Source organism: Lutra lutra, chromosome 4 (assembly GCF_902655055.1).
Source record: "Lutra lutra chromosome 4, mLutLut1.2, whole genome shotgun sequence".
Classification (NCBI taxonomy): domain Eukaryota; kingdom Metazoa; phylum Chordata; class Mammalia; order Carnivora; family Mustelidae; genus Lutra; species Lutra lutra.
Window position 1 is genome coordinate 152,349,112 of NC_062281.1, and position 144,179 is coordinate 152,493,290.

Here is a 144,179-nt window from a genome sequence, read left to right on the forward strand (position 1 = left end):
TCCTTCACTTAAACATCTTCATTGTTGAGTGGAAGGGGAAAAAATGTTTTTGAACAAGCTAGTTTTGCATATTGGCTTATCCACTAATTGGCTCTATGAGTTGAGGCATGCTAGTTGACCTCTTTGAGCCTCAGCTTTCTCACTATAAAATGGGAATAATATCTGACTTACAGAGTCTTGGCGGTAATGAAATGAGACCATGGACACAAAACATCTAGGAGAATGTAGAGTGCTTAGTAGATGTTCAGTGAAGTTGACTTTATTGCTAATTTTAAAAATTATTTCCTATAAATCAACTTTAATCGCTTTGGAGTGAGATGGGAGATATAGCTCCCTTTGCACCTGGCTTACAAGCCACAAAGGAAAAGAGATATAATCCAAAAAGCACCAGAATCATATTTACTTTACAATTAACCTCTCTGGAAGCTTTAACCATTATGAAGGTGGGCCAACAAAATGTCCTAAAATGTCAAAAATGTAGATCCACATTCTTCATTGTGGTTGGGATGGAGTGAAGGGTGGAGTGAGCCTCCATGGAGTGAGGATTAAGAGTGAACTCTCATAGAGATAAGGATTAAATGGGCAGAGAATGAAAAATAATGGTGGAAATGGGAATAAGGACATCCTGAGACTCAGTTTCCTCATTTGTAAAATAAAGAGGTGGGGTAAGATTAGTGTCTCCTAAGTATGGACTGCCTGTTTGCATTTTCTATCTGGGATCTAAGGAGAGGGGAGATAAAAGGAAGGACAGAGAAAAGAAAAACTGAAGGCAATCACTATGCTAAGGAGCAGGGATGGGCAGGATAAAGGTAGTGATATTTTGTGTCTTTGGTACATGGACTCTGGCTAATGCTCAAGGTCCCTTCCAGCACTTTCCTTTTTTTCTTTCCCTCTCCTCTCCTCTCCTCTCCTCTCCTCCCCTCCCTTCCCCTCCCCTTCTCTTCTCTTTCCCTTTTCTTTATCTTCTCTTTGATATTTATTTATTTATTTATTTATTTATTTATTTATTTTTACTTTACTTTTTAGACAGAGAGCACATACACACATGTGAGTGGGGGCAGTGGCTGGGGGCAGAGGGAGAGGGAGAGAGAGAGAATATAAAGCTCCTTCCACACTGGGCATGGAGCCCAGCACAGGGTTTGATCTCACAACCCTGAGATCACGACCTGAGCCAAATCAAGAGTCTGATGCTTGATGAACTGATCCATCCAGGCATCCCTCCTCTTCTTCTTCTCCTCCTTCTTCCTCTCCCTCTCCTCCTTCTTCCTCTCCCCCTCCTCCTCCTCCCCCTCCCCCTCCTCCTCCTCCTCCTTCTTCTTCTTCTTCTTCTTCTTCTTCTTCTTCTTCTTCTTCTTCTTCTTCTTCTTCTTCTTCTTCTTCTTCTTCTTCTTCTTCTCCTCCTCCTCCTCTCCTCTCCTCTCCTTCTTCTTCTTCTTCTTCCCCTTCTCCTTCTTCTTCTTCTCTTTCTTCTCCTCCTTCTTCTTCCCCTTCTTCTTCTCCTCCTCCCCCTCCCCCCTCTTTCTCCCCTCCCCTTCTCCTCCTCTTCTTCCTCCTCCTCCTCCTCCCCCCTCCTCCTTCTCATTCTCCTCCTTATTCTTCTTATTCTTCTTCTCCTCCTCCTCCTCCTCCTTCTTTTTTTTTTTTAAATTAAGGACCAACAAATAATGAAGCTTCCAAGAAGAATGTACTCAACTAAGCAAACATTTGCTGAACAGCAACAAGCAGCTATTGTACTAAGTGCAAGGGGTTCAAAGATAAGTAGAATATTGTCCATCACTCCAGTGACTCCTACAGTCTAGTGGGAGAGACAGAGACTCTGCCTGTAACCTCAACATAATGTGATGAGTCTGTGATGTGGGAAGCCCAGGGGCCATGGAAGCTCTGAGGAAGCAACTTGGTGGCAGATGTCAGGGAAGATGTCCCCAGGGAGGTGCTGCCTCTGCTGAACCGTGAAGGAAGAATAGGAGACAGCCCTGTAAGGAGAGGTGAAGGACAGTGTATCCACTCAGAGCAATGACCTTTGCAATCCTGGTTTATTCCTCTGCATCACTCCTGGGGCAGCAACGTGGAAACCGTTCCAAATCGTTGGCTTGGGATGGTTTATTTTGGATGTGCTCATCACTGAGTACATATTTTTCCAGGATTTCTGAGGAGATGGATTTCCATGTGTGCTGTGCTTCAGCGTGTCTCCTCAGGGTGTTTATTTACTGTGCTTTATTCCATAACCTAGCAGGGTGTCACAGCTGGAGGCAGCTGGTGGTAAATAAATAGCTTCCATTACCCAACCCCATCACCATCCTCCATCCTGCTTTGAAAACATGGTCTCAGCCCATGGGTTCCTCCACCCTCAGATCCATTGCAAAGTGTCAGAGCCCTGTGGAGTTGCAGGAGTGTTTCCTTTTAAAAATGAAATTAAGAAATAAAGCAAAGGAGAGTTTAAGGCACCAGAGGATTCAGACTCTAAAAAGATAGACTTTCCTAGGGAAACCAGGTCAATCATATAGACTCCTTGTTAGGAAAACAAAGATACAAACAGACCTGAACAAAACAAATGTATGTTGTGGTCTGCTCTGAAGGTGATTTGGGAGTGATTCCATAAGGCATGGTGTGGTTGAGAGTTTCCTATGCACTCTTTGCTTTCACATATTTTATCTTATTTGGTGATTTTGGTGTCACATTTGTCCAACCAGTGATGAATGAAAGCAGAGTGAATGGGAAGGATGAAGGCAGGGAACTAGCAGCATCTACTTTCTGCCTGTCATGATGCTTGTGTGCTGAAGATGCTGATATGAATTCATGATCTTACACTGTTTCCGTATCTCCAAAACTATAAGAAGTCAATAGCGCAGATGCTCTCACCCAGGTCCTTGACATATCAGACTTGTAGGCTTTCAGCTACATACAAGTACTACAGAGGATCTCTTCCTTGCGCTCTGGGCAGGACTGGGGTGCAGTGGCATGCAGGAAGGAGAGAGGAGAACTCAGACATTGATTAGAGGAGAAGAAGGAAGGTCTTCTATTCCTGAGTTAGCAAATTCTAAGAAACCACTAAGAAAAAGGAGCTAAAAACATACATTTGATACTAGACACAGTACTTATTCATTGAGACATTTAAGACTTTAAAAAGGTCAAGGAATTTGTCTAAGTGAGGAAAAAATTGAATATCTATAATTTTCTCTTTTTCCCATTTAATATGAGAATGAGTGAGGGAATGATACACTGAAATGAGGAATTCTTACAGCTTTGGCTTGATAATATCCCCAGTAATATTTTTTATTTTTTGCTAGGCAGGCATTTTCTTGAAGTCAAGCTTGACAAGTCAGCATGAAGCGTTCTCGGCAAGTAGCAGATCAAACAGATCAAAATATTGCCATAAAAACAGTTTCTGTTAGACTCTGAGACTTGTAAGTAAGTCAGCTCCCAGTTCTACTGGCACTCAAGCAATCAGAATGAGTCCAGGAGAAAAACTGGAAGCTTGTAGAAATAAATGCTAATAAATTTGAATACAGTCTCCCTTCTGAGACTTTCCTGTTATCCTCAGAAACATAACATGAAGTGAGTTACCTAAAGGTAAGGAGAATAGAAGAGAGTAAATGAAGGAAAATCCTAGTAAAGGAAATCCGTGTGTTCTGCTTTTGGGGAGAGATTCATTTTTCTCTCCATAACTCCATTAGTTTGTTTGCTTGTTTGTTTTAACTGCAGACAGTTCTTGGCATCTGTGAAGTCTCAGGACTACTGAGTACCAAACTTACTTCATGCTGTTCTAAAAATTGATACCAGGAAAGATTTGCATGCATGGACAGGGATTTAAATGCATGTCTGGGTGATTCACAGACCTGTACCCCTGGGGATAAAAATATATTATATGTTTATAAAAAATAAAATTAAAAAAAAAATAAATGCATGTCTGAAGGCTTTTAGAAAGTGAAAGGGTAGTATGTAGTGAACATAAAAGTAAATTACACACACACACACACACACACACACACTCTAAAAATATTCATTTACTGGCTTTTTCCAGGCAATTTTGAAATAAATTTATGAGAAAGTTCATGAGCTTGAGATCCAGCCATATGGACAGAAAGATGCTTTTCATAATATTGACATTGTTGGGTTTTTTTTTTTTAAAGATTTTATTTATTTATTTGACAGAGAGAAATCACAAGTAAGCAGAGAGGCAGGCAGAGAGAGAGGAGGAAGCAGGCTCCCTGCTGAGCAGAAAGCCCGATGTGGGGCTCGAACCCAGGACCTGGGATCATGACCTGAGCCGAAGGCAGCGGCTTAACCCACTGATCCACCCAGGCGCCCCATATTGTTGGGTTTTTCTTGATATCTCTATATGCCATCATTAATTACATTAATTACAGGCTATATTGATGACAAAGACTAAATAATCAAGTAGTCATATTAGGAACATTGTGAGTTTTTATTATTTTGGTTTTTTTTTTTGTTTTGTCTTTTTGTCATCAACGTATTTTCATTTAACTTATGGAAGATGGTTATTAGGGGTCATAAGCACAGGTAAGTGTGAGAAATCCAGAATATAATTTTTTGTAACTTTAACTTTCTTCCTGAATTTACTGGGTTGTAGTGGTGCCATGCTGTAGACATGCTTATATAATCTTTATCATTAGGCAATTTTAAGTCTGTTGACTTATACAAAGGTGTCTCAAAAGAGCATACTTTAAATGTCAGTTCCCTCCTCTGCCCCAGCTTTTTCCCCCTTTCCTGGTTGTGGAGATAAAATAGATGAGGAATCTGTAAAGATAGATGGAAGGTGAGATTAATGCACAATTTTAGGCATGTTTTCTTCATTTAGGCCAAAGGGATCAGACTTTATCTGCTTTGCAACTGCAAAGGCTTTGAGATCATAGAATATCACATGACTCATAGTCAAAAAGCTTGCCTAGGATTTTTCTTTCCTTTCAAGCTCTGATAGTATGACAAGAATCCTCATCAATTCATCTAACAGAAGAATTATATATAGCAATCTGTTAACTCCTTTGCTCCCACGTTCCTCTTCTTGCAATAGCCAAGTTGCTTCACTACCATCTTCCTTATGTAACCTTGTCTTTTACATTGGGCCAAGGCCAACCACTCCAACCTGTCTGTAGAGTTGCCACCATTGTTTGCCCCACATTCTGAAGCATGCCATTTCTTATACTCAGTGCCTTTCTGCTGTTGGGTTGTTAGATGGTGGGGCTGTGGGATGTAATCTTATCCTCTCTTAGAAGCTCTTGTTGACACTTAGTACCTAAGTGCCTCCTGGGTTAGGGTCAAGATCACCAAATACCCAAAGCACTGAGAGTATTGTGGTATCCCTTTCTTGTATGTAATTCAAAATAAAATCAAAGTAAGCCACAAAAATTAAACTGATAATCTAGCTGAAATTAAAATCAGTCCCTCCTTTTAGAACATCCTGAAGTGTACCACAGCAGAACATTTTTACATTCTTTAATTTGAAATTATTCATTCAGTCATTCATTCTTTTACTCATTCATTCATGTATTTAGTTTTGTTTAGATATTCATCCTTGAGGCATAGGTTCAGTTGGCTGCTATTAGAAAAATCTAGCACTAATTAAGACTCTCTCAGTCTTGCTCATTCCACTCCTCCCTCTTGGCCATGCTATCTGTTATAAGCTGCCTGCTACAGATTTCCTTTTCCCTTGAGCTCCAGAAAAATGAATGCTCTGTTCTGCTACTTAGAAAGGACTTTCTCTTGCCTTCTCTCTTGAGAAGGAAGAAGTAATTACCCTTGTTAGTACTAGTGGCTGATTAACTTATGCCTTCTCGAATCTGGTGATGTCAGTTTTCTTTTGCCTCCCATCTACAACCAAATTCACTTGATGCCTGTATTTTGCACAATCTCTGGTGCCTGTCAGGGAGAAGTGGTCCATGGAGAAGAGCTCTTCTTGGGGATTTTTGGGTAGTCAAGAATAAACCTGAGACCCACTGGGGAGGAGGGTCATGGAGGAGATGGTACTTCAATGGGACCTGTGCCTGCTAAAGGAAGTAGGAAGAAACACAACTTCTCACCCATGTGTAGGACTCTAGAGTTTATAAATCTTTCACATGATTTTCTAAATCCATTCTCACTGAAGCCAATTTCACACTATCTTAATACTATGCCCATTTTACAGATGAGCATTTAAAGCCCAGAGAGTTTGAATGACTCCCAAAGTTACCCAAATGGTAGAGAAAACTTGACCCACTTGATGATTTTGTCAAAGGCTGGCCCATATTTGAGATCCAATTTGGCCCATTTTCCTTCATAAAACTTGAGTTTATTTAAGTTATTTGCATATATTGGTATTTCTGCTCTATCTTATTCTAGACAAGATTTAGGCAACACACACATATCCCAAATGAAATGTGGGAACTGCATTTTTGAAAGATTTTGAGCCCGAAACCTCAAACGATTTGTTTAGTTTTTGGTCAACAAACAAGAGCACTTATATTTCCATCAGTAAGTTTTGGGGTCTGTTTGCTTTTGGAGGGGTCTGAGTAATGTCTAGCAAGCCCTCTTCTGTTGGAAACCAAATACACTGACGTTGTACACTTAGACCCAGGCAGAGGAAGCCAAGACCCAGGAAGCTTGCCAGATGTTTACATTGCCTTTTCATGGAAAGCTAAGCTTTTAATTTTTGTTTGCTTATTTGTTGAACTGTAGAAGGAAGTTTGAACAAGGCCCATCACAGGGCAATGAAGGGCAGAATGTTGAGAGGTACTGATGAAATACATGGCTGACCTCTACGTGAGTGATGGTCTAGCTATTTGATAACCAGAAAAAACCTGAGGTCCCCAGGAGACAGAAGGGACAGGACCCTGGCTTTGGCTCTGTCCTGTGGATAGCCATTGGTTGCAGGGTGTGTCATAGTCCTTAGGGAATATGGTTTTGCACCTGAGAACATAGGCTCTGGAATTCGTTCTGGACTTGAATCATGATTTCATATTGAGCGAGTTGCATCCTATCTCTTGAGCTTCTGGTTCCTCATCTACAAATGAGGATCCTATCTTCTTGAACTCTGATTATAAATGATGCTACAACCTAGTTAAACATTGAGCATAGTGCCCGCCACTTCACTGAAGCTCAGTTCCTTAATCTAAAGCGGGGCTGCCAGATGCCTCTGGCTTGGATGTTCTTGGGAGCCACAGTGTTACCATGATTCCTCCAGTCCACCAGCTTTCACAAACAGTCACACTTTTCTTGCCATTGGATGTTTCTCAAGGGTTTCCTTATTTTTTCTTGCTGTGACAACTCAGGCACCAACTTGAGGGAAGCTTCTCTCCATGTGAATAAACACATTGACAGTATAGATATATATTTTGGACTAAGAGTTGTGGCCTGTGTCATAAAGGAAGCATTTCCATTGAGTCACAAAATTAGCTACTGGCATTTGGGTACTGGAGGCCAGAAAATGCAAGGTTGTATGTTTTAGGGGGCTTTTGCTGTCTTCTTTTCATGCTTGCTTGTGCTGACCCCACATAGAAAATGTCTTCTCCCCTCTTCATTCTATACCTCAGTCCTACTGAGAGGCAGTAGGGAGCAGAAGAGCAAGTGGCACTTCATGGACACCCCTGGGTTCGGTCCTGTTTCTGTTGCTGTCTCAGTGCGACCCCAGGCACATTGTTAAACATTTTGACTAATTGGAGGCAGTATGCATGACGGTAAAACACGGATGATGGAACCAGGTCTCTGGTTTTAAATTCCAACTCTACTGCCTAGTAATTCTGTGACCTTGAACATGTTACTGACCTCAGTTTCCTCGCACTTACAATGGGGATAATGATAGCACCTTTCCCATTGCTTTTTATAAGGATTAAATAAGATATAGATACACACACACACAGTAAGAGATAAATATAAATATACACATATGTACACACATATAATATCTATCATTTATTATACATACACTTGTATTTATGTAAATGTATATACACATATAGCACATAGAACAGTGTTCAGTGCATAATTAATGCTAAATAAAAGTCGGCTATCACCATAATCACCACCATTAAATTCTTTACTTCTAAAATAGGTGATGATAATCCTGCTTCATTGCATTATTTTAAGGAAAGGCAGTTCCTTTTCTTCAGTCATGCTCTTAGCTTTCTTCTTTCTTTCCTTTTCTCCTTTTCCCTCCCTCCCTCTCTTTCTTTCTTTCTTTCTCTCTCTCTTCTTTCTTTCCCTATCTCTCTCTATCTTTTTTAACTATAGGGATTTTTCCTTTTTTCCCCAAAACATTACTATCTCAGGACATACATTTTAGATAAGAAAACAGTACAATTAGGACAACAGAATGTGGAGAACAGGTTTAGAATAATATGTAAAAATGTTTTTAGCTGGTTGAAAACAGGACTATAAGAACTGCTTTCACTGAGAAGTTCTCTGAAGAGTAAAAGAAAAATGAACTTTAATTGAAAATCATATGTATAAAACTTTAGGCAGTTCTAGTGAATGCAGAGGCATGAAAAAACAACATAGGCAATACTTTTGCACACAGCAGTGCTTTGTGATGGAAGATTTGTTAGATGAGTCTGGCTTCATTCTTTGTTAACCACACTTTCATAAAAGAATTGCATTTCCTCCTGCTCTCTAAGCTAACCTGTTATTTCTGATCCTTCCAGCTCACATTGCTTATCCCTTTTGCCATCTTTGTATCCCCAGCATGTGATACCTCTTAGTGAACGTTAGAGAAATATTGCTTACAAGGATTATTAGAATCATAGTTTAGTACTTTCCTTTAAAATTCAAGACTCAGATCAAATCTACCTTTGCCTCAGTAGAAGCCTTCCTAGGTTCTCCCAGGTTCTTACCTTTCTCTGTGTGCCTGACTGCAAATAAAAACTATAAGGGAAACACAGTTTGCTCTTGATTAATAATCAAGACAGATGCCTATCCACAAAAATCCCTTCTCCCCTCTAGCCTACAGCTAGGTGAGGCTTCCCAGTCCGCCTTCTGTTAGGTGTGGCCATGTGACTAAGTCCTTTCCAAGGGAGTATGAGTATAAGTGAAGACTCCACACATGCCCAGCCCTGTCCACACCAACCTCCTGCATTGGCTTCTCCATGTGCATTCTCTCTCCCGGCCCATTGAGATGTCGATGTCTAGGGCAACCTCAGAAGCCACAAAGTAAATACTGTAAGCCTCCATCAGTATGGAGGAGGAGGGCCTGCCAATACTCACCCAGACGGTTAAGTGAACAAGAAATACATTTCATTTGTGTTAAGCCACCACAGTTTTCTCTATTTATTATCCCAGCCTAACCTAATACAATGTGGGACAAATCAAATTTTTTTTTGTCCAGAATAATATGACCATAAGTTTAGCTGAGCTACCAAAGTGAGAGGTAATGAAAATTAACATTCCTTTTGGGCTCTCTAAGTCCCAGAAATAATACTTGGCAAGTGCAGGTGCATTTCTTAATTCCTTCCACATAGTTTGTCTTGGAAGCCCGTGGTGCTAGGTATTGTGATCCCTGCCTCACAGGTGAGGGATGTGAAACAGAGAAAGGTAGAGTCCATTGCAGAGCAAGTGGGGGAACTGATATTCAAAGGCAGATTTGATGAAGTCCAAAGCTCTTTTGTCTGAACCGTATTGCTCATGAGACGTCATCAATTGCCCTATCCCACTGATGTATAATGGGGACAAAAAGCATCATACACACAGACTCATGTCAGTCTTATTTTCAGAGAGTTTGAATAACTCTTTTTAAAGCTACATTTCCTTAAGACTGTCTCATGAGAAGTCTCCACTCCTGCAGACTAGGAAACCGTTATGTCTCACATGGCTTAGCGTTAACATGGTGACTCTCTGAAGAGATTGGTGTGTGGTCTAGTGCCAGGTCAGAACAGCTGACCACAGCTTTCCTGACTATGTTTAGGGTTCATGACTTCCTGGCCTCTGTCATACCCCTCAAAGTAGCTGCCTTGTCTACATTCCTTGGTCTTTCCATATAAACAGGACACCGTAGGCCACTTACGCAACTTTCAAGAGAGGTTTCTAAACACTGAGGCATCTGTCAGTCTCTTTCTGCCACTCACTGTAGTAGAGTGCTGGGCTGAGGAAACCAGTCTTCCTCCAGCTGCGTCACCTTGGACACATCTGTGGGCTTTCGTGTCCGCAAAAGAACCTGGTCTAGAGCCGGGCTCTTATAACTTTCCATCACCAAATACACTACTTGACATAATAATTGGACCTCAAGTACCCCTCAGTTTTCTGTAAGGAATGAGCCATGTCTTACCTTCAGTACCTCGTACAATGCCTGGCACAATACTGGTGTTTACTAGATAACTGTGTATGGGATTCGAGTCTGCAAAACTTCATTTTGCTGGGTAGTAATCAGTGCTCTTCACTAAGTATTCCAGATACTCTCCCCTTCCAGGCCCTGCAAGTTCAGATCACACTGCCAAGTCCCTTTGTAACTCTGCTGTACTGGCTGACTTGTTCTCACTGGTGAGCTGTGAGCAAAAGTTTAAACATTTCATCTCCAGTGCCAGATTCTCAAGAATTCTTATTTCCCACTGCAGGAAGAATGACCCAATGTTCTAGATAGAGGCTGATTGATCAGCCTGAGTCCTGGAGCGAGGACAAGGCAGAGCAAAGCCTCGGGCTGACTCCGTGGACATGCAGTGGAGCCCAAGTCCACGTTTGCTGGTTTCAAGCACTGAGATTTGGTATTGTTCCTTACCATCGTGTGATCTAGCCTGTCCCAGAAGATTCAAGAAATTAAATCATAATCAATTGGCCTTCTCATTTTTAATAATTGCAAAAATATATGTCTTGCATCCAGAGCCTCTAACAAGAATGCACCAAGTGGTGTGATTGCATTAAATTGGTAACTTTCCTGCAAAAACCAAAGCAATGGAATGATTTCGACAGCAACAATCACAACAGGATAGTTTTATCCACCTTAAGAATATAATTTCTGTTGGATTTTAAAACTCTTGTGTACAACGTAGATGATCATTCCTACTTGAGCTCATGATTTTATTCAGCATGCCCTGTTTGGATATCTCTGGCCTAACATTTCCCAGAGGCCCTTCCCATTTGGCACACTGGAAAGAAAGCAGATAGTAAGTTCTTTGGAAGTTCTGTTTAGAAGCAGATAGTAAGTTCTTTGACCTTTCTGAATCTGTTTCCTTGCTTATAAAGAGAAATGAGAAATACCACCTCTCTCAGTTGTTGTGAAGATCAAATACGATATGATATCTGCTGCACTTCAAGCAGCATGTGGCCCATGGGTACTGGGCTCCCTGAGCATGTCAGGTACCTTTTGATTTTAAGGGTGGTGACCATGTGTTTCAGTGTGTTCCAGTTTCTGCTACTTGTTTTTACAAATTATGAATAGGGTTTCCTTTTCCTCTAAGATATTCCTGTTTTGAAATCAGTGGCCTGGGCCTCTAAGCTCTGAGATCGAGCCCTGTAGCTCCACAGTTCTGTGGTCTCCAGTGAGGGTTCCTTTGGTCATTCAGCTACCATTCTCTCCTACAAGGTGGTCAAGATAGACCTGCCATAACCTGAAGTTTTCACATTATTGGGATGGGCCTCTTCCCCTGTCAGAGGTATAAAAGTAAAGGCAAGAGTGGACCCAAAGATCATACAATCCAACACCTCAATTTTCTGTGGGGAAATAAGTCTTATGAGGGAAGTAGCTTGTCTCAGGTCACAAGAATTAGAAGGTCAGCTGTCATGTCTCCCCGTCATGTTCCTTATATGCTCGTCAACCTGGTGGTAGTTGAGTATCTGAGACCCAGGAAGGGATTACAGGGTTCAAGGCCCAGCTCTGCTACATACTAGTTACTTCTCATTTGTAATCCGTGGCTAATAGTGACTATCTCCTGGAGTTGAGAATGTTTAGAGAGTTAAAGCATGTGGTATCCTCGGAGTATGCATGGAACACAGTGAGTTCAGGAAATGCTGTCTCCCTCCCACTGTCATGATCAATCTACCTCACAGTTCCAGCCACTGGCATTATTATTTTGTTAGATCCTGGGGTACACAAATGTGTGAATGGTCTTTGTCCGCAAGGAGTATATTGTCAAGCTCTCTGAATCTCTTTGCAAATTCTTCACAATCAGTTCATTTTATTGTAAAAAAGTGGAGCAGGAAGTGGCTGAGAAGAATCTGGACATTTCTTCTCATAATGCACTATGAAAACCTAAAAGTTAATAATAGGTTAATGTAATGATTATGGGCACAGACTCCAACATTCTTACTGCCTGGGGTCGAATCCTCTCTCTGTCACTCACTAACCAGGTGACTTGGATAAGTTCTTTAATGTCTCTGTGCCCCCATTTTCTTGTCTATGAAATGAGATGGTTATAGTAATACTACATAGGGCTGTTGGGATGGTCAGTAAGCTAATATGAATACCATACTTGGAGGATTATCTAGCACATAGTAAATTCTATGTGATGCCAGGTTTTTAAAAATCATCATTAAATGTGCTATTTATTTTTCTCTATCTTTCTCTACTTTCTCTGCCTAGGGAAGCACTACTCATTGTTTCACTGTACTGTGACACCTTTTTATTCATTATACAAACAACATTATAAAGTAATACTGACAAGGGGGAATCATCTATAACCCTATTTCTCCATGAAGTTGCCTGCTCTCTTTTCCCCAAGTTCTCTTGCAGTTTTTGACAATTCACAACCACCAACGTTACCCGGCTCTCCAGGTTACATTATTTACTTGTCTTTCTTTTAACTTTTTTAACATAATTTCAAATTTACAGAAAAGTTGCAAGAATAGTGCAAAGACTACCCGTGTCTCAGTTTGGGCTGTTATCATAAGGCGCCAAGACTGGGGTACTTAGAAACAACAAAATCTGTTTCACACATCTCTAGAGACTGGGAATTCCAGGATCATGGTGTCAATATGACTGGGCTCCAGGGAAGGTCTGTTCTCTGGCTGCAGACTGCGGATTCTCCTTGTATTCTCTGTTGGCTGAAAGACAGAGAGATCAAGAGAGCTTTGTCATTACTCTTGTAAGGGCACTGATCCCATTCATGAGGTACCACCCTACTGACCTCATCTGATAACCCTAGTTATCATCCAAAGATCCCATCTCTTGATACCATCATATTGGAAGGTAGGTTTTAATCAGTGAATTCTGAGGGTTACATAGACATTCAGTCCGTAATATTCTTTATACCTTTTCCCCAGATTCCCCAAAGGGTAATATCTTACTAATTTCTTTTATTATTTTCTCTTTCTCTTTCCAGTGTTTTCTGAAACATTTGAGAATAAGTTGCAGACATGATCATCCTTTATCCCTAAATCCTCCAGTGTTTTTTTTTTAAACAAGGACATTCTCTTTCATAACCACAGTGTAATTGACAAAACCAGAAAATTAGCACTGATGCAACACTATTATCTATTCACCTCGTTCAAAATTCACCAATTGCTCCATAGCCCTTTATAACAACAGAAAATCATGGTTTATGCATTACATTTAATTATCTTGTCTCTTCAGTCATATTTAATCTAGAGCAATTTTGTTGAGTCTCTCTATGTCTTTCATCGGCCTGACATTTTCTGAAGATTTTACTTTTGAGTAATCTCTATACCCAATGTGGGGCTTAGACCCACAACCCTGAGATCAAGAGTCACATGCTCTACTGACTGAGCCAGCCAGGTGCCTCATGGCATGGACAGTTTTGAAGTGTACAGGTCAGTTATGTTATGGAATGTCCCTTCCTTTAGATTTATCTGATGTTAACTCATGATTAGGTCCTGATAATAAATTTTTTATAAATATCACAGAATGATGTTGTGTTCTTCTCAGTGCTTCATATTAGGAGGCTGGTGCTATTAAATTGTCCCCTTATTGATATTAACCTTTGAACCTTGGTTTAAGTTAGTGTCTGCCCGTTTTCTTTATTATAAAGACATTTTTGAGAGACCCTTTGAAACTATGCAAATATCCTGCTACTCCTCAAACCTTTACCTACTAGTTTTCACACCCATTGATAATTCTTTCCTGAATTGATTATTGTTATGGTTGCCAAATGGTGTTCTTCCAAATCCAGTACTTTTTCTACTTTCATTAGTTGGCTTTCTGCTGTAAGGAAGAGCTTTTCCTCTTCTGTCATTTGCTTAGATCCACATGGACTCATATATGTAGTCATTTTTTATTCCATGTTTATAATCTCTGTATTTCTTTCTTTTGATGCTCATATTGTATCTCTGGCCACCTCTGGTCACTTTTCAAGTCCTGGCACAGTCCGCTCAGGCCAAGTTGGTAGTTTGCTCCTTTGTGTGCCCCTGGGCATGCAATTTCCTCTCCTTCCACATGTTTGTTGATAGGTTGTATTTATTGGTTTCTATTTTCACAGTAGCTTGTGAGCATTTGAGTATAATAAGAGTGTCTGATTCTACAATGCTTACTGTAATAGCTGGCGTAAGGCGGAGACTCAGTTCATCTTTGTTAAAAGCATAAAAGGAAGAAAGAAAAACAGTACTTAAGTTTCTACTAGTCTGCTTCAATCTTTTGCAAAAAGATTTTTTTGCAAAAAGGAAATTATCTATTAACATTCATAGCAGGCTACTGTGTGCCTTGCAATAGCAAAACCAAATCAACACGGATTAAATTGTTGACATGTTTGAACTGAACATAAATGTTTCCCCCATTCAGGGGCTGCCTGCCAACTCTGATCTCATATCCTTACAATTTCTTTACCATTAGCTTGATACGGTGTTGTTTTCTCTATCAGTTTTTCATTCATTAAGAACCTCTCTCACCAAAGATAAAATAAAAGAGGTATTATCAGCCCTTCCATTGGAGGTGGTGAATCTAATGAAAAGGGTCTGGGCTCTTGATCAAAGGAACTTAGTTTCCTGTCTGTACCACTAGACCGGTGACTCTGGGTGAGTTATGGTAAACTCATCGGACCTTCATTTCCTTCACTCTGAAATAGAGATCATAACACTTGTGATGCAAAGATTATCTTGGCCTCTAAAAGAGGTAACCTAAGGGAAATCACCTTGAAACTCTCTGGAGCTTCTGAACCTTGCACTTGGAGTTCCATTTGTCTGAGATGCCCTTCCTGGGCTTTGCTGCCTCTTTATTGGCCAATCCCTCCTATCTGTCAGAACTCTGCTTATATATCATCTCCTTGTATGTGCCTCCTGGAATGACATATTATACCCCTCCAATCTCTGTTTTGTCTGCACATAATGGAAAAGGTATTCTGGGATATATAGTCTCCACTCATAATATTTACTTTTGATCTCTACCTGGGTGCTTATCTCTTCACAGTCCTGGTATTTATTTCTTTGTATAGAAACAATTCCCCAGTTAAACATTCAACTCTGACTATAAAGCTATCCTTTGGCTCCCTCAGTTTCCCCTTCTCAGGATAAGCCAGAACCCAGATCCTCATGCTTGGGCTTAGTCTCTATGTGATACACTCATTGCTGGCATCTTACCCTAACCCAGAAGATTTTCCCTAGATATGGAAAGAACACTTGTAGATAGCTAGAAAGACTGCAGAGGCCAGAAAATATTTGTTAAAAGGATGGCAGATATTTCAATAAGGAATTTTAAAAAGGAGCCAGATGGGGCACACTAAAATTTTTCTTTTGATGCTCATCATTAAGAAGGAAATATTCAGCTGCTTACCTTTGGAGACTGGTAGTAAGTTCATGGTATGTTATACGCAGACGGATTTTTAGTTGTTCCCAGGATGAAATGGAGTAATTAAATTGCAGTGTCTGTCGGGGATGCAGAAAAGGGGGATGTAGCTGCAAGGGTGCCATTATTTGTGCCACTCCTGATCTAGTCCAATGTGCTATACTACCAATAAATCTTGTTGCCATCCTTAGGCTAGATGTGCTTCCTTATCCTTAATAGTTCTACATTCTCAGAGTCGTCTCACCCTTTCAGATGGAAGTGTGGGTAAGATGCTCTCCAAAGGTGGGGAATTAGGGATGATGAACGTTATTTCTGCCACTATGTCACTCCTGAATTTTCATCACTGTGGTCCTGATTTGACAAGTGATTTAGCGTCCAAGCTGGGGAAGGACTGATGGATGAATCAATCCTCTATGCATGGCCACTGGGCAGGAAATTAATAAAAATGCTGGCTGACATGATCTATGGTACTGTAAGCTCATTATGCCTGATTAGTTTCCAGCCTTTCACTCCCTCTGACAGCCTAAGGGCCTCAAGGTTTCCAATGGCAACCGTTCCCTTTCTCTAATTGATTGCTAGGTCTCTCGCCATGAAACCAGACCCTTCTACAGACTTGTCAGAGTGGGACTTTTCTGCATCGTGTTACCTCTCCTTTTTGGCAATGGGAAGGTGAGCTCGTGGGTTGTCTAACTGGTGTTGACAGTGAAGCCCTTTGAACTCAGGAAGCAAAGTTTGAAGAGGTCAGTTCAGTTCAGTTGATCAAGTTCTTATCGAACTTACTATGTGCTGACATCTGTGCTCAGTATGGATGGCAGTAGAAGTAGATCATGTGAAGCAGAAAATGGGGGAGAAGTATTTTCATTTATATAACAAATATTTAGGAAGTACAGTGGCACTAAGCACTGTGGTAGGCAGTAGGAACAAAGGGACTTGAGAGAAGCAGGGAAAATAAAGTAGATAAGAGTGCTAAAAATGTGTTCATTTCAATATATATAGAATTAAGATACGGTTATAGGAATATAATTGAAAGTATATTCAATAGAATCCAAAATGAATTGATGTGTATATCTAGATAGAATTTATTTATATATACATATATTTTTATGTATTTTTCTAAAAAAGCATCTGTTTTACCTACTCTACCCTCCAAATTGGGCTAACCTCTCTCTGAAATCCCCCTTCTTGGTGCTGAACACCCAATCGCCCGTTCTTGCTCCCCACCAAATGCACACTTTTTTATACTTTTACTTATCATAAAATGCTTACACTTTTTTTTTTAATCTTGTTTTTCACACAGTTACAATTTAGCCTATGCCTGTCATTCAGAAGATATATGGGCTGAGATTTCCATTTTGATAGAGAAGAGAATGCAGATGAACAGTGAAGAGGATGAATTTCCATATGTATTACTGGCGGTTTTTATAATGATTATTCTTATGGATGTGGCTTCTAAACAAATCCACTTGAGAGTGCTGTCATGATTCTTCTGCCACACGCAGCTAAGAAGTGACTTTAGCCAATACCTTGGTGTAGCAGAAAGGAGGTGGTTTTTAGCTTCAGGGATAAACTCAAAAGTTACTGCTTCAGAGACGTCTTCCCTGATCTCCCACATGAGTTCAGGTTCCCTATTACGTGGGAAGTGTTAAGTGCCAGGCAAATGCAAATAACTATTATCTTCTTCTGGGACAGGATCAGAAGGAAATAATATGGGAGGATATGCTCTGCCTATCTCTGGGTTAGGTCTAGTTTCGTTTTTAGCCCGTGGAAAAGGGTGAACTTTTAATTTTCTCCTGCCATTCATGACCACCCACAGGGGACCTCATTAGTGACTAAGTGTCCTTGCCACACCCCTAACTTGGCCCAAGAGGTAATGGGTTCTGAAAACATGGCCTTAGAACAATTCAGACATGAATTTGAATTTAATAACATATAAAGGATAACAACCAGACAGACATGCCTGGCTTCCCCAACACTGTCTCTCAATGACCTCACAAGAAATTAATATTTGAAATAGTGCAAAGTACATGGGTCTGGGCAGACTCTGTAAATCTTGGTCTTCCAGTTAGAAGGGAAGCAGAGGACTACCCTCTTTCACATTCACTGGTGTCTCATCATAAGCAAGATATTCTGTCCCAAGTGTCATTCAACTTCTAAAAGATTTTTCTAAGTACTCTATGATGCTGTTTTTTCCTCCCTTTCTTTCCCAGGGAGCACCGAGGGTGTTGCGGTTTACTTGCTGTGTGAACTCAAGTGAGTCATTTTGTGTCTGACGCTGTTTCCTTGTGTATAAAATGGGGATCAAAATCTTTCCGCTCCCCAACTCTTAAAGTTGTTTGTGGAGCTAAATGAAAGATCCCATAAAACTCTGTGAACATATAAGGATTCTTTATTATCAAGGGTCTTTGGGGGGAAAGGAGGATCCATATTGTCTTGGCAGGTCAGCACCAATGTTTTCAAAATCAAGTTGACACAGATAAATTAATGGTCCCATCTTGACACGCTCACTGGACAAGAACAAGTACAAACAGCAAAGCTCTGGCTAACCCCTCCCCCTGCCCTGGCCCATGTATTTGTGGGTTCTGACAGCTCGCACTGAGACATCATCAGCTTTAATATTCTTTTCTTTTCTTTTTTTTTTCCATACAGCCATAGATGAACCTACATCTGTCATTCTGAATAAGATATAAAGGCTGAAATTTCAATACTGATAGTGAGAGTGAGAATGAATTAATATTGAATCCATCTGATTTAGCTGAGTATGACTGGCAGTAGTTTGATGCTCATGCTTAGGAGTACAGAGTTCTAAAGAAATTCACCAGATGGCTTTGTTGGCGATTCTCTTTCCCCGAGATGGCCAAGCAGAGAGTTTTGTTCATACCATGGCATCGGAGAAAGGGGATAGGTTTTAGCTTCAAGCAGTTCTGGGTTCCAGCCTTGATCAAATTACTTTTCTACATATGTATTATAACAGGGATAAGGGATACTTTTTTTTTTTTGGTCAAGAATGTTCAATTATATTCTCATATGTTATAAATCCTCTGGCCTGCAGACCTTCTCACTCTAGAAGCAGTGGATTTCAGAGCTTTGGGGGAAAAGCCGAGTGCCTTCCTACAACAGGGTTGTTGCTTAGTTTTGACTTAAAAATCAGATATTTGGGGGCACCTGGGTGGCTCAGTGGTTTAAGCCTCTGCCTTCGGCTCAGGTCATGATCTTGGGGTCCTGGGATAGAGCCCCACATCGGCTCTCTGCTCAGCAGGGAGCCTGCTTCCCTTCCTCTCTCTCTGGCTGCCTCTCTGCCTACCTGTGATCTCTGTCTGTCAAATAAATAAATCTGTTAAATAAATAAATAAATAAATAAAATATATCTTAAAAAAAAAAACCTCCCAGTTTTCCAAAGCAATCTCACTAACTTACGTTTCTATTAGCAACTTGTCCTTACAAATTAAAAAAAAAAAAATCAGATATTTGTTTGAGTCCGTATAAAGTTATAAGCTTCAAAGCTGGTTTTGTGGAGGAAGAATGTATCCTGATTAGGACTTGCGTTTGGTTGAGCGTAACCCAAACCTGGCTACTGAGACCGAACCCGTTTTTGTTTGTTCGTTTTGTTTTGTTTTTGTTCTTCTGCATAACAAATCCAGAGTTAATGTGGTGGCACCATCCTGTGGTTGGGGACCCCACGGTGGGTGGTTTTGTGTGTCCGCTTGGCTAGGCTCTGATCCCCGGTTATTCACTCACATGCTAATCTTGTGCTGGTGAAGGTATTTTGTAGATGTGATTAGAGTCTATAATCAGTTTACTTTAAGTAAGGAAGATTATCCTCCATAATCGGGGTGGGCCTTACTCAGTCCTTTGAAAGATTTTAAGAGAAGAATGGAGTCTTCCCTGAGGGAACAGAAATTTCACCTGTGGATCACAGCTTGTTCGGGTGCCAGTGTCCCAGTCTGCCCTTCCTGATGGGCTGCCTTACTGGGTGCAGACTTGCCTAGACAGCCCCCACAATCACATAAGGCAATCCTTTGCCACCCTACCCCCACCCCCAACTCCACCTTCCCAGCGGTTCTGATGGTCTCATGGAACCAGGCCTGACACAGACCCAGGCTCCCAGCAGCTTCCTGTTACCCTTCCTCAGAGCTTGCAAGCTGGTTACCACACTTCTAGACATCATCTCTGCATTCCTGGCAGGAGGAAGGGGGAAAGACAAAGGGCAGACACCAAAAACAAACACCAGTTAAGCTGTTTTTTTGTTTTGTTTTGTACTTATTTATTTGTTTGCTTATTTATTTATTTATTTATTGGTTTTTGTTTTGTTTTTAAAGGAGAACCATACTCCTAGCTCATTGGCGAGGACTTGGCCTCATGGCCAGCCCTGGCAACCCTTGGATCTGGGAGGAGAGCACTTTTAACCGGCACATGATGCCTTGGAACAAAAGCGGGGATCTATAATCAGGAAGAATGGGGAGATTGGTATTGAGTTGGCAACAACAGAGAGGATTTTCTAAATTCCTTTATCATATGAAGAATCCAACATCTTAAATCACAGTTTCTTCCCTAATTGTAGAAAAGTTACTCCCTCCACCTGTGGCATCCAGGTCCACAGGCTTGCTGCCTTAATGTGGAAGAACACATGTGCAGGTAATGAGAGTCCTGAGGCCTCTGCCTCCAGCTGGAGAGACTCTGGGAAGGAGACATGTGGCCAAGATGGGAGAGACAGGCTGATTGTGCCCTGACCTCTCTTTGCATCTTAGCCCAGAGTGGGGAGCGGTAGTAGGTGTTAGGTGAGTGATACTGGGGAAAAAGGCACTCCTCCTGGCTTATGTGTGCACAATTACAGAGGCAGATGGAGGACCAGAACTTGGCTCTTCCAAACCACCTGTTCTTCCTGTGTGATACGATCAGGTGACTCATATTTCCCAGAGGCCCCTGAGGAGGCGTGGAAAGTCACTGAGTTATGAGTCAGGAAGCTTGTCACAGGACCTGCAGTAGCAAGGGGAAGAGCCAGGGGCCAGGACAGGGACATGGCACACAGTGGAGGAGAGGCCTTGGCAAAATCTGAGGTGTCAGAGAGAAGGCTGAGCAGTTAGCAGGCGCTCCAGGGCCTTGAGGAACTGAAGGGTGTAGGGGAGAGAGAGAGACCTAGATTTGCCACCTTTGGCAGCAGAGGACAGGGCAAGTGTCCAAGCACAGGGAAAGTTGCTAGTAGCCATAGGGAGCAGCTCTGAATGGCCCCTCCATAGAAGAGGCCAGTTACCCCAGAGGTACAGCCTCATTCCACACTGCTGGTCCTCCACCTTGGCCTGCAAGATGGAGGAGGCATCAGGACTGCATCCCGCCCCCCACCAGACTGTCACATCTACGCCCAGAACTCCCACTCCTGTCATCTATATTTGCTACTGTATTGCCTCATGTCCTATCTTTCAAAGCAGATCACAATACCGTTTATGCATTTTTGTTTATCTTACATCTCTAGAAGGGCAAGAGCCATAGCCAATTGCTTTAGAATGCAGGTTCATGGTGGACATTTACAAATATTAAATTAATTAATTAATTAATGATGTTATTCCTTAATGATGTTATTCCTTCCTTGGGGCCTGTACATTTAGCTTTCAAACACCCAGTGTGGCCAATCATATATGGGTATAAAGGGAAAATAGTTTATAGAACATATTTCTCTCCACAATTACTATTCATTAATGTAATTTGCTAATTTCATTTTACTTTTCAAATCTAGTGGATCATTAGCATTTATTTTATTTTTTTTAAAGATTTTACTTATTTATTTGACAGACCGAGATCACAAGTAGGCAGAGAGGCAGGCAGAGAGAGGAAGGGAAACAGGCTCCCTGCTGAGCAGAAAGCCCAATGCGGGGCTCAATCCCAGGACCCCGGGATCATGACCTGAGCTGAAGGCAGAGGCTTTAACCCACTGAGCCACCCAGGTGCCCCTGATCATTAGCATTTAAATAAACACCACCTTTAAAGTATTTATGAATCAGGACTCAAATATATGACTTAGTCTTTTTAAAAAATTTTATTTATTTATTTGTCAGAGAGAGAGAGAGAGAGGGTGCGTGCACACAACAAGCAGGGGGAGCAGCAGAGGGGGAAGCAGGCTCCCCACTGAGCAAGGAGCCTGATGTAGGACTCCGTCCCAGAGCCCTGGCTGTGATCACGACCTGAGCCAAAGGCAGATGCTTAACCGACTGAGCCACCTGGGCATCCCTCTGATTTAGTCTTAAAGTACAAAGCCTATATTTTATTACAAAACAAATTCCAAAAATATCACCTCCAAGAATTCCATATCTTAACCTTGTTTTCACTGTGATATGTTTTCCAAAGTCTTTCTTTAATCTTAGTGTTTTAGGTGAGTAAAGTCTCCTCCTATCCAGGTCCCATTGTAGTTTGTAAGAAAGAAGGCCCAGAATGGCTTTCTGGAGTGATTCCTCCAAAGAATGTGCGTGTTTGTGTGTGTATATGCATGTTATGTTTTATATACGTGTACACTCACACATATTTACATGTATGTTTTATATACATATAGGCTGGCATCTGTATTCATTGATGACGTATTTTTTATTATATATTTGGAATATACTACTACATGAAGGAGAAGTCATAGTCATCAATTCAAACCCAGAAGGTTCCTAAAAACCATCACTCCAACTCCCTTGTATTAGAGCTGAGACAACTAAAGTCCAGAGAGGTCAAGGGACTTTCTGAAGACTTTGTGAATATCAGATCTCTGCTTTGCCTAGAGCTCCTGACTTTCGGTTGAGAGTCCTCTGCAGGATCCTGTCTGCCTTCAATAAATGTGTCTCTGTCTGGCTGGGGACTGAGTCCCTGTGACCAGACTAGACACATACCACTCTTGTTACAGCTCATGATGAGAAGACCGCATTTCTTGAACTCTTTCAGTGAGGGGGCTCATTTACTCATTTAGCAACTCCTCTGTTCATAGGAGACTCTTTGCCCTACTCTCCTCTAAACTTCACTGTTAATATGGCAGGAAATTGGAAAAAGGTTCTCAGGTCAAAATGCTGTGCCAAAACTATGAAGGCAGAGCCGCAATCAGAGGGTGTCTGTGGAAGAGAAGGAGCAGGACAGAAGCAGGAGAATGGAGAGAGGAGGGCAGACTTCAGGGAAAGACAGAGATAAGGGAAGAGCCAGGGCAGAGGAAGAGGCTCCAAGGAAGAGAGGAGCAGAGAGGCATAACGTGGGGAAGGCACACGGAGACCCAGGAGACGAGAGCCAGGAGGAAGGGAGAAGGGGAAGTGAAGGCGGACACATAAAAGATACCCAAAACTCAGAAGACTGAATAAGAATAATAATACAATAATAACTGATAATAATAACATAATAATATGATAATAACTGAATAATAGAATAAGCTTATTTTAAAATTGTATATTATCTACTTTTTCCAGTAGGGAAATATATATATTCAATATAGATATTTAATATACTTTTCTTCAGTCTCCAGATAACTTCTTAGTTGAAGTATCTCCATACTTACACATTAGGTCTAGCCGTTAATCCAAAAGTTCAAATAAACATACCATTTTCCTTGCATTTCCAGACTTTCTGTAGTTTGCTGGCACCTGGGGAAGAGAGAGGAACAGTAGTGGGGTTGGGGGAGTGGAGGGGAACAAGGTAGAGAGGCTGATTCTGAAACTTAGGCAAAGAAAGCAAAAATGAGCCTCTTCTGGGCTAAGACTGAGGCGTATACAACAGAGCTGCAGCCAGTGCTCGGCGGTGAGGAAGGCCAGAGGCCCAGCCTGGGGTGAGGCCCAGAAGAGCAATGGCCAAATGGCCTCCCTGGGTGAGGGTTTTAAGGCAGAGGTGGCTTTGGATTGGGAGGTGGTTCTCTTCTAACAAACAGACCCCAGGAGTTCTTTTCAATGCTTGAATCTGAATAAAGGATGGGGGAATCTTTCTAGCTCTCTTTCTTTTGTTTTATATTGCAAGCTCAGATGTTATGGACTGAATTCTGACTCTTAAATTTCATATGTTGGAGGCTTCACCCCCAGTGTGACTGTGTTTGGAGATAGAGCCTCCCCCAGGTAATTAAGGTTAGATGAGGTCATAAAGGAGGGTTCTTAGTCCACTATGATTGATGTTCTCATAAGAAGAGGAAGAGACACACAAATCTCTCTCTCTCTCTCTGTACTAATACAGAGGAAAGCCGTGTGAGGACAGAGCCAGAAGACAGCCACCTGCTGGGAGGAGAGTCTCACCAGAAACTGAATCTTCCAGCACCTTGATGCAGGACCTCTAGCTTCTAAAACTGTAAGAAAACAATTTTCTGTTGCTTAAGCCACCCAGCATATGGTATTTTGTTAAGGTAGTCCAAGCTAACTATACAGAAGGAACGGAGTTTCATTACGATTTGTCAAATAACCTTTATTTATAGGCACTGAAATTTACATCCAGACCTGGAAAATAGTAGTTCTCAATAAATGTGTGTTGAAGAAGACCAATAGGTAGGTGTTTTTACCAGTTTATACTAAACTAACAATAATGCAATAACACCACATTGATGATGTATGAGATAATGGTAAGATATGCAAATGTTAGTTAATTTTGCATTTGAACCTCTTAGAAACTCAACAGATAAATATATCTTACCCTTGATTTCATAGATGGGAAAATAGTTTTACCCTTTAGAGCTTTGGTTTCCATACTTTGGTGTGTCAGGGCCATACTCAAACCCATGTGTTCAGACTCCCTCCAGTGCTCTCTTAAGCCAGAAATTCTTTGAGAAGAAGTTAAAACTCACTTGGAGTTTATGCTATTTTTCAGTCTATCTGGAAAATAAAATGTGTTTCTTCAGGGTTCAATGTGATCATAGCCAAGAATTTTTGGCAACGATTTTTAGCATCACAATATGTTCTGGTCTATAATAGGTTGAAGGGGTTGGAGAAGCATGACATTCATTCATAATGCATGGAGAGTGGTCAGGGAGAGCTAGAGGAGGAGAAGCAAAGCCTCTTCGGAAACAGGGACACTATGGGAACCACTGGAAGTTGCACTGAATAGGGAGGAGGATTGTCAGAGTCCTGGAACTTGACAGAAGTCCAATCCTGGAGCTTTGAGGCAGGATAATTTAGAAATTCATGGCAAGAAGAATAGAAAATGACATCTGATACAGGAAAATGTCTCTGACCCGGACAATAAAATAAAATTAGCTTATACTGCATGTCAGGAATGTAGGGTTTTAAAGAAAGGGACTTTTGGCAACAATTAGTGACTTAGTTTTATGGAAAGGGAAAATTAACCATTAACGTGATAGAAATTCTTCTCTCTTTGACTCCTGAGTGTACAATTTCAAAATAGATTTATGAAGCACCTGTCTATCATAGTGATGACACAGTCAGCAATGCATCCTTGTGTTGGCTCTCTCTCCATTCTTCTCCTCCTCCATCTCTCTCTTTTTCCATTTTTCTCCTGCCCCTCATCCCTCCTTTCTAGAATTACTTCCTAAATAAACCTACCTGCATACAAGATTTGGTCTTGGCTTTTGCCTTTGGGGGAATTCAGGTTAAGAGAGCTGGTTATGGTAGATCTCCTAAAATGTAGATCTTTGGGATGAATTTTGGGGCTTGATCAGCAGAATCTGATGGATTAAAGGCTCTAGTTCCCAATCATAGGTGGGGGAAGGCACTTCTACCATGAGACACAGTAATATTTCCACTAACTTCAAACTGAACTTCAAATTTCAAACAGTTGGTAAGACTGGAAACACCCTACTGGCCATTTTGGGCTCCTCTATCATTGGACCAACAGGCAAAGAAGAGAGTTGCTATACTGGTGGGGGTAATGGACCCTAATTACCACGAGGAGTTAGAGTTGCTGCAGCAGAACAGAGGCACGGCTGAGTTTGTCAGGAACCAAGGGATCAATCTGCCATGCACAATGGTAAAGGTGAGCTGACAACCAAAATAAACCACGCATGGGAGCAGCGGAGGCCTTAGCTCTCTTAGGGATGATGTCTTGAGACAGTTCACCAGGAAAATAGCCTAGACCAGCTGAAATATTGGCTGGGAGTGAGGGAAATCTGTAGAGGGTGTTGGCGGACGGGAGATGATGAATACTAATTAGGGCTTGGGACAGCTGTGACTAGGAGGACTTTAGCTTTTTTCACTTGCAGAAGACCAGTTAGCTACCTCCTTGAAGGTTATGAATTTAATGGAACGCATGAGCAAATCTGAACAATGCCAAGGATGGACTGTTACCAGATACTTCTTGTGAGACACTTCAGGTCCTTTCAGCAGGACTTACCTCAGGTGCTGCTGTGACAACCAGTTCAATCAACAGGGAGCGGTATTATTTTAACTGGCAAAGCCAGGAAAGGTCTGTGTCTGAATGAGTTAATTCCCATGGGGTTGTGCTTGTCCAATGGGATGGAGAGCCAGTGAATACAAATTCTTCACTCACATCCCTGGGACAGAGTTCTGAGATGCATTTTAGAGGGCTCCTTAGGAGTCCTGGCAGGATCGAGTGTCCTCTCCATAGCAGTGTCAGGATCAATAATCATGCATCCTATTAATCTTCTCTCTGTGTGTTTCATTTGCCCTGATCCTAACTCTGACTTGCAGGATCACTTCTCAAATGAACTATTTGCGTACTAGCTCTTGGTTTAGTATCTACTTTTGGGGGGAATTCAGGCTAAGACAATGTAGTTCTGAAACTATTTTCTAGTTGTATCAGGTAATTAATCTTAGCAATACTGTTTTAAGTAAATAATATATAATTAGATTTTTAAACTTTTTTTTTCAGTGAATTAGAGACTGTCTGCCTGTTAATTGTGGGACTTGGAATTATTCACATTTATTATTGCACCTATAGTTTTAAAAAAAATATTAAAAAATATTCTTTCCTGCAGTCTATTCTTATCAACAGAATTTTGCCTTCCTGTGTCTGCTTCCCAGAATGAAGATATTTGTGAATTCTCAGGAAGGGTGCTAATCAGATAGCTAATGCCAAGATGAGTAAGGAATCTTTTATAATCTTTTATAGCTGCTATGTATTGTATTTTTTTTCTAATCCATCACTTACTTTCTAAATTATTGTTTTTTTAAAATTATTGGTCTTACATTTTAATTTTTAATAATAGGAAGTGGTTAAATAGATTAAACTTTATGGATTAAAATAAATAGTAACTCTTAAAACTGTGATTATAGCCAGAAAGGTATATTTATGGTATAACATTCCATGAGAAAAGAGGATATGAGACTCTATTAGGTTGAATACAATAACAATGAAAAAAGACTGACAGTGGCTCTTCCAAGATGGTAACAGAATATTCTAATCTTGGGCTCAAGGACAAAAATATTTTAAAAATCTTATCTAATGCCACCATATTCCTTAAAAATATTTTTTAGAAAAGATGGAAGTTAAATACATGCCACTTTTGGTGTCAGATGAACTGATGGGATCTGGATCTTGTTGGGCCTGTCTTTTCCATGCAAAACACAGGGTTTTGTTCTTTCATTTGGAGAAAGTCACACTTTATTAATAATAACAACCCAATCTCTTGAGGGATTGCTGAGCAAAGGCACAGGGCTTTGGAATGCTGGGCTCTCTCCCTGCTTTCAGGATATTTGGAGAACATTTTCCTGGAAGCATTCTTTCAATGGTCTCCTCAAACACATGTAACTTACTGGACCTTAAAGACTTACATTTGTAAAAGCCATTAGTGTCGATTAATATAGACAAATGATTGAAATTGGGACATTGGGAGGTGCAACTCCACACCTTGTGCCATTTACGGGCAGGAAATGAAGAACAATTAGGTTGGTGAGGCTGGAAAACACCCCCACCCCCAGCCCTGCCTGCATGGGGTCAGCTTCGGGAAAGCTCGGTGGGTGTATAATGGGTGAAGGGCTGGAGCTCGGGCAGCCACTGATGGGAGCGACAGACGGCAGGGTTGGCCAAAGCATTTCTCAGCTCATCTTCCCTGTGTTTAACATTTCTGATAATGATGATGACAACTTAGAATCAGGCTCCTCCAACTACCTTGGAAATACACTCACTCAGTTGTTGATTCACTCCTTAATTTTTTTTTTTTCAGCCAGTAAATATTCTGTGAGCATTTAGTCTATTCAAGGGATCTCAGTGGTGAATGGGGCATAATCATGGTCTTTACAGAGGTGATGGTCTACGGAATTTTCATAGCGCGACAGTGCACGGAAGCTGTAGGGGCGCAAGGGAGAGACTTAAATTTAGTCTTAGATATGGGAGGCTTTTCAGAGGAGGTGAGGTGCAAGGTGAGACCTAGTGGATGAATGTTAAGACATTATTTAGAAAACTAGAAAACTGGGGTTCCTGGGTGGCTCAGTAGGTTAAATGTCTGACTTTGGCTCAGGTCATGATCCCGGGGTCCTGGGATCGAGTCCTGCATCAGGCTTTCAGCTGAGCAGGGAGCCTGTTTCTCCCTCTCCCTCTGCTGCTTCCCCTGCTTGTGTGTGCTCTCACTCTCTCTCTTGCTTTCTGTCAAATGAATAAATAAAATCTTTGAAAAAAATGAATAAAAACTGGAAAAACCTGGTATCAAGAGTTGAAGCACAAAAAAATAGAGGAAGCCAATACATGGCTTGAGCATGTTTAGTTCTAAGGGCAAAGTAATAAAAATGGATGTTTCTTATGGGAATTGGCACCTTTATATACCCAATACTTTTTTTTTTAAAGATTTTATTTATTTATTTGACAGACAGAGATCACAAGTAGGCAGAAAGGCAGGCAGAGAGAGAGAGGAGGGAGCAGGCTCCCTGCTGAGCAGAGAGCCCAATGTGGGACCCTGGGATCATGACCTGAGCCGAAGGCAGAGGCTTTAACCCACTGAGCCACCCAGGCGCTCCCTACCCAATACTTTTTGAATTTTATTTTAAAAATGTGATTGAAATATATGAGAACAATTATATTTCATACTGTCTGCTTAGGTCGTCTAGAAAAATGGATAGTTTTTAATTTTCTTAAAATTCACTCAAATATATAATTATTATATAACTCCAAGACATTCTGCTTAGCCCTAAGGGGCACGCAGCAAGTTCTACAATGCCCCTGTGCTTCAGAGACTCTCAGCCTGTGGACAAGGCTGCAATCAGGATAAGAGTAGAATTTCTTAAATTGTGCTCTGGGAGATAAGGGAGTTAAGACATTCCTTCTGGTTTGGTATACAGTGTACAGTATGGCTGAGAGAGATTGGAGCAGACCTACTAAAGAGATAAAATATTGAGGAAGGCCTTAAAATGGGAGGTGGTAGGGGGCTTAATGAGCAAGCATTCATGTAGCATGATACTACATTGCAATGCCACATTTGGAGTGTGATTTTGAATGTGGTGGTTCCCTGTGTTGGAGGCCATGTCTGCTATTGGGTTTTTCTTCCTCCAGGTTTTATCTGTTCCAATACCCATTTTCTTATCAGTCAGCTAATGTGAATGATTGCCCAGTTTACCATTTCAAATTGGGTTTGGACTGGAAAATTTGATAACTCAACTCACTGAAGCATACGGTAGATTAGATAACACTTCAAAATATTCTTAGCAAGGGTGTAACACAGGAATCACTTGTTCAAAAGCACAGAACACAGCTAAAAGAAGTGCCTAAGCCCAGGGCAACAGGGGAATCAGGGCCCCGGTGATGCACCTGAGACTTTTTTTTTTTAAGTTAGGCAAGTTATTACTCAGCCCCATTGGCTTATGGCCAGGAAGCAATAGGTGTTCAGAGTTAATAGATCTTCTGATTCTGTAAGAGGAGATCGGAATCTACATTGTGTGTGTGTGTGTGTGTGTGTGTGTGTGTGCATGTATAATCTAAAACATTTTAAATTTTGGCTATAAATGACTGCTTCAGAATATACTATATGAAGCAATTACAGTTACAATCATCTGCAGATTGTATCCTACCTACACGCCAGCCGTTTATAGCTGCTGGCCCATTGGTAATAACTAAACTAAACAAGCCCATTCCTGAGCACCATATTCATATCACCCATTTAATTCTCACCACAGGCCTTTGGAAGCAGGGATGGTGATGATGATAATGCTCATTTACAAATAGAGAAATGAGATACAGAGGAGTTAAAGAACTTCCCAAGAACACCCAGCTAGCCACATAGCAGAGTCAACATTCAAGCGGTCTGGCTTCGGAACTTGTGTTCATGAACGCCACACTATACTATTTCTCAAAATGAATGCCTTTTATATAGGGACAATGATTTGAGGTGCTCAGGGAACTTTTCACTGATCTTAATTTTGTTTCACATGGTAGGGTCATGGAGGATCAAAGTTTAGAGATGCCACTGAATCCATGAAGTACCTTACTTGTTCTGAGTTAATTTTTCAGCAGCACTGAACACAGTGTCACAGTCAAAGGCTCTGGAAGCACAGACTAAATTTTGAAGTCTTCCTCTTCCACTTTTTGGCTGACCACGTCTTGGTTTCCTTAGTTGAACAAGGAGGATAATGAAAAATACCCTGCAGGGGTATTACAAGGACTAGAAACAATACATGAAAAATATGTGGCTCAAAATAAGTGCTTGTTAAATTAAAGGCATTATGAAGATGATGAAAATTTTTGGTGAGGCATTTAACTAGTAAATTTAAGGTATCGTGTTGCAGGGAATCGAACATTAATCCCATGTAATTCTTGTCATAAGAAAATAGAGGGGTCAAGTAGTTAAGTAGAGGAGATGAGATATTTTTATAACTTTTGATAATTTAATGTAAGGTAACAGAAAGAAGTACACAGCTGAGGGTGATCTAAGAGGGAGAGATTAATATCCATTGGAGGAGATTGGTGAAGACTTCTTGGAGGAAGTTGTATTGGAGCTCATTTTTTTTTAATTAATTTTATTTTTTATAAACATATAATATATTTTTATCCCCAGGGTACAGGTCTGCGAATCGCCAGGTTTACACACTTCACAGCACTCATCATAGCACATACCCTCCCCAATATCCATAACCCCACCCCCCCTCTCCCAACCCCCCTCCCCCCATCAACCCTCAGTTTGTTTTGTGAGATTAAGAGTCACTTATGGTTTGTCTCCCTCCCAATCCCATCTTGTTTCATTTACTCTTCTCCTACCCCCTCAACCCCCCATGTTGCATCTCCTATCCCTCATATCAGGGAGATCATATGATAGTTTTCTTTCTCCGATTGACTTATTTCGCTAAGCATGATACCCTCTAGTTCCATCCACGTCGTCGCAAATGGCAAGATTTCATTTCTTTTGATGGCTGCATAGTATTCCATTGTGTATATATACCACGTCTTCTTTATCCATTCGTCTGTTGATGGACATCTAGGTTCTTTCCATAGTTTGGCTATTGTAGACATTGCTGCTATAAACATTCGGGTGCACGTGCCCCTTCGCATCACTACGTTTGTATCTTTAGGGTAAATACCCAGCAGTGCAATTGCTGGGTCATAGGGTAGTTCTATTTTCAACATTTTGAGGAACCTCCATGCTGTTTTCCAGAGTGGTTGCACTAGCTTGCATTCTCACCAACAGTGTAGGAGGGTCCCCCTTTCTCCGCATCCTCGCCAGCATCTGTCATTTCCTGACTTGTTAATTTTAGCCATTCTGACTGGTGTGAGGTGATATCTCATTGTGGTTTTGATTTGTATTTCCCTGATGCCGAGTGATATGGAGCACTTTTTCATGTGTCTGTTGGCCATCTGGATGTCTTCTTTGCAGAAATGTCTGTTCATGTCTTCTGCCCATTTCTTGATTGGATTATTTGTTCTTTGGGTGTTGAGTTTGCTAAGTTCTTTATAGATTTTGGACACTAGCCCTTTATCTGATATGTCATTTGCAAATATCTTCTCCCATTCTGTCAGTTGTCTTTTGGTTTTGTTAACTGTTTCTTTTGCTGTGCAAAAGCTTTTGATCTTGATAAAATCCCAATAGTTCATTTTTGCCCTTGCTTCCCTTGCTTTTGGCGATGTTCCTAGGAAGATGTTGCTGTGGCTGAGGTCGAAGAGGTTGTTGCCTGTGTTCTCCTCAAGGATTTTGATGGATTCCTTTCTCACATTGAGATCCTTCATCCATTTTGAGTCTGTTTTCGTGTGTGGTGTAAGGAAATGATCCAATTTCATTTTTCTGCATGTGGCCGTCCAATTTTCCCAACACCATTTATTGAAGAGGCTGTCTTTTTTCCATTGGACATTCTTTCCTGCTTTGTCAAAGATTAGTTGACCATAGAGTTCAGGGTCTATTTCTGGGCTCTCTATTCTGTTCCATTGATCTATGTTTCTGTTTTTGTGCCAGTACCATGCTGTCTTGATGATGACAGCTTTGTAATAGAGCTTGAAGTCCGGAATTGTGATGCCACCAACTTTGGCTTTCTTTCTCAATATTCCTTTGGCTATTCGAGGTCTTTTCTGGTTCCATATAAATTTTAGGATTATTTGTTCCATTTCTTTGAAAAAAATGGATGGTACTTTGATAGGAATTGCATTAAATGTGTAGATTGCTTTAGGTAACATAGACATTTTCACAATATTTATTCTTCCAATCCAGGAGCATGGAACATTTTTCCATTTCTTTGTGTCTTCCTCAATTTCTTTCATGAGTACTTTATAGTTTTCTGTGTATAGAGTCTTAGCCTCTTTGGTTAGGTTTATTCCTAGGTATCTTATAGTTTTGGGTGCAATTGTAAATGGGATGGACTCCTTAATTTCTCTTTCTTCTGTCTTGTTGTTGGTGTAGAGAAATGCAACTGATTTCTGTGCATTGATTTTATATCCTGACACTTTAATGAATTCCTGGACAAGTTCTAGCAGTTTTGTTGGAGTGGAGTCTTTTGGGTTTTCCACATATAGTATCATATCATCTGCGAAGAGTGATAGTTTCACTTCTTCTTTGCCGATTTGGATGCCTTTAATTTCCTTTTGTTGTCTGATTGCTGAGGCTAGGACTTCTAGTACTATGTTGAATAGCAGTGGTGATAACGGACATCCCTGCCGTGTTCCTGACCTTAGCGGAAAAGCTTTCAGTTTTTCTCCATTGAGAATGATATTTGCGGTGGGTTTTTCATAGATGGCTTTGATAATATTGAGGTATGTGCCATCTATCCCTACACTTTGAAGAGTTTTGATCAGGAAGGGATGCTGTACTTTGTCAAATGCTTTTTCAGCATCTATGGAGAGTATCATATGGTTCTTGTTCTTTCTTTTATTAATGTGTTGTATCACATTGATTGATTTGTGGATGTTGAACCAGCCTTGCAGCCCTGGAATAAATCCCACTTGGTCTTGGTGAATAATCCTTTTAATGTACTGTTGAATCCTATTGGCTAGTATTTTGGCGAGAATTTTTGCATCTGTGTTCATCAAGGATATTGGTCTGTAGTTCTCTTTTTTGATGGGATCCTTGTCTGGTTTTGGGATCAAGGTGATGCTGGCCTCATAAAATGAGTTTGGAAGTTTTCCTTCCATTTCTATTTTTTGGAACAGTTTCAGGAGAATAGGAATTAATTCTTCTTTAAATGTTTGGTAGAATTTCCCTGGGAAGCCATCTGGCCCTGGGCTTTAGTTTGTTTGGAGATTTTTGATGACTGTTTCAATCTCCTTACTGGTTATGGGTCTGTTGAGGCTTTCTATTTCTTCCTGGTTCAGTTGTGGTAGTTTATATGTCTCTAGGAATCCATCCATTTCTTCCAGATTGTCAAATTTGTTGGCGTAGAGTTGCTCATAGTACGTTCTTATAATTGTCTGTATTTCTTTGGTGTTCGTTGTGATCTCTCCTCTTTCATTCATGATTTTATTTATTTGGGTCCTCTCTCTTTTCTTTTTGAGAAGTCTGGCCAGGGGTTTATCAATCTTATTAATTCTTTCAAAGAACCAGCTCCTAGTTTCGTTGATTTGTTCTATTGTTTTTTTGGTTTCTATTTCATTGATTTCTGCTCTGATCTTTATGATTTCTCTTCTCCTGCTGGGTTTAGGGTTTCTTTCTTGTTCTTTCTCCAGCTCCTTTAGGTGTAGGGTTAGGTTGTGTACCTGAGACCTTTCTTGTTTCTTGAGAAAGGCTTGTACCGCTATATATTTTCCTCTCAGGACTTCCTTTGTTGTGTCCCACAGATTCTGAACCGTTGTGTTTTCATTATCATTTGTTTCCATGAATTTTTTCAATTCTTCTTTAATTTCCTGGTTGACCCATTCATTCTTTAGAAGGATGCTGTTTAGTCTCCATGTATTTGGGTTCTTTCCAAATTTCCTCTTGTGATTGAGTTCTAGCTTCAGAGCATTGTGGTCTGAAAATATGCAGGGAATGATTCCAATCTTTTGATAACGGTTGAGACCTGATTTAGGACCAAGAATGTGATCTATTCTGGAGAATGTTCCATGTGCACTAGAGAAGAATGTGTATTCTGTTGCTTTGGGATGAAAAGTTCTGAATATATCTGTGATGTCCATCTGGTCCAGTGTGTCATTTAAGGCCTTGATTTCCTTGTTGATCTTTTGCTTGGATGATCTGTCCATTTCAGTGAGGGGAGTGTTAAAGTCCCCTACTATTATTGTATTATTGTCGATGTGTTTCTTTGATTTTGTTATTAATTGGTTCATATAGTTGGCTACTCCCACGTTAGGGGCATAGATATTTAAAATTGTTAGATCTTCTTGTTGGATAGTTCCTTTGAGTATGATATAGTGTCCTTCCTCATTCTTATTGTAGTCTTTGGCTTAAAATCTAATTGATCTGATATAAGGATTGCCACTCCTGCTTTCTTCTGATGTCCATTAGCATGGTAAATTCTTTTCCACCACCTCACTTTAAACCTGGAGGTGTCTTCCGGTTTAAGATGAGTTTCTTGTAGGCAACATATAGATGGGTTTTGTTTTTTGATCCATTCTGATACCCTGTGTCTTTTGATTGGGGCATTTAGCCCATTAACATTCAGGGTAAGTATTGAGAGATATGAATTTAGTGCCATTGTATTGCCTGTAAGGTGACTGTTATTGTATATTGTCTCTGTTTCTTTCTGATCTACTTCTTTTAGGTTCTCTCTTTGCTTAGAGGACCCCTTTCAATATTTCCTGTAGAGCTGGTTTGGTATTTGCAAATTCTTTCAGTTTTTGTTCGTCCTGGAAGCTTTTAATCTCTCCTTCTATTTTCAATGATAGCCTAGCTGGATATAGTATTCTTGGCTGCATGTTTTTCTCATTTAGTACTCTGAATATATCATGCCAGCTCTTTCTGGCCTGCCAGGTCTCTGTGGATAAGTCTGCTGCCAATCTAATATTTTTACCATTGTACGTTACAGACTTCTTTTCCCTGGCTGCTTTCAGGATCTTCTCTTTGTCACTAAGACTTGTCAATTTTACTATTAGGTGACGGGGTGTGGACCTATTCTTATTGATCTTGAGGGGGGTTCTCTGAACCTCCTGGATTTTGATGCTTGTTCCCTTTGCCATATTGGGGAAATTCTCTCCAATAATTCTCTCCAATACACCTTCTGCTCCCCTCTCTGTTTCCTCTTCTTCTGGAATCCCAATTATTCTAATGTTTCGTCTTATGGTGTCACTTATCTCTCGAATTCTCCCCTCGTGATCCAGTAGCTGTTTGTCCCTCTTTTGCTCAGCTTCTTTATTCTCTGTCATTTGGTCCTCTATATCTCTAATTCTTTCTTCTGCCTCATTTATCCTAGCCGTCAGAGCCTCCATTTTTGTTTGCACCTCATTAATAGCTTTTTTTAAATTTCAACTTGGTTAGATTTTAGTTCTTTTATTTCTCCAGAAAGGGCTTTTATGTCTCCCGAGAGGGTTTCTCTAATATCTTTCATGCCTTTTTCGAGCCCAGCTAGAACCTTGAGAATCGTCATTCTGAACTCTGGATCTGACATATTACCAATGTCTGTATTGATTAGGTCCCTATTCTTTGGTACTGCCTCTTGTTCTTTTTTTTGTGGTGAATTTTCCGCCTTGTCATTTTGTCCAGATAAGAGTATATGAAGGAGCAAATAAAATACTAAAAGGGTGGCAACAACCCCAGGAAAATATGCTTTAGCCAAATCAGAAGAGATCCCATATCGTGGGGGGAAGAAAGGGGATAAAAAGAGGTTCAGAAAGAAAGAAAAAAAATTAAAAAAAGAAAACCAATAAAGAAAAAGTATAAAAAGGAAAAAAATATATATATATTAGATAAACTAGTTAAAAATGTTAAAAAAGAAAAGGGTAAAAGTTAAAAAAATTTAGCAGAAGAAGAAAAAAAAATTGAAAAAGAAAAGAAAAAAAATTAATTTAACTGCAAGGCTAAAGAATCATGGGGAGAAAGCCATGAGTTCCATGCTTTGCTTTCTCCTCCTCTGGAATTCCGCCGCTCTCCTTGGTATTGAAACTACACTGCTTGGTATGTGAACTTGGTCCTGGCTGGGTTTCTTGCTGATCTTCTGGGGGAGGGGCCTGTTGTAGTGATTCTCAAGTGTCTTTGCCCCAGGCGGAGTTGCATCCCCTTACCCGGGGCGGGCTGAGTAATCCGCTCGGTTTGCTTTCGGGAGCTTTTGTTCCCTGAGCGCTTTCCGTAGAGTCCGGAGGACGGGAATGAAGATGGCGGCCTCCCGGTCTCTGGCCCGGACGAGCCGAGAGCCTGGGGCCCCACTCCGCAGTGCGCCCCCAGAGAACAGCACCCAATGACTCCCGCCACCCTGGCCTCCGGCCGCGCTCCGAGGTGACCGAGCCTGTGACCGGTTCAAGGTAACCCTGAGCTGAGAGTCACTCCTCGGCTCTGTCTCTGTAGCCGGCTTCCCCGTTCTAATACCTGTGAGCTCTGCGACACTCAGACACCCCGGATCCTTCTGTGACCCTGCGGGACCTGAGGCCACCCTGACCCCTCGTGGACTTCACCCCGGTTAATCCTCTGTAGCGATGTCCCTCAGTGGAACAGACTTTTAAAAGTCCTGATTTTGTGCTCCGTTGCTCCGCCGCTTGCCGGGAGCCGGCCCCTCCCCCCGTGGTCTATCTTCCCGTCGCTTTGGATTCACTTCTCCGCCAATCCTACCTTGCAGAAAGTGGTTGATTTTCTGTTTCTAGAGTTGCTGTTCTTCTTCTCTTCGATCTCCCGTTGGATTTGTAGGTGTTTGTAATCTTTAGATAAGCTATCTAGCTGATCTCCTGCTACCTGAAGTAGTCTCAGCCTGCTACTTCTCTGCCATCTTGACTCCTCCCCTGGAGCTCATTTTTTAAAAGGTGACAAAGCTTTAGGCCAGTTGGTTAGCCCTCTTTGAGGTTAGGGAGTCACAGACGATGGTGATAGCATAGCAGAGGTACCAAGATGAGATATGTTCGTGCTCTTAATGTGGAAATACTAATTGGCTGACTGGAAGTGGAGAGCAGGATATGTGGAAGGCAGTGGCTGTAGAGACTTCTGTAGGGCCATTCTTCAGGTTCAACTGACAGGTAAGAGCGTTGTTTCTCCCTGACTAGACTAGAGAAGGTCTGTGCACGAATATTCTCTGGGCTGTAAAAGGGAAACAGAAGGGACAGCTGGCAAACATGTGAAATCAAGAGAAGGAACTTAATTTCCTGCCCAGTCAAGGTTCTGACTTGTAGAGAAGGAATTCCAGTTGGAAACCCAGATGTCCTCATATAAAAGGAGAGGAAAGATGTATGGAATCAGAAGAAGTCTATAAAACAAGTTGAAAATTGGGAGTTATGGAGGTATCTACTCAAAAGGACCATTTGAAATCAATTGGCTCACGTTAAACCTTTAAGATTTTCTTATGTGCAGAATGGAATGTTCATCTGGAAAGTTCTCTCTTCACAGCAAAGACTGTGTTCCAACCAGAAAGGCAGTGTTCAATGGTAGGGAAAAATCTGGCTGCAGAGTCATTCACCCTGGGGTCCAAAGTCTGGGTTTTTCTTTTCTTTTTTTTTTTTTTTTTAAGATTTTATTTATTTATTTGACAGAGAGAGACCACAAGTAGATGGAGAGGAAGGCAGAGAGAGAGAGAGAGAGAGAGAGGGAAGCAGGCTTCTCGCTGAGCAGAGAGCCCGATGGGGGACTCGATCCCAGGACCCCGAGATCATGACCTGAGCCGAAGGCAGCGGCCCAACCCACTGAGCCACCCAGGCGCCCAGTCTGGGTTTTTCTTGACTAGCAGTAAGAACTCAACAAGTCATCCATATCTCAGCTCCTATCTCTACATCTACAAAATAAATATAATAATAGTTACTGTTTTTAATATATAATAATCAAACATTTGATGAAGAGATGTTTAAATAAGATTTGTTTGTGGTAATCCTGGTGTAGTATTTATTACCTGCAGTATGGTTTAAATTCCTTGTCCCTTCTCATCATTGTATAGTCTTCACTTGGGGTCAATGACTGATAGAACATCCTGACATATGTCCATCACCCCTTTCCAAATGCCTCCAGGCTGCATTTCAACTCTGCATCCTTCCAATGTATCCTTTCAAATTCCACCCAACTACCATTAAGGGTGGGCACATCTAGGCAAAAGCATCCTGGTGCAGGGGAAAGGACAATGGATTTGGAGTCAGACTTTGTGGATTTTTAATGTTGGCTCCACCAGTAACTGAATGAATAGACTTGGGTACATTACTTCACCTTTTTGAGCCTTAAGTCCCTCATCTGAAAACAGGGGTGAGGAAATGAGACAACCTGTATAAAACTGTTTAGTACAGTCTGGGTACTTAGTGTATGATGACATGGGAGGAAAGAAGAAAACCAAGCAATCCTTGGCCATCAGGAGTGCTGAACACTGGCTGACTCAGGATACCTGGAGGTGGTGGAGGTAGGCCATAACTTTAGTAGCAGATGATGACAATCCTCTTGTGCCCTTGCTGACAATGTAAGAGGATTTGTTTTTCCCATGACCTGCATATATTCAAGCCAGACAGGCATTCCCAGCTAGAGACCAGAACTATTTATTCTTCTCCAACTATCTCCTATGCTTTTCATATCTCCACTTTTGCCTAGTATGTGGCCCCTACCTAAGATTCTTCCCTTCTATATTGGACTGTCCCCTCTCTTCTGCTAGATGCCAGAGCTGTAAATTGAGTTTTATTTTTATTGTGTCTCCTGTGCTCTTCCCTTATCACCCAATTCAATGTCATGTATGTGATAAATTCTCAGGACTTCTTTCCTTAGGGAATGGATAATAAAAGAGATGTTAAGATCTGGAGGAGAACTTAGATACTCTTCCTAGTCTAAGACTGCCATTTCCTAAACTTGAGATCTATAAACTACGGATGCATTTCTATGAACCACTTGACTATGTCGGTGAAATGTTGTACAAAATTTGAATATTCATTTTTTCTAGACAGAGTATTCATAGCTTTTTTCATATTTTCAAAGCAGAACATGATGCACAAAATGCTTAGAATCCACCCTTTTATTTTATGAATGAAGCCCCCCAAAAGGTACGTATTTTGGCTAAAGTAATATATTACCAAGATAGCAATGGAAGGAGAAACAAGGCTTACTGGTTTTCCTCTCAGAACTCTTGACAAGTGTATGAGTGTAGTCTCATTCATTCACTTTTTTTTTTAATAGAACATAACTTGTATTAAGCATACATTAACTGTTGTGGCAGATACTATCTCCATTTCACAGAGAAGAAAACAGAGGTTTGAAGAGAAATTTTCTAGGGGCATATTACTGACAACTGGCCCACAGAGCTTTAAACTCAACCTTGTTCAACTCCAAAACTCAGGCTGTTTTTCTTTTTTTGTTTTTTTCCATTATCGTGTGCCCAGAATCAAGAATTATTTATTAGTAGATGAAATTCCATTTTAGAATTTCCAAATTTGCCCTTCTCTAATGTTGCTTGTATTAGATCAATTTTAGTGGTGAACAAATTAATTTGGGGAGTGGGAGAATCATTTTGTGGTTAGCATATATGTTAATTTTGATTATGCTTCCATTTTTTTCCAAATGGGCCGAAGGCAGCTGCTTAACCAACTGAGCCACCCAGGCGTCCCCCATTTTTTTTCCAAATGGAAGTACCAACATTTTTTATATGATTTTAACATCTTAATACTCTGCACTGTCCACTGTTGCAGCTGTGCACTTAGACATTGGACTAAATAGACAAAGACCCTTGCCTTCATAGACCTTACATTCTAGAGGAGACAGTAAACAAAGAGTCAAAACCATCCTATATCAGAAGGTGCTTAGTGTCATAGAGAAAAACAGTGGCAGGGAAGGGGAGGAGATACGCAGGTTTAAATAGAGCAGTCAAGGAAAGTCTCTCTGGAATGGGGACTTTTGACATGTCAATAAATTACAGGCAGATCTTGTAATTTGTAAAGTTACATTCTAAAAAGTCACCACAAGTGCCAGATTAGCAAACACTGAGCCATTGCTCCCAGGGGAAATACAGGGTTAGGTTTCTGTGAGCCTCTGTTCACAAAACCTTTGTCAGTATATGAATTCATAATCTTACTGTATGTTCAGTTCTGTGTAAAGACATCTTCACATATATTGTCGAATCATTAACATTGAACTCGCGCTCAACAGTGTTATAACTCACATCTGACTGAATATTCACCTGTTCATTCTCTCCATAAGCATGCTGTGGCTCTCCTGCCCTCAGGAACACTGGACAGTGCTCTGGCACTCTTTTCAACCGTGAACTCACCAACAGAAAGCACACAGTTGTGAAAAACATGGCACCATTAGGCTACATTAGCAAGCAGGCAGATTTGCAAATGCGGGCTCTACAAATAAGGAGGATGGACTGCCCTTGATTTGCTGGGAAATGAGGAGGTTTCTTGGAAGACTGGTTGACTCCCACACGTTTCCTAACTCTCTACTCAGTGCTCTTCAGTGGTTTAAATTCGGTGCTTATTCTGAGCGTTGCTTCCCCATGTGCTGTGGTGTAAGACTTTTCTCCAAATCCACTCAAGTGCTACTGAGTGGGAAAAAGGAAAGAGTGAGAAAAACCAGACGCAGAAGCTGAGAAACTTTTCCATGCAAGAGTTTTGTTCAAGCAGACAGCCTGCCCGTGTTTCCTATAGACCTTTAAGTTAAGGGGTCCAATCCTAGCCACTGTGCAGGAGTAATTTGTGACTCCTTTCCATCCTAATTAATCCCTCCCCCCTCACCTCAACTCCTCCATGGCCCTCCCCCAGGGATATGGTCCAAAAACATTGCAGAGTTTCTTTTCTGATTTGTGACTTGTCTCAAAGAGCATAATGCCTCTAATTAGGTGATTTAAATCAGAAAGTTAAGAGCAATTTTATGTTGCCTTTAAACCAGAATTTTCCCCCACTCTGGGCAACACGATTCCAATTTTTTAATGAAAATCATTGGAAACAGGAAATTTTGAGAAAGGCAGTGAGTTATGGAAAACAGGACTCAGCAAAGCAGCTTGGCCGTGCTACAGGAAGCCCTTGAGTGGAGTGATTGTATCTACGTCCTGGACTAGGGAGGGAGAGAAACTCAGGGCCTAAACCCGGCTCTACTCCTACTCCCTGTGTGACCTCAGGCAAGTTTCTCCCTCTCTGTGCTTCCATTTCTTAACTGGGAGGTGGGATAACTCCCAGCCTTAGCATTCTGGGATACTGGAAAGGTAAAATAAATCTAATAGTACTCTTTACCTGTTTGTATCCAATCATTTATCAGAAAAGTATTTTGAAGTATGTTCTAGTGCCTATTTTTAGTTCTAAGAAAATCTTGTGTAGACTAAAAAATGTAGAGTGCTTTAGAGTTTTTTGAATTTTAGAATTTGTAGAGTTTTGAAATCACTGTCCATGTACATTGAATGTCTGTACTTACACAGCCATGGGGTTCTTTGTAAGGAAGTGTACATTTCTTAGTCCAAGAGTTTGTCTGATCCAACTCTCCAGCCCACCAGTTCAGACTCACTTCTCCTCATCCCCCTCTCTTATCTTCTACCATTATTCACTCTACATTAAACCCTGAAGGCTTTCTTCAGTTCCTTCTCCATATAAGGCCTCCTCACCTTTTCTCTCTATTTGGAAAACCCATTCTCCCATTTGTTCTTTTAGGAGGGCCTTATCTCTTTGGTGTTTAAGATTCTGCTCCTATCTCCTATGTGAAGCCTTTCAGGACTTTGCCAGGTCTGTCTGACTTTCCCTATCCCATACCAATGGGAGAGTTCTAGCAAAGTGCTGATAATTCTGATAAATGTATTTATTTGCCCACTCATCTTCTTTGCTAAACTGGGAGTCCCTTACCCACCGATGTGTCTGCTTCCCTAATACCCAGAGAAGTGTTTGACACCTGGTACTCAGCGATATTTGATGAGGGAAGAATGAAGGAAGAAATCCAAAATAAAAAACACATGTGGAAAGTTTAAGCATGATTACCCGAAATTACAGGGTCAAACCCTACTTCACATTAGCCATGGGCGCCATGAAGAATGTGGGCTTAGTATTGCTAGATGTTTCTATTTTTCAGGAAAAGCAAAAATAAGCAAATAAAGATCTCTGAATTTTTACATAAGACATCACAATTTTCAATGTTTGGAATCCATTGAAAATCATTTAAAATCACTCTGGCAAATATAAACTTCCAGGTATACAACTTTTGACCCAAGACAAAAATCCACATTCCTTGGTGTATAATCCAAACTGGTGCTTTTCAAACTGGTATCTGCATTCCTATATTCTCAAATTTATTGTTACCCACTCTTGGCAATCACTTTTTTTTTTAAAGATTTTATTTATTTATTTGACAGAGAGAGAGAGAGATCACAAGTAGGCAGAGAGTTGGGCAGAGAGAGAGAAGGGGAAGCAGACTCCCTGCTGAGCAGAGAGCCCCATGCGGGGCTCGATCCCAGGACCCTGAGATCATGACCCGAACCGAAGACAGAGACTTTAACCCACTTAGCCACCCAGGCACCTCAGCAATCACTTTTAGTTCCTATCTTTCTTTGATAACATCTCATGCTTATATTCTTGTAAGACCATTGCATTTACTGTTCTTCTTTGGGCCTTTGGCCCTTTTATGGGCCTTTCTTTCATTCTCCAGTTGGAGAAATTGTTTTATATTTCAGTATCAGGTTTCCATGTCTTAGCTATTTCCTATGGACCCTTCTACTCCATAGAAAGAGAGATTCTTCCCTCTAGGTTTTAGACATGAGGGTAGGTTTCTGTTATTGTTCTTGCCACCATGTATTATAGCCATTTGTTGGTAAGCTCTTCTAGAACATTCTTTTATTTATCTATTTGTTTTTAATGTGTTGGCTTTCTCCACTGTGCCAGATACAGTGCTACTGTTAAGGATTCAGATGTGAAATCCATATTGTCTCCATTCCCAAAGAGCTCACAATCTAATTAAAAAAGGGACTATATTTATCTCTGAATTTTTAACATCTTGCAGCAAATTAATAGAGATTCAATAGATTTCATTAAGTGAGTCAAATATACAATGCTAATTTTCTGAGCATTTATGAGGAACAGTGCACTCTGAGGGAAGAAAAAATGGTAGGTATTCTATGAGTACTTGGAAACAAGGATAAGGCGTGAATTTTCCCCTGGATTTTTATGATCTGCTTGGGAATATCTATATCTGTGTCTGTACATGAGTGGAATATGATTGCATTCAAAGTTCCATGTAGAAAGTAGATGATAAGTGTTACATATGTTTCACATAATGAAAGGTAATCATGAGGTGGGGTAGTTAAGAAAGACTTCAGTAGAACATGGGTTCTGAATTGTGAATTAAAGGATTAATACGATTGGGTTGGGGATTGAGGGAGAGGCATGGAAGAGGTGATGCTTATGAATATAGGTAGGGATATAGGAATGGGTAAGAAATTTTTGGAGGTGAGTAAAGAAGAAAGAAAGAAGGGAACTAATGCTTAATGAGCACCTCCTCAAGGCCATGCCTGACTTTACCCATGTCACACACAATTATCTCTTGTCCCTCCCATATCTAGGCTGTATGCTCCTAGAGACAAGGACCTTTACTATTTGACCACCACTGTATCCCCACACTTGAGCACCATATCTTGCACATTGTAGATACTCATAAATAGTTGTTAATAGGGATTAAGAACATCATAAAGTAGACATCTTTGTATCCCTTTTACAAATAGGAAGACTACAGTTCAGAGAAGGACAATGACTTGCCCAATGTCCAAGCCAGTCGTTAAACTGTGGCCCCTGGACCACATCATCAACATTCTCTAGGAACTTGTTAGAAGGGAAAATTCTTCAGAACTATGGAATTGGAAATCCAGGTGATTAACTTATGAGAAAGTGTGAGACCTACCCATTCTGGATAGAAAGTGGCAGGATGAGGTTTTCCTGCTTAAAATTCTACACTTGGTCTGTCTGCAGCCAAAGAATTCAAATTTAAGGCTACATTGCCTGAAGTTTGTCTTGTGGGGCATTTTCTAATGTCCCTAATGTTGATAAATATTACTTGACAAAATAAAAATTTCCATGGCCAAAGATGTTTGAGAAACACTGGGTTAAGTCAGGTGAAGCAAGTGCCTACTGTAGAGTTTATCTGAGCCCATAAGCCACACTATACCATGAATCTCTAAAAAGGGAATGGAATTTTCCATCTTTTATGAGGCAGTGTGGTGTAGTAGTGAGTGTGGGCTTTGGTGTCAGGCCACTTGTATTCAGATTCTTTATCACTGACTATCTTTGTGACCTCCGACAACTCTGCTTCTCCCCCACCCCTCTATTTCTTGGTTTCCTAACCTGTAAGTGGATAATGATAATTGCTCCTTCACAGAGTTTTTATGGTAAGTAAAATAGTATAAGTAAGTAAGATAGTATAAGTAAAACATTTATCATAATGCCTGGTATGTAATTAGTTTGCAATACATATTAGCCGTCATAATTATTCTTAGTGTTGATATTATCAGTGCTTTTAGAAAGTACTGAAGCTTGGCTCACTCAACTTGGCTCCATGCAATCCATGCCCTCTCCAATACCCACCACCTAGTTCCCCCAACTTCCCACTCCCCACCCCTTCAAAACCCTCAGATTGTTTTTCAGAGTCCATAGTCTCTCATGGTTCTCCTCCCCTTACAATTTCCCTCAACTCCCTTCTCCTAACTCCCCTTGTCCTCCATGCTATTTGTTATGCTCCACAAATAAGTGAAACCATATAATTGACTCTCTCTGCTTAACTGATTTCACTCAGCATAATCTCTTCCAGTCCTGTCCATGTTGCTACAAAAGTTGGGTATTCATCCTTTCTGATGGAGGCATAATACTCCATAGTGTATATGGACCACATCTTCCTTATCATCTGTTGAAGGGCGTCTTTGTTCTTTCCACAGTTTGGTGACCGTGGCCATTGCTGCTATAAACATTGGGGTACAGATGGCCCTTCTTTTCACTACATCTGTATCTTTGGGTAAATACCCAGTAGTGCAATTGCAGGGTCATAGGGAAGCTCTATTTTTAATTTCTTGAGGAATCTCCAGACTGTTCTCCAAAGTGGCTGCACCAACTTGCATTCCCACCAACAGTGTAAGAGGGTTCCGCTTTCTCCACATCCCCTCCAACACATGTTGTTTCCTGTCTTGCTAATTTTGGCCATTCTAAGTGGTGTAAGGTGGTATCTCAATGTGGTTTTAATTTGAATCTCCCTGATGGCTAGTGATGATGAATATTTTTTCATGTGTCTGATAGATCCAGCCCCTTCTGAGCGCATCTTCCTACCCTGACTGGAAATCCAAAAACTTCATCTGCGGGACATCCTTGAGCTAGGGAGGAATCTTTGACCCTAGTTTATGCTACACAAGCACATTTAAATTTTGGAAGGAAGAAGAGGTAATGAGAGGAGGCAGCCCATTCAGGTGACTGAATCTTCTGGAAAGGAAAAATGAGAGGTGTTTGGTTTTTTGGGGGAAGTTGAGGCAGAGCTTTAATGTCCAGGGTTGGCAGCATGTGTCCCCTTTGGCAGGCGGTGGCAGTGGGAGCGGGGACTCAAAGTGTGGTTCCCAAGACTGGCACTGGCATCAGAGAAGAGCTAGTGAGTGAAGCAGGAACTCAGGCCACACTCTAGACCTATAGAATCAGAATGTGTACTGACCAGATCCCAAGAGATCTGTGTGCACATTACAGTTTGAGAAACTCTTACTGGAGTCCTACGGGCCATTTCCATGGAGCAACGAGACACCTTTGCTGGCTGCATGTTAGCATTGACATTTAGATCTCAAACACTGTTTTTGTAAAACTCATTCTGCTCAAATCAGCTAGTATGGCTCCTATTATCTGCAATGGAAGTTTTGACCATATAACCACAGAAATCTTCTTTTTGCGGGGGAGGGGTTAGCCTGTGACACTTTGGAAAGCGCTTTTGTAAAATAACAGGGAATTAAAGGCTGCTTATGTCATGTGGGACCAGATTTTTAAGGAAGGTCATTTTGTTCTCTTGAATCTGTTGCTCATAAAGGCAAAAGGAGCTTTGCATTAGCAAGTGTAAAAAGCCTCAACTGACAGAACTGGCTTGTGTTTAAAACAATCTGGAAATTTTCAGTGGAGGCACTAATTTGTTTCCATGCATTTTGGGTAAACATTTATTTCTCCTTACAGAAACCTTACTTCATATGTGCACATTGTCTCAGTCAGCTATAGGAAGACGCTGAGGTCATGTGTTAGAAACTAACCCAAGCCAGTTGGGTTAAGCGCACATCTTAGATTTTCTTTGGTAGAAAACAGTATGTTCAAAGAGTTTAGGTGGGAGAGTTTTAGCTGCTTCCTCAGAACCTTGTTACCAGGTCATTCTCAAAGCTAATCTCAGACCAAATTCTTCCATATGTGCAAACGTTTCTTAAAAAAAAAAAAAAAAAAAAAAAAAAAAAAAAATATATATATATATATATATATATATATATACACACATATATATGTATATATATAATTAGCAAGCTGACACCAAAGCCTTCATCTATGTATTTTCTAAAGTTGATGAAGTTCCAGCTTTTAGCCTTCCTAGGTTTTGTAAACATGATTTTGAGTAAAATGTGGCTTCCAGGGTGAACACGTTAACTTTCGAGAGGTGGTGTTCTGTGACCCTTCAGTCAACAGGAGCTATCCAGGATGAAAGGTGGAGGTAGCATCTTTAATAAGAGTATAAGCTATAGGCCTTGCTGGAGTCTTCCATCTGGCACATGCAATGCAAATTCAAGGGCGTGGGGGAATCTCTAAAATATTTTAGCCAATTTTTATGCATTTTGCCACCAGGAGCCCATTTCTAACATTTGTCTTACTAATTAACCAAGTGCCAACTCCATCAACTAAAAGCATTGATGGCATTTGCTCTGCTAAATAACAAAGCTTTGGGATTGATTGTAGCTATTGCTATGGTAAGCTGCTTCGGAACTATAGCCTTTCTAATGTCATACCAGCTGATCAACTTTGCAATATATATGCTTGATAAGAATGTTTGTGGGGGACCCTGAGTTGTAGCTCTTGACCTGTTATACACACAGATTTTCATTTATGATTATGATTATGCACACATAATTTCACATAATTTATGGTGCTTAAATTATGGGTAATTTAAATGCATGGAGATGGATTGGTTTGGACAGAGCTCTAGGTAAATAGGGAAACCAAATTTGAGTCTTAAGAACGAATTTATTAATTTTTCTTTTACTCACTGATTAGTGAGCCTGTACCAGGTACCGAGGCCCAGAGATTAAAAGACAATATCTATCTCAAGGGGGCCAGAGTCTGCAGAAAAGAATATGCAGTGAAAACAACATGGCAGATACTATGGCAGGCGAGCCCCTGGTGCTGTGGTCATGTTGGTAATGGGTGGAGAATGAAGGGGTGGAGTGAAATGGGTGCTGTCCCTGAGGGAGCGACTTCTTGAGACATTGACTTTTAAGGTGTTTTAAGGATGAGCAGAATTTGGCTAGTCCATACAGGGAGACAAAGGAGGGTGGTGATGATAATGTTCAAATAATGACAGCGTGCTTTCAAATCCACTTAAGTAATGGTGAGACCAATAAGATTATATGTTTTACCTTCCTTCATCTTCTCATTTTGGGGTAGAAAGCAATGAAAGGAGTTTGGGCTATTATATATCATGAAATGGAACTAATTGCTTTGGAATCAGAAAATCAGAGAATTATAGAATTTTAAGTGCCCTGTTGAAGACTCTTCACTAGGAATAAACTTTCTTGTTCTTTATCACCACTGAATGAATTTTCCCCCTCTTGGGAGGAAGTAAAGCAAAGGTTTCCAGAGCATTTTGTTATTTATTTTCAGTTATTGAAGAGACCTGCTTCCTCATACTACAATTTCTTGTACTGTATTCCTCACAACTTTCTGTTCAAATCCTTGTTCTGCTACCTATCTTAGTCCTTGACAAAATGATTCCACTTTCTAAGCCCCTGTAGGGGTCATGAGATTGATTTTATTTATCATAAATTAAATAATTTGTGAACGCCTAATCCAGAGCTTGTCACATAACAGAAGCTCCTACATGTTAATCACAAAATGCTGTATTGCTAATGATATTCATAGTAACATTTTAAAATTATAACTTTCTGTTGTCTGTCATACTACACAGACGGGCAGAAGACTTACAGTGGTGGGATTGGCCTAGGCCAGGAATCACTGAAATAATGATCTATCCTGTGTCTTGAATTTCCTTTTAGTTTTGGAACTGAGCTCAGAAAGTCATCTTTATGTGGGAGTAGCTTATTTGACATTCCAAGCAAACATGCTATTTGGCATAAATCTTTGTGCTGCCTTGCATTCATCACAACAGGTGTACTTCTACATGCCCATCACCTGTTTAACCCATCCCCCACCCACCTCCATTTCTCACTTGCTGACAGCTGTCCTCCATGTTGATCCTCCTCCCTGGCTTCCAGCACTCAGGTCCAGGGTGTCTCCCTCAAGAATGTCTACTCCATTCCTAGATAGTTAAGAAGGATCCAACTCGTTCTTTCAGTGGAAAGAACACACACACACACTTAAAAATTTGAAAGACCTATTATTCACCTTGGCTCTGAATAAACAGTGTGGCCTTGGGCAAGTAACTTCATGTCTCCAAGCTTCTAGTTCCTCACTTGTAGGGTGAGTATGAAATACGCATGTCAAGAATTGCTGGGGTTGAGGGAGATGGTGCATGTCACACATTTCCTACAGTGTTGGTGCATAGTTGATGCTCAGGAAGTAAGTGGTTGATATTATTTTTTATTGTTTTTATTATAAAGTTCTGATACTAACTTCTATCCTGATAATAGAAAAAAATGAGTGTGGTTTTTTTTTCTTTTGGAGTACTAAGGAGGAGATAGTAATCTATGTATGTTTTTTGATCTTCCATTGTCTCACTTGTTAGTTTCACTGGATTCTTAGCATTTCCATAGAGATCAGACCCCCACATCCTTACTGCATGGTGTCAGAGGTAGGAGACCTAGTATTTAGATAAGCCTGATTTATTAAATGCATTCTTTAAAGTTTTATTAAATCCAGTTGGTTTTTGTTTGTTTAGTAAGCTCTACGCTCATCGTGGGCTCAAACTCATGACCCCAAGATCAAGAATCAAAAGTTACATGCTCTCCCAAGTGAGCCAGGCAGGTGCCCCTATTAAATATATTTTGAAGACAAGGAAACAGAGCTATGGAATACATGGGGGTGGGTGAGACCTAGAACTAGAACAAAATTGGTCCTGAAAAAGCAATTTGGTCTAGGGTTTAGAATGCTTTCAAAAGTGAGTTTATGCGGAGAAAGGAGAACCCTTCTACACTGTTGGTGGGAATGCAAGCTGGTACAGTCACTCTGGAAAACAGTATGGAGGATCCTCAAAAAGTTGAAAATAGAGCTACCTTATGACCCAGCAATTGTACTACTGGGTATTTACCCTAAATATACAAATGTAGTGATCCAAAGGGGCACATGCACCCCAATGTTTATAGCAACAATGTCCACAACAGCCACACTATTGAAAGAACCTAGATGTCCATCAACAGATTAATGGATAAAGAAGACGTGGTATATATTTATATACAGTGGAATACTATGTAGCCATCAAGAAATGAAATCTTGCCATTTGCAACTACATAGATGGAACTGGAGGGTATTATGCTAAGCAAAATAAGTCAGTCAGAGAAAGACAATTATCGTATGCTATCTCTGATATGAGGAATTTGAGAGGCAGGGTGGGGGTTTGTAGAGGGTAAGGAAGGGAAAAATGAAATAAGATGGGACCGGGGAGGGAGACAAACCATGAGACTGTTTTTTGTTTTTTTGTTTTTTTTTTTCAATTTTAATTATTTATTTGACAGACAGAGATCACAAGTAGGCAGAGAGGCAGGAAGAGAGAGAGGAGGGGAAGCAGGCTCCCTGCTGAGCAGAGAGCCCGATGTGGGGCTCGATCCCAGGACCCTGGGATGATGACCTGAGCCTAAGGCAGAGGTTTTAACCCACTGAGCCACCCAGGCACCCCAAACCATGAGACTATTAATTTCAGGAAATAAATCAAGGGTTGCTGGGGGTGGGGGTGGGAGGGATGGGGTGGCTAGGTGATGGACATTGGGGAGAATATGTGCTACGGTGAATGCTGTAAATTGTGTAAGACTGATGAATCACAGACCTGTACCCCTGGGGCAAATAATACGTTATATGTTAATAATTTTTTTAAAAAAGTAGGTTTAAAAGCTCAACTGATGTAACCTGTCAGAATCAACAGCAGCAGCAGTACACCTTGACATTACTCTTTCCTTTCTCCCACTCTTAGGGGGTAGGAGGTGGGTGAGGGGAAGGAGGAGAGAAGGGGATGGGAGTAAGTACTAACACAAAAAGGACCAAGCTGGCCCAAGGCCTGAGGGGAGAGAGGAAGACTCAGCCTTAATTAACTCCTTCCTTCCAAAGAATCAGAGGCCTCGGAAAGAAGCAATAATAGAAGGTAACCCTGGAAACAGCTAGAAAGACACCCTGGCTCTGGGAACTGAATGGAGACAGGGAGCAATTTAAGGGAGAGGTGGCCAAGAACAGCCCAGAAGTGAACCAAATGGGGACTTGCTCTGACCACAAACTTAGGGGAACATGGATACTTTCCTCTAGTCTTATTTTCCCTACCACCACATGTAGGGAAAAACATATTTGTGTACATATCGTGTTGCAGGCACAGAAACTCTAAGTCACACATACAATCACTTTTGCAGGCTATTGACTTTTCACAGGACATAGGAATGAAGGGTAGAAGGAAGGCGGGGTGGATAAAGGATAGTCACAGCTGACTCGATTGAGATGGTTTTGCCAGAAGCTCATTCTCCCTGCCAGATAGGTTAGGTGCCAAACAATGTTGAAATAAGAACAGATACTAGATATTACTATGTTGCAGGTATGTTCTTGGGAACTTTATAAATGTTGTTGTTAATAAGCCTCAGAGTAACCATCTGTCATAAGTCCTGTTATTCCCATTTGCAGAAATGGAACTCCTAAGATTAACTGACTTGCACAGAGTTACACTACTAGCAAATGGTTCAAATTGTGATCTGCTTCCAAAGCCATTGTCCCTTTCCCCTCATCATGCTGCGTTTGGAGTCCAGTCCTTAGAGACTCAAGGGTCCCCTTGGCTATTGGAGAGTGATATAGTACAACCCTTATCTGGCAGTTGTTTCCAAGAATGATGCCAGGTTTGTTGTTGTTGTTCAATGGAACCCTTCTCCTCTGTTGTGTAGCTGCTCCCTCTCTTTCTCCTTCTCGTCTTCTCTTCTTCTCTTCTCTTTTCCCACTTTTAGCCCATGAGAATTTCAAGAAAAATGAAATCCGTATGTTTTTGACTCATTTGCACTTAACTCATCAAAATATGATTTTGAGAGAGAGTAGATTTGCAGAGAAGTAAATTTTAAAGCCCTTTGTCCCTGGAAAACAGGATGTCTACTCTGGCCAAAATCATAAAAACTTCAAACTTCAAGTGTTAGGATTCAGTTTAATACATAGAAATAATGTGATTTGAGGGAGCTGTAATTTTAGACCAATACTTTTCTGCAAGCCAAGTACAAGAGGATATGCACACACATTATTGTTATCAGATGAAGGCTAGGAGGTGTCTGGCTAAGTAAATGTCTACTACTGCCATCATTATCATAAAGGATATTGACATTGTGGGCAAAATAACATTCACATTTTAGGATTGGAAGGAATGTCAGAAGTCACATCACTCCATACTCTCAGTTTATGGTTGAGTAAACTGAGGCCCAGTGAGATATGGATCTATGCTCAGGTCACAGAGCTGGACCTAACCTCCTGAGTACCAGACTCCAAGTTCATTGCTCATTTTCTTGGCTTGCTATAAACCAAAACCAAAACTGACCCCATGTGACATTGCATTACTTTTACTAAAAATCTCTCCAAAATAACACTATCTTTATTTTTTAAGTGTTTTTTCAATTTTAATTCCAGTATAGCTAACATACAGTGTTATATTAGTTGCAGGTGTACAATATAGTGATCCAACAAGTCCATTCAACACCTGGTGCTCATCACAAGTGCATCCTTAATCCCCATCACCGATTTCCCCTATCCCCCCATCCACCTCCCCTCTGGCAACCATAAGTTTATTCTCTATTGTTAAGAGTTTCTTTCTTGGTGTGTCTCTCTTCTTTTTCCCTTTGCTCATTTGTTTTTTTCTTAAATTCCACACACGAATGAAATCATATGCTATTTTTTTTTTCAGTCTTATTTCACTTAACATTATACTCTCTAACCCCATCCATGTCATGGCAAGATTTCATTCTTTTAAGGGGACAAATAATATTCTATTGTACATATATACCAATCTTCTTTATCCATTCAACTCTAAGTGACGCTTGGGTTTCTTCCATAGCTTGGCTATTGTAACTAATGCTTCTATAACATGGGGGTGCTTGTAACCCTTTGATTTAGGGTTTTTTTTTTAAATCTTGGGGTAAATACCCCATAGAACAATTAAATACTGGGTCATAGGGTAGTTCTATTTTTAACTTTTGAGGAACCTCCATATGGTTTTTCAGAGTGGCTGCACCAGTTTGCATTCCCACTAACAGTGCACAAGGGTTCCTTTTTCTCCACAAATTTGCCAACACCTGTTGTGTCTTGTTTTATTGATTTCAGCCATTCTGGTAGGTGTGAGGTGTATCTCATTGTAGTTTTGTTTTATATTTCCTTGATGTTGAGCGATGTTGAGCATCTTTTCATGTGTCTGTTGGCCTTCTGGATGTCTTCTTCTTCTTCTTTTTTTTTTTTTTTTAAAGATTTCATTTATTTGACAGACAGAGATCACAAGTAAGCAGAGAGGCAGGCAGAGAGAGAGAGGAGGAAGTAGGCTTCCAGCTAAGCAGAGAGCCCGGTGCGGGGCTCCATCCCAGAACCCTGGGATCATGACCGGAGCTGAAGGCAGAGGCTTTAACCCACTGAGCCACTCAGACACCCCTTCTGGATGTCTTCTTTGGAGAAATGTCTATTCATGTCTTCTGCCCATTTTTAGTTGGATTATTTGCTTTGGGGGTGTTGAGTTGTATCAGTTCTTTATATATTTTGGGTACTAATCCTTTATCAGATATGTCATTTACAAATATCTTCTCCCATTCTGTAGGTTTCCTTTTAGTTTTATTCTTTCCTTCACCGTGCAGATTTTTATTTTGATGTAGTCCCAGAAGTTTATTTTTGCTGTTATTTCCCTTGCCTCAGAAGACATATCTAGAAAAATCTTCACCAGTATCAGAGACATTACTGCCTATGCTCTATTCTAGCATTTTTATGGTTTTGGGTCTCACATTTAGGTCTTTAATCCATTTTGAATTTATTTTTGTGTATGGTAAAATACCACCATGTTCAATTCAGATGCTGGACTAACAATTTTAAAAATAAATAGTATCTCCTATCTCTAGGGAAAAAGGTAAAAAAAAATCTCGTTGGTATGTCAGCATTAAAAATAACCCTAATTCACTTGAGAAAATGACACTTAAACCTCACCCACAATGGAGTATATCACTGGTGGTAGTAGATATTCCTTTACACATGAAAGGTAGGAAACAAAGAGGAAAATAAACAGTCTGTGTCAGGAAACTTATATAAGTTTCAGTAATCATAGCAACAATATTCTAATTAATATTTGAGAGGTATAATGCATGTTATTTGTGGGTCAGTGTTTATAGTCAGAGTTAGATCTGACTATGTAATTAACTATGTTAATCTTGGTCAAGGACAAACTATGTTAACCTAGGCAAGTTATGCCTCAGTAGAAACATCTTGAGAATGGGCTTGATGGCAGATGGTCGTGAAGATTATGCACCACACATAGCCTGTGCCTCTAATGTGCACAGCAGGGCACACTGTCAGTGATAGCATTGAATGCTTACAGCAACGTACCAGGTACCTTCCTGAGCAATTTGTAGTTATTTATCTCATTCTTGACAATACTATCAAGGAGACATTATTACCATCTTCATTTCATAGGTAAATAAACTGGTTTAGGGAGATTAATATAGGCCAGATTAATAAGAACAGAGACTCCAACCAAAAACTGACTTCATAGCATGTCTCTTTAATCATTCAATTATTTTTATTATTAAGATATCAGATAATTTCAATGCGATGCCACAATCTGCTTAGGATATAGGGATTATTCTCTCTCTCTCTCTCTCTTACAGGTGAAAAAAAATGCTGCTTGCAGAATTTAAAGTTTAATGAGGTTAATAGGCAGCAAAGTGAAAACCAGGCTCTTCTTTTCAGATTCCAAGTCCTGTGCTCATTCCAGTGTGTCCTGCTGCCTCTCAGGGAAAGTTTGATCAAGACATGGAGTCCAGGAAGGGCTGATTAAAAACAAAAGATTCCAGAGATTGCTTGGGGTTTGGGAACTGGATAGGGTGCTGGAAACCTTGAGCCGGGGCCGCTGTGCTTACATCTTCCTGCCTTCCTGCGGAGTCCTGTAAAGCTATTAACTGTGCTCCCAAGCCTGTCCTCCGCCTGGAACCACAAGGCTTTGAGAGTTCCAGCAGTTTATCTAAATTTGATCTTTCCGAGCAAATTGGAGTGGCTTCTCTATTCCAGCCACCTTGTCTAGACCAAGTCTGAGGGGAAGGTTGCTTCTGGGGGCTCCAGTGTGCGTGGCAGCCCCCGACACATGAACTTGTCTCACTGCAACTCTCCCTTACAAGGACCTCAGAACACTTTCTTATCTTTCCTCTCACTTCCACTCATGTTTTTTGAGGCATTCTTACCAGAACTTGGAAAAGAGAAGGAGGGGGTTTTCACTTTGGGTTTTTCAAAGGAGTTTTTCACTGAGTTTAATTAAATGAGTACTTACCGAGTGTGTGTCCTGTGTCAGGCCAGAGCTAAAGACTAGGGAGACCAAGATAAGTTAAAGCGAGTTGTTTTGTTTTTGTCTTTTATCCCTGTCTAAATCAGAGTCCAGGCAGAAAAAAATAGGACCCAGCCAAGAAGTCTAATGGGAGGATTTAACACACTGAACTGGTGACAAACTTGTTAAAAGAGCCAAAATGTCAAATGGGGACAGTAAGGGCCCCTAGAGATCAGGAACATAAGAAAAAGCTTCTTGTATTCTTAGGACTGTAGACACCAAGGGGAATGACAGGGGTCACAGAATCCAGCCAAGAAGAGCACTGAACAGGACCTGGGTATAGAGAGAGAAGGGCTGTGACAGGAAAGGAGAGGCCAACACAGATGGGGAGACCCCTGGAACAGTAAGAGAGGGGGCGGAAATAGACTGGCATACCCCCTCCTCCCACCTGTCCACCAGCCGCCAGTGCCTCCCACAGCTATGGAGAACTGAAGCCAGTTGGCACAGGAACCTGGGAACTAGAATTTTGCAGGGTCGGCTCCCCACACTGCAAGCCCCAGCAGGGTGGGCAGTGGATAGCACAAACCTCCCAAATGTCTCCTTTTCTCCATCCCTGCCACCTTCCATCCCTCAGCCTTTATGTCATGGGATGACAAAGCAGCTTGACTGGATAAAAAGGTTTGCTCCAGCTTTAAGTGCAAGTCATCCAGCTGCTTTCCCAATCAGATCCGAACGTCTTACAGTGCACACATACTTCTCTGTGGTGTCATTCTTCTTGCTGTTCCTGTCTCACCTTCTCACCTTTCCCCAATTGTCCGACACCACCAGGCTCCTGAAATCAGTGCATTTCCTTTCATCTCTCCTCCTTTCTTTTGGCCAGCTTGTTCGCTCTAGATGTCTGGATTTCAACCCCTCTTTATAATGTTTATTCATTCAATAGACATTTCCTAGGTTCTCTTAGTTGTCAGAATTCTGAAAAACAGACATAAGATGGGATCCTTGCTCTGAGAGTGATTCTGGTGCCTTCTTCCCTCCTGGAGGATTAGATCCTGATAATAGAGGACATTTACACAAAGAGAAAGAAGAGACACAGGGGAGCACGACTTGAGTCTTGAGAGTATGTCAAAGATTAAATTAGGAAGTCAGGTTCAACTGTCACTTTCTATCGGGAGGTACAGATGAGAAATTAGAGGTAAAGCTAGAGGTAAGAAGGTAGGTCATCACTAGATGGGACCAAAACAAAGGAGCTGAAGGCATTTGTAGTAAGTAGGCTGGAAGTAGTTTGAGTTTATCTTAGTTGACTTAGCTACATGATGAGCTGGACGGTTGTAAAGACATAGGATGGCCCTCACCATTTACAGAGTGATGGAGATTGTCTGAGCATGAATATTCCTTTAAGACAGGGCTTGGCCAACTTTTTCTAAATGGGCCAGATAGTAAAAGGTGTAGACTTTGCTGGAAACATGGTCTCTGTTACAACAACTCGACTTCACCATTGCAAAAGTAGCCACAGACAATACACAAACAAATGGGTGTGTTGGGGTTTTATTAAAATTACACCTACAAAAATAGGTATTGGTCTATGGGCCAATTTCTGCTAAGCTAGCAGACCTGTCTCTGCATCTCATAGCTGGCGCTGCGTGCAGGTGAGGCTTTGGCAATCTTACATCGCCATCTGACTCAGTCCTGAGGGCTTGTCTTTATTCATTTTGTGCCATGCTTCCTTACCCATTCCTGACCTTCTTTACTTCTCACCTCACCATCAATTAATTTTTTTTTCTTTTGGTTAATGGTTTCACCACATTCCTTAGAGCTGATGTTCAACACTACCTCTCCAGTGTTGACATCCTTCTTCCTATTTTAGAATTCCTCTCCCATTAACTCCAGTTACATTGATTGAACTTGTACTAAGCATCCAGAATTAAGCCAGGTGCTTTATGTTTATTTAATCTCTATTAGACTATTTGATGTTTACATTAATTCTGTGAGATAGGTATTACTCCTTTAATTCAATAAATAATGAATTTGAAGTGGAGAAGTTCAGTACTTTATCCAAGGAGATTGTGAATGGCATAGCTGGAATTTTAAATATATTTAAATAAAATAAATAAAAAGCACATAAATTTAAATAAAAAGCACTTTTTTCCCCCTCTCAGTATACCTCCAAATCACATCTTAATTTTTATGGGATCACAAAGATCTGGCATTCAGATTCACACAATTCCTCTGCAAATACCAGGAACAGAGTATGGAGAGAGACATGTTGGTATAAATAAGGTGGCAGTGAGCTGAGTGTCACACCTCCTGGGCTCAGGCCTGACCTGGCCCCATCAGGAGGCCTCCCCGAGCCCCTCTGTTTTCTGCTGTTCATCCTTTCTTGCTTTCCCTGGGAATAATCAATATGCCTTAATGCTCATGATCTTGCTACTGTATTTAGAAATTTTGCAGAACTATTCACTTAATAGTTATCTTTAGGATTGAACATAGGTGCTTAAATTTCTAATATTCTAATAAAATATAATGTTAATCAGTGTCTATATTCTGCTCTCAAAAGAGATGTGAACCTGAGCATGTTTTAACATCTCTCTGCAAGCACCCTACTTCAACCACCCTGAGATGGTTATTGAATTTTAAAAGATCGAATTTTATACTTCCGGCTTAAACACTCATGTAAATATTGCTGTTCTTATTCATATTATACTCAATACTTATTTAGATTTCCAAGTTTGCCAATTTTAATTTTTCTTATGCTTTTTACATCTCCTATATAATAGATTTTTTTTTTCCTTAGCAAAGCCCCAGAGATAAGAATGTGGGTGGGGAGTGGTTTCTTGGTGGTTATTTTGTTTTTGTTTATATATTCCTTTTTCTTACCATTGTCATTCTTTCCTTTAATTCTTAGAACACTTGTAATGTGTTTGTTACATTCCTTTTTAGATCACAATAGTACTTCTAGTCCTCATATTTTAATTTTCCCATTGTGGAGGATTTGTGATCCTTCTTCTATGCACGATTACTGTCTACGTTTTGGAATTGTGCTTTGGGAGCTCATCTTCACTGCTTCTCAGCCTTTTGGCTAAAATCCCAAGTGTGGGATTTCATCTTCTGGTGAATGATCTTATGTAGGTTTTTCTCTCACCTTGCATTAGGGTGTGAGCTGCCCATCTGGATTGTCACCTGAACATCATCCCTGACCTTTCTAAACTCTTTTAAATTTATTTATAGTATTTGAGAAAGAGAGAGTGAGAGAGGGGGAAGGGCAGAGGGAGAAAGAGAACCCCAAGCAGACTCCCTGCTGGGTGCAGAGCCCAATGAGGGGCTCCATTCCATGACCCTGAGATCATGGCCTGAACTGAAACCAGGAGTCAGCCTCTCATCCAACCGAACCACCCAGGTGCCCCATGACCTTTCTAAACTCTTTACTGCATCTCAGAGTAAAGTGTGAGAATCCTTGCATTTCCCAGAATCCTTTGGGAAGGATTTGACAATGATGAACATTTACACAAGATTTGGAAGAGGCAAAGCTGCTCTCCAGCCACAGCTGCTGCTCTAAGATGCAAGAGCACAGCCAGTGCATTCTGTCTAGTCTCCTGAGCAGGAATTGAGTACATTTCTGCTGCAGAGGACCAGGTATAAATATTTTAGACTTTTCAGGCCATATAAGGTCTCTTTTACCTAGTTCTTCCTCCTCTTAACCTCTCATTTATCTGTATACCTACAGATATATACACGTGTGTGTGTATATATACATTACATATATACATATATATATATATATATATATATATTTTTTTTTTTTTTTTCTTAGTTAGCTGCCAGTACAGTAAGGGCTATGATCCAGGTCTGGCCCACAGGCTATAGTGTTCTGAGTCCTGCTCCAAAGACTCTCCCACTGGGGGCAGTCAGCCCGCTATCCTGTACTTCCAGATCCTGAAGGCTAGTGGTGGCCATCCTGACCTTATTCCCCACATCCTTCCAAGGCTGTGAAAGATCCTAAATTCCCTAAGGTAGCATCTGGCTTCCTATTCAAGGCTAACAGGGTGCTTTAATGCTGGTCCTTGAGCAGACACTGTAGAGTTCACATAGTAAATTGGTTTCTCTGATTTCTGGGATTTTGGTTTTCTACAGTAATAAGTCAGGTCTGCTCCTGGTAAGGCGCAATTTTAGAATTCCCATTTCATGCTATGGTTCTACCCTCAGCCTGAGTAAGTCGGCTTGCTTCTAGCTCTGGCCTGCTGCTACTTTTTGGAGATTTTCATATCCTCTTTCATGGACAGAAAGCCTATCCCAGCTCTATGTCCAAGCAGAGGTCTTAGCTTCAGATCCTTACAGTGATCTGGGTCTTGGTCTAATATTTTTACAATATAACCATTGAAATTTTAGCTCCTGAGGTTTGTGTTGGGTTAATCCCCTTGGGGGCAATTCAGCTTCAGCTTCCACTAACCACCAGGGTTCCCTCTAAATTTCTGGCATAGGGAGATTTCCTTCCTTGCTTTGTAGTTGGTTTGTATATTTTTAAAAGAATGCTTTATCCAGAATTTCTCTCATTTTAAACTGTGGAGGGGTAATTTTAGCAGGTACTCTATCTGCCCTCTTGACCTGGAAGCCCAGTGTTCACATCTGCGAAGTAAGAGGGTTCTGTTAAATGATTAGCAAAGTCCCTTCAAGTACTCTTCTGTTCGTAGTTACTGCATCTAGGCACGTTGTATTTATATATAAATATTGCTGCCAACACTCAGACACATGTGCTGGCTCAGTGGTTATTTATCATTGAAGGAAGACGATTAGTAGGAAGTTAAGCCAGCACACATTTAATATTTGGCAAGGGAAAGGAGGAAAACAATGTGGCCAATATGTTGCATGCAATGATTGAATTCATCATGTTAACCAGTGCTAGTGAATCCAAAAACTCTTCCACATCATCTGTTGTTTACAAAGGTATCACTCATTGGGAAAGCAAAGAGGTATTAAAGAGCACAACACAGACCACACTTGTTACCTGGGGTCTAGTTCTCCACATTCAGCAGCCTATGAGGTGTTTAGAGACTGTCCACAGCAGAAATGCTCAGATTCCACACACTCCTGTTCCTCTCCGTTGGAGAGTTAATCTCTTTAATTAATTCATGCATTCATCATATAGTAACTGAATTCTTGCTATGTGCCAGACATGGGGTTTAGTGCCAGAGATACTAGAGTCTGTGAGGAAGTCCCCATTCCACTCCTCACAGAGCCCATGGTCACAGGGGAAGACAGATATGGAACATGTGCCACAGGCTTGTTGAGTGAGACTAAAGATTAAGTAAAGGGTTCCATGAGAGTGTACAAAAGGAGGAGCTCAACTGATGTGGAAGGTTCTGGAAGGTGAACCTACACAAGTAAATTACAGGCTGAGACCAGAAGTCTGAGTGTTAGCCAAGCAAAGACATGGGGTTTGAAAGAGAGAGAGCTTCTTGTTTGAGCCACTGTATAGATGGTGGTTCCATTTACTGGGAGAGAGAAAGGGGGGGGGCAGGGAAAAAGAGGGAGACATACATACACACACACACACACACACACACACAGACGGAGACAGAGATTGAAGGGGAAAGGAGAGGAGGGATGGGAGAGGAGAGGAGATAGACCAGGGTTCAGCTACAGAAATGTCATTAATGGAGCAGACAGAGCTTTGGAACTAGGGAGATCCAGTTTTAAAAGTAAGTTCTGATAAGTCAATCAGAGAAGGACAATTATCATATGATCTCTCTGATATGAGGAATTTGAGAGGCAGGGCGGGGAGTCCTGGGGGGAAGGGAGGGAAAAAAATGAAACAAGATGGGACCGGGGAGGGAGATAAACCATAACAGATTCTTAATCTCAGGAAACAGGGTGCCTGAGTGGCTCAGCTCGTTAAGCGACTGCCTTCGGCTCAGGTCATGATCCTGGAGTGCCAGGATGGAGTCCCCCATCAGACTCCTGCTCTGTGGGGAGTCTGCTCCCTCCAACCATCTCCCCACTCATGCTCTCTCTCACTCTTCAAATAAATAAAATCTAAAAAGCTGAGGGTTGCTGAAGAGCTGGCGGGGGTGGGGGATAGAGTGGCTCAGTTATGGACATTGGGGAGGGTATGTGCTATGGTGAGAGCTGTGAATTGTGTAGGACTGATGATTCACAGACCTGTACCCCTGAAACAAATAATATACGTTAATTTTTTTAAAGTAGGAAAAAAAAGTAGGTTTTGTCACTTTCCTGCTCTGTGCATATAGACAAATGACTTAAAATTTCTGTCCTTAAGTCCCTTATCTATCAAATGAAGATAATATCAGCTTTCAATGTTGTTAAAATGCTCTGTGAAGATTAAATGCATAATGACTGTCATACACAGTAGGTAATCAGTAAGCAGTATTTCTCACCTATCCTCCATCTAGCCAGTCTTATTTCTTAAATCATTAGTTGAGAGAATAGTAGTGAGTGACAAGAATTCAAGCCCGGGAAACTGAAGACTAGAGCTTTGCTTATTAGTAAATTGCTGTGTGACATTGGGTGAGTGACTGCCCTTCTCTGTGTCTCTGTCTCCCTCTATGTAGTGAGGGAATCAGTCTGGATGACTTCTGAAGCTTCTGTTAATTGAATAAATCAATAATACTACAATCAGAATGTCTACAGATCTCAGAGGATACTCTAGAAAAATATCTTGTGGGCACAGGATTAGGGCAGAGAGAGATGGCAAAGGTACAAAAAAATCTAATTTCCATTTCATTCAAAACAACATGAATCATCTTCTCAGTAAGTAGCCTTCCTTTACTGATGTCAGTGACATGCCAACTGCCTTAAAGTGCTTGCACTTCACTCTCCTTAGCAGATCTTACTGGTGAGAGATGTGTGGTACTGGTTTCTTAAAACCAATAGCTTCATGGAATGGGTGTGCCTGAAAGAGAAACTCACATGAAAAAGGAGAATGCCGCAAAGCTGTATTTTCACGATAGTGCAGAGAAGCAAGAATCTGTTTTTCATTAGAAATGAGAATGTTTTCCTAGATGGTGCAGGCAGCCTTAAGTGTAGTATTCTAGAACGAGGGGATCAATGTCTCCAATGTATACTATCCTGGTCAGACCACAAAGTAGGGATTGTGTTTGAGAGCTGTCATGTGTGAAACCTCAGACTCTGCAATCAGACAATCCTGGGATCCAAATTTGACACTATTATTTTCTGGCTGTGTGACTCTGGAAAAGTAATTTAACTAGTAGTCTAAGCCTCAGTTTCCCCATCTTAAAGTAGGGATAAGAATCATAACATCTTCTCCATTGGTTTCTTGTGAGGATTAAATAAGAGAGTGGAAGGAAAGGAATTAACACAGTGCCTGAGAAGTCATGTTGCTGTTGTCGATGACTGAGTTCTGGCCCATGAAATAGTCAAGGCTATATCTCTTTGGAATTGTTATACTAACTGAAGGTGTTTGGCTGGGAGAAGAGAATGCTCGGAGCTTTTGATCACAGGTTTAAAAGACTGAAGAGCTATACTGAGGAGAAAAGCAGACTTGTAGATGGGGTTCGACCACCAGATGGAGAGTTGATTAGATAACTTTTAATAGCTCTTTTGGGTCTGAGATTCTAGGACCCAATGAAAAGCCTGGAAATAAGTTTCTCTATTTGCTCTTCCATTTGGTTAATATCTATAGAACACACATTGTCTTTGTCAGGTGTAGAAGAAACAAATAAAAAATTAAAAAATAAAAAATAAAAAAAAGCAGAAATAAACAAGATAAGGTCTTGGCCCTCCAGGAACTCACTGTCTGATCTAACAGAGAAATTATTGGACAGTGAGAGTTAAGACATGGGGTATCCATGATCAATCCTGGATCAGATTGACTTCTAGCACTAATTTTTTAAAAGATTTTATTTGTTTATTTGATGTATACATAGAGAGAGACAGCTAGAGAGGGAACACGGCAGGGGGAGTGGGAGAGGGAGATGCAGGCTCCCTGCTGAGCAGGGAGCCCTGCGCAGGACTCAATTCCAGGACCCTGGAATCACGACCTAAGCCAAAGGAAGATGCTTAACTGACTAAGCCACCCAGGTGCCCCCTCTAGCATTAATTTTTTTATGCAAGTCACTTATCTTCCTTAAACCTTTGTTTCCTCTTTTATTAATTAGGTTCACATTATACCTACAAATTTACAGAGTTATTTTGAGAATCAAATGAGGTAATAGGTGTGGATTGCACATCTTTGATAGAGTGAGTGTTAGGTGCAAAATGAGTCTTCTCATGATTTTCACAGAATTACTACTAAGAGTCAAGATGAGAATGAAGTGCTTTAAGTATTCCATGTTCACATTTTGAACAGGGAAAAGTATCAAATTCGGGAGACAGTGTCCTTTCAAGAGGGCTTGCTAAGAACACTATCACCTCCTTCCCAACCTCGTAGTGGAGGAAGATGGGGGAAAGAGTACACACTTTAGGAAGGTGCTAGTTTCTCCTTTCAGCTCTCAAGTGTTTTCCCTTCCTGAAGCACAGGGAAAAGGACCCAAGAAAAGTGCCCATAAAGATTGAGGACACAGAGGTAGTGTCTCTCCCCTAAGCTGGGGATTGCTTATCTTGGAGGTACTTAGCAAATGTCTCAGCAGAACGGCCGCTGCTGTCAGAGTGTGGAAACGGAGGGGGAGCAAGATGGTGGAGCTGAATGTCAAAGGGCAATCCCCAAAACATGTGAATTTCCTTTCATCAGGTAGTGACTGGGTTTGAACTATTTTGCTTCCCTAATCCTTAAATATAACTGGCCAAACTACCACTTGACAAGGAGGAAATCGAGGCTCAGAGAATCTGAATCCCTTCTATAATTGTATCAGAATTCCAACTCATGCCCATCTGATTTGAAAGAGTGTTCTCTATGCCACACTTGACTGTGCTATGGTTAGCCAGGTCAGCCCAAGCCCTGGCAGTGGAATTCCTAAGCTTTCAAGAAAAAATCTTCATAGTCCAAATGCATTAACTTCTCTAATACATGCTTACAATTATTGTTGAAATTGCTTGAGTCTGAAGAGAGTTCGTTCATTTAAAGACCCAAATCTGTCTCAAAGGGGAATCAGTGTTTCTTCTGGGTCCTGTGGGCTTCACCACTGGGACAGATGACTATGACACAAAAGAAGCCCCTCCCTTCTACTATGAGGGACTAGCCAGCCACCTAAACCTCTTGGCTGGAAGTACAGCTGATGGTCTTGGTCCCCCCAACCCCACACCCCTTGTATCATTTAGTGTAACTCAGCACACTCCCAGATGCCAGTTTTGCATCTCTGCATTTTTGGAAGGGCAGCAGACCACCTGGTCCAGCATAGCAGGCTGGAAGTGCCAGGAGGTTAAACCTCAGTTCTCTGATGTGGTAGCTCACTTAATCATACACCTTTATTGACCAAATAAAATACACCTTTATGACCAAAATAATACACCTTTATTGACCTCCCAAGCCCTATTTTTCTTCTCTGCTTATCTATCTACCATTGTTGTCCACACAACCCAAACAAACCTTTGTACTCAAATCCTTATCTGGAAGTCTGCTTCTGGAAGTGCCAAAACTAAGAGAGTCTAAGAGTCATGGTTTCCTGTTCTATAAGGATGTGTCTAAACTTAAAGTAGAAAAATTGCTTTGGTTCTAGGGTCACATTTACATGGCATGGAAAACAACAAACAGCCCAGCTACCTCATAGTGTCTGCCTAGGGAACTTCAACCTCTTAACAAAACAGTATGGACTAGGTTTTTTCGACCACGTGATCTCTGACTCTGTTCTCACACCATCTGGCTTTGGAGACATTCACATTCATGCTGATGCTCTTGCTGTCTGTCCTGCTGTTATCCCTCTCGTGCCTTCATAAATACTCCCACTTGGCTTTTGAAAATCCAGACTTCTAAGTCTTAAAGCTATTTTGTTGTGGCTAACACCAGTCCGTTGCTCAGAGTCCACTGCCTCCCTGTCTCTTGTTATGTAGGAGATTTTCTTATGATGCTGGAAGATGTCCTCACAGATAAAACCTTAAAGGTATCTGGTTTCTATTAAAAGCAAGTCTATAGGATTAGAAGTTCTTTACTGCACAGTTATGAAATGCACAACACCAGATGTAGTTGCCCACATCTTCTTTCCTATTTCCCTTTTCCTATTACTGCTTTGCTTAATATTTGCATGGGGAAGGAAAAATTCTGAATCCTAAAGGGAGCTGTCAGTATTCCTAAAGTACACTCATGCTCCCATCTCCCACGTACACACCTCTTTGGAGGCTACCTCATATCCTAGAATCCAGTTCTGCTTAGCCTTGTTGACTGCAAAGAGCATGGAGGAAGTTAAAAGGACTCTCCCTGGCAGGTGGAACATGGTATCCATAGGTCATGGTGACAGACACTATAGATACTATGTCCTTCCAAGCTCGGAGGGGATGTTTCAGAGGTCATGAAAGTGGATAAACTAATAGTTCAATCTATAAAGTGGATAAAATAGCAAGATGACATCGCAGAACTTCAGATGCTAGGAGGACTGCAGGGTTAGGAACGAGGCTCGAGTGTTAACAGCGGCTTGAAAAGCAGTGGTTCTTCATCCACAGTGTTGTAGAAATTGTAGGAAAAGAATGAGGATAACACCATCCAGGCTAATATCATAGCTTCCTTCCCTTTGTTTTGTAAATACGGCATTTGATGCTCATATGCTCAGGAGAAACGTTAGATAACGTTAGATAACATGCATATGTTTTATTAGAGGAAAATGTGACAATGTAATTATTGACATAAACTCAGTTTATTTAAATATTATTTGTTCATCTTTTCATCTTCCCCTAGAGATATGCTTCTTGAGGTCATGTTTCCATCTTAAATAACTTTGTATTCTCAGTACCCCGCACAGAAATTCCTATGTGGGAGACACTGACTCAATCCAGTCTTTGTTGAATGAATGTTGAATAAGAGACCATTTGTGACCTCAGCACTTCACACAGTCCTCCAGTATGCAGACATCTGTTGAATGACAGAATTAAGTGGCATACAGAACATTGCACAATCCAGGGACCTGGTTTGAAAATAAGATGGCTTCTTCATGTTGTATAAGCAGGAGTGGGCTCAAGGAAGGGAGGGAAGTGGAGTTTTAATGTGGGGAAGGGTCTAGTAGAGTATAGCATAATTATTCCTACTAACAGCAAAACAGGGAGGGGGCAGACACTTCTCTTTTTTTCCAGCTCCCAAAGCCACTCACCCCATCATTGATTTCAAATCCTTCACATAGTAACCACTAAATGGAAACAGATCGTCCTTATTTTGCAAATATGGAAACAGGTTAAGCAAGCTGGCTTTAGTGCTCTGTAAGGCTGAGAACTTGGAAGAAGTGTCATCATTTACAGTTCTCTTTCAGACCACCTAGTGTCTCATTCATATGTTGTTTCCCTAAAGAGTACACACTGGAGAATAGTTTTCCTGGAGTTTGAGCCAAGAGCATTACTAGCGTGAATGCAAATTTCATCATGTGACTGAAGAATAAAAGGGTAGTAAGAGAAAACTGATTTCTAGGAGGAGGGGGAGGTAATCTGTGGTAGTTGAAAGAGTCAGGAGACTGGGTTTTGTTCCCAGCTATGGTACTAGTTACGTGGCCTTGGATACAAGTCCTAAAACCTCTCCAGACCTCAGTTTCCCTATCTCAAAAGTAAAGGGGTTATGGAAGTCACTCTTCTTTGTTTTCTGATATTGTGAGTCTCTGTAAGATACTTCAAGTAAATGAGGGCACATAAAAACATTAGGTCTCAGGAATACTATCCAAGAACCATCAAGAGGGAAGTTGAGCCAAGTTCATAAGGCGATTTAATCCTTAGAAGCAAAACCCAGCCAATAGCCAGCCGGGCTGTGATTCCCTGTGCTATGTTTTCCTGTTTTTGTGCCAACCCCCAAATGCTAAGTCATTGCTTTTGCTAGAAGGATATTTTCTTATTGCATTCTGAGGATTTGAACAAATATTTTCATTTTGAGGAAAGCTTTGAGAACATTTTCAAATTGAAGGTTAGGCTTTCAGGACAAGAGGAGCCTCCAGACTGCAAAACAGAGCTCCCAGGTTTGGACTGACACTCAGAGCATTGCTGGGCTCAACTTGGTCTGACACAGCCCTTTCTTTTCACTGAGACCCAGCTGGCTTTCAGCTAAGCCTGTGGGCACTGTGGCCACCATGGCGGTTCTTTCACGAGGGGCAGACACTGACAAAGCATTTAGCTTCAGCCTCAGGACTGGTAACACGCTGAGGCCAAGGAGTTGGCCACCTACATGGAAAACTACTAGATTTGCTTCCTCCCTTGCTCCCTTTTGCAGGCCCGCCTGCAGACATTCCATGTCTGGCTCTCTCTCCCTTTCCTTCTGACTAGGCAGTTTTTTTTTTTTTTTTTCCAATGGCAGCTCCCCTGGGAAAGGACAGCATGCAAAAATATTAGATCCACAAACTAACTGTCACTTGAGATCACCTTATAAGCCGACCCACAAGATCGAGGCTCCTATAATGTATTATGTTTTTCAAGCACTTTCAAATACTTTCAAAGGTTTTCCTTCACTCTGGATATCAGATGGGAAAATGGAAGCTCTGAGGCAGTAAGTGGTGATAGTCCTCTCTCACTGTCGTATGAGGGGGGGGTCACATTTAGAACAGTTCTGCCTAAAATCACGCTCCCAGAGTGGTTTACTCATCTAGCTGTTCCTTTGTGATCTAGGTGACAATTTATCAGGAATAAAGAAGACAACCTTTGTGTTCTTGTTTGTTCACCTTTAAAAATCACGTCAGGAATTACAGCTTCCAAAAGGCCATCCCAGAATATCCAGATTAGAGATTTTTCCTCTTACGCATATTCCCATGGCATCCTGAACTTTGCTCTGCCACTTGCCAAAATATATTAAATATATTTCTGTCTCTCCAGTAAAGGAATGGCCCCTGTGTCTCATTCTGGTTTACACCTGTCAACTTCTTAGTTTCCTGAATGCCGTCTTCTCAAGAAGACCACCTTATTTACAGTTTTAACCAACATCCTACCGTATACTATCTGGTTTGTTTCTCCCACAGTATGTATGCTTGATGACCTATTTAACTACTTATTTGCTTATTTACAAGGTTTATTTTTATTGCCTGTCTCCATTCTTCAGCTAGAGTGTTGGCTGTACCAAAGCAGTCTTTGTCCATTGATGTATCTCAAACACCTAAGACAGTGCCCAGCATATAGCAGGCATTCAATAAATACTTGTTGAATAAGTGAATCAGAGAAAATGAAAACATCTCTGTAACTCTTCAAGTAAAATGCCAGAAATTTATTATTCTGTTGATGTTAAAGGTGGAAGGCTAAATTGAGCAAAAGTTACAAAACCTGTTGATGAAGAAGGGATGGCAACTGTGGCAACTGTGATGTTTTTAATAATACTGATTGTCCCCATCTGTTAGGCCTTGAGTCTGGGGCGGGGTTCTGACCCAGACAACAAGAAGGAGAGATTCTAGAGCAGTGACTTTGCCTAAGGTTTAATTAGCTATGAAAAAATGCTTGGCGAATTGAGAGGACAAAGGGTCAAGGGAGATATTACAAGATTTCATTCAGAAGGAATTAATTAGTCTTTTCAAGACTTGTCCCCAGCAGACAACAGGAAGCCATCATGAGCTGGATACATACCCACAGCAGCATTTTTCCACTAATCCTTCTAGAATCTCCAGAAAAAAAAAAAAAAAAAACCCAAAAACAACACAAAAAAGCTTTCATGGTCAAATCATGTTAGGAAACTTTGCATATTTCACAATCCAGTATAGCACAGGATTTGACATTTGATAGGATTTGAGGTGTCCTGCAATAAATAATTTATTTAATTTTGTTTAACCCAGTTTTATTTGACCTCAGAAATATGTTTTCTTTTCTTTTCTTTTTTCTTAACATCTTGTACAAATACTCCTCTTTTGCTTGTGAAATTTTCCTTAAAATCCTCCTTCCCTCCCATCTGTCCACAAATGGCTTAAATCCTCCTAAATCAGTTCTAACTTCAGAACTAATCTATCAGTGACTTCTGAGAGAATAATATCTCTGAGGGCCCCAAGCCAAATTATTGTCAAAATCCACTAATTATTTATTGAAAAACTGCTTTAAATGAGGGCCCAATCATAATCTCAAAGAACTTTCTACTTAATATTGGGGGGGGGGTTACATAGAGAAATACTTCAATTATATGATAAGAATGGTGAAGAGCATAAGTAAGATGCCTTCAAAATAAAATCAGCTTAGTGGTGCCTTGGTGGCTCAGTCAGTGAAGTTTCTGCCTTCAGCTCAGGTCATGATCTTAGGGTCCTGGGATGGAACCCCGCACTGGGCTCCCTGCTCAGTGGGGAGTCTGCTTCTTCCTCTCTGCCCCTTCCCTTGCTCATGCTTGCTCTTTCTCTCAAATAAATAAATAAAGTCTTTAAAAAAAGAAAAAAGGAAAATAAACTCAGTTTAAAGATATGTGTGGGGGCGCCTGGGTGGCTCAATGGGTTAAGCCTCTGTCTTCAGCTTAGGTCATGATCTCAGGGTCCTAGGGTGGAGCCTTGCATCGGGCTCTCTGCTCAGCGGGGAGCCTGCTTCCCCCTCTCTCTATATGCCTGCCTCTCTGCCTACTTTTGATTTCTGTCTGTCAAATAAATGAATAAAAAAATCTTAAAAAAAAAAGCTATGTGTGGCTTTAGCAACATGGGGTCAATGAGAAGAGGAAAGAGGGTAGAATTGGCTACAGAAAGAGTTGGATGAATTTTGGAAAACTAATCTGGCTCTAGCACTAGTCTCCGAGAGAGTAGGTCAGTAATTTAATATTTAGTGTTTCAAGGGGCATAGAGAATGCATGCTAGGCCCAGTAGGCATCAACAGCCATGGAACGTCCATTAATAAGGTGAAAATGGCTCTTACTTAGTCAGTAAATACTTATTGTGCAGCAGCCACTTGCTTGATACATAGAAAAGGAATAAATAGATACAGCCTCTCTCCTGGAGACCATTGTCTAGAAGAGAGGAAAAGGTAGATGATCAACATTATCCTGTCAGTCATCCATGGTAAATGGGATTTATTTATTTGAGCAAATTCTCAAGGCTCCATATGAGGTTTCAGAAAATAGGTCGTAAAAGCCAGAAGGAACTTGACCTTGTCAGGGAATTCATTCTTTCATGTCAGGACCCCGTTTCAGGGATTCGAAGAAGCAGTCTTTTTAGGGAGTGAGTTAGCAAGAAATATCAGTGAACAGGTGGGCATGTGGTAGGTATCACACAGAGAAGATCTAGTTTAATCCTCATGACCATCCTTTGAGCTAGGTATGTTACAGATGGAGAAACTGAGATTCAAGATATCAAGTAACCTAGAGTTCCCTAACTTGTAAATATCAGAGTCTGATGTCTTCATAGAGTTGGGTCTTCATGGTCTGTCATGAGAATCTATCCAAATATTAACATGTCAGAAAGTTTTGCAGATGTGAAGTAAGATCCAAATATTTTTGCAATCAAGATAAACCAGATTTTCACAGTCCAGTTGGCTCATGTGGTAATCTTAGTATTAACAAATGTATTACCCCATTAGAACCTGTGGAAATGTGGAAACTGATTTTGGAGCAAAACATGGAGGTAGGTAGAAAATGATATGGAATATTAAGTAGAGTCAAAGTGTTAAGTCATAAGAGAAAAAACCATTTTTTTAAAGGCGTTTTTTTCCCCCCCTAAGTATGTAGTGATTATTTTGGACATACAGTGCTACATCTCAATAATATCACAGTAAAACATGTGACATGTCCACTCAGAAATCACATAAAAAGGATCTAGCATCAAAACATTGAGAATCTAGACTCTAGATGTACCAAGCTTTGTTTAAATAATACCCTATAAGTGACATTTGTTTTCTAAAGAATCTTTCAACCTAGGACATAATGAGGATAATGAAAATATTTTTTAAAAGATAACTGATCAAACTTGAATGAAACTTTTAAAAAATGTACCACTAATGAACTCAAATCTAAAGCTATATCTCTTACTCTAAATGCCTCTACCTCTTTTTTTTTTTAAAGATTTTATTTATTTATTTTACAGACAGAGATCACAAGTAGGCAGAGAGGCAGGCAGAGAGAGAGGAGAAAGCAGGCTCCCTGCTGAGCAGAGAACCCGATGTGGGGCTCGATCCCAGGACCCTGGGATCATGACCTGAGCCGAAGACAGATGCTTTAACCCATTGAGCCACCCAGGTGCCCCGCCTCTGCCTCTTTTTTTTTTCAGATCTCTGTCTCTTTTCAGTGGAATTCTGAAACCAATTTCTGTTTTTTCTGCACACTTAATTGATTAGGATTAACCAGTTTGACTAAAAAATTAGATAGTCCTCGTTCCAGTCCAATATGGATGCTATTTTTTTGTGGGGTTCTTGTTTTTGTGATCCTCATCCTCTTCATATTTATAGATCTTGCTAGATTTTAGTTTATTATGAAATAATTATGTCTATATGTGTATCTCTTTATCTTTCTCTATCCGTGTATGTATCTATGAACACACATACACATACATGGTGACAGTTTCTACTCCCTGTATCAGCACTTGATTGACTTTAAGCTTCATCTTTAATTTCATTTCCACATGTTTTTCAAAATGCTGGGTTCATGATTTACATATTACATCCTGGAATCCATTTTTTGTCTGTCTCTCTAAATGTATATCTGCCTGGCAGGTAACCTCCTTCCTGCCAATGATCTCCTTGCTATTAAAGATACTGATTTTGCAGAAAGGGGTGAAAATGAAAATTGATTTCCCATTGGGCCATGTCATGTCATGATTCTTCTCATGTAACACTGTTAAATATCCCTCAGGAGCAATATTACCTTTTAAGAATTTTGTATGATGGTCTTATGGGGTACAGTAGTACATCAAACCCTTTCCCCATTGTTAAAGCCCCTGACACATAATTCAGTAGACTTGTATGGAGATCTCCTTTCCCTAGACTGGAATGGTGTATGGGTCAACAGTTGTTGCCCACTCAAATAGATATAAGTATCTATTTTAAAGACAGCTCTTTAAAACTGCAAGGGAGAAAGGTGAGAAAGAGTATTATAGCTATTCATTCTCCTAATTCTTGGCAAAACAATAGCCCAGATGCAAACTGGACCCATTACCCTTAGAAGAAAGTTTAGTAACCATGTTTTGTTACTCAAGAATGATCCAGATTGCTTATCAAATTATTCCCTTAAGGTACATTAAGTGCTTTCTTTGAGATGAACCCTTTTGGATTCAGTTTTCTCCATCTTGTTTCTTTCTTGTTCTTGTTTTAGTGTTCCTTATAGATTGTTAAGCCAGGTAGCCTCAGTCTGGCATGATCCTTGATCTGGTTCTGCCTTGAACAAACTACTCTATCTATAGAACTTGCATTCCACTGAAGTCAGTGGGAAGTCAGTGCCATGGACCAAGAACATAATGTTTCTTTTTTACTTAGGCTGATCATTGGATTTAGCAATGAAATAAAAACAATTACTAGCCAATGATTTTAAAATGTTTTTCTTTCTCCCTTGTGAAATAGTGAGATCAACTTGGGGAAAAAACAGGGTATCAACTATATATTTTTTTCACTTAAATTTTAGATTATTGATTCCTAAATTGTTTTCCATTCCCAAACAAGTTCTCAAACAATAGTGATTATCATGGGATGGGAGGGGATCCATGTCAATCATATGGGGTATGAACCCTGGTTATAATCCCATTCAAAGTCCATGAGTTGGACTAAGAAGGTAATTTGAGTAAAGACTCATACAGCAATTCAATAACGTGGCAGGATACAAAGTCAATGTACAGAAATCAGTGGCTTTCTTATACACTAACAATGAAAATACAGAAAGGGAAATTAGAGAATCGATTCCATTTACTATAGCACCAAGAACCGTAAGATACCTGGGAATAAACCTAACCAAAGAGGTAAAGGATCTGTACTCGAGGAACTACAGAACACTCATGAAAGAAATTGAAGAAGACACAAAAAGATGGAAGACCATTCCATGCTCTTGGATCGGAAGAATAAACATTGTTAAAATGTCTATACTGCCTAGAGCAATCTATACTTTTAATGCCATTCCGATCAAAATTCCACCAGTATTCTTCAAAGAGCTGGAGCAAATAATCCAAAAATTTGTATGGAACCAGAAGAGACCCTGAATCACTAAGGAAATGTTGAAAAACAAAACTGGGGGCATCACGTTACCTGATTTCAAGCTTTACTACAAAGCTGTGATCACCAAGACAGCATGGTACTGGCATAAAAACAGACACATAGACCAGTGGAACAGAGTAGAGAGCCCAGATATGGACCCTTAACTCTACGGTCAAATAATCTTCGACAAAACAGGAAAAAATATACAGTGGAAAAAAGACAGTCTCTTCAATAAATGGTGCTAGGAAAACTGGGCAGCTATATGTAGAAGAATGAAACTCGACCATTCTCTTACACCGTACACAAAGATAAACTCAAAATGGATAAAAGACCTCAACGTGAGACCGGAATCCATCAGAATCCTAGAGGAGAACAAAGGCAGTAATCTCTTCGATATCAGCCACAGCAACTTCTTTCAAGATATGTCTCCAAAGGCAAAGGAAACAAAAGCCAAAATAAACTTTTGGGACTTCATCAAGATCAAAAGCTTCTGCACAGCAAAGGAAACAGTCAAGAAAACAAAGAGGCAACCCACAGAATGGGAGAAGATACTTGCAAATGACAGTACAGACAAAAGGTTGATATCCAGGATCTATAAAGAACTCCTCAAACTCAACACACACAAAACAGATAATCATATCAAAAAATGGGCAGAAGATATGAACAGACACTTCTCCAATGAAGACATACAAATGGCTATCAGACACATGAAAAAATATTCATCATCACTAGCCATCAGGGAGATTCAAATTAAAACCACATTGAGATATCACCTTACACCAGTTAGAATGGCCAAAATTGGGGCACCTGGGTGGCTCAGCGGGTTGAGCCGCTGCCTTCGGCTCGGGTCATGGTCTCAGAGTCCTGGGATCGAGCCCCGCATCGGGCTCTCTGCTCGGTGGGGAGCCTGCTTCTTCCTCTCTCTCTGCCTGCCTCTCTGCCTACTTGTGATCTCTCTGTCAAATGAATAAATAAAATCTTAAAAAAAAAAAAAAAGAATGGCCAAAATTAGCAAGACAGGAAACAACATGTGTTGGAGGGGATGTGAAGAAAGGGGAACCCTCTTACACTGTTGGTGGGAATGCAAGTTGGTGCAGCCACTTTGGAGAACAGTCTGGAGATTCCTCAAGAAATTAAAAATAGAGCTTCCCTATGACCCTGCCATTGCACTACTGGGTATTTACCCCAAAGATACAGATGTAGTGAAAAGAAGGGCCATCTGTACCCCAATGTTTATAGCAGCAATGGCCACGGTCGCCAAACTGTGGAAAGAACCAAGATGCCCTTCAATGGACGAATGGATAAGGAAGATGTGGTCCATATACACTATGGAGTATTATGCCTCCATCAGAAAGGATGAATACCCAACTTTTGTAGCAACATGGACAGGACTGGAAGAGATTATGCTGAGTGAAATCAGTCAAGCAGAGAGAGTCAATTATCATATGGTTTCACTTATTTGTGGAGCATAACAAATAGCATGGAGGACAAGGGGAGTTAGACAGGAGAAGGGAGTTGAGGGAAATTGGAAGGGGAGGTGAACCATGAGAGATTTGGACTCTGAAAAACAATCTGAGGGTTTTGAAGGGGTGGGGGGGTGGGAGGTTGGGGGAACCAGGTGGTGGGTATTAGAGAGGGCATGGATTGCATGGGGCACTGGGTGTGGTGCAAAAACAAGGAATACTGTTATGCTGAAAAAAAAAATAATCTGCAAAGAAAAAAAATATTATAAAATGAATAATTCATTGGGGGTCAAAAAAAATAAAAATAAAATATGTTAAACCACACACACACAAAAAGATTTATTTCTCCCAAACCACTATTAAAATGGGCAGAGAAATTTAAATGTGCATTAAAGTCAAAATAAAGGAGGATGCTTTTCATGTTCTAGATAGCTCAAGGGATTTCTGGAGTTGGAGTAAAAGAAGACATGCTCAAATCCATCATCCCTGATAAAGATGTCCAACATTACAGTAAAGAAAAGAGATTCTGACAAAGTCCCAGTAACAGCCCTAACTTAGGTCAGAGCTATCAGTGGGGAATAGACAAGTTAGAGTATGAAATGCATTTCAAAGCTACGATTTTACAATAATAGCCAGCAAACTTTTTCTGTAAAGGGCCAGGTAATAAAAATGGTAGGCTTTGCTGACTGTTGGTCTCTGTACTAATAACTCACCTCTACCCTTGTAGCAGAAAGCAGCCATAGCTGATATGCAAATGAATGTGCATAGCTGTGTTCCAATAACATTTTATTTATGGATACTGAGATTTGAATTACATATAATTTTCATGTCATGAAATAGTCTTCTTTTGGTTTTTTCCCCCCAAGCATTTAAAGTGTTCTGTTAGGGGTGCCTGGGTGGCACAGATTCTTGGTTTCCGCTCAAGTCATGATATCAGGGTCCCAGAGCCACATGTAGGGCTTCATGCTCAATGGAGAGTCTGCTAAAGTTTCTCTCTTCCTCTGCCCCTCTCCTCCTGCATGCTCACGCATTCTTTGTCTCCCTCTTTCTCTCTCTATCGCAAATAACTAACTAACTAAATAAATAAAGTCTTTTCAAAAAATAAAATGTTTCCTTAGGTCATACAAAATTTCTTAAAATATTTTCAGGTCTTACAAAAAATAGGTGACAGGCAAGATTTGGCTCACCTTTTGCAGTCTGGCAACCCCTGGCCTATAACAGGAGAAAGCATCTGGGCTTAGTGGCTCTGGGGCATATGGAATAGCTTAGCAAGCGTTGAGAGCCCCTGGGGAGGCAGCAGCACCAACAAGACTAGTGACAGTTCCATGATCTGCCTGGCATGGAGGACTGGCCAAATGCAATCCTGGAAAAAATAGTCTGTTGCACAATAGTTTTAGCAACTGCACACATACACACCCAGATTTCACAGATTTTTTTTTTTTTGAAAAACAGTCTTTCCAGAAGAAAAATAGAGAAGATAAATATACAAGTCACATACACAAACAGGCAAAACAAATAACACAAGCTCTTTACAAAATAACTAATAGGAAAGACCCATACAGACCTGAAAAGTTTCAATCCCACTAGAAAGAAAAGGAGAATACATTAAGACAACTCAATACCATTTTTCACCTATCAAATGGGTAGAACATTAAATAGAGTTTTAGTATCTAGAAAGGCTAGTAGAGACATGATTACCCTTATCTTTCTGGTGGCAGTTATAGTATAATAACCATTCAACAAACCATTCTGCTATTTCAATATATATTGAAATAAACGGTGAAATAACATAAAGATTTAGGGGTAAGGTGTGCATTATTGCATACTACTTATTGTGAAAGAATGTTTGAATCAATTAAATGTTCAATAATAGAGGATCAGTTAAGTTTGTTACATCCATATGCTAGATTTTGTGTGGACAATAAAACCATTCGTAGACTTTTTTGACATGAGAAACTGTTTATAGTTTATTCTAAGGGAAGCAAGCAGATTATTTTTTTTTAAAGATTTATTTATTTGAGAGAGTGACAGTAGGAGAGAGTATGAGAAGGTAGAAGGTCAGAGGGAGAAGCAGACTCCCCATGGAGCTGAGAGACCTATGTGGGATTCGATCCTGGGACTCTGCAATCATGACCTGAGCTGAAGGCAGTTACTTAACCAACTGAGCCACCCAGGTGCCCAAGCAAGCAGATTATAAAAGTGTGTGTGTGTGTATACACACACACACACAAATACATATACATACATACATATATATTACATATAGTGTGTATATATATATTTTTTTTTACTCTATGTAAACATAGTATGATCTCAAGCTTTTGAACAATTCTCTTTGGGTATATAGTACATGGTGTGTAGTGAGTGTGTATATATGTTTATGGAACAAATATTGGGTAGATATACCATAATAATAGAGTATTGTCTCTCTGTGGGACCATCTTATATCAGATATCTATAAAGATTATGGTTTTGCATTTTACAAAATGGAATAATATGGTATGTATTCTTTTGAGTTGCTTTCTAATGTTTCAAGATTAATCACTGATAATACATTTATTTTTCCTGTTGCATGGTATTCTGTTGTATGAATATATATCACACATGATTATGAACAGTGCCCCCCCCATGAGCAGTAGTCTGTCTACAGGTCTCCCAGGGTACATGTGCAAGAACTTGTCTAAGGTATACACCATTGAAGAAAGTTAGTGAGTTGTAAAGAATAATAATATTTAACTTTATTAGGTTATACCAAATGCATGCCAAAATTTATAGTTCTACCAAAAATATATTGGCTGATTCCTCCACAGTTCTCAAAAATGCTCAGCCATTATATAAATTGCATCTTTTCTTTCTGTTGTTTCTGTCTGGAACTTTGATTATTCATATGTTAGACCTTTCAGTATATAGTCTGTGTACATAATCCCTCATATTTTTTCCTTCTGTATTTATTTTTTTGCCTCTCTGGGTCATATTTTGGAAGTTTCTGGCTCTGTCATCTAGTCCACTAATTATTTCCTCAGTTGTGTATAATGTGACTTTTAACCAGTCATTGAAAGTTTAATTTTAGTAATTATATTTTCCATTTCTGTGAGTTATTTTTGGTGTTTTTCCAAATATGCTTGGTCATTTTTACCCCAATTTTCTTATCCCTAGTTCATATTTAAACCTCTTTTTTAATTTTGGGGAAAATATTAAATATTCTTATTTTATATAATTATTGAATAGTTCCAATCAATACATGAAGTTGTTATAGCTCCTATTCTTCTACCTACTTTTTGTGTTGACTTTCATTCTTGGTACTTTGTTTCCTTGTGTTTTTGTTACCTTTTACTTAAAGTACATTTTCCTTGGAACTTTTTCTGTAGGAGTACTTAGTGGCATGGAATGAAGTTTTATTTTTTCTGAGAGGATTTGGATGTGGTTCTGCTAATCGTTTTTAGTTCCCTATGACTCAGGGCGATTTCAAACTAAATTATCTTCATGAGGTGTTTTATACTACAAAGTAGCTAAAATTTGGGCTGAAAAATCTATATGAAGATTGACTTGTATTCGCGGTCTCTAGAAAGACTTTTTTCCCTTTGGTTTATGAATCAAATCAACACAGGAGAGTTTCCTTGCTTTTCTTTTCTTTCTTTTTTTTTTCTTGCTTTTCTTTACTAGCAATTTTATTTATTCTTCATTACCCTTCTTTGATATTCTTCCACTGACCATATGGTTCTTAGATGGCCTAGATTTAGTGTGGATTTCCATTAAATTTCCAAATTTGCCTATACCTTCTATTAGCTTTCTCTTTCATACTATAGCAAAATGCCACAGACTGGGTAGGTTTAAACAACAGAAATTTATTTTCTCACAATTCTGATTGTGAATTGAGGACTGATTTCTGGTGAAAACATTCTTCCTGGCTTATAGGAAAGAATGAGACTGCCTTCTCATCTTGTCCGCACATAAGGGAGAGAGAATGATCTCTCTTTTCCTATTCTTATAAGGCTACCAATTTTATCAGATTGGGGCCCTCTTCCTATGACCTCACTGAACCTCCATTTCCTCCTAAAAGCCCTACCTCCAAATATGGTCACACTGAGGGGACATGGCTTCAACATAAGAATTTAGGGGGATACAAGTCAGTCCATAGTATATCCCAAACTTTAATCTCTTGATCTTACCCATTAGATAATTGTTAAAATGGAAAGTTAATGCCACCAGAATGTTGCCCAAACCTTTTATCCATAATGATAGCCGTATTTAGTGTGACTGTGCCTTTCCCTTCATGTTTGACACCTTCACATTCCTTAATTTTTGGCAGCTCAGAGGTCTATTTACAGAACTTGAGTCTTGGTAAAATTCTCTATCACAGAACTTATCTTTTTATGTAATTTTGGATATGTTTGGTTAGAGTTCATGTCCTTGCCTGATTGACTCCAGTATCTGGATCACCTATGCATCTGAGTCTTGGGTTTTTTTTGCTTGTTTTGTTTCCAGCCCTGGTTTTCAGACCCAGTGTTCTATCTGACAGCATGTCTAATAAGTTTTCACTGAATGCCAGACATTGTGCACAACACACTATACAAGCTCCAAATGATAATATATTTTTTTCCCCAGAGATAGTTCCCCATTTGTGTACTAGGCAAAGAGAGTAGGGAATTATTACCAATATCCAGTCAGGAATCCAGACTCAGGATCTGAGTCAAGACTGGGGTGCCATTTTGGAAAGTGTACAACTACCTCTGTTGGCTTGTGTTCCTGTAGCCTATCTCCCTGGAACTTTCAACTAAAATCCTAGTGCCTCCTCCAGTGTCTCTCTTCCTGGTGGGTCTTAAATTCTGTTCTTGGTCTTTTCAACAAGGAAAAATGGCCTGTGATTCCATTCTGCTTTTCAAGAGTTTTTTGCTTAGTCTCAGAATTTGGTAGATATCTCAAGAGGAAAACTGAGAATGAGTTTCCCCAAAGTTCTGCTGGTTCCTCTGGCCCTTCAAAGGTGTTTTACCCACATCTTCAGCCTCCTACCCTCAAACCAGAATTGGAGAATGTCCTCAGAGGAAAATCAGATGGAGGATACCACCCCACTCCTCTGTGGTTTTCCTGTTCCATGATTTTGGCCTCCAAAGTCTTCAAAACTTTCAGGGGTTCTCTGATGCCTTTTTAAGAGCTAATTTTTATATTTATTTAGCTTGTATAATTGTTCTTAGTAAAAGCTCCAAGTAATTCAATTCTACACAAATGTAGAAGTATCAACAAAGCATTTAAAATATATTTATCCATATTTAATTCAACTTTGCTAGTTGTCTTTATCATAAAGATTGTTTCAGGTAACCAGACATAATGTCAGAAACTGATTTAGATAGGACTTTTTCTGAAGAGAATATTTTTGTGGTTTATGATATGGTCTAGAAGAACAGAGACTTACAGCAAACAAACCCAATTAGAAATAAAGGGTATTAAAGCTGATATGCTGTTTTTGAATTTAATTTTTACATGAGTATAAAATATGCATGAAGAAGGTACACAGATTTAAATGTAATGTTCAACTAATCATCGTAAGCTGAACATATCTATGTAAGCACAACCCAGGTCAGGGAATAGAATGTTATCTCTATCCTAGAAGTACCCCTATACCTCTTCCCAGTTACTTCCCCTCCCTCCTTTCTTTCTTTCTCTCTTTTTTTCCTCCTCCCACCTTTCTAAAGATGATCCCTGTCCTGGCTTCCCATACCATTACTAAACAATATGTTCTGCTATGTGAATAAGCCACAATTTATGTTCCCATTAGACTGTTTATGGCATTTGGTTGTTTCTAGTTTGGGGCAATTATGAATAATGTTTTGATAAACATTCTTACACAAATAGTTTCAATGTACCCTTGCATTTCAGATTTACGTATGACTAGAATGGAATTGATGGGTCATAGACTATGTTTCTGTTCAGTATGAATAGGTAGTATCAGGATTTCAAAATAGTTGCCTTAATTTACTGATCTACAAGCAGTACATGAGAGTTTTAGTTTCTGCATAACTTCAGCAGTATTTTCTCTCATCAGTCTTTTTAATTTTAGCCATATTGATGATGCAATGGAATTTTATTGGGATATTAATGAACACTTCCTTGATTACTTTTCCTATGCTTATTGACCATGAAATACCTCTTCACATCTCCTGCCTACTTTTTTATTGGCTGCATGTCTTTATTTATTATGCTTAGAGGTCCTTTGTCAGTTATATTAAGGTCATAACCTTGAGAATAAAAATATACACTAGTAATAATTATACGGGGACTGTCCCAAATAAACTTGGATGTATAACAACATAATTTTCTTTGTTTTAATCACACTCATGTAACCAGTGCAACAATTGGGATATAAAATATTTCTATCACCCCCTGCAATACTCTCCCATTCAGTTTCCCACATTTACCTAACCTTTGGCAATCACTGACTTGCTTTCTGTCACTATGGAAGAGTTTGCTTGTTTGTAGAGTTTTGTATAAATGATATCATGCAGTATATACTCTTGTGTCTGGCTTCTTTTACTCAATATATATTTATTATATTCATCTATATTATTGCCTCTATCATTGTTCATTACTTTGTACTGCTAATTAGTATTCCATTTTATGGATACACCACAATTTATTTATGTATTTGCATCTTTAGTAACTTCCCCCCAACCTAGATTTTGGGCTATGAAGAGCAGTTTCTATGAGTGATTATATACAAGTCTTTATGACAAATATGTTTATTTTTCATAGGTAAATACCTTAGTGGAATTACTATATTGTATGGTAACAATATGTTTAGGTATTTAAGGAACCACCAAAATTTTTTCCAAAGCATTGTACCATTTTATATTAATAGCAGTAATTTAAGAGAGCTCTAATTATTACACATTCTCACCAACACTTGGTATTATTAGTCTTTTTAAATTTTAGCTATTGTAATGTTATCTCATGATGACAAATAATCTTGAGAATTGACAATGTTTTATTATGCTGAAATACAAAATTAACTTTCTGCTAAACCTATCCAGTGAAAATTCTATTTTGGATGTTAAATTTTTTATCTCTAGAAGTTACATTTGGTTCTTTTAAAAAAATATCTTTCCTCATAGTGTTCATGTTTTTCTTCAATGCTTTGAGCATATTGAACATAACTCATGAGAGCTCTTTTAATATTCATGTTTGCTAGTTCTATCATCTGTGTTATTTCTCAGTTTATTTCTATTGACAGATTTTTCTCTGGCCCTATTACCTAATTACTTTGATTAGAGATGCTAGATATTTTAAACTTTACATTGTTGAATTCTGGATTTTGCTATATTTCTCTAAGGAATATTTGACTGACTTTGACAGAGAGTCATGTTACTTGGTAAATGGCTTGATTATTCTGAAGCTTATTTTTAAGTTTGTTTTGTTTTGTTTTATTATGTTTTTCTAAGACAAATCTAGAATAGTCTTTCCTCTTTGGTTAGTTTAATAAAACATGACTAATGACTAATAAAGCATGACTCTAAATCCCCTGTGTATTCAGTGAGGTTTCTCTACCTGCTGAGAATTCCAATGATTACTTATGCTCTGTGAGCCCTGGAAATTGTTTGGCTTCTAAGTCTCCAGTAATTCTACTTTCTCCTAAAGATGTACTTTTCCCAGTTTCATAGAGTTTTTCCCTATGCATGTGGATTGGTATTTAGCCAAAGACATAAAAGGACTCATATGCAGATTTCTGGAGCTCTTTCTCTGCCTAGCTCTCTCTTTTTATATTCTAACCCACAAAGCCTAGCTGTTAAAGTTTTTCCCAAAAGAAATTTTGGCCTTTTCAACATAACATCTATGTTGGTCTCTCTCTTGGTTCTCTTCCCACACCCTCATCCAGAAATTGCCTCCAAGCTAAAAGCCAGAATGAGCATAGAGCTCATTTGATTTATTTATTTTCTCTTAGGGATCATAAATAATTGCCTGAAAATCATTATTTCCTGTACTGTGTTCATTTTCTCTTTGTTGACAGTAAAAGGGTAATTCTGGAACCTATCATTCCCTCAAAGTCAGAGGCAAGAGTTCTGGTCATCCTGGTTTTACATAGTACAAATATCTCCACTCACTCTGTATAATCTCTCCACTCTCTTGTTATATTAATACATAATACTATCATTATTATTGAATTTTTGGTATTTTCTAATATTTAAGTTATTAACATATCTCAAAATATATGTGTACCACAATTAAACACTAAAAATTTGAAACTAATTATTTGTACTTTCTACTAATGCTTATTGTTGACCTCTATGGAGATTTAAAAAATACTTAATGTCCACTTGTCAGATAAAAAATGAAAATAATACATGTCATGTTTGTCTTCATTTTCATTCTATACTTATAATGTAATCACATTGTAGTTGGAAAACATAAGTGATATAAATGTTTGTTATTTGTTGACATTTGTTGTGAAACGGTTTATAACCTTTTGGTTGCTGTATTTCCTAAATGCTTCTTGTGGACAGAATATAATTTTTTACATTGTTGGATCCACTATAGATAAAGATCAGCTTGTTCATTTTGTTCAGATTTACTCTATCTCTATTGATTTGTGTTACTTTGATCTATCAAATACTGGAATGGTGACCGTATAGTTGTAATCACACAGTCTGTAATATGAATGGCACCTCATGAAACCAACCACAAAGAGCAGCCTTTCAGCCCTAACAACCATTCCCAGTTTCTGGGCATTGCATGCATGTATAGTCCCATCTTGGGCATGATCCAGTTCCCCTCCTTTCTGGCTCAGCACAGAAAATGGAAAGAGACAGGTTCAAGGTCAGAACTGGGCCAGAAGCCATAGAGTCTAGATAGTAGACCCCAACACGTAAATAGGGAGCCATGGAAAACAGGATTCTTAAGTCAAAATCCAGTTAGAAACTACTGCAGTGAAGGTTGCAATGAACTGTTAACTTATTCTTTCAACAAATATTTCTTGAATTCTTTCCTTTGGCAAGACACCAGGGGAGGATGTGATGCCCCAAGATCATTTAAACAATTCCCTGAGCACTGAATTCCAAGCTTTAATAAATTGTTCGCACAGACTAATAGCAGCAGGGCTTTCTCTGATGACTAAAAACAGAGTATTGTCTTTGTCATTTTAGAAAAGAGTAAGAAAAAACACAGGAGTAATTTCTGGTCTTTCAGATGTAGCCTCAGAATTACATGGCAAACAGTTATTAAACAGAATGAGAAAAATCCAGTGGTCTCATCTGTCCCGCACTGGCTGTTTTTAGAAGAGGACAGTAAACAGTGACAATTGCAAAACTTGATGGAACAAAATGAATGAGGCTCCAAGAAACATTCTCAGTCTGCCCTTATAGCTCTTACAACAATTTTTGAGAAAGGGCCAGCTAATTTGTACCAGATCTGATGTTTGTTGATGTACTTTAACAGGTGTCTCTTATTTCTGCTTGGGCAGCTTTTTCTGCAACTCATCTCCCTGTGGCCACTCTCATTCCAGTCCTCCAGGTTCTTCTCCAAACACAGCTTGGATCATGCCACTCTTTGGTCCAACCCTGCAATACATGATCATTGTCTATAAGGTATAACTTCTTAACCATCACCTCCACCCACCCTCATTTTGTAGGCCACCCTGTTACACATGTTATACTCTGACTACACACCACTAGAACCATCTTTCTGCACTCCTTCCTCCACACACACTACCCATTACTCTGCCACACTTTGGTTCATCGCCAGAGCCTATTTGGAATGCCCTGTCACCCACCCTTCATTTCAGAATTTTAGAAACCATCAGGCCTATGATGAAGTTTGATGTCAGTTCAGGTCAACAGATATTTAAGGGTTTCTAGGCTCATATCAAACATGTGATAGGCCCTGGGGATATATAGATGAAGAGATAACTCATGTCCTATTCTTGAGGAGCTCCAGTCTAGATGAAGAGTCAGACATGGGCAGAGCATATCCACATGATAAATGTGCACCATCCCGACCCCCTCATTGTATGGGGCTATGCAATGGCAGGGTGAAATGGTGGCTTAGGAGAGGTGGGCCCTGCTCAGCCTGGGTGAAAGGGTTGCTGGAAGAAAGTATCTGGGTTTGGTGTCAAATTAGAAGATATTCATAGCACTGGAAGTGGGGAAAGATATGGTAGACAAGAGGAGCTTGAACAAAGATTGTCATTTTCTTTGGTATCTCTTCAACCTTCCCTCATTTCTACAATTACATTTGTGTTATTGTATTTTATACACACACACACACACACACACACACATATACATACATACATATAAATATTATAATATATATTATATATTTAATATTTATATATTAAATATATTTAATATATATATTATATACATTACTATACTATGTTCAGCCCTGTATTTTAGTTACTTGATTGTACTTAATATTTATCAAGTACACAGTAAGCTTTAGGCACTATAGTAAATCTTGCCAGAAGTTGTCTCATTTAAACCATATGGTTCCGTATGTCTATTATAGCCCATTACATGTGTGTGTATATATCTATCTATCTATAGATATGGGTATAGACATATAATATTGATCTATCATCTGTCAATTTTTGTATCTGTCTCTCATCTATCTCCTATTGGCTCTGTTTCTCTGGAAAGCCCTAATACATGGAGTTATGAAGTTTTGTGATCCTGTATTTTTTCCAAACCAGTGCCCACAAAATTACTATCCTTTCTATGCTGTCAATAACTTTCTACAAACATCTCCAAAGCATTTGTCCTACTGAATTAGTATTTTTGCTAAAACACAAATCTGGCTATGTCATTCCATTTCTTAAACCCCTACTGACTTCTTATCACAAAGAAGAAAATGGCCACCATACTTAGCCTGAGTCTGAGATCATTTGAAATCAGATAACTTGTCCCTCTCCAGCGTTTGTGCTCAACATCCTCACCTTTGCCCCTTGTGTACCAGCCACTCCAAACTTTTAGTTTTAAAAATTTGTGAAATTGTCTCCTGTCTCTGTGTCTGTAGTTCCCTCTGCCTGGGATGGCTTTCCCAAAACAACCAACTGGCAAATGCCCACTGCTTCTTTAAGACCTGACTCCAATGTCTCTTCCTTTGTATCAAAATTCTCCTAAGCAGAAATAATCATTCTCTCTTTGGTTCCACAAGTCTATTATAGCATATTTTGTTTATAAGCCTGCCCTCTCTATTAAAATGTGAATGTCTTGAGAGTGGAGATTGAGTCTACATCCTCTTCAGTTCATCGGTAGTTGGCACACAAGTGTTCAGTTGCATTTTTTTTTTTTTTTTAGTAAATTAGTAGGTGAGTGAAAGAATACATCAAGGAATGAAAGAGTGGTTGAATGAATGAAGGCCTGTGTCTTTATTTCCCATCTCACATTCAATCCATCAGGAAATCTGTTGGCTCTACCTTCAAAATATTTCTAGAACCTGATTATTTCTCACCACCTTCACTGCTACCGTTCTGGTCTAAACTATCCGGGTCCCTAGTTAAGATTTCCCTTAACAGTTTCCTAATAGTTCTCTATGCCTTGATCCTTGATAGCCCTTAACATCTATTCCCAACATGGAAGCTAGATGTATCCTTTAAAAGTAGAAATCAGATGAAACTCTCCTTGGTCTTCCATTTCATGCAAAATAAAAGTCCCCATTCTTTTCAGTGGCTTATACACCTTAATGAACTACAACCTCCCCTTTCAATCTTCTACCTGGCCCTGATCACTTTCTAATCCCATTTCCTACCACTTTCTGCCTTGCTTGCTCCGCTCTGGCCACCCTGGCCTCCTTGCTTCTCCTCAAATATAGCGAGATTGCTTCTGTCATAGGACCTTTCCACTGGCAATTCCCATTGCTTGGAATGCTCTCTGCTACTTGTCAGCATGGCCCACTCCCCCAACTCCTACGAGTCTTTGCTCAGATGATATATGTTTAATGAGCCCAACCTTGACTACTTTATTCCGTATCATTCTCCTGACCACCATGTTTTAATTCCATGGCACTTGTCATCTTCTAACATACTATATTTTTTAGTTACTAATTACATTTATTATTTATTGTCTGACTCTTCCTACTAGAACATAGGCTTTATAAGGACTTGTTATATTTTGTTCAGTGATACATTCTAATTGGCTGAACAATGCCTGGAACATAGTAGACATTCCCCAAATAGGTTATGAATGGCTAAATAAGTGCATGACTGCTCTAGGTTGTAAGCTGCTTCTTCTTCTTCTTTTGGGGGGGAGGGTAAGGTTAGGGTTAGGGTATGTGCCTGGTAAGATGTAAGCTTCTTAAGTGCCCTGAACTTGTCCAAATTTCTTATTGAATCTCTAGCCCCAAATAGAGTGCCTGCCACAAGTAGGTGCTCAGTAAATATTTGTTAAATAAATGGACATATATGAATCAAGTTTCAGTGGATCACTCTTAAGGGAAAGAAAAAAGCCTGTCAGCTAATAATCAGCTTAGTTTATTTAAAATCTCTTGGTGTTTATTTTAACAAAAGCCTTCTTGGAATTCTAACACTAAAATAGGATGTCATTGAGGCCTCTGTGGTTTTAGTGGCTATGACCTTTAGCATCTTTCTCAGGATGGGAGGGTGAGTTTACATGGAGGGCCTTAATTAATCCGACCCTGAGGCTGGAGTGATGTGCTGACAAAATAATCAGGAAACCTTACAGACCATATTCCCTAAAATAACCTTGCCATTGTTCCTAACTAGACCAGAAACTCTAATTTGGGCAGTTTCGGCTCCTCTCAATTGACGCAGAGTGCTTTTAGCTCACATCAAATGCTTAACAAATCTGAGAGTTTCCCACGAGAACCTTCCATTAAGTTTGTGTTCTGCCAAGCTACAGAAAAGGAAGGTCTGTGTTTTACAAACACAGAAAATAGCTTTAACCATACTCCCATTTTTGCAGACTCATGGGTAAATTTTCCAGTCAAGCATCAGTCTATGTGATCTGATTTTTGATCAAAATATAATGTCTAACAGGTGGGCTATTTGGGACTCAATCTTTGCCAGGTGGTGTGAAATAATGACAAATGATCATAGTGCCTATATATAAATGATCACAGGTCACTCTGCTTGACCTGTGGTTCAGAACAACCTTCCTAGAAACCATTTTCAAACTACACCCACCGCTGTGATTGAAAGTGGGTATTTTCAAAATTGCTTGGCTCGGCCCACTTGCTGCTCTGGAATTACTTTGAATTGTGGCTTGACTGACAAGCTTATAGAATAGAAATCTGATCTCTGAGTAAATAAATAGCTCTACTGGGTTCATGCATAGACTCCTAAGTGTGGCATTTTTCTAAGCACGAGCAGATACCTCATCATGAGTGTCCTTATAAAAAAGATACGAACTTTAATCTCTGGAAAGTAGGTCCAAAAACTATTCATCTTTATGCCCATACTATGAAGTAGTTTCTAACATAAGTTCATTATTTGTAAATATTTAGAAATGAATAAATAAATTAAAAATCTCTTTTACAATCATTACAGGAAAATTATCACTGTTTATAATGCATATAAGTTTTTTTTTTAAATATTGGTTTGTAGGAAGCTAAGAGATGTCTTTAATTGTGGCAATTGTCTATTAGCATAATATCTTACTATATTTTCCAGAACCATAGTTTCCTTTAGTTATAAAATTACTTTTGGAAAGACATTGGGCATACAGTACAATAATACAAATGGATGTATTAGATGTCCTGCATTTTTTGGTTCAATTTCCTTCTAGAATAAGTAAGCAAAATCTTTGCTTTCAGAACTAAAAAATATATTTTGTGTGTATATATGATATGATAAGTTAAAAAGAACACTCTTTCATTTCAATAAGCCTTTATTCCATACCTTCTCATGCAAGGCGAGTAGAAGAACACTTGCACCGTGCTAAGCCATGGGTTAAGAAGTGATAAAGGCAAGTCTAGATATAGAGATATAGACACTGCCATAGACAGCCGGAAAACAACGTGGTACTCTTGGGAGGTATAATTAGTAGTAAACCAAAGGTCTGTGTTGCAACGATAGCTACATATTTTTGTAACTCATTAAATATATATTAACTGTCTAGGAAATGGTATATATTTCTATTATCCTTAGCCAATACTTTAATTTCTTTTTAAAGTTACAAGTATAAAATAAGAATAAAAGGGAGAAGAGAGATACCAGTTATTGAGTTTCTACTCTGTACTATCAGTTACTATACTAGGTACATATTAAATATATTATTTTATTTTTAAATGATGTATAGAGTAGATCTTTCCACCATTTTAAAGTGGAGGAAACAAGGGCTCAGAGTAAATTAGTAAATTATTTACTAATATTACTATATTACAAATACAGATAATAAATAAGGGAGAGGGAGGACTTAAAACCAAGTCTGTGGGGGCACCTTGGTGGTGAAGTTGATTAAGCGTCAGATTCTTGGCTTCAGCTCAGGTCCTGATCTCAGTGTCTTGATCTCAGGATCATGAGATTGAGCCCTACATCTGTCTCTGTGCTTAGCAGGGAGTCTTCTTAAGATTCTCTCTCTTCTTCTCCCCCTCCCTCTGTGCTGTGCTCTCTCTCTCTCTCTCTCAAATAAATAAATAAGTCTTTAAAAAAATTAGAGTATCTGGTTGCCTACCAAGATTCATGTTTATTCAACTACACTGACGTTTTTCTAACTTTAGTCATTTTCTTTTTTTTTTTTTTTAAAGATTTTATTTATTTATTTGACAGAGAGAAATCACAAGTAGGCAGAGAGGCAGGCAGAGAGAGAGGAGGAAGCAGGCTCCCTGCTGAGCAGAAAGCCCGATGTGGGGCCTGAACCCAGGACCTGGGATCATGACCTGAGCTGAAGGCAGCGGCTTAACCCACTGAGCCACCCAGGCGCCCCAACTTTAGTCATTTTCATATCACTGCCATGGTCTTTACTACATAGGTGTATCATTTACACTAGTATTTAAAAAATATTTTCGTTTGAATTGGATCATCTTTTCCTCAGCTCAAATATATTTTGTAAGGGAAGTTTATATTACTGTCATGAATAGAAAGTGTAAATATAAAGGCAATCATGAAAGGCAAATGGAAACCATACAACTTACAATTAAAGAAACATTCTGAAATTCTAGCTACATGCTGTTTTCTGTTGAAGTTCTGAGTTTGATGCTTATTATCTCCCTATAAAATGAGAGATAAGGAAATTCAGATAGGTGTTGAAGAAAGAAATAATTTTCCCACCATGGGATTCAATATTATTTGCTGCTGTGGACCACCTGAAGCTGTTCTGTATGCTATTGGCATCAAATGTGCCCTGATGAGGGGGCCCCTGAACAATGTCCCACTACTTCCATCAACTGAGAGATCTCCACTTGGGAATTTCTCTTGATACTGATCCAACTAGCATTTGTATTCAAGATTGTGGTGCCAAGAGAGTATGTGGCAGTTCAGGTTGCTTCTTTTAAGAGAATTATTCCAGGTAGGGTCTAATGTAGCCTCCCATCGGTGAGGCAGGCATGAAAGAGAAAGGATTTGTCAACTTGAAATCTCAGTACTTACAGCATTTTACAAAATTTAGCTCAAGATGGAAGGTTTTTCAAAGCTGACTTTAGAAAGTGGGTTTTCATCACTTGGAGGGTCCCCACATGACCAGAAATGAAATTGAAAAACTTCAGTGACACTAAGAGAGAGTTATAGCTCTGAGTCCAGGTAGATGAGCCCATAAAGATGAGCCCATGAAGAGAGGCCAAAGCAGAGGAGGCACTGTGGCTTGATTGAAGAAGGGAAGAAACAAACCTATCGCACTTGGCATTCATTGAAGGGAGACAGAGAAGTAACAAGTGTTTTCTGAGGAAAGAACAGATGGAAGGGAAATTAAGTAGAGTTAAAAAACATTGCTGTGGTCTGTTCCACAAAAGCCAGCAGAGCTGTGGTTTCTCCGGAGCCAGAGATTTGAAAGGTAAGGAAAATAGAGATCACATTACGTGGTACCCAAGGGTTTAATGCACAAAACAACCATTCTAATGAAGGTTTGCTAACTTCTCTGTCTTAGAGATGAGCAAGGGGAACGAGAAGTATCTAAACCTATAACACCCTGTATTAACCCAGTCCAAATGATTTATTGTTACCATATTTGGGCTGACTTTGAGTTCAGGATTGAAAAAAAAAAAATGAAGAAAAACAAGCTTACCCATAAAAAGAGATTATAGAACTTCATGTCCCAACAAGTGGATAAAAATGTTAACATCGTTTTTTATGGCCTAATAAATGTCTTTCATAAAATAAAAATTGCTGAAAACACACTCCCTAGATCTCTTTATTAAATTGAAAGAGATATTGATCAGAAGGAGGAGTTGATCAGGAAGAGAGAGTAAATGGAAACCAGGTCTTTGGTTACATAAAAATATACTGTCTTTTTAAACTTTCTAATCCAGTAAAAATATAAGTATTTTTAAATAGGTGATAGAAATGAGATGAGAGAATTTAGATAATCTGCCTGGACACACACAGCTGACAGTGTGGAAATCAGAACTTAGAACCTGCCTGGGTCCACAGCCTTTGCTATTTCAACCAAACCCCCAAGTCTTCTCTAATTACTCATACCAGCTCAAATGAAATGGCCCATATGCTACTAATATTACATTTAAAACTTCATGGAGTCACAAAACTCCTTTGTCAGGAAGAAATGACGGTGATTTTGACCCCATTTTTAGGACAGTGCAAAAGTCCAGGGGCAGCAGTATAACTAATGGTCCCCCCCACTCTTCAAAGTAAGGCTCAGGCAATTGCAGATCATGCTTCAGATGACATTAGTAGCAAGTGGTAGTTCTGGTCATCCATCTCCGTTTGCAGGTGGAATTCTTCTATCACAGTAACTTCTGCCTTTGCATGGATGGCCAAAAAATGACTTCAATCATTATGATCAAATGTGTTTTATTAGGGATCATCTTCGTCACTGGAACAATCCATTTTAAAGATCAAATTACGACTGTGGGGACTGAACTTTTCTTCAAAGGAGAAGTTCAGAATTTGGTTGTCTTTGCTTTCCTAAATTCAGACAGACTTGTAGGTGATCCAGCTTCTATTCAGCATATCTTAGTTCATTAACTCTTTCATCCCCTGAGTGCAAAGATATGAAACAAAGGAGTGAAGACAACAGGGCCTTGATCTTCAAGCTGTGCACAGCATCATGGGTATCTTCAGACAGGCACGATGGTCATAGATCCGAGGAGTCTCTTCATGTGGAGAGAATGCTGCAGGGCTATGGGGCCCACCTAGAGTAGGCAGGTGGTGAGCACAGGAGACGAGATCAGACACCAGGGGGAAAGGGTCAAGGCAGTTGATACAATGATGTTGACTCAATGGTTTGAATCTGTGATCCTAGGCCCATGGTTCTGAAGCCCCTCCAGGACCGCCATCTGTAGCGTGCACCCTTTCCATTATCCTTTGAATCCTTTAATTGCAGGATTAACAATTGTTTGAGCACTGAAAACCTTCAACTTTAATTTTCCCCATCTTCATGGCTGCTAAGTCCTAGTTTATTTTTCACTGGAAGTATGAATGTGTGAGTGTGACTCCAGATCTTTGCCTGTATTGGGGAATGGTTGGTGATATCTACATGGGGATGGCGTGGCACATCAGTAGTAACCCCAAATGTCAAAGGCCAAAGTCCACCCTGGACTGTCTTGGTGAAGCTTCCACAGAGAACAACAGGGTAATTGAACTGCTGTGGGAATTCTGTGTCTAGAGCTAATCTGTGGAAATGATGGGAATGATGGGAGCCATTGATGAATGATGAGGGTCACTATCTTTCCCTAGAATGAGAGACAGAGTAAGGAGTCATACTGTAGAGACCTGGCACAGGAGGTTGTCATGCAGCTTGTAGACATGGCAGTGCAAGGTGAGAAACTGAGCATGTCTAATAGAGCCCTTACCCTGAAGGGTTTATTTTTTTTGTAGTTATGTCGCAGATTATAATGGACAGTTACATAAAACATGTTCCTTCTTTGGCATGACAGTTAACTTGGGTATGCTCAGCCTTTAGAGAGGCCCTTTGAGATGGGGTAAGGGAGAAGAGAGGTAGCAGGCTGCCCAGGGAAGTGTGGCTTCCCCACCTTCATCCAGTGCTGCCCATAAAGGGGGGATGGCACCATTGCAAGGGGGAGTGCGGCCTAGGAGTTTCAGGTGGAGACCATTTCCAAATGAACAGAGGCTTCAGGTGGTGGGGAGGAGAGTGGGGCAACCCTGAGAAGCAAACAAAGCGACACATGTGAGGCTAATCAATTTTGTTCAAGGATGCTGAGGAAGATGCCCCTTGACGTGGGAGAAGCTTGCAAGGCTGTTGCTTCCAGAATGGCATATTCAGGTAGAGTCCAGGTGAACCCTATAAAAATACTCCTCTTACCTTACAGAATGCTTCCTTGGGAGGGAGGAATAAGAGATGCCATCAGAGCTCTGGAATGTGCAGTAGGGACAGCGTCTGGAGCATAATCCACGAACAGTAGTACCTGTATGGCTGCCCGGCACAGTGGAGAGTCCCGGACCGTGAGCTTCAGCTTCTCTGCACAGCTCAGCAGAACATCAGAACCGAAAACAATTAGAGGAGGAGTGGTCATAGCATAGCAGATACAGTAGAAACAATATGAGTTTGGGACTCAAGAGTGACCTGGATCTCAGTCTTGGCTTCAAAAGCATATTCTTCTTCTGAGCAAGGCACTGAGACAGTCTCTGTGTCAGTTTTATTATCTGCAAAATGAAACACATCGCTGTCAGGAATTAGGAAACATCATATAAAAAATGGTAGCATCTTAAGCACTCAGTAATTAGGGTCTGTTATTTTTATTATCATTGTGACTTGTGATTCCATCATAATTCTTAGAATTAGTTCATAATAGCTAATAACAGCAAATATGGAGATAACAGCTGTGTGCTAGGCACTAGTTTAAGCATTTGGCTTAAATTAATTACCATAATCCCCATGACAGCCTGTGAAGTAGCTGCTATTTTCTCCATTATACAGAGAAGGGAATTGAGGCCAGAGAGATTGAGTAACTTGTCCAAGGGCACACAGCCAGTAAATGGCAGGATCAGGATATGAAAGAAACCCAAGCCATCAGGCTACAGTGCTCCTTCTCTCAATTGTGATGTTATAAATGTGCGTCTCCATCTACATTTCCCTACTGTTGTAACGGCTGCTGAGAGTCTCTGTGAAAAACAGCATAAGGCCTGTATCACTAACCTCGAAGGACACAGGGACACAAACCTGAGCTGCATGAGGCCAGGGGAACAAATACAAAATCATGTGGACCCACAGGATTATTGCAGCTGTGGATCTAATGCAGTCAGAGCTGGAGACTCCACAGTGAAAGGCAGGTGTCCGGGGAGTCAGGTTGGAAAACAAGATGTTCCTGGAGCTGGATAAATTGGGGTTAGCAAGTAATGTCTAACCAGTGTTCTCCTCTCCCATCTTGGAAGCGCACAGAGACCAATAAGGAAGAGAAAGAAAACTCAGCAACTTTAAATCCACAGGACTTAACATTAAACGTGATGGAGTCTCGTTTTACACCAGAGGAAATGGGGTCTCAAGTGGGGATGGTGACTTGCTGGGAGTCCCGTAGGCAGATGTTGAAAGCATCCAGAAGAAATGGGAGCAGCCTGGGGTCGCTGTGGGGGAGGGTGTGCTGTGGGTGCAGGGGGAAGGGAAGACAGGAGAAAGGATGTGTGTACAATGCCCACAGGAAGCTCACTGACAGCAGACGCTCAGCAATGGTCGCTGCCATCTTTGTGCTCGTTATTGTTTTGATAAACCTTGTTAGAATGCAGAGAATTGTCTTCGAGGGAGAGAGATGGGAGGTCAGTTGAGAAATTCTTTCCTAATCCAGGACAGCGATGATGAGAGTGTGGGTGAGGTTGGGGGCCCTGGTGGGGTAGAGGAGGGGGCATATTCAATAAACACCTCAGAGATAAAGCAGATGGGCTGGGAGCACTACTGAGACCCGAGGATGTGAGGAAACAGGGCCCTCCTCCTGGGTAGACTACCGGGGCCGGGATGGGAATTAGGAGGCACAGGCCAGGGAGAGGGCAGAAAAGACAAACCCTCAGCCTGCTTGTCAGTTTGGCCTTCTTCACCACAGATTTTGGATTCTATTCAGCACAGAGGAGACCTTTTCTCCCTCCTGCTGAGCACATCTGGTTTTCAGGACAAAAGGATCTGATGGGTCAGGTTTAAATGGTTTGAATGACCGGCTAAAGAAGAGATGGGATGGGAAGCATGTCAGGTCAACACGGTGACCTCCCCGGGGCTGTAAGCGATCCTCCCCATAATAAACATGGAGTCTTGGCCAGCAGAGGCCCACGATGGTCATTGTTTTCCTGACTAGAATTTTATAAGCTCACAGGCTAGAAAACTTGGCCAGAAGTTTGAACCATGTGTTTTGTCAAATCCTATAAGTCTTTAGACTCCTTTTTGATAATTAGCCCAGTGAGAAATGTATGAGCAGATTTCTATGAGCCAGACCACTGCCCTGATCTTTTGCAGAGAGTATCATTGATATCTGGGCAACCATGGTTAGAAAAAAAAAAAAAAAAAGAAAAGAAAGAAAAAAAAAAAAAAAGCCCTTTACATAGGCACACAGGTTTGGAATTGACAGTTACCAAAATGGGAACAAATTCGAACATCAGTTTCATTGCTTCCACACTGCCAATTTGGTGGTGTTTACGCTTTGAGGACCTCCCAGATCTTGGAACGTTTTCTGTTATTCCAACCTACTTTCAGCAAAAGATGGAAAAATCACAGTAAGATGTGAAATATTGACAGAAGCTTCAAATGTTTCCCCTCCCTGGGCATTTGCAGGGACAAAGCAGAAGGGTGGTCAGGCACTGTGTTTCAGACATTAGCCTTAGTGGTAGAGAAGTCACCTCAGTTGTTCCATCTGAAATGCACCTGAATCTCTTCCCAGGGCCCAGCCTGTTCTTGGAAGCACATAGCAGCCATATCCACTTTGCAGAGCTTTATTGTCAACACCAGCCCACAGCAGTCTCCCCTACACCGAACTTCTCTTGGATTTACTGCATGCTCCTGGCTTACCACTTGTATACGAATTGCAAAGAGCAAACCAATTAGCTAGCTCCCTCTGGATGACATGTCTAAAACTGAGTCCTTGCAGACACAAAACATAGAGTTCAAATTTCAGGTTCACCACTTATTAGCTGGGTATCCTTGAGCTACATCACCACGCAATGCCTCCATTTCCAAATTTGTAAGCTGGGTGTATTAATGCCAATCTCACGGAACAACTGAGAATTAAGTGGAATCATGCAGAAGATACCAAGCCATCATGATAAGGGTTGGAAAGAAGTTAAGTATATCCTTTTTCAAACTTCTATAGTTGTGACAAGAGGCAGCACATAGTGTTTCAATTATTTTCCAAGCTGTATTCATATGGGTAATGACTGAATATTTTCTTTAAATCTACTTATGAATAATTTAAATTTATTTAAAAAAGAAAATTTGTATTACAACTCTAAATGGAAAAAGCAGCATTCTTATTCTGAAAAGAAGTAGAACTAAATGCAGTAAGACAAAACAGTATTATTAAATTCTGACTAGGCTCCAAGCAGTAGATCTGCTCTCTTAGTATTAGACAAAGGAGAATCAGCAAATGTTAAATAGGTTTTATGGATAGGCTCTTAGAAAACTGAGCACTTTTTCTTGATGTAACGAGGTTAGGAATATAATTGAAAAGGGACAAACTGTTTCATGACAAGACTCATTGTGTTTTAATTGATGTCCTTTTATCGCTTAAATCGTTTTTCAGGCCACTCACTCTGTAGAATAAAAATTTTAGTAGATAGTGTGACGTTTTGGAGGTAGAGACCTCAGCCTTCGAAATTTGGCTCTGCTCCCTACTTGCCAATTACACTGAGCAACTTACTCAAAGTCTTTGTACTTTGGTTTCCTCGTTAGTCAAATGAAATATTAACACTCAAATTGGAGGATGTTTGCATGGATGTCATAAAGCATGTTAAGTACGTAGTAGAGTGCCTTGAATTCATAACAGAAAAGCATAAGGACGATGACAGGGAAAATTGCCTTGTCAAAGTACAGATAAATAAAATAAAGAACAGATTGTTTGTGTGCCCAGCCATCGGATTCGCTAGGACAAAGATGTCCTGTGACTCTCATCCCAGACATCTGGACAAGCTGTCAGCACGGAACTGGGTGGTTTTGAAGCACTCCAGGATTATATAATATTGGATGGCAACCAGAACTGTTGGACCTTCTTCTTTTATTCCTTATATAGATTTCATTTTTCAACCACATAAAGTTAGGAAAACATTTATTTTGGTAAAACATCGAGAAAATACAATAAAGCAGAAAGGAAAAAATAAAATCACTTGTGATTCCACTACCCAGACAAAACTGAATGTGGTATTTTCAAATATCTTCTTTTGGATTGTTCTCTTGAGAATATACGTATATATATTTTAAGGTTGAAAGTTACTCTGTCCTTTATTTTGCTATCAGTTCTGTTTATTGGACAAATAAAATATACTCATGCGAATATTTTTGTAATCATTCTACAACATGTTTTTCATGTCTATGAGAGTACATCACATGGATGTAATAACATTTACTTAGTTATATCTAATATTAGTCATCTAAGTTTCTATGATTTGCCATTTTACTATTTTAAAATACCACAGTTCACTTCTTTTTATATGAATCATGACCCTAAACAAGACCATTTCTTTCGGATAAATTGCAAGAGGTAGACACTCTAGTAAAAGAATGTGTGTAGTAAGGGTCTTTGAGACTGCCACGTTAGTCTCACGAAATTTAATATCAATTTACAGTAAAAGTATAAAGAACACACACATCTTAGCTCCCCTGCCCAAAGTAAGTGGTATTGCATAAAAATTCTTTTTGGCCAATTTAGTTGAAATTTTAGTTTATATGTTTCCTGTATACTTGCTGATGGCTTCTGTTTTTTTTTTTTTCCCCTTTTATGAATTTTGTGTTCAGATCTATACTTATTTTTCCCCATTGGAGTATTTATCTTATTCTTACTGATTTGCAAGAAAATACTTACATATTAGGATTAGTAATTTGTACATCATACATATTGGCACTGATTTTGCTGATAACCTGTTGGTTTCTTATTTTTACATATACCATGTGTGATAGCTAGAACATTGAAAAAATGATCATGTACTCATATCTGTTAATGATTTCTTTCATGATCTGTCTTTGGCATCAAACTCAGAATGTTTTACTCTACAGTCAGTTGTATAAATTTTTGCATTTATTTTCTTTCAGTGCTTTACCAGTTTTGAACAATTATACAAATATATAATATAATTTTATTGGGGCGCCTGGGTGGCTCAGTGGGTTAAGCCTCTGCCTTCAGCTCAGGTCATAATCTCAGGGTCCTGGGATCAAGCCCCGCATCAGGCTCTCTGCTCAGCAATGAGCCTGCTTCCTCCTCTCTCTGCCTGCCTCTCTGCCTACTTGTGATCTCTCTCTCTGTCAAATAAATAAATAAAATCTTAAAAAAAAACAAATATATAATATAATTTTATTGTAAAAATTTGAATATTTATGATCAGAATCACTGAAACATGCTCTCATTCCCTTGGTTATCTCATTCAGTCTCATGGCTTAAAATGTGACCTGATGACTTCCAAATTCTTATGTCCATTCCTGACCTGTTTCTCAGATTCCAGGGTCATACATCCATCTGATTATTTGATATCTACCTGGACATCTAACAAGCATCTCAAATGTAACCACACCCAAAACTAGGCCCTGCCATCTCTGCTACCACCCACCTCTCCTATCAGCCTCCCCATTTCAGGTAAAGGCAAATCCACCTTGCACACTGCTCATAATGAAGCCCTCAGAGCCTTAGTGATGCTCTTGTCTTTATAGTCCTTGTTGAACTAGTCAACAAATCTTTCTGCTCTTCCTTCAAAATATATCCAGAAGCCAACTGCTTTATGCTACCTGCCCTGCCACCATGCTGGCCCCAAACACCATCATCTCCATCCTGGTTTGTAGGAGTCCCCTCTGTGGTTTCCCTTCCTGCTATTCTTGGCTTAGTAACCACAGAGTCATCTTGTTAAGAAAACTAAGTTAGGTCATGTCATGCCCTTTAAACCTTCCAACAGCTTGCTCTGTCATTCAGAGGAAACACCACAATCCTCAAATGCCCTATAAGGCCCTGAAAGTTATGCCTTATCTTGCTGACCTTATTCTCTGCTACTCTTTCTCCAAGGAACAGCACCCAAGCCAGGGCACTGAACAAGCCAGGCCCACTCCCTCCTCAGGACTTGTGCTCACTGTTCCACTGCCTGGGAATATTCTCCATATCCACATGGCACTTTCCCTTGCCTCTGTCACATCTTTTCTCAAAGGTCACATGCTCAGCAAAGTCTTCCTTCTTTGTCCCTTCTTCTGCTTTATTTTCCTCTGCAGCATTTTCTACCATGTGACCTATATTTTACTCATGTATTTTGTTTATGGCCTTGCTCGTCCCCACTAGAAGGTATGCTCCATGAGGGCAGAGTTAATGTGGATGTCCGTGGCTGTATCCTCAGCACCAGGGACAGTGCCTGGCATGAGGCAAGTCCTCCGCTGTTTCTTAAATGAACCAATTAACTTATATCAACTTTCCTTTTATCTTCACTCTCAAACCCATCCCCTTCTCCAAACACTAGAGGTAACTAATAAAAAATGAAGAAAGCACACTGCAGAACATTAAAGACAAGGAATCCTTAATGTAAAATAGACAAATAAATAAGCAAATGTCAAAAATTTATGGAGGAACACACACCAAACTAAGATGTTGTTCTTCCATCTGGAACTTATTTCTCTATGAAGGAGAGGAAGATGTAATTTTTTTCCCAAGTGACTCACCAATTGTGCTATTATTATTACAAACTATCCACTAATATCCTAACATATCCTCACTGATACGTTATGCCACTTTTAACATATATTACATCTGTCTCAACTGGAGCCAGTTTCCTGGACTATCTAAAGTTGTTATGCACAATTTTAAAATCATAGCATTATAGCAAACTTGCATATCAATTAGAGTTAGGCATCTCTTACTATTCTTCTTAAAAATATCCCTGGCTATTTTCATGATTTTATTCTCTCAGCTATCTTTTGGCTATCTTTTAAGTTGTTAGGCTAAAGAATGAGAATTTTCATTGGAATTTCATTAAATGTACAGAATAGTTTGTGGAGAATTGACATATTTTTATCTTTTAAGTCTTTCCATCTTAGAACATGGCATGTCTTTTCAATAATTCATATCTTTTATGGATCAGAATATAGTCATTGTGTCCTCATTTGGTTTAGTAAATTTCCTCTTCAATTTTTAAAGTTATTATGCACAGATAGAACAGCTGTTCATTTTTGTGTATTTTTATTGTGAGCCAAAGTACTGAGTCCTGTTACTAGAGTGTTTTCGTTGTTGTGTCTCTTTGGTTTTCTGGATAGATAATCATCGTCTTGAAATAATGATGATTTTGTCACCCCCTTGATTAACCTGGATTCCCTAACATTCAGAGCTTAAGATATGGTGGCTTATATATGAGTGATTTGGTAGGAACAGCTCTTTCACACTGGGGAGAAAAGCAGAGAGAGACAACCAAAAGATGTGTTATTGGGTGGGTCACAGCTAGGGGTTATTAATTGTCTGATCCCACAGGACTGATTGAGGATCATATGTGATGCATTTCCATATTACCCACAATATGGAGAGAGAAGGAGAAGAATTTATCCACCTCTCTCTCTGCAGTTTGCTCAAGTTTCACCCTGAGAAGTGTTAACTTTGCCTCACTTCTGGGTTTTGCCTATGTGGATTCTGTGCTTAGCCCCAGCACATTTCGTGCCTCAGGATCAAGAGGGAAACTTCAGAGAAGGAGAGGTGCATGGTGCAGATTTGACATGAGGCTCTGTCAGATTGCACTGGCAATAAGTCAGTCTGAGATTACCCAGAACAGTGCTTACTGGAATAAGAGATAAACAAGGTCAAAGGGATTTGAAGTAGTATATCAGAGATGTCTGATATGGTCCACCCCTTGTAAATAAGATCCACTACTGCCTGCCTCATATCTGCCTCCCATATTCTGCAATATGGAGCCCAGTAATGCCCTCACTTCATCCCCAAGACATAGGAAATGCAAATCCATTCTTTTATGGAGTCTCCTTCAGAAAGGTAGCCAGCCACAATCTCTGAGGCTTTGAAAAAGAGTTAATGAAACAAGGTTTAATCCCTACTGCTAAAGCAGCACTGAGTATCTCTTGCTTTCTGCCCAGGGGATTCTCAGACCTGCCTTTTGGGATACTTGCAGATAAAAGGGCACCAGCCATTCTGATGCAAAGAACAAACAAGGAAGTGTTGGGGGACTAAAGCAGTAAGGTGACCCTTGACAAATGGGGGAGGAGAACTGGCAGGTAAATATTCCTCTTTCATTCTTCAGTGGACAGTTTGGAGATTCATCCTAAATTATTCTTCAGAGGGTCTCTAGCAAGATCAAGCCATAGTTGCCCCCATTAGAGACCAACTTGGTGACATACCTTTGGATTGTTTTTTTCCCCTCCTTTTCTGCTCCATTATTCCCATTGACCCTACTCTGATTCTTTGATATTTCTTCTGCCAGTAAACTACATATAAGCAATCCCTGTCTCAAGCCCTGCTTTTTGGGAAAATCGAGGCTACCTGCTATCCAGGTGTGTCACCTCTGACCTCTGATCCAATATCCCTTGAATGTTCTAGGTATTCTCCTTTCTCAATACCCTCTATCCAGAAAAAATGGCACATGTTTATGAACAAATCACGAGAATATTTGTCATATGTATATTTTTTTGTGATATTGTAGAGAATTTCAACAAGGGGATCTCTTCTGTCAATAGGGGCTGGTTCTGTGAACTGTCTTAGATCTGGAAATGAGGTCGGGGACCATAATTTCCCACAGCAGCAAATGAAATCAGATTTTCGCTTTCCAGCTTCTTTTTTTTTTTAAATTATACAATTTGAGCATCATCCTGGTCTGTTGTTCACCGATTTCACCCCTAGGAATTTCAAGATGTATTATCTATTGCTCTGGATCTTTGTAAGCCAGAGCATCCTACTGGCAACTCTAGGCTTGCTGTCCATTTTGGTAATTATGGTCACTTCTCTCTGATGGTTGAATACAGTTTCCTGGCCTCTACCATTCCAGAAGCATCTCCCCTGTCTACTCTGGCCTATAGTAGATAGTCGCCACTGAGTTTCTAAAAAATGCCGTTCGCTTTTGTGCTAGTGTAGATTGTCCTAGTAACATGAATGTCCTTGGGCCCTCCTTGGGAACACAGATAGTAGAAATTCTGTTCTCACCTAATAAATCCATTTTAATATTCTCAACTCCCTTACTGCCTGACCATCTTCCTTATGGTATGCTAAAGTAATTCTTGCATCTCCATCTCATTATTGTCCTTTGTCAGTTTCAAGCCAGTGAACTGGGAGCAACTCCATACATTCTTGCAAGAATGTTGAATCTTGAGTCAATAAATTCTCACCTATCCGGTTTTATAGTCTACTTTCTCAGATCCCAAACCTCAAGGTCCTCCTCTATGCATGCTCCCTGGTTCCTGTGAATGTTAGTAGCAAGAAGCTATTTCCTGGAGCAAAGACTGTAATTCCCTGCTTGGATTGTGCAAGCGACTTGATCTCTTATCAGTCTGGAGGTGATGAGGAGTGGCAGGGAGGTTCTTAAGACAAGCATCATACTGAAATACATTTGCCTCAGGTGATGTCTTAGCTTGGGTTCTTTCAGAAGTAGATTCTGCACTGGGTGTGGTGCAAAAAACAATGAATACTGTTACGCTGAAAAGAAATTAAAAAAAAAAAAAGAAGTAGTTTCTGTGCCAAGGATGCTGGCACAAATGATTAATTAATAAAGTATCCCTGAAGATACCAGTAAAGGCACAGAAGAACCAGGATAAGGAAGGAGGGGATGCCAAGCAAATGTATAGTTTCAGATGAAGTCCCAGACTCATTTGTTCCCAAATGTTCATAGCACTTTTAGCTGTAGTAATCAAAATCTGCAGTCTAACAATCAAAATACACATCAATAGGTGAATAGATAAGCACATGTGATATAGTCCCATAATGGGAAATCACTCAGCAGTAAAAGGGAACAAATCACTGGAACACAACAGCAAGGTTGAATCTCAAAATCTTGCTTAAAAAAAAAAAAAAAAAAAGAAACCAAAAATGCAAGAGGTACATACCATATTAATGCACTTTATGAAATTCCACAATAGGGAAATGTCATCTATAATGACTGAGAGCAGATAGTATTAGTGATGCTGGTGGTAGTGATAATCTAACTTCAAGGATACTTTGGGGGTGATTATGGTGGTCTATACATGGATTATATACCTTTATTATAAATTACTGAACTGTACATTTAAAATGAGTGCATTTAATGGCATGTAATTTCATTTGTTCTTCTAGCTTCTTAAATAGAACCTTACATCATTTTGAGACCCCTATTTTATAGTGTATTTAGTGCTATAAATTTCCTCTAAGAACTGCTTTATCTGTATTCTTCAAATTTTGATGTGTTGTGTTTTTATTTTCATGCAGTTCAACATAGTTTCTAATTTGACTTTGAATCTCTTCATTCATTCATGGATTATTTAGAAGTGGGTTATTTAATTTCTACATATTTGGAGATTCTTCAATATCTTCTTGACATTTGTCTCTAGTTTAAATTCCTGTGGTCAGATAACATATGTTTGATTAAATTTATTAAGACTTGATATGTAGCCCAGGATATGATCAATCTTGTTGCAGAACTTGAGTTCTGCTGTTGGGGTGGAGTGTCCAATAAATTTCACTGAGGTCAAGTGGGTTGAGAGTGTTGTTCAAGTCTTTCATAGGCTTGGTGATTTTCTTTCTTTTTTTAAATTCTTATTCCTTGGTGATTTTCTATCTATGTGTTCTATCACTTGCTGAGAGCAGAGTTTTGAAACTCTCAACTGCACTTGTGGATTCTTATGGTCCTACTTTCAATTCTGTTTTTGCTTCATATATTTCAAAGTTCTGTTGTTATATGCATGCATTTGGGGGGGGGCTGATATTTCTTCTTGATGCATTCTTGTCTAACTTACTACAGTTCACCTTCAAATTATTATTATGCCATTTTATGTGCTCTGTAAGAAACTTAGAGCATCATACTTCAATTTCCCCTTCCTCTACTTTGGGCTAGAATGGTCATACATTTTACTTTACCTATGCTCTAAATAACACTATTTAATGCTTTTTTAAAAATTTTATAAAGTTAATTGTTTATAAGACATTAACGAACAGGAAAAGAAATGTCTTATATATTTATGATTTCTGGGGCTCATTTTTTAAAATTTAGGTCTGAATCTCTATCTGGTAACATTTTCCTTCTGCCTCAAGAATATCTTTTTAACATATCTTACAGTGCAGATCTGCTGGAAATGAATTTCACACTGTTTTTGTTAGTTTGAAACATTCCGGCAATATCTTTCATTTTGAAGGTTATTTTCTTTGTTCTTTCTTGATGCTCTGGTCATTTCTTTTTCTCTTCATTTTGAGCATTTTTTAAAAAAGCTTTATTTAGTTAAGAAAGAGAGAGTTTGTGAGCAGAGGAAGAGGGTGAAGGAAGAGGGAGAAAGAGAATCTCAAGCAGACTCCCCACTGAGTGCAGAACCCAATGTGGGGCTTGATCCCAGGACCCTGAAATTGTGACCTGAGCCTAAATTAAAAGTCTGCTGCTCAATGGACTGAACCACCCAGGTGTCCCAAATTTTAGGCAATTGTAATTGTTATATCTTCACATTAATTCTTCTTTAGGATATAACCTATTTTTAAAAAATTAGGTATATGATTTTATTTCTAGAAATTCCATTTGAGTCTTATTCTTATATCTTGTATTTTTTCTTATCATTCTGTTTATGGGTTTGCTGTCTTCTTGACAATATGGAACATGTTTAATATTATTGTCAGCTGGTTTCATGATCTCTGTCATGTAAGGGTCTGTTTCTATTGATTAATTGCCCCCTGATTATGGTTTCTACTATTCTGTTAATATGATATTGGATGCCAGACATTGTGATTTTACGTTGTTAGGTGCTGAGTTTTGTTACATTTCTTGTTGTAGTGTTGGATTTTGTTCTTGCATGCAGTTATTTGGAACAACTGAATCCTTTCAGTGTTTGCTTTTAAGCTTTCTTAAAACATATCCAGAGTAGCTTTATGTGTAGGGCTAGTTCAGCCCCACTGCTGTGGTGATACCCTTCTGAGAACTTTTTTTTTTTTTTTTTTTACTTATTTATTTGACAGAGATCACAAGTAGGCAGAGAGGCAGGCAGAGAGAGAGGAGGAAGCAGGCTCCCTGCTGAGCAGAGAGCCCAATGTGGGGCTCAATCCCAGGACCCTGGGATCATGACATGAGCTGAAGGCAGAGGCTTTAACCCACTGAGCCACCCAGGCACCCCACCCTTCTGAGAACTTGACCTGGTACCCCAATTATTATAATGCTTTTCCATTTCTGCTTGGTTGGCCCATACACTATGTCAGTCCTCTGTATGATTCTTTCCTGACTTTGGGTAATTTCCTTTTGTGCATGCATACAATGGTACTCAGCCAAGAATTCAAAGAACCTCTCTGCAGCTCTCTGAAGCTGTCTCTGGGTGTACCTTTCTTCACCCTGGTGCTGTGTCCCTCAAATTATAGCTACCTTGTGTGCCATTTTCTGACCTATTTGAGCTTTCCCGACTTGCACTTCAACTCTAGGTGGTAAGCTGCACATTCACAGGTTTGTTTCCCTTCTCTCTGTCCTGTGCGCTCTACCATCCAGTGCATGAATACCAATTTTTCACACTTATTCTCTCCTAGATCTCAGGTGATCAAAGAGAGGAGAATAACTAGGTTCCTTGTTATTCCATTACATTCTGGGAAAGGAGGCCACTTGCACAGAAGTTATACTTCCCAAAGTTTATGTTAAAAAAAAGGAAAACAATCATGCTGTAAATTGTTCTGATTTTGAGTGTAGTACAGATATTTTTTGAGAATTCTTATTACTTTAAATTATATTTTAAATCTCTACTTTTGACCCTAACTGAGGTGTGTTTAAAAAAAACTGTAAGTAAACATTAGTGGTTTATTATATTTTTATTTGACTGATTGTCAAGGGGAAAAAAGAGTTGGTGGTAAATTGAGTTCAGTTTTGGATTCAGTTTTTGAAGTTTTCTGTTCAGTGTCAGGAGGACATGTTCAGAAATCTAATCTATGACATTGGGCACTCGAGAGTTCTGAACTGCAGATTTACTTTTACTTATTCATTATCTATCTATCTATCTATCTATCTATCTATTTATTTGAGAGAGGAGATGGGGCAGAGGAAAGGGAGAGAATCTTTTTTTTTTTTTAAGATTATTTAAATCTTAAATCCAGCAGAGAGAGCAGCAGGCAGAGGGAGAAGCAGGCTCCTGGCTGAGCAGGGACCTCGAATTGGAACTCAATCCCAGGACCCCAGGATCATGACTTGAGCCAAAGGCAGACGCTTAACTGACTGAGCCACCCAGGTGTCCCAAGAGAGAGAATCTTAAGCAGGATCCATGCCCAGTGGCAGCCTATTGTGGGGCTTGATCTCACAACCCTGAGATCATGACCTGAGCCGAAATAAGAGTCAGATGCTTAACAGACTGAGCCACCCAGGCACCCCTGAGCTGCAGATTTAAAAATTATCTAAGAAGAGTTGGAGGCTGAAACAGTGACTATAAATGGCTTATAAAGAAGAATGGGGGGAGAAAAGGGGCAGGGTGGTATCCAGTCCAAAGACACAGACTCACAGATAGGCAGAGGAGAAAGAACTTACAAAGAAACACAACCTTGACAGGTGATACTGTAACTGAATTCAATGCTGGTTTTCCTGGAGAAGTTAACATTTGGGTGAATAAAGAGTTCTAGTGTAAACTCATTCAATATTACTAGGACCCTGTGAGGTAGAATGTTCCAGAACTGTCCACTACCATTCTTTCCCCCCTCCTTGTCTTCCTCAAGCAGCCTACAGGGACTGAGGATGAGGTGCCTGAGCTGAGTGGGATATTGCCTAGGATCATGTCTGAGGGTCTTTCTGAATCAATTGACTATGAAAAATTTATAAAACACAGATCTTACAATAACATAGCAGCAAAAACTCATCAGAAGATTTTGTGAGGTACTCTGCCACACACACTGTTAAGGCCAAAATAGCTGTTCAATATATTTTCCATGGCTTTTATAAAGAAATTCTTGGAAAATATTGTAAGCTGGCTTGGGCTCCTCACTTATGTAACTCATATTTCTATGTCATTTCTCTCCATCTGAGGTTGAATAACTCTGAGGTTACAATTGTATTGCTCTTATGTGGCAAGACGGTTTAGCTTTTGAAATTATGCTTCTACTCAGGGCTTTGGCAGCTAGTGGATTCTACTCTTCCTTGAATAATGAATCCACAAAAAGTAATTAGACTGGTCCTTGATTTCATCTCAACTCTTCCAAAAAAATGTCATCTTAATGAAGGTGTCAACCCCCAAACAAAGCAGAATTCTGTCTTCTTTGGAACTCTGTAATTGAAAGATTTAGGATTTTATGGCGGAGTCAGTTCTTTCTTTAAAAGTATTCTTTATTGGCGGTAGAAGGAGATAGTCATTTAGGAAACAGAAAAGATCGTGAGTTAGATTTGTTGATTTGCCAAGGTATTTAAAAATACGGTTTTCATTCCTTACCACCCAGAGAACTACGACATATAATTTGACGCATATTATTCTCATTTTCTACATAAGAAAATGCCCCCAGGGAGTTAATAACTTGTTCAAGGTCATCAAGCTAGTATACTGTGATTTGTCTGGTCTGCTTCTTAAGCCTTTTCTCTCTATACATGTCACGCTGCCTCCATAGTGTAGGGAGATGAATTCTCCTGTGCTCTTCCTGAGATATAAGAGTTCACTTCATTCTGGCACATTTAGAAATGAGAAGGTAGTACAGAAAAGAACTTTTACCACCACTAAGTTACCAGGATGATGCATTGTTTTTACTACTGAAGTACTAAATGCATAGAACACAGTAACACAGTTCACTATATGAGCAAGAAACATGTACTTGGGAAATGGCACAGGATTGGATCTCAGAGCACCTGGGTTCCAATTCTGGATCTGCCACTCACTAGCTCTGTGTCTTTGAACAAGGTGCTTTACTGTCCCAAGCCTTGGTTTCGTCATTGGAAGAATGGGGCAATGATGCCCACCTCACTGTGCTTCTAAGGAAATCTCAATGTCCCAGAAGTTTGGAGAGGCACCTCTTGCTTATAATTTCTACGTGTGGAGTCTATCAATGGATCATGAAAAGAGTAACTTAGGGGAAAACTAGATCATAACCCATTTGAGTGGTCTGAAATTCCATCAATGAGCCAATGGGTCATGGCAAGGAAATGGAGGTAGGAGGTTCAGGCAGATAGGATAGATAAAACTGACAACTAATGAGAGAAGAGATCTACAAAGGGTGAGGGGGGTGGGAGGAGAAGGTCAAGTCTGGCATCAGGTCTGCTCTGAAAGGAAGATGGGCCACAACAGTTCCCACATATGCAGGAAGAGGTGTGCTAGCAAGTATATGGCCATCAGGATGGGGCAGAAAGGATTAAATGATATTTTCAATGTAAGAGTGTGTGGCACTCTAATTGTTGCTGTTATACATTTGGGTATACCTGGCAAGATAAACACTAAATAGAATTAACATATGTATGAAAATACTTTATAAATGACAAGCATCATATATTTTTTTAAAGATTTTATTTATTTATTTGACAGACAGAGATCACAAGTGGGCAGAGAGGCAGGCAGAGAGAGAGAGGAGGAAGCAGGTTCCCTGCTGAGCAGAGACCCCCCCCTCCTGCCCCCACACTGATGCGGGGATCCATCCCAGGACCCTGGGATCATGACCTGAGCCGAAGGCAGAGGCTTTAACCCACTGAGCGACCCAGGCACCCAGCATCATATATTTAAATGACTATTCTCCCTCTTTTATAAATGAAGATAAATAGTTATCCATGTTTCTGGAGTTCGTAAATGGCCGATGTAGGACCCCGGCCTCTCTGAAATCCATTATTCTTTGTCATACACTTCTGTTCTTTGGTAAAGCCTATTTGAGTATATGGGTGTGATCTCACCGAGGAAACAAATATTAAAGGAGTGCCCAGCAGGCACTGAATTAGACACTGGGAAACAATGACATAAGGTGTCATGCTTTGGGCTGTCAAGAACCTCACAGGTGGTCACAGGAGACACACACATAAGAAAGAAGAAAAATGAACAAGACACATCCCATACATTGAATACTCTGGGAGCACAGAGAAGGGAGGATTTGGGAGTTTGTATTTTATGCAATTCACTGTGTTATCTATTGATCCCCATTATGTTCTGAGCCCTGGGCTGAGTTAAGAAAACAGATAAATAAGACAGAATCCAGGGCCTCAAGTTTGTCCCAAAAAGGTGGCAGCATTGCAGAAATTTGTTTGCTCATATTTACATAGATACCTAGTCCTTCCGTATGGAGACCTCTTAATCCCATTTTGCTGTTGGGTCATTTTATACAGAAATTGGGAGCTCTAATCTTTCTTTTCTTGTATGTGTTTCACCGTGTCCTCTTTCCCCCTACTTGTGCCTAGAGACCCAAGGATCAGGCGAGGTCTTTTCATTTAACTAAGTAAAGGTGATAAAGGTGATATAGTGAAGAAATAGCTAAACTGAAATGTGGGCAAGAAAATGATACTTCAAAAGTGATTTTCATCTAATATGAGATTTGAACTTTGGCCAGTTTTCGCACCTCAGCACCTTGACCGTATTGTATTTCTAGAAGGTAGAGAATATTAAACATTGTTAATGATTGATTGCATCTCAGCTTTCAAGTGTTACATCAAACCTTTAAACCTTTAAAAGGGGGAATTTTATTCTCTTCACGCACATCGACAGAACTTTTTGGTTATTAAAAACTAATGCTGTGGATTTACTACATTTAATCCAAATTTGATCCGAGAGTGAAATTCCTTTTTGGCAGCATCATCAATAATTTACTGCATCGTGAGATTTCCTTTTGGGGGCACAAAATATTGGCTAGGAGAGTTCTGGCTGACACATTATAAAATAAAGCTGGCAAATGGACTGTATGGGGCTTTGCCAATGCTATACCCATCAGAAGAGTCCCAAGCGAGTGAGTATGGCTCTCCTTTAAGCTGCCCTCTGAGAGCTGGTGTGCACCACCAAACACCCAGAGTGGCCTAGGCCTCTGGAAATCTACACCTGGAATGGATATTAGTAGTCCTCTAGCCTACTCGCTCTCCTAAATCAAGAATTACTTTATTTGAAAACCACCTGATACAGGTTCACCCAAGTTCAACTGAACTTAAAGGTCACACCATCATTGGTTAGCTCTGAATGCTAAACAGCTGATAGATACTCCTCTCAAATGCTTCTCTCCATTGGCTCTAGTTCTTTCCTCTGAGCCCCAGGAACCTAGCTACCCCTTTTTAATACAAATCTTGCAGATAAATGAAAGGTTTCCTCTTGGCCCCTCTAAGTCTTCTCAATTTCAGGAAAACATTCCTGAGTTCTTCTGCTAAATCAACTGCTCTCTTCTGAACTTTCTTTTATTTACTGGAATCCTTTATAAGTTGTGAGGTATGAACCAATACCTGGGTGTTCACTTGATTTCAACACACTGCTGACCAGTTGAATGTTCAGTGATAGTGAATGTGATGCATCTATGGGCTACCTCCGACCACTTCTTTACTAGTGGCCGCCTGGCACGCTATGCTGAAGAAGGTTCTGATGTTTTCTCTGTACTCTAATGTTATCTCTGGGTTTTGCAATGTCTGTCATGGGTACCTGAGTGGAGAATGGTGGCTGGTTTGCTGCCACCTTAGACAGAAAGACCCTCTGAATACACATCTTTCCAAGTTTCCGCGTGAAGCTACTGAAAGCGAAGACTAAAAAGCCATGTCACTTATGTTTCCTTAAGTTCTTTTAAGGGTAAAGTGTTCTATTTATTCTCTGAAAATGTCCTCACTGTGCTTAGTTCCATGTGTCCCTGATATTTAAATAGGGGTGGCCCACAGAGACCAAACTATGAAATATTCTGGAATGAAGGAAAATCGTATCTTTGTTCTAAGACGGCTGAAACTTTTCCCATGTAGGATGGGCTTTGGGGACATTTGTTCATATTTATCTTTGCCAGTTCCATTGCCCTGCTGGCTTATCAGTAGTCACTTTTCTCTTCCTATGGCTATAGCCCATGACTAAAGCTCTCTCTGTAGCCCAGTAATTGTTTTCTCCCCTGTCCTTTCAGGACCTAGAGTGGGTGATGGCCTTTAGCTCTGGATGGGCAGGGAGAGAGGGTATGCTAGCAGAAGCTACAGCTAATTACTACTCCAGTTAAGGGAACTCCAGCCCACATTGGTTCCCTTAACCCTGACCTTAACTGTAAATAGGCCTTTCATTAAACTCTCTTCAATTACCCCTTTGAGTGTGCTTTCCATTTTCCTGCCAAGGCCCCAACTGACACCATTGACCCAGGGCAGACAGGTCCCTGCCGCCCTTCTCTGATTTACAAGGCAAACTTAGGTTGAATGACATTTAGATTGGATATTAAAGAGAGGCTGCCCCATTCTTTGGTGGGAGCAATTACCAAGACACAACCCAATTCATTTTGTTGGGAACAGTTGCATAGGAAGGATAACTTCCCAAATTCAAGTCCATATAGAACCTCGGGGAGTTCTCTGACTTTGGGATTATTGGGAGGAATGCATTCTCTTGATACTCAGCCAAATTTGATTTATTAATCTATTTTATTTGTGTTGAAATGGAGCCTCTATTTCTTGGTAACATAAATTTCAAAGACAGACTCCACCATCTGGGTATATGTATGTATATGAGTGTGCATGTCTGATGTTTGCATCTGTGTATCACCCCCCCCAACCACACACACACACACACACACACACAAAGCTCGTGGTGTGAATATGGCAATGTTTATTCTTGAAACTATCTATTTAAACTGAATGAATCCTAAAAGCATAAGTGGTAGCCCATCAATTTCCTAGCAATTTCTTTTATAGCCACTGGATTTTACATAGAATTTAATTTCTTATCTTTTTGAGGTGTTCCTAAATTTCCTCCCATCTGAGCCTTCTAAGCACACAGGCCATGATGGCTGGAATGCTCTTTTATGCTTTCTATTTTTTTTAGTACAAATATAGTGGCTTTTCTCTATAAGTTATTAACATAGTGCAATATAATGATATCACTCAGACATATGTGTAGGAAACATATATCACTCAAGGATTTTTAAAGACCTTTTAACAGGGAATTCAGGGCTTTCTAAAGTATTAAAAAGGCTGGAAGTGTGGACATTAGCTGTATATCTAGGAATGCCCCAGAGCATCACAAGAATCACACCTCTTCCCCCACACCCCAGAGCTGCTATTACTGTCCAATCAAAGAGGAGGAATTTGAGGCTAGCTACTGAAACAACTGAGTTCAAGAGCATGCCTCAGTGGCTGCAGTCCAAGGAAGCTCCCATTGCTGTCACCACCTTGACCTCCAGAAATGTGGCAGTTGAGCAAAAGGACTCTGAGTCTGCTTAGTGCTTTAATGATCTTGATGGTCAAGCCTAGAGACGAGTTGCTGGATTGATACCAGAGGAGAAAGTACCCACATCTCAGCCCTGGTGATGACCTCTGTTTTACTCCCCCCTTAAAATTTCTTGTGAACACATTTGACTTGCAAGCCCTACTTTACGTCCTGAACCTTTGCCACAAGGGAATCTGGAAAGAGTGGTTTTTCATTGAGCTTTCAGCAGCACAGGGAAGTATGGTGGTTGAAAGGAGGTAGGACTGGGTGTCGTATGCTGATCAACTCTACCTATCCCAGGAATAGAGAGAAAACTGAGCTTTGGAGGCAGATGGACCTGGGTTTCCTATTTATTAACTGTGTTTCCTTAGTGAAATTACAGATCTAGTCTTAGCACCCATTTCCTCTTTTCACAAATAGTACAATGGATTATATATAACTCTGAATTATTGGGAAGACCAAATGTGATAGAGTTCTCAAACTGGATTCCAGGTTACCCTGGGTGCCAGAGCAGTCCTAGGGGCATCTCAGGTTATCGTAAATATTCAAAGAAAACACAGTGCTACTTGTCATCTGTTGGACTCCAAAGTACTAGCCTGAGGTAGGTCACAGTCTCAATATTTTGCTACATTGACCACGTCCTATCTCTTTGAAAATGCGTTTTCAGCAGTTCCTCTGTTGTCAAGCTTGTAATGCCCCAAAACTGATGTCAGCATTGCAGTGTCCAGTAGGATTCCAAGGTTTGGCAAAGGGTACAATGTCCAGTAGGCACACAAATCCCATGAGTCAGTATTATGGGACAACAAACTCATTTGTTGAAGCCCCAACCTCTTGTACCTCACAATGTGACTGTGTTTGGAAATAACATCTTTAATGAAGTGATTAAGTTTAAAAAGAGGTCAACAGAGTAGACCCTGACCCAATCTGACCAGTGTCCTTATAGGAAGAGAAAATTGGGGCACAGAGAGGGACAGCAGGGATGCAGGTGCACAGAGGGAAGTCCATAGAAGGGGACCCAGCAAGAAGGTAACCATCCATAAGCTGAGGAGGGCGGCCCCTTGGGAGAAACTGCACTTGCAGACATCTTGATCTCAGCCACAAAATTTTCATCTTATCACAACGTAGAAGAGAAAGTATCATCCACAAAATGAGAGATGAAATGAAGAAGCCAGTCGTGAAGGTGGGAGCAGTGAGAGGAGAAGGAGACCCTGAAGAGATCAGTGGAAGCTCGGGCCGTCATCAGAATGCCACTTCACCTCAGAGGCAGACAACCACTGTCTTAGTGCAGGCTTTGCCATTCAGCAACTGTGGATCCCAAAGCAAGTCATCTCCATCCTTATTGGATGATGCGATGCATTTTTCTGCCTCTCTAGGAGACGAAGCTGCACGTTCAGCTTGGGGTGCAGCCTCCATGCGTGGCCTCTGCTCCGAATTCCTGCTAGGTGTGCCTCAGCTCCTTCCCGCAGAGAAGTCCTCAGTGAAGAGAACAAAACACGTCCCTTCTCCAACCAGAATAATCAAGGGAGACAGGGAAGGGAGCATAGGCCCTTGGCTGTTTCCATGTAACTGTAACAAACTCCCTTTAGTAGTGTCTTACCTTCATTAAGCTTCTAAATAGACTGTCCATGCACATGTTGCATGTGGTTATGTGTGTGTGTGTGTGTGTGGGTGCATTTGTGCAAATACATGAAATACATATATCGATCTATCAAAGTGGAACGTTGGTAAAATTCCCAATGCGGGCTCTCAACAGAGAGGCTGGACACACGTGGTTTGTACTGTGCTTCAAGGCATTGTTACCTTTCACTGTTTGCTCACCCTTGCTGGTACCATGTACCAGGTACAAGTCCAGATACTTTACCCATAGTAGCTTTTCTAAAAATCACACCGACCTCCAGAGGTTGCCGCTCTTCATCACATTGTCTTCAGATGAGAAAAACGGGTGTGCAGAAAGGTCAGCAACTTCTTCCAAGGCACCCGGCCAGTGAGGAGTGGAGGACCCAGGTTAGGAGTACGAGGACTCTGATGGCAGAACCCTAACATAGTTTACCGCGTCTGTATAGTCAAGCCTCGATCAGCCCCTTCCTTTCCTTCTCCTCCCTCCCACAAGGCCTGATGATTCCCATGTGAAAGGGCCCCACATTTATTCTTGTGCAGAGAGTCCTGCGGGGGAGGGGGAAGCCCTGTGCCCCCGGCAGGGAGATGAATTAGGAGACTGTTGCAAAACCCAGGCCACAGACACATTTAGGACCTGGCAGAAGGAATGTACCTGGTTTTCCCCCCAGATAACTGAAAGCCTCAGAACATCATTCTTCCTTGGAATCTTCCTCTCTCTCTCTTAATATTCCTGCTGGTGCCGCTCATTCCGGGCAGTGATTTCACGAACATTTTGGAATCAGCTGGGAACGTTCTCCTGGGCCCTTCTCAGCTCTGTAGCCTTCTACAGTAACTCCCCGTTTTTCAGCAGATTTTCATTTTCCTCTTTTGCAGCTCCTCTCCCTCACCAGTTATTACTTGACCTTTCATCTTCTGAAGCCCAACTAGCATACAGGCAGCTTCCTTGGAATTTTTAGCTGACAGACGTGATCTAAAGTTCCCTGCTTTTGCCTGACAATAAAGGGATCAGAACACAAAATCTTCCCTGGTCTTTAAGGGAAGGATGATAAAATAAGTGTTGGGGGGAGGTGGTAATGAGAAGACCATACCCACTTCTGGTTTCCATCTGCACACACTCACAGTGCCTCTCGAGGAGAACTCCTAGTGGCTGTGGAATTTTGTATCCAAGTATGTTTTTTAATTTGAGACTCCATGTGGGCCAAGTTGCACGTGGCCAGAATTTCTGCAAGAGAGGATCAGAACATTCTGTTTTGCCATGTCATTATTTGCAAAGGAAGGAGGGTGATTATTTTATGAATTTTTGAAATAGTAGAAAGAGAACTAACTGGCCTTGTCAGAAACCTGAGTTTGGAATTTTATCCCAGGGCTCAGGGGATATGTGGGGTAATCATCCACACATCATGAGGGTTTTCATAAAATAATCAGGACACACAAAGTTCTTTTGGTGTCCTTGCACAGCATTTCGTTGAAACTACCTTCGTCAAGGTTACCCATGACGCTCGTGATGTGAATTCCAGTGGCACCTTGATGCATTCGCCCTCCTCCCTGCCGTGACCAGGATTTAACACAGCTGATCCTCTGCCTTTTCTACCTTTCCAGTTTGTCTGTGTCTTGTTCCTGGTATGATGGAAATGGTGATCTTATTCTTAGACTCAGTTTGCTGAATCTTCTTTCTCTACGCTCCCTTCCAGGTGATCTCACTTGACAGTTCCAGTAGAATGTTCCGCAGACATCTCCGACTTCGCAGGCACGCGCCAGGTATTTGTTGATTACTGACTGTGTGTTTGCTCTCTTATGTTCTCCTGTCCTGCGAGGACTGGAGGCCTGCAAGTGACAACTCCCAGACTCTGAAGCCTCCAATGCGATGAGGAAGGGAAAGCAATGAAAAACACTTGCACTCCTGGCAGCACCTCTGGCCATGGCCACCTTGATGTCTTCTGCTCAGTGGCAGCTGCCATGATCCCAACAGTTTCTGTAAGGATGGTTTACACACCATCAATAGTAGCGGTTGCTATAGCATTTGGGAGAGTAATGAGGGTACTTGCAAGGCATCAGGAGCTGGTGGTTCCCTCACAGTTAGTGGGTGAGTGGCTGGGGAGTTCCCACCCGCTGGGGGCAACGGCTTCCCCATCTCTATGCACTATCCCATTCCCTTTTGCTCTCCAGTCCCTTCAGGACCATTAGCACAGTCAACTTACCCCATGGTCATGGTAGGCACAGTACCTTGAGCGCACAACAGTTTTAGGGGTCCTGGAGATATTTTAATTATTATCTTTTAATCAGAAAGAAAAAAAAAATGAATGGAGGAAAGAGCCCACAAAAAGCAAAAGCACCTCATTATAATGCAACCATTTTCCAGCAACAAATTCCTCTTTGGGTGAAAAGTTAGTAGTTTCTGCTTTCCTCATGTGGACACTGCTAAGTCAGTTCTCCAGATAGTACTCATGATTCCTGCCCCTGAAGGCCCTGTTCTCCCCATTCTTCTAGCTCTCTCTGGGAAGGGTACCATCATTCACCATAAACTCAGAGACCCAGCCATGATCCTTGAGGCCCCACATTTAAAACATCAGCACATCCTTCTGTCTGTTCAACAGACACATATCTCAACTCTGCCCATTGGTCTCCACTTCCACTGGTACCAGCTAGTCCAATTCACCTGTCAGGGCTTTCTTCTTGGCCTTAAAATGATACAAGACCATGTTAGCATGCCCCCCAAGGCCCTGTGTTGTCTGGACCCTGCCTCCTCCCCCAGTCTGCTTCTCTCCCCTCAGTCCTTGCTTATAGGCTCAGTATAGGAGATGAGTTGCATTAATGGCCCCAGATTTTCATGCCTCCCTGATCCCATGTCCTTTGGTAGCACCTTCCCACACAGACCATGAGCTCCTGTCCTTTACATCTTTATGCAGGTGTTACCTCCAAGGCAATGACCTAAAACTGCCCTACCTCTCCCATACTTCCTATTACACTGTCAGAGATATTGCAGACCTGGTTTCAAGGGTCAGCTCCATTATTCTGGAGCTCTGTGACTTCCTGATCTCTGATATCTATTTTTCTAATATGTAAAAAAGGAATAACTACTACCTTATGGGGCATCATGAGAATTTAGCAGAACAAAAAGACATAATGCTGCTCCATGACAGGTCCTTAGCAATAGCCATGCTCCTTTATGAAAATGTTCACCAGCAATATTTTAGAATTAACTTTCATTTTTGATTTAGGAATCTACCCGCTTACCAAGCAGAGTCAGCAAGACAGAAACAACAGCTTCAAGGAATAAAAATATCTTCATTCCTCTACCTTAGCAAGTGTTTTATAATTGCAGTGAGCACCGAGAATCTTGGGGGGCCACTACACCCAAATGTCTTGGTAATAAATATAGGTCTGTGCCTGTGTCTGTAGTATACCAGGGACCCAGGAGACAAATAAGGTTGAATTCCTCACGTGAGTGTGTTTTACGAGTGTTTTTCTGAGGATCATAGTAGAGGCATTTATGGCCACAGAAAAAGAGACTTTTCAGGAGTCATTTCATGGGGTGAGAGACACCAAAGTGGTTATAAAAAGTAAGGCACCTCTGCACAGTACACCTTTTGGAAAGCAAGGCTGCTGAGGACTTGGCATCACTGCCCCTCTGCTTCCCCAGGTCATCTTCCCTTCCCTTTGTCCCCAAGGAGCTGTGGGATCCAAAAAAACAGGTGAGGCTGATTGCAACTGCTTCTGCTACCGAAAGATTCTACTCCTTAAAACCAAAAAATATAAAAAGGGATAAAAACTGCCTACACAGGATTTTCTTCCCACCTCCTGGACAGCCCTGTCATTTACAACACACAGGGCTCAGCCCTTGGCTGTCATTAGCACTGAGAAAACTGTTGAACTCTTTCCCTTGTTTTGTATTTCTCAATATTAGAGCTGCCACTCGGATTTATGTGCTCCAACAGAAAGAATGGACAAAGAAGTCCATGCTTCTGAAGGACCAGAAGCATGGACTTCTGTTCTAAAGGAGAAATCAAAGCAAAGAGCAGATTTGGGTTTAAGGAAAGGCCCCCTCCCACATCCCTGGAATGAGTATGGTTCCCTCTAAGGCAGAAATGCCAAGTCCATTCTCTTGCTAACAGTTGAGTTTTCTTTAACATCCCGTGTTTACATAGCATACTTTCTTTTAGCAATTGGTATGAGGGGGATTCCTCTTATATAATAAAATTAGTGGGTTCCAGTATCTGTCACTGTCATTATCTACCTGTCATCCCAAAAATGAGGAGAAAGGGAACATTCAAGAAAGTCAGGGAAGAACACTATTCCTCAAGATTTATTTTCTGGAGCATCAGACGCATAATAAATTGATGAGTGTTCCGAGAAAAAAGACCCTGTGGTCAAGTGAGGTTGGGAAATGCTTCTTTAGTTAAGGCTAAATGAATCTCTTTTCTGTGGAACTTCTTAAAACCCTTTATTAATTTGTATTGTGAGCCTCCAAGACTAGGATATGGCATGTAAAAAAAAAAATTTGGTAAGAACACTATTCATATATTACGGGAATAAATTAGAAAAACAGAGTAAAAAAAATAAAGTTCCCGTTTTCAAGTCAGTCATTGCCTAATGGGGACACAGTCCCATAAACAGACTGTTGAAACCAACTAATTAAAGCATAACAATTAAGATAAATACATGGAGGACTGTGGAAGCTCAGTAGGAGGAAACTAAGCAAGTGTGGGGAGCCAGTGCTTCCTGGAGGAGGTGATCCCAGAGGTGGGCTTTCACAATGAATGTCGTCCCAATTCCACCAGCATCAGCCGGTGATTTCTGGTCATCTACACAGAATAAACAATCCTTTATCTTCAGTAAAGCAAATAGCTTTTCTATGTTAGTATTTATGTGCATTTGCCTTTTGTTGTCTTTGGAAGCCAGATAGATCTATATCCAAACCTCAATTCTCCATCTGTCATCTTGAGGAACTACCTTAACCTCATCTGTTTTTCAGAGTTACCATAAGAATTAGAGACCGTATAAGTAAAACACTAACAAAGTGCCTGAAATGTGACAGATTCAACTATTTAGACTATTTTTACTTTTATTAGGTCTTAAGATTATAATGGATTTACAGATACCTAATCTATGCATTCACTCAGTGTATACTAATCCCATCCTAGAATGTTTACATTATAGCTTCTGTTTGAGACTCTGCTTAAATTTAATTTTGTTTAATAAGCACTCAGACTCTGAAAGACTACAGTGCTACATCTGGGATATATACAAAATGGATTAACCACACATCTTGTCCTGGATCAAAAGTTTCCAGTTCATTACTCAGGGTGGGGAAAAAGTAAGAGCATAGTAATAGGCACAATAGATGTGGGAGTCAACAGGTGCTAAATAAGAGACCCAGATAAGAACCTGTGGGAGAGAAGATAACTTTCCTCTGGCAGATGAGGGAAGGCTTCCTTAAGGAAGTGACATTCAAGCAGGGCTTTAATGTATGAGTCATATATGGACATAAGAGATTAACAAGGGAAGAAATCCAGGAGAAGAAGAGAGAAGAGAGAAGAAGCAAAGTAACTAACTTAGGTAGCTACTGTGGGTGATACACGGAATGTGAACCCAGAAATGTAAACTAATAACAGATTATGAAGGACCAGACTTCATTTTTGCCAATGTTTCACATTGGACAACCAACATTGTTTAAATAAATAACTGAGTTGACAAGAAGGGAAATCTGTAAGAACCCTAAAACTGCAAAATTCACCAGTAAGCTCATAGCTGACCCTGTTTCTAACAAAGGTCTTGACTTTGATGTGCTTAAGCAAACAATGAATGAGGCATTAGCCCTGGAGCTCTGTGGAAAGATGGTTGTATACCTGATATCCACTACAAAGTAAGAGCCTCCCAAGGACTATGGAAATAAAGTATAGGGCTTAAAGGAATCTATCTACTGTTAGAGGAATTCACAAATAAGATCTGTGCATCAGCCTGAACATAAAACAAAATCATCATCTCTGGTGATTTCTTACCAAAGACCCACCATGCTTGAGTTTGGAGGTTAAATAGATACTCCAGGAGAGATCTGGAAAATTGCAAGCTGAGAAATTAACAGAAAAGGGATTCCTGACAGCTATTATTTTGGTAGTTCTGGGGAGAGCAAGCACAAAACCATTCTGGCAGAACAAGTTTACAAAATATTTTTCAAGCTGAAGCCCCACCGAAGATTAGCTCACAAGGAAAAATTTCATAATTTGTGAAGGAGTAATCCATAGGGAGAGGTAGTAGACCAATAAACAACAGAAGTAGACCTTCAAGAACTTCAGATAATAGGGACTATGAAATAAGTATATTTAAGATGATTAAAAACATTTAAAAAAAAAGAAACTGCAGATATGGAGAAGAGTAAGACATTGTTGAAAATGTATCTGAGAAAGAATTTGTAAGTTAAAAATATAGTTAACTGATATTAAAATCCACATGTAGTATAAATAGTAGCCTAGAATAAGCTGAAGAAAAATTAGTGAATTGGAAGATAGACCCAAAGAAATGATTAAGAATATCATATGGAGAGAAATACACTGAAGAAATTTAATAAGAGTCATGGCAGATGGAATGCAAACTAATAACAGAAACAGAAATGGCAAGCAGAGGTTATAGTTGGAAACTGATAGTTACAATTGTTTGATGTTTCCTCCTAATTTCACTCACCTCTACCGCCACAATCCAACTCACTCTCATCCTTCATCAGGATTATTTCAATAGCCTCCTGCCCGACCTTCCTGCTGCTGCCTGTGCCTGGTCTGCTGTCAACATCTGAACCTGAAAAAGTAGAAGTTGGATCAGACCATCTCAATCCTCTGCTTAAAACCTTCCGCTGTCTTCCAGTCCCATTAATGGTGAAAGTACGTACAAGGACTGTACAACCCGGTTTCACATGCCCTGTTCACTATTTGAACATGTCCCCCTTTGACCCTCTGCTCTATCTGCTCTGTTCCAGCTGGACCTTCGTCCTTGCTCTTCTTCAAAGTCTTTGGTCAACTGCCCCTTCTGCCCATAGATATCTGCCTAGGTCCCTCCTTCCCCTCCCTTGGATCTTTGCATAGATATCACCTTGTGTGTGAGGCCTAGCTTAATAATTCCATTTAAAGTCACAAAGCCCCCTCCCTACCATTCCTCATTCCCGTTTCTTACTCATTTTTCTCCACAACACTGATCTCTTACAAAATGTATTTTACGTATTGATTCATTTCTTTCTGTCCCCCATCTTCTACTACCCAATCCAAGAATATAAACTTTGTGATTGATAATATCAACACTGATGAAAATTGGCTAATGCAGTAATTGTAGAAAAATTCATAACATTAAATGCTATATTACAAAATCAGCCTGAATATTAGAATGCTAAACTTAAACCTAACAAATCAGAAAATTTAAAAAAATTTAAAACCCAAAGGTAGAAATGAGCCATGTAAAAACAAAAAGTTAAATGCATAGAAAACAAATCCATATTATGGAGGATTGTTAAAATTAAAATTGTTACTCAATTTTAAAACATGAATTTAAGAGAAAAACCTCCAGAGAAGCTGTTTATGAAAGAAAAGAGGCAGGGAATGTTCATAACAGTCTTTAAGAGTTAAGAAATGACCTGAACTACGAAAGTAAGAAAGACATAAAAAATATTAAAGCAATTCTACAGACAACTTTACGTCAAAGAATTTGAAAACTTAGAAGAAATGGATGATTTCCTACATGAGTATAACTTACCGCAACTGGCCCAAAAAGAAATAAAAACAAAAACAAAAAACCTGAACAAATTGGTAGATGGAGATAGGATGAATTGTAGCACATACATGGAGAAGGACAGGAATGTTAGCTATTCATTTGGAAAGAAAAAAATCACAAGTGTATTTCTCTCATGCCACATGCAAACATTGATTTCAGCTGGATATATAAAAGATAACATTTATATGCATTTTAAAACCTGAGAAATGCCATGAATTGTTTCTGGATATATTTCATATATAGCAGAAGTATAGAAAACATATGTGGAAACCATGTACATCAAAATCAGGACTCTAGTTCCTTTGAAGGGCTGTAAGGGGGCAGGGTCTAAGTGCCTAGATCTTTCAGTGTCAATTTTTAAAATATTTGATGTAATTATAGGAAAACGTTAAGATTTTGCAAGGCTCAGTTGTAGATACATGGATGCTTATTAGATTATTTATTACTTTTTTTAGGATCTTGAAATATATCACTATTTAGAATAGAAGCCTATGCCAAAAAACCCTGACTTTTTTGGTAAGCAGTGTGTCACTTTTGAAGGTCTTTAACAGGGAATCTGATCATTTAGTGCCTCAACATGCCATCACAGAAAGCTAGGTGTTCTCTTCCTTGTCACAGAATGGATCTCAATACCCCTTGATTCAAATAAAAATCCAGAATGAACAGGTACAGACAAGGTTGGTCTCGCTAAGCCAGACATGGAACAAAGGTGCTTTATTGGAGAGAGTAATATTAAACTGTTTATTTTCATTGTATATCAAGGCACCCAAATACAACCATACAACATTGTGAAATCTTTGGAAAATAACCAATTTAAACTGGTGGCGTTTGAGGCTGGGAGAGTGAACTTCATGAAAAGGTTTTGAGCCTGCACCATGCCTTTGTGATTTGTTGGAATCAAGCAGAAGCAAAAGCAAAATGTGTTTTTTACCAAGTGCAATTTACAAAAAAGATTGGGCATAGAAAGAGTCATTTAAAAACTATGTGTATTTATATCTCCGCTTGCCACAACTTATAAAAAAAATCCTCTGTAAGACTCCATTATTGATGTTTTATGTTTTTCAATTTCTCTGTGCAATATGTAATTATTTCAACCTCTGCCCCTTTGTGTGGTGTATTGGTGGGCTAGGATTCAGAAGGGTTTCTTTTTGAGAACTCCAGTAGTCTCAAGATAGCAATCTTCCCCACTCAGCTCATCTTCTCTGATCTAAATAATTCTAGTTCTGGAATGCCCCGATGACTTGAATAGGATGAAGCATTCAAGACACAGTGTTCCCATAAAGTATTTAATCTCAAAGAAAAGTAAGCTTTATTCCCTCAAGGAAAAAGAAACTTAATGCTAAATATGAATTGCTTTTCATTTCTCTGTTCTTTTTTTTCCCTCCCTTTGGAGATTTTAAAAAATCTAGATATGGAACAAAATGGCCAGAGTCATTATCTAGATAATTTAATTCTAGGATATTTGGCTAAAGATTGGATGACCGAGACAAAAGGGAGGATTTTAAGATGTGGAGCTACTAGCTACAGCCTTGATGCGTAGGAGAGGTCAGAAAAGATTGGGAATCTATCTTTAAGGGATAGGAAGTTAAAGTCAGAAGATAAAACTAGGGCAAAAGGAAAAGAATGGACCTTTTCACAACACCTGACTATGGTCCAGATCTTCCACGTAAATCATCTCAGTGAAATCTTGCACTATCTCCAGGAGTATTTATTGTGTTCTTCATGTCACAGATGACAAGGTGACTCTAACAGGTGGACTAATGAGTCTGAGACCAAGCAGAGGACATGGAGCTGCACTGTCCTGATCTCTGTTACAGAAAACCCGCTCTACATAGCACAAATGACAATGCCATTGCATCTTCAGACAGATACCAGCATTGGTGCGGAGGCCACCCTCCACCTGGGCTGTTCGCAGGCTGTGACTGAGGACAGCAATGCCACTAGAGCCTGTGTCCTCCTGCCCAACCTGAGGTTCCTCCAAATTCTACTCTAAGGCTCTGCACTGGCCAGATCAGGGTTTCCTCGGAACTGTACTCAGATCTGCGGAGGCTCTTCCTACTGGATGCTCCTGCCTTCCCGCTCTCCTTTCACAGTGTCAGACCAGCCTCACCTACCCTCTCCTATGCCTTCCATCTTTATCCTTTGTAGCATTCTCCCCAGCAAGTGTCTCAAACATTCTGTTTTGTCATCTGCTTCCCAGAGGGCCTTACCTGACCTGGACAACAATAACTAATAACTGTCATAATTAGACCTTGAGGTCAAAGGCAATGCTCTTTCAGGATTGACCTTAACACTACCAATGGTACTGATACTGACACTGCTACTATTAATTAACAGTGGGCATGTATCCTTTGTTGAGTATTTGCTATGAACTAGGTATTGTGCCTATACTTCCTTGTGTTCTCTCATTCAGTTTTCACAACAATCTATAATAAGATAGATATTCTCTGCATTTTACAGATGAGAGACAAGGGCTTAGAAATGTTATTAACTTACCACATCACATAATTATCCAGTAGCAAAAGCAGGATTTGCACTTGGGTCTCTACGGCTCTAAAATCCATGTTCTTAACCCCTCTTAACCCCTCTGTACATTTTGTAGACATGTAGGCATGCTTACCACGAACCACTCTGCCTCCTTCCAGCTTGCATTACTTTGCATGTTTTTGGACTCTGATTTGATGGGTGTTTTTCCACTTGAAGTGAGAACAAGCAACAAACTTTTATAAAACACCAACTCCGTGTCCAGGTTTTTGGATATAACCTGAGGATTCAATAAAAGGAAAGGGCTAGTTCCCGCATTCAAGGAAGTCATTATTAATCTGTGACTTTATTAAATGAAAAGAAACTATTGACACCTCCAAAACGACCATCCAAGAAGCTAGACAATTATACAGTTGTGATTAAGTGACACTAACTCCTTGTTGGAACAAAGTGACATAGGAATGAACGAACTGCAAAGGCCGTGAAATTTCAAAATAGCAGAGAGACCCTATTTAGCTGTAAAAAAGGAACTAGATCATGAAGATTCAATAGTATTTGGAAAGGCCGGAAATGAGAGATCCCAAATTTGCTAGCTGGAGGGAAAAAAACCAATCCTTAAAACCATGGCAGATTCAGGGAGAAACATAATTACTAAATTCTCACTGGGCATCACCTAAAGCACTTCCTCCTGAAGAATAGAATAGAATGTACTATGATGGAAATAATATGAACTTGGCTGTCGGACAGAGCTGCAACCCCCGAGACAGTCAGCATGAACTGGTTAAACAGTAAGGTGATGAACCAAGGCAACCAGGAGGATGGTTCATGCTGCTGCATGGGAAATTTAATCCTGTGCAGGTATCTACCCAATGGGGGAAACTGTTTTGATCTTGGACCCCATTCAGGAACTTAGCCTTCCTGACTCAAGGAGTCTTAAAATGCTTCCTCCTGACATTCCAAAAACAGGGAGGCAGAGAACCACACACTAAACCCTCAAAGGAAAATAATGAGGCCACTGGCCTTGAGTACAGAGACTACCAAAAGTCAGTTGGATTCTGCACTCAGAATCAAGCCTTGCTAGTTAGTAACTTTTTACCTGCCTATCCCTTGTTCGCATTTTGGAAGCGAGCAAAGCATCCTTAGCAGTTCAATGTTTGAAACAAACATGAAAAACAGATGAGCAAAGGGTATGGATTTTCTCTAAAATAACATAAAGAGCCCTGTTACAGATAATCAGTACCTCAGCATGAAGATGTCTTAGGTCCCCTATTCAGGAAAAACTCAGGAAGAGATCCAAAGAGTTTGCTTGATGTAGTACATGGGGAGTTGAGACCAGACCCAAACAGATATTGCGCCATTAAGCTTCGCTGGTTAAGGCCATCCTCCTTAAAGAGAAACAGCTGGACATTACTCTAACAAGCCTCTGCCTGCCACCTGCCTCTCTGTAGCCAAATGCAGCACGAGGTGCACACTCCATTAAGCTTTCCAGGTTGGGTCGCCCCTGGTACCCACACTGGCACCCCGAGCCACCCCAACTGAATGAGCTTCTGAGGAGCCAAAGAGAGAACACCTGGAAGGGAGGGGAGGCAGAAAGTCTTAATTTTCACTTTTCCCTGAAACTTGTTCCCAAGACGAATAACACAATACATCATTTTAATAAGAAGCAGCAAGCGGAAAGATAAGCAGTAGAACTAACATGGGAAGCGTGGAACACTAACTGTGGGAAGGTGCAGTTAGGAAGTCTGGAGAAGGCCGGATCACACAGGGTCTCATGGGCTGTGATGAGGAATCAAGTCCGTAGGCAACACACGTGGGAAGACATGCAAAGGTTCTAAGAAGGGAGGCGTTGTATCGAATTTCTGTTTCCAGAAGGTTTTTTCAAACTGCAGTGTGCAGAGCGGATCAGGGTAAGATCGGATATCAGTGTAATAACAGTAAAGTTATAACAATCCTTCAGACAAGAAATAAAGGTGGTGGGACCATTGGTGGCAGTGTGAGTGGAAAGAGAATGGGTTGCTGGAAGAGCACGTGAGAGGTGGAACTGACAGACAACTGGCAGGATGGGCATGATGTGGGGCGAGGGGGAGGGAACATGTCCGAGATTGGCTCCTGGGTTTCTGACCTGCACGCCTGGATGGGCGGGGGTGAACTCACTGAGCTGGGGAGCCCGGGAAGGAGATACAGGGAGAGATCACAGATTGGCTTTTTGGTGTGAGTTTCAAGGGCTATGAGACGTCAGAAAGGTGGATTGATATGTGTGCGTGGAGCTCAGAGGAGGGGCCTGAGTGGGGATATAGTAACAAGTATGGGTGTGGGTCTGCTCTGAGACTGAATGATAAAATGCAGTTTGTGGGAGAGTTGAGGAAGGAAAGAAGTTATTGTCTCAACATCCTGGAATTCTTTTCTCCTTGATCTTTGACCATATCCTCTGTTACCAGCTCTCTTATAAGGTCATATCATTGTTTTTCTCTCTTTGAAACCCTCTAGACCGTAAGCTGGTTGAGGGCAAGTCTCTTTTATGTATTTAAATGTGCAGTGCCTAGCAGAGTGTTCAGTATACAGTGGGGGCAAATAAATAATGGATGAGCAGGGGCATGCAGGAAGAGTATAACAACAGAATAAACCAGGGATTGAGACCCAGGAAGTGTGGTTTCTGGTTTCCTTCTGTGTGACCACTGGAAACTCACCTGATTACTTTGTAGCTCAGTTTTCTTATTTATTTAACTTAATCTGTTTGGTACATCGTATAACATGTGCTTAGCGAATAAGGCATAGTCCCCCTAACATCATAGGAAAAGGGTTCCAACATCTACTGGATACCTAATATGTACTACTACCTTGGACCTGGTGCACGTGTACACACACAGACACACACACACTATCTCAGTGTAAATCCTCATAACTATGCTTTGAGGCAGATACACTTGTCATCATTTTTACAAATGAAGAAACTGAGATTCAAATACATTAAATGGGGCACCTGGGTGGCTCAGTGGGTTGAAGCCTCTGCCTTCACCTTGGGTCGTCGTCCCGGGGTCCTGTCCTGGGATCGAGCCCCGCATCCATCGGGCTCTCTGCTCGGCAGGGATCCTGCTTCCCCACTCCCACTGCCTGCTTCTCTGCCTACTTGTGATCTCTGTCTGTCAAATAAATAAATAAAATATTTAAAAACAAAACAAAACAAACAAAAAAAACAAATATATGAACTGATGTTTCAGGTTCACACAGAGTTACTAACTAGAATACAATCAGAGGCTGTCACAGACCCAAAACCTTGTTGCCACTTGTCTGAGAAAAATGAAAAACAGTGTATACGTATGAGGCATCCCCATTGTTTCGGACATCCGCCTGAAGGCACACATCTAAATATTTGTTTCTGTATAAAACAGACAAACTGGTTCTCCTACCAACTCACACAGGATGTGAGGCAACAGATAGATTCAAATATTTATTAAGTGGGGGAATAAAAGGCCCAGATTTTGGTAAAGACTGTTTTGTTTTGCTTTTACTTTTCAACCTGGCAACTAACAGCAAGCAAAGCAAGTGAAATGTTGCAGACAAGTTGGCTTAAGTACCAGACTTCTTTGTTGTCCAGTCAGACACTAGACACAGATGGAAAAAAATCTGCCTGGTTATCTTGTCTGGTCTTTCTTGGTTGAAAAATAAGATATTCCTTGGAGGTAAAATGGGACGGTTGCTTCCCCTAGTTAAAAAGGACATTACACACAAAGGTTGCACAGCATACGGGGAAGGGAAAAGAATGAATGATGGACACGCACAGATTACTTAGATGAAGAATTTATCATGTGATACGTAAGAGTCCATTTTCTAACCACATAGAATGTATGGGAATGCATGCATATAGAGTAAATATGTTGGTGAGTTAGATATGAGTGTATGTATTTCATTTTCCTTGCAAATTGCTGGTCTTCCTTTTCTCAGACATCTCATTTTCTTTGCCCTTTTGCAAAGAAAATTTTCCTTTTCTTTTTTCTTTTTCCTTTTTGACTGTCAGGAATCTCAGAACTCATGCCATGCCTGATTAGGACAGTTTCCTGGGATTTTATTGTAAATGGTCTCTCCATAGATGGGTCTTTCCATAATAGACCGCCCCCCTTCCATGCTTTTTGTTGTAAGCTGGGGCAAATCCCTGATGGAAATATCAAGTAGATTCTATTAATAGCACTGATTCTACTCCAATCCCAGCAGGCGTATCCTTGGGATGGCCACATCAAGGGTGGAGTGTACTTCCCTCCCCCTTGACTTGAGATTTGCCATGTAACCTGCCTGAAACAATGACAAACCCTGGAAATGAGAGTGTACCAGTGCTGAGCCTAGATTTGAAAAAGCGTTAGTGTTCCCACTTGCCTTCTTACATGCCTGCCATTACAATGAGAAGGACAAGTTCAGGCAGCCTACTGGTCATAGAAGGATGAAGAGAGAGCAGAATTTCCCTGCCTAAACCCAGATGGTTGTCAGCAGACTTCCAATAGACTTGCAGAAACAAAAGCAATAATAAATGACCCTTGCTTTTAGCTGTTGAATTTTGGCTAATTTTTTTGTTCAAGTTAATGAGTACAAGTTATGTATACGGTATTTTTTTATTTTTTATTTTTATTTATTTTATTGTATTTTTTCAGTGTTCCAAGATTCATTGTTTATGCACCACACCCAGTGCTCCATGCAATTCATGCCCTCCTTAATACCCCATCCCCCCACTGCCCTCCCCTCCAAAACTCTCAGTTTGTTTCTTAGAGTCCACAGTCTCTCACACTTCGTCTCCCGCTCCGGGTTCCCCCAATTCACTTTTCCTTTCCTTCTCCTACTGTCTTCTGTGTTATTCCTTATGCTCCACAAGTAGGTGAAACCATATGATAATTGACTCTCTGTTTGACTTATTTCACTTAACATAATCTCTTCGAGTCCCATCCATGTGGATACAAAAGTTGGGTGTTCATCCTTTTGGGTGGCTGCTTAATATTCCAATGAATATATGGACCATATATATGCTTAATATTCATAGATATATTTATGGTTAGTATAGTGAATTTGTGAATACTTTTAATTTTCATAAATAGTGTATTATTTCATAATTTAATACTACTGAATATGTCTTTTTTTACTAAGTCTATTAATGAACTTCTATTCACTCTTTAAAACCCTGTCATCATGTCAGAAATCTCTGCGAAGCCTTGCTGATGTCTCTTGAAAATGGAATCATTTCCTCCTCTGGATTAATTTTAACCCTTCAGTGCATTTCTCTTTTTCTTTCACTAGATTTTTGTGGCACCCAAAATCAGAGACTGGGCCTTATGTATCTTTGTAACCTCTTCCATGGATATTTCAGACATTCAAAAATATACATAACTGGATATACCCTGTGATCAATTTCCAATCAGTTCACTTGTTGAGAACAAACTGTCCAAGAAGTCAGTCTGCTAAGGAATACTGAATATGTTGCTTTTGAAAAACACAAAGCATTGATGTTACTAAGGAAACAAAGCACTGTATAGTATGTAAAATCTAGTGCAGTGAACTGTAGATCAACATGAATAATGCTCTCAAGCCTAGACTTGCTCCCAAGCATCAGGATGATAGTTAATAGATACCATCCTAACAATCCTGACCTTCAGGGAGAAGGGCAGAGTCAAAGTAATTTCTTCCCATTGATTTCTCAGAAGGCTTCAGTTACTTCATTATTCCTAATGACGTCAAATGAAGTAACGTGATAAGTGAAATAATGAAAATTATTCTCAGCACCATCAAAATATATGTAAAATACATGTAGTTCAGTGAAGTGACAAATGTGGGAAGAAAATTTTATTTGATGGTCTACACACTATGTAGGGATGGAGAGTGCTTCAGTAGAGTTTCATGAGTATATGCAACTTGGTGTAGGAAAGAAACTTTTTGACCCTAATGAGCACAGTGTCCCAGCTGTGCAATTTGTTACACTATCTAGATATGTTATGGTGACATAGTCCCGGCAATCTGTCTCGAAATATGTAAATTGGGTGGTAGGAAAAGACATGGGTTCCATTAGAATTTACATCTTCTTCTAAATTGTTTTTAAGGGGCTTAGTGACTGGGATCCTTGAGATCTGATCAGGACTCTCTGCACCTACAACAAAGTACTTTGACAAGCAAGGGAGGGTGGGATGGTAATGCTAGTAGCTAACATTTTCCAAGCCAAGACTGCTCTCAGCATTAGCACATATTAACTCATTTAAATCTCACAGCATTCATTGAAGTAGTCATACCATTATCCCCATTTTGCAGATAAGATTTAAATTCTTACTTAATCATAGTTTCCTTCTCCCGTTTCTGAGTTCCCAATCAACTGCGAGCTGAAACAAGGAATGAGAGAAGCAGAAATCCGTGTCAGATTATTGTTAAATATTGATAAGAAAGGACAGCCGGGTCTATAACGAGACTCAGACTTCCTATTACGTTTCTCCAGGATCAAATGCATATACAAAAAAAAGCATAACAGACAAAAACATATTACAAAGATTTAAAAAATATTCACATACTCATGTTCTTTCTCCGCTGATATGAAGCCCCATCTGTGTTACATATGTGGCTCCATCGATTATGGTATCTGCTTCTGAGTCCTCTCAGTTGTTCCACGGCCATGCATGTCTATTCCTGGGCACGTGCTACACTAGTTTAATGACCACAGCTTTAAAGTAGGTTTTTAAGAACAGATAGGACAAACACAATCTTCTTCCTCTTCAAATAATCTTGGCTGTCCTCTGCTTTCATTCTTCCATGTAGATTTTATAGTCATCTTGTCAAATTTCATTTTCAAAAAGCTATGGAAATTTTAATCAGTATAATAATATATTTCAGATTAATTTTGAGAGAATTGCCAACTTCATGATAGTTCTCCAGTAATTCACGACTTCTTTTGTGTCCACCTTTGTTTTGTTTTGTTTTCCAAAAAATATCTTGCCAATCTTGTTATGCTATTCTTGCATTTATTTGAGAATAAATCTTTTCCTCTTGCTCAACTATATTTTTTACTACTTTTTTCAGTAAGGACCTTAGTCTCCCTATGCCTGAAATTATGTTTTACCCTTTACTTTTGGACAATAGTTTTGTAGTTTATGTGTACCTTATTTTCAAGACTATTGTTTTCCCTCAGCAAGTTGACCCTAGTACTCTGTTGTCTTCATTCTTTGTTGCTGATGACAAGTTTGCCATCAGAATGATTGCCTTTTCTGTAGATAATTTCTTTTATTCTGCTAGCTTTAAATATTTTTTTTTCTTTAGCTCTGATACATCTAGGTATGGACATATTTGTATTTATAGTACTAGCATTGGAGCTCACTTTAAGAATGAGACTGAGGTCTTGGTGGAAATTTTTCCTCCAATATATCTTAAGTGTTTTCCTGCGGGATTTGTTTTAGTGACGTCTTTTGGGACTTTTATGGAACATATATACTCCTATAAGACATATATAGGATATATTGAAGACTTGCCAATATATCAAGCAGGTTTCTAAGTTTCATATATTTATATGTGAATTATATTCCTTATGTACTTGTCATCACTATATTCAATGTGTCCAAAGAAACATTTCACCCATCTAGTGAGGATTTATATAGCTATATTTAGATACAACACCAAAGGCATGATCCATGAAAGAATTATTAAAGTCAAGACAACAGGCCCCAAAACGACTTCTGCTAAGCCCCACATCAGCAAACCAAAACTGAAACAGTTTCAGCTCTCCCAGAAATGGAATCTTAAACTATTCCATCAAGAATCAACCGATGAGTAATCTTCCTAATAGACCCCTGCCAGCCCTTAAAGAAAAGTAATCCTGAAATAAATAATCCACATTTTTAAAAATAAAAATGTATTTATTTATTTGAGAGAGAAAAATGTGCAAGTGCAAGGGAAGGGAGAGGAAGAGAATCTCAAGCAGGCTCCCTGCTGAGCATACAGCCCAATGCTGGGCTCCATCCCATGACCCTGAGATCATGACCTGAGCTGAAATCAAGAGTCAGACACTTAACGGATTGAGCCACTCAGGCGTCCCAAACAAGCCACTCTTTGCCTAACATAAGTTCTTTCTTCCTGCTTGCTTCTGCCTATAAAATCTTTCGTTTTGTACAGTACCTTAGAATTTCTTTCTGTCTGGTAGGTTGGATGTCACCTGATTCATGAATCATTGAATGTTGTCAATAAGATTTTAAAACTTACTGAGTTGAATTTCACTTATTAACAGAAATAATAAACTGTACTTGATTAAAATTAAAAACTTCTGCTCTGCAAAAGACATTGGCAAGAGAGTGGGAAGACAAACCACAGAGAAAATATTTGTAGAAGACACATCTGACAAGAAATGGTTTACCCATAATATACCAAGAACTCTAAATATTCAACAATAAGAAAACAAAACATCTCAACTTAAAGATGGGCCAAACACTTGAACAGATGTCTCCTTAAAGAAGATGTACAGATGGGAAATAAGCATATAAAAAGATGCTCCACTTCGTATGTCATCAGGAAAATGTAAATTAAACTAACAATGAGATACCACTATACACCTGTTAGAACGCCAAAATCTTGAACACTGGCAATACCAAATGCTGACAAGGACATGGAGCAACAGGCAGTCTCGTTCACTGCTGGTAGAAATGCAACTTGTCACAGACATTTGGAAAACAGTTGGGCAGTTATCTTACAAAACTAAGCCCATTCTTACCATATGATCCAATAATTGTGCTCCTTGGTTTTTACCCAGAGGATTTGAAAACTTATATCTGCTCAAAAACCACATGGATGTTCACAGCAACTTTATTCATAAGTGTCCAAACTTGGAAGCAGCCAAGGTGTCCTTGGGTAGATTAATGGATCAATAGCTTTATTTTCCATGTTGGAATTTCAAAATTTTTTTCATATCCCATCTTGCATACCTTTCTAGTTCTTTTTTTTTAAATAATTTTTTTATTATTTATATGAATATAATTTCTTCTTTTACCTCTTTGGAAATCTTATTAATCCCTCTGAGTTATTTTTATTTAAACCAAAGAAAATTGACCCCCATATGCTAGACTTGTTGGCTATCTTTCTTAATGTTATTTTCCTTATAGATTTTTGACACTTAAATCCTTCTTGAATAATAGTTACATGAGTCATGATAGATTAACTATTATAAAAATCAGTAGTCAAATATGAGAGATTTGGTATAATAGACACATTTCTTTCTCATGCAACCATTTAATTAAAGAGTTTGGCTGGCAGCCCCCCTGCACAGTGATTCAGAGATTCAGGCTTTTTCCATCTGATGGGTCTGGTCTCCTCTAGGTCCTTTGAATTTTTCCCTTATTTAACCACATGAATCCCTCTGATCTTCAGTCTCCTCAGATATAAACTAGAGATAATAATAGTACCTACTTCATGGTTGCAAGAATTAACCATGTCACTGTACTCAATAAATAATAGTTGCTAATACTAATAATGACTGTATAACTCCATATGCAATGAGAGTCACTGAGATTTTGGGCAGAGGACTAGCATGGCATATATTCAAATTCAGCAAATATTTGAGTGTCCACCCAATGCCATACATACACACTGAGAACACAGCAGTAAACAAAAAAAACATATAACTCCTACCCCAGGGGAGCTTATATTGCAGTGGGAGAAACAAGATCAATAAGTGAAAAGAATGATGTTTTCGAAAAGTCACTGTGTTGGCAATGTGGGGGAAGATGCAGAGAGTGGTAGGTTGCTTGTGTAATAAACAAGATAAAAGTCTGTTTTCTGTTTGGGGACAACAATAGTAGGGATGTAGAGAAGAATATGTGTCTAAAATATTTTAGGGATAAAATCAGTGATATAACCAAAGGCAGAAGGGCAGGAGCATGAGAGAAAGGAAGTGCACAGAATGAAGCCCAGATTTCGTGCACTTCTGATTTGAGAGATCCTGCAGATGGTGGCAACAAGATTGATAATAGAAGGAGAAGAGCAACTTCGTGGGAATAAAGCAATTCCATTTTCCACCACTTGTGTTTGTTGTTCCCGCAAGATACCTAACTATATTTGTTTGGTAAGCAGTTCAGTTTATTTTATTTGTCACAAAGCAGGTGTGCAGGAGTTTGCCCTCCAGATCTACTCTCTATCAGGCTCTATCTCCTGGAAGGCCCACCTGTATGAGTGGTATCAATAGACTTCCTTTTGCTCTGTTTCTGCATGAATTTTGTTAAGAGTGAACGTGGTAGAAGATTAGAAGATGACAAGGAGGAGAGACAGGTCAGGGTGTTTCCTTCCCAGGCTATTTCCTGGCCAGGATGGTGTAGTCTGGTGTCATCCCTTGATCAGAGGCCAAGGTTTCCATCTAGTGTGTCTCCCCCTCTCCCTGTCACTTTTCAGTTCTATTAACTCTCCCTCTTACCCCTTTAAGTCTAGGGGAGGTAATGAATCCTGTTGTTACTGCAGCCAGAATTCTATGCTGATTTCTCCTAGGTTCCCTATACTCACTAGCTCACATTTTGAACGTCCGTGTTAAATTCTTCTCAGATCACTCAGTTTGTACATGCCCTGTGTTTTCTCCTGGGACCCTGCCTGATACAGGAGATGCTCTGTAAATAATTATTGAACAAAAAATTTACAAATAAATATAGAGATGGGTAGGTGGATCCAGACTTGAGAAATTGACTCTTGTCTAACTCTTTGGGTAATGATGGAAGTAAGTCCTGAGAGTCTTGTGCACTCAGTGCAGAGTAAGGGGAGAAAAAGCCATTATCTGGTAGGGGTGAGAAAGAATGTGGAGAGGCAGTACACGGGGTGGCAGGAAATTCCAAGGTGTGGTGGATAATCCTGGCAAGGCATATTATGAAGTTCTTCAGGAATTTCCCCTCACCTAGTAAGAAAATACATTGCTCCTCAGGGATGAGGGGTAAAGAGGGAGGAGAATCAAAGGTAGAATTAAGGAAGTGAAAAACAACACATCCATATTTCTTAATTAGCCTCAAGGGCAGAACTATAGCCAAGGGTGAGGATGTAGAAGTTGGAATGTCTTTATTCCTTAGGGACAAACGTTCCTCTTTCTGCCACATCTTTTCATCCAATTTATCTGGCTTATACTTGTCTGTCAGAAACAGAGGCATTTCCAAACCAAATAGCTGACTTTCCCTATAGCAGGACCAAAATAGCTACAAAAGGCTGGGTGTGCTTCGTTCAAACAGTCTTGGCAAGAAATATTTGCCACATAAAACACAGGTCACTCTCTCTGCTCACAAGTGTGGCTGCACCTTGCAAAACGCAATGGAAGTTTTGAAAGAGTTGAAATTGGCCCTGCAAATGCCCTTTCAGATATTCCTAAAGTACGTACAGGAGGAAGGAGACCCACACCATCACAGTTATGTGGGATGGTGTCCAGGTTCTTGCCAGGAATATAGAACACATGGCCATTGCCTTTAATCCATACCCCTTACACCCCATCCCACTTTTAAAAGAGTCCCCGGGGGATGCAATGAATAAAATGAAGACACACCATATGAGAAACTGTGGAAGTAATGGATATCTCACTATCTTGAATATGGAGATAGCGTCACAGGTATAGACCCATGTCAAAACTTACTGGTTTGTACACTTTACATGTGGTGTATTTTATATCTGTTATACATTGGTAAACTTGTTTAAAACAAGACAAAAGAATACCACACCATGTAAAATGGAAGGGTGGCCCTGGTAGGGAGATAGGAGTTGGGAATTTATGTAATAGTTTGGATAGACCTGGCATATATATGGCTTCCAGCTATATTCTCCACATTACCACCAGAGTGGTCCTTTAAGAATGTGAATCACATCATGTCCTCCTCTGCTCAAGACCCTCCAGTGACTCCCATTTCTCCCTGAGTCGAACTCAGAACCCCCATAAACTGCATATAACCCCATTAGGCTGTATGTTCTCAAACCCTTGTGACCCATCTGGCTTTGGCATCTACTACTTTCCACTCTCCAGCCACATTAGCTTCCATTTACAGAGAATATAACGCTAAATGAAATAAGTCAGTCGGAGAAAAACAAATACCATTATGATTTTATGTATATGCGGGATTTAAGAAACAAAATAAACAAGGAAAAGGAAAAAATAAGAGATAGAGCCATACCAAGAAACAGACTGTAAACTATAGAGAAAAAGGGGCGGTTATCAGAACGGAGGTGAGTGGTGGGAGGGTTAAGCAGGTGATGGGGATTAAGGAGGGCATGTGTCTTGATGAGCACCAGGTGTTGTGTGGCAGTACTGAATCACTATATTGTATACTCGAAACTAATATTACACTGTAAATTAACAGGAATTAAAATAAAAACTTAAAAAAAAAACTGAACTGGAAAACAAACAAACAAAAAACCTGTCATTGTCATCCACCAGTTTATTTCCCATCCCTTGGAACCACACAGACCGGTCTACTCACTTTTTTCTAGGACAGCCTTTCCTGAGTTTATGGCAGCCAGCATGTCCCTAGTACCAGCCTCTACCGCCAGCCTCCCCTCTCAGTCCTACATCCCGTCCCGTTCCCTCGCTGCCATTCTGGTGAAATAGCTTCCAATCTCCTCACCAGCCAGGATGCTGTCCTCTGAGACAGCTGGGCAGTCTCCACCTCTTCCTGTATGCTTCCCAGAACTAACCCTGTCCCAGAATGTGCCAGAGCCTCTGGGACGGCCGCCTTCCCCGCTCCGGGTGTGGCACCTCTGTGTCACCTCAGAGGACTACATGCAGACCTGAAATTCTACACTCAGTAGACTCTGTGACAGGAGTGCACATTCCTGGCCTCTAGGAGGACTCAGTAATTTTTTTTTCCCTCTCCCACTTTAGGAAAAGAGCCATTTTATTTGTTCATTTATTATGTTTGGTATGTTTGTTTATTATGGTTTCATTAATTTTGGGAATAAAATTCCTGAGAAAAAGGTCTGGTCAGACTACCTCCTGTTCCAATACCCTGTAGATTTCTTTTTTGTGCCTCTGTCCTCAGGGTCAAACTTGTAATAATGATGATGAACTTGTAAATGCAGCATTCTATGTGAGAGACAGAGACTTCTGTCCCCTGTAAATGCACTCGCTCGCCACTGCCCAAGGTGGGAGGTGCTCTAGGAGTTTCTACATTTTCCTGATAAAGGAAGCCAGTCTCAGAGCTAAGGAGCTGCCCAAGCCCACTCAGCTGTGAGCGGAACAGCGATCCATACCCAGGCCACTTGTTCCAGGTGGGTGCTGTGAATCTGCTGTGAGCCACTACCTCTCCAGATGTCATTTGTGGCCCTGCCCCATCAGTCCCCAACCAAGCATCCTGACACCATGGTACCCCAGTACGAGCCTTTCTCAGCACCAGGCCACATTCATGGACACGCAGGCATGACACCATGAGCCCTCCCTGCTCCTGCGCACTGCGATCACACAGCACTGTTTGTCATTGCTTGGACCTCACACTCCCTCGTGCGCCTGCCTCTGAGCTATTGCTTGTGTGATTCTTTGGGGAAGGCTTGGAGGAGGCCCTCCTTGAGCCCTTGCCTAAGAATGACAACTGCAACAGCTAACCTTTATAAAGAACTGCAGGCCTTGAACTACTCAGAGTACTTTACATATATCCACTCATCCAATCTCATGACAGATGTGGTAGAGACATGATTCTTAGGGCGCCTGGGTGGCTCAGTGGGTTAAAGCCTCTGCCTTCAGCTCAGGTCATGATCCCAGGGTCCTGGGATCGAGCCCTGCATCAGGCTCTCTGCTCAGTGGGAAGCCTGCTTCCTCCTCTCTCTCTGCCTACTTGTGATCTCTGTCTGTCAAATAAATAAATAAAATCTTAAAAAAAAAAAAAAGAGAGAGAGAGAGAGAGACATGATTCTTTTTTTTTAATTTTTTTTATTTTTTCAGCATAACAGTATTCATTATTTTTGCACCACACCCAGTGCTCCATGCAATCCGTGCCCTCTACAATACCCACCACCTGGTGCCCCCAACCTCCCACCCCCCACCCCTTCAAAATTCTCAGATCGCTTTTCAGAGTCCATAGTCGAGAGACATGATACTTATCCATGCGGCCTCATAGTCTAAATTCTTCACCTCTGTTCTTCTCTCCAGTCCTTTGTAGGATGTCATGCCCTCAGCCAGAGAGACACCTTTTTCAACTTTTGATTGCGCCAATTTCTAAGTTCCCCCAGTAGATTTTTCGGTCCCCAAAGGCAAGGCCTACCGCACCCAGCACACTGGCCCCACGTAGTATCTCTTTGCTAAGTGGATGAAGGAGATAGTGAGTCAGTGCTAACTGAAGGAGCACAGAGGGTGGCAGTTGTCAACAAAGGTAAAGAATGAAGAAGAGAGATGGCTCTTTAATCCTTTTCTGGAAAATCCACATGCAAGAATGGCCAAGACCCCAGGAAGAAAACACAAGCAAAAGAGAGACCAAAACCAAGCCACAGATAAAAGAGAAAAATCTCTTAGCTGATAAAGAACCTAGAAAGACTTTTAAAGACCTTTTACTGGGAACTTTCGTATAATATTTCTCGTAAGACAGGGCTCTGCAATCGTCCCATTCTCACATCTGTTTTCTTGCTTCACTTCCTTTGCTAATATTTCCATGACCCCATGTTTGTGCAGCTCCTTTCTTTCGTGCCCTGTGTGCATCTGGGGCTCTCAGCCAGTTGCCAACATGCCCTGTTTGAATATTTACACTGAAGTCAGCAGTATCATTTTTTTTTCTTTTAAATGGAGTAAGTGCATGAGAAGTTTGGTTATAATTTCCTGAATCAGGAAAGCCAGCCATGAGGGATGGAAATTCAGTTGTAAATGACTTGTTAAGGATTCTACTTTGTCAAGTGACTTCATAAGAAAGCCACTATGGGTACAGAGGTTCTCCAAATTTATCGGGTCAAAATCATCTACGGAAAGTGTTTACAGGACTGATCGCCAGGTCCCAAGGCCCCAGAGATTCTGCTTTAGTATACCTGAAGTGGAGCTTGGGAATGAGAATTTTGAATTTAATGCCTGAAGTGTCTGCGGCACGTGGACCGTCAGACCACACACTTGAGAAAGGACACGGTAATGCAAAGAGCCTTTTTAGAAAGCCAAACTTCTCACTAAATATCTTCTATTTTTTTAAAATTCTATTTATTTATTTATTTGACAGAGAGAGAGCGAGAGAGGGAACACAAGCAGGGGGTGTGGAGAGGGACAAGCAGGTTTCCCGCTGAGCAGGGAGCCCAATGCAGGACTTGATCCCAGGACCCTGGGATCATGACCTGAGCCGAAGGCAGACACTTAACCGACTGAGCCACCCAGTTTCCCTCACTAAATATCTTTTAAATAGTGTGCAGCTCTCTTAAACTCCTTGAGCCTCATATTCTTTATCTTTTAGAAGGAGAAAATAATGCATACCTCTATACCGTTAGATCATGAGGCCATGCTTCCATGGGATGGAAATTTTAGTAACAATCTGTGTGAAGATGTCACTGGGTTTAGCAACTGTGCTGTGGGGAAAGGGTGGTGGTAAATTCCTTCTAATATCACTTTAAAAAATTTTTAAGTTCAGTTAATATGTAGTGTATTATTTCAGAGGTAGAATTTAGTGACTCATCAATTGCATATAACACCCTGTTCTTATTAAATCAAGTGCCTTCCTTAATGCCATCACCCATCTCCCCAACCACCTCCCTTCCAGCAACCCTCAGTTTGTTTCCTAGGGTTAGGAGTCTAATACCACCTTTATGAATCAATGTGTCCTCCAACCACTATAAAAATGCCCAACTATCTCTGGCAAACATAATTTAGCATAAAGAATAAAGTGATTTAAGGAATAATTTTATGTGAGTACATTTGCAAGCCTGGTTGAGAAAGCTAAATTTCAGGGAAAATATAAATGACCAAAATTGACTCAAAAAATAGAAATCTAAATTAACCAATAGCTATTAAAGAAAGATGGATTGCAATCAAAATGATCTCCCTACTATAAAATAAAAACAGGTCCAGATGCAAAACCACTAAATAAATAATCACGTGTGAATTTAAGCTGAGGTTTTAATTTTTTTTAAAGATATTATGAGCAAGTAATGTTTACTCAGGAAGCAGGTACTTTTCACCATCAGAAAATCTACAATATATTATATTACATTGATATAAGCAAAAATACACAACCATCTCAATAGATGTAGAATAAACATTTTAAAGTGTTCAGCACTTACTCAAGATGAGAAGAAATCCTAATACTTTGATTAGGAAGGCACTTCCTTGATCTGATGGAAGTATCTATCAAAACTTACCAAGGGTCATGCTGGATGATGAAACAATAGAGCTGTTTCTGCTTCCAGTCGGTGATGTAGTAAGAGTCTTACACAGTGAGATTTAAAGATAAAAAGAAAAAAATAAAAAGAAATCATAAAGAAAGGGAGATGACTGTCCTTATTTGTAGACCATATAATTATCTTAGGAAAAAAAGCTCAAGAGAGCTATAGACACTCTATTAGATCTAACTAAATAATAAAGCAAAGTGGGCAGATACAAGATACATAGAAAAGCACCCCCAATACATGCCTATGCACATGTAACATCAGAAAAATGTAATAGAAAGGTGAGATCCCATTTAAATAGTGACAAAAACTTTAACTTTATAGAAAACTTTTTTAAAGATTTTATTTATTTGACACAGAGAGAGATCACAAGTAGGTAGAGAGGCAGGCAGAGAGAAAGAGAGGGAAGCAGGCTCCCCACTGAGCAGAGAGCCCAATGGGGGCTGGATCCCAGGTCCCTGAGATCATGACCGAGCCAAAGGCAGAGGCTTAGCCCACTGAGCCACCCAGGTGCCCCTACTTTATAGAAAACTTTAGCTAAAACTTTAACTTTATAGAAATAAGGGTAATGAAAAGATACCTATGCCCTTTATTAGGAAAATTATATAGAATTATAGAAGGATGTAAAAAATGAAATAAATGAAGGTAAGTATCATCATCCTAGTTGGATAGGCCCAATAAAGATGCCAATTCTTCATAATTAATTTAAAGATTCAAACCAAATCTTAACAGTACTTTTCCCTGAACTTAAAGGACCAAGAATAGCTAAGAAAAAATTTGAAAGAACAAAACAAAGTGCTGAGTCCTACTCTACCAGATATAAAGGCTTTGGCATTAAAACCATGTGGAATTAGCACAGGTCAACATAAACAGTCAGACCCAAAAAAGAATACAGAGCTTAGAAACAGAACCATGTACATATGGAAACCTGATATATGACAAGTATAGTACTGTAGATCTATAGAGTAAAAAGATTTATCCCAGTAAATGGAATGGATGTAATTGTACATATTTACAGGAAAAAAAATTTATTTCTTACATTACACCATACACCCACAGAAATTATTATAAGTGGATTGAAGCCATAAATATGAGAAGTTAAACTCTAAAACTTTTGAAGAAACCAAAGAATTATTAAATAAGAAAAACAGAAATTCACATAGTTATCAACATTTAAACCAAAATAAAATTTCTATTCAACAAAATACCTTGTAAAGTAAGAAGATTAACAAGCTATTAGGAGCCAATATATGCAGTGATATAACTGGTAAGGAATCAGTCCCAGAATATTCAAAGTATTAATATAAAATGACAAAAAAAGACAACCCAATTTTTAAAATATGCCAAAGATATGAGTAAAAGCAGCACCAATGATCTGTAAACTTAGAAAAATCTCATTAATAATCAGAGAATGCAAAATAAAGCCACAGGGAGATAGTATTTTTCACCCAGATTGTCTAACATTCAGAAGCTTGGCATTTCTGAGTATCTACTTCTGGCTCCGATGGAGTAACTGGAAACAGACTTATTTTCTCACAGCAAACAACCAGAAAAATGAACAAAATAATTTAAAAAAATGTTTTCTATTTAGCAGCTATGAAAGAACTGATCCAACAGAGAGAATTGCAAGTTGCTCAAAAGATTCCCAGAAAGAAGAGAGCTAAGCAGAAGGAACACTCCTTCAGAGACGCAGAGAAAACCACCCAGGGTTCCTTTCTTTGTATTCTCAATACGAAACCACTGGTGTGTAGGATGAATTTCTTAAGTAAAGGCAAAGGACAACTGGGAGTGTGTACACTGAGAGATTCTCCGAGCTCACATACAGCTATCTTTAAGTACCACACAGCCAGAATGGAGAGACAGGGGCAGTAAATCCCCTTGGCATTTACTTAATAGCCAAGAAGAGGCAAATCTTCGAGAACGAAGTCAAGTCTAAGGAAAAGAATAACTTAGACCCATGCTAACGAAGTTAAAAAACAAAAATAAACCTGAAAAAAATAAAGCTTCTCTAAAGTAACATTAGCCAATTACAGAATAGATCCCAACATTCTAGACACAGACCTTATGCCTTTCACAAAAATTAACTTAAAATCTATCAGGACCTAAAGGTAAAATGCAGAACTATAAAACTCCCGGGAGAAATCCTAGGTTGCCTTGGGTATGGATGGCTATGACTTTTTAAAAACCACACTGAAGGTATGATGCATGAAACCCACTTTTAAAATACACACAGAGTGGGGGCACCTGGGTGGCTCAGTGGGTTGGAGCCTCTGCCTTCAGCTTGGGTTGCGATTCCAGGGTCCTGGGATCGAGCCCCGAGTTGGGCTCTCTGCTCGGTGGGGAGCCTGCTTTCTCCTCTCTCTGCCTGCCTCTCTGCCTACTTGTGATCTCTGTCTGTCAAATAAATAAATAAAATCTTAAAAAAAATAAAATGCACACAGAGATAGAGAATAAAAGGATAGAAAAGGATATAACATGCAAAGTCCAAGCATAAGAAAGTTGGAGTGGCTATATTCATAACAGAAAAAGACTTCAGAACAAGAAATGTTAGTAGCAATAAAAAAGGATAACTCATGGTGATAAAGCAGTTAATTTTAAGAAAACTTAACTCTAAATGTATATGCATCATATAAGAAAACTTCAAAATATATAAACAAAAACTGATAGCATTGCAAAACTTCTCTCTCAGTAATTGATAAAACAGTAGATGAGAAATGAGTAAGGATATACAAGATGTGATTTAAACCAGTTTGATCTAATTTACATTTAGAAAACACTCTAGCCGACAATATCACAACATACATTCTTTTCAAGTGTTCATTGAAATTCAGCAGGATGGACCATGTGGATTACAGAACTCTCCTTTAAAAATAAATTAGTGCAGGATTAAAATCAGAGTATTTCTCTTCAGGGAATTGATTTAGCCATCAATAGCATAAGATGATCAGTAACATAATCCCCAACTATTTGGAAATCAAACACTGCACTTCTAAAATAAACCATGGGTCAAAAAAGAAATCAAAAGTGAAGGAGAGATGAGCACTGGGGACACAAAAAGAAAGACGGTGTGTTTTCTGACCTTTCAGGTCTCATGACCTAGTGGGGCAGGTAAATGAAGCGCTGAAATAGACAGATAAACTACTCAAACAGAGTAGAAGTGCTATGCTGGCATAGCTAAAGGAGGGATGCACTCTGAACAGGAAATGTCTCTCCTGTGAGTACTTGTAAGATGACTGGCATTTACCAATGAAAGAGAAGAGTATATTTAAGAAGGTTGGGGTGGCACAAAATGGCATTTCATTTGCTGGGGCTAAAGGGACAATGTGAGGAACGATGGTGACAGGAGATGAGGTTGAAGTTGTTGTAGATTAAATGATGAGTTAGAGGGGCACCTTGGTGACTCAGTGGGTTAAAGCCTCTGCCTTTGGCTCAGGTCATGATCCCAGGGTCCTGGGATGGAGCCCCACGTCGAGCTCTCTGCTCAGCAGGGGGCCTGCTCCCTCCTCTCTCTCTGCCTGCCTCTCTGCCTACTTGTGATATCTGTCAAATAAATAAATAAATAAATAAATAAAATCTTAAATAAATAAATAAATAAATAATGAGTTAGAGAGCTTGGAATTAATCCTGAGGCTGCTGGCAAAAGGTTTAAAGGAAAACAAAGGGAGGCATGCTTAGACTCGTGTATTGGAGACATAATTCTGGCCATCTTCAATATGGAAGATGATGTGAGGTTGGGTTGGGGATGAGAGGAGGAGATGGGCGTGGATGCTGAGTGACCCATTAGGAGTCTACTAAAATAATCCAGAGCTGGGATCATGAAGGTCTGAATTAAAGGTCTAAAAATTTAAATGGTGAAGAATATTCTCTTTAAGAGTCAGAAGATAGGGGTCTGAATCCACGCCCTCACA

At 40.1% G+C, this 144,179-nt stretch overlaps 1 long non-coding RNA gene across 2 annotated transcripts; it reads left to right on the plus strand.

Moving 5' to 3' along the window:
- Nucleotides 1-23,787: 23,787 nt before the first annotated feature.
- LOC125096714 (uncharacterized) lies at nt 23,788-117,368 on the plus strand. 2 transcript variants are annotated; one of them, XR_007126358.1, is made up of 5 exons: nt 23,788-23,929; nt 74,884-75,013; nt 100,759-100,896; nt 115,431-115,497; nt 116,958-117,368. It is a non-coding gene; the product is annotated as an uncharacterized LOC125096714 (long non-coding RNA). The 2 variants fall into 2 exon arrangements; XR_007126357.1 differs by lacking the exon at nt 74,884-75,013.
- Nucleotides 117,369-144,179: the final 26,811 nt, after the last annotated feature.